The 144,179-nt window shown below is 32.5% G+C and overlaps 12 protein-coding genes and 1 pseudogene across 16 annotated transcripts in view; 5 read left to right on the top strand and 8 right to left on the bottom strand.

Moving 5' to 3' along the window:
* The window catches only part of LOC105803449 (protein disulfide-isomerase like 2-2), a 4,156-nt gene extending 1,047 nt beyond the window's left edge, over positions 1-3,109 (bottom strand). The window contains exons 1-6 of the mRNA XM_012635654.2: positions 2,882-3,109; positions 2,174-2,332; positions 1,802-1,915; positions 1,044-1,201; positions 284-383; positions 1-21 (exon numbers count right to left, since the gene is read on the bottom strand). The exon at positions 1-21 is cut by the window's left edge and continues 156 nt beyond it. Coding sequence (XP_012491108.1) covers positions 1-21; positions 284-383; positions 1,044-1,201; positions 1,802-1,915; positions 2,174-2,332; positions 2,882-3,010 — 681 coding nt within the window. The 5' untranslated portion in view covers positions 3,011-3,109. The remainder of the gene's footprint in view (positions 22-283; positions 384-1,043; positions 1,202-1,801; positions 1,916-2,173; positions 2,333-2,881) is intronic.
* Positions 3,110-12,278: 9,169 nt separating this feature from the next.
* Positions 12,279-15,143, bottom strand: LOC105803452 (5'-3' exoribonuclease 3). 2 transcript variants are annotated; one of them, XM_012635656.2, is made up of 5 exons: positions 14,721-15,143; positions 14,234-14,516; positions 14,022-14,099; positions 13,838-13,924; positions 12,279-12,760 (listed from the first exon to the last, which is right to left on the bottom strand). In XM_012635656.2, exons 2-5 carry the CDS (start codon positions 14,354-14,356, stop codon positions 12,707-12,709), a joined length of 342 nt encoding a protein of 113 aa, XP_012491110.1. In that variant the 5' UTR covers positions 14,357-14,516; positions 14,721-15,143; the 3' UTR covers positions 12,279-12,706. The 2 variants fall into 2 exon arrangements, with proteins under 2 accessions (XP_012491110.1, XP_012491111.1); XM_012635657.2 differs by having other exon boundaries at positions 14,234-14,398; positions 14,721-15,140.
* Positions 15,144-18,990: 3,847 nt separating this feature from the next.
* Positions 18,991-21,705, bottom strand: LOC105800991 (triacylglycerol lipase 2). The gene is made up of 10 exons (XM_052623683.1): positions 21,702-21,705; positions 20,920-21,080; positions 20,719-20,826; positions 20,498-20,638; positions 20,305-20,415; positions 20,056-20,202; positions 19,816-19,856; positions 19,618-19,697; positions 19,415-19,510; positions 18,991-19,333 (listed from the first exon to the last, which is right to left on the bottom strand). The coding sequence occupies exons 1-10, from the start codon at positions 21,703-21,705 to the stop codon at positions 19,008-19,010; spliced, it is 1,215 nt and encodes a 404-aa protein (XP_052479643.1). The 3' UTR covers positions 18,991-19,007.
* An 8,726-nt stretch (positions 21,706-30,431) lies between these two features.
* LOC105803450 (E3 ubiquitin-protein ligase COP1) lies at positions 30,432-39,696 on the top strand. Its single transcript, XM_012635655.2, has 13 exons — positions 30,432-30,894; positions 31,642-31,719; positions 32,488-32,643; positions 32,970-33,326; positions 33,956-34,113; positions 34,249-34,314; positions 35,592-35,670; positions 36,074-36,229; positions 36,367-36,465; positions 36,862-36,966; positions 37,342-37,521; positions 38,823-38,933; positions 39,070-39,696. The coding sequence occupies exons 1-13, from the start codon at positions 30,442-30,444 to the stop codon at positions 39,241-39,243; spliced, it is 2,172 nt and encodes a 723-aa protein (XP_012491109.2). The 5' UTR covers positions 30,432-30,441; the 3' UTR covers positions 39,244-39,696.
* A 2,146-nt stretch (positions 39,697-41,842) lies between these two features.
* LOC105803453 (1-aminocyclopropane-1-carboxylate oxidase) lies at positions 41,843-43,313 on the bottom strand. The gene is made up of 4 exons (XM_012635658.2): positions 43,107-43,313; positions 42,785-43,011; positions 42,376-42,709; positions 41,843-42,282 (listed from the first exon to the last, which is right to left on the bottom strand). The coding sequence occupies exons 1-4, from the start codon at positions 43,209-43,211 to the stop codon at positions 42,016-42,018; spliced, it is 933 nt and encodes a 310-aa protein (XP_012491112.1). The 5' UTR covers positions 43,212-43,313; the 3' UTR covers positions 41,843-42,015.
* Positions 43,314-53,182: 9,869 nt separating this feature from the next.
* Positions 53,183-54,467, bottom strand: LOC105801499 (hypothetical protein). The gene is made up of 2 exons (XM_012632780.2): positions 54,305-54,467; positions 53,183-54,145 (listed from the first exon to the last, which is right to left on the bottom strand). The coding sequence occupies exon 2, from the start codon at positions 54,125-54,127 to the stop codon at positions 53,474-53,476; it is 654 nt and encodes a 217-aa protein (XP_012488234.1). The 5' UTR covers positions 54,128-54,145; positions 54,305-54,467; the 3' UTR covers positions 53,183-53,473.
* Positions 54,468-61,645: 7,178 nt separating this feature from the next.
* LOC105803455 (importin subunit alpha-1b) lies at positions 61,646-64,590 on the top strand. The gene is made up of 2 exons (XM_012635661.2): positions 61,646-63,844; positions 64,207-64,590. Exon 1 carries the CDS (start codon positions 62,087-62,089, stop codon positions 63,809-63,811), a length of 1,725 nt encoding a protein of 574 aa, XP_012491115.1. The 5' UTR covers positions 61,646-62,086; the 3' UTR covers positions 63,812-63,844; positions 64,207-64,590.
* Positions 64,591-67,359: 2,769 nt separating this feature from the next.
* LOC105803454 (clathrin coat assembly protein AP180) lies at positions 67,360-69,855 on the bottom strand. Its single transcript, XM_052623681.1, has 2 exons — positions 68,390-69,855; positions 67,360-68,104 (listed from the first exon to the last, which is right to left on the bottom strand). The coding sequence occupies exons 1-2, from the start codon at positions 69,853-69,855 to the stop codon at positions 67,360-67,362; spliced, it is 2,211 nt and encodes a 736-aa protein (XP_052479641.1).
* Positions 69,856-76,611: 6,756 nt separating this feature from the next.
* LOC105800992 (uncharacterized) lies at positions 76,612-83,448 on the bottom strand (annotated as a pseudogene).
* A 2,074-nt stretch (positions 83,449-85,522) lies between these two features.
* On the bottom strand, positions 85,523-92,820 carry LOC105803456 (nucleobase-ascorbate transporter 1). Of its 3 annotated transcripts, none has more exons than XM_012635665.2 (14): positions 92,497-92,820; positions 90,287-90,384; positions 89,705-89,881; positions 88,767-88,867; positions 88,604-88,679; positions 88,086-88,145; positions 87,793-87,980; positions 87,610-87,706; positions 87,425-87,511; positions 86,823-86,881; positions 86,644-86,735; positions 86,418-86,495; positions 86,152-86,312; positions 85,523-86,060 (listed from the first exon to the last, which is right to left on the bottom strand). In XM_012635665.2, the coding sequence occupies exons 1-14, from the start codon at positions 92,570-92,572 to the stop codon at positions 85,848-85,850; spliced, it is 1,563 nt and encodes a 520-aa protein (XP_012491119.1). In that variant the 5' UTR covers positions 92,573-92,820; the 3' UTR covers positions 85,523-85,847. The 3 variants fall into 3 exon arrangements, with proteins under 3 accessions (XP_012491119.1, XP_012491117.1, XP_052478958.1); XM_012635663.2 differs by lacking the exon at positions 92,497-92,820 and adding an exon at positions 91,724-92,016; XM_052622998.1 differs by lacking the exons at positions 87,425-87,511; positions 92,497-92,820 and adding an exon at positions 91,724-92,023.
* A 15,822-nt stretch (positions 92,821-108,642) lies between these two features.
* Positions 108,643-111,859, top strand: LOC105803457 (endoglucanase 11). Its single transcript, XM_012635667.2, has 4 exons — positions 108,643-109,098; positions 109,203-109,616; positions 109,718-109,972; positions 110,976-111,859. Exons 1-4 carry the CDS (start codon positions 108,802-108,804, stop codon positions 111,627-111,629), a joined length of 1,620 nt encoding a protein of 539 aa, XP_012491121.1. The 5' UTR covers positions 108,643-108,801; the 3' UTR covers positions 111,630-111,859.
* An 8,235-nt stretch (positions 111,860-120,094) lies between these two features.
* On the top strand, positions 120,095-121,766 carry LOC105800993 (eukaryotic translation initiation factor 3 subunit E). The gene is made up of 4 exons (XM_052623680.1): positions 120,095-120,259; positions 120,538-120,765; positions 120,860-121,009; positions 121,529-121,766. Exons 1-4 carry the CDS (start codon positions 120,095-120,097, stop codon positions 121,541-121,543), a joined length of 558 nt encoding a protein of 185 aa, XP_052479640.1. The 3' UTR covers positions 121,544-121,766.
* A 12,073-nt stretch (positions 121,767-133,839) lies between these two features.
* LOC105803459 (protein NRT1/ PTR FAMILY 6.4) lies at positions 133,840-136,533 on the top strand. 2 transcript variants are annotated; one of them, XM_012635668.2, is made up of 5 exons: positions 133,840-133,997; positions 134,093-134,213; positions 134,299-134,516; positions 134,674-135,221; positions 135,320-136,533. In XM_012635668.2, exons 1-5 carry the CDS (start codon positions 133,995-133,997, stop codon positions 136,215-136,217), a joined length of 1,788 nt encoding a protein of 595 aa, XP_012491122.1. In that variant the 5' UTR covers positions 133,840-133,994; the 3' UTR covers positions 136,218-136,533. The 2 variants fall into 2 exon arrangements, with proteins under 2 accessions (XP_012491122.1, XP_052479257.1); XM_052623297.1 differs by having other exon boundaries at positions 133,842-133,977.
* Positions 136,534-144,179: the final 7,646 nt, after the last annotated feature.

Here is a 144,179-nt window from a genome sequence, read left to right as displayed (position 1 = left end):
ATTGAACCTGCTCATGAGAGACTGCAAACCACACATCCCATTATTAAACCAATAATATAAAACAAATACATCCAAAAGTTCCAATATAAATATATATAAAAAAGAAGGAAAACTTGCTTCTCTAATTTGAAAAATATTTATTTGGAATGGAAAAGTGATGTCCAAAATAGAAAAGCATCTTATTCCGTTCTAATAAGATTTCATAAAGTGATTTCTAGGTATGGAAACATTCTCAGAAGGCAGATGCCTCGCAATATCAAGTTTGACAACACAAGCAAATTACCTTCTCAGAATCGCAGTCAACATGACCAAGCTTCACCTTCCCCTTCAAGTTATTAGCAGCCCTCTTCCACTCAGGAGCAAGTCTTTTACAGTGTCCACACCTTTACAGAAGTACTTACAAGGTATTAATCATCAAAATGAGAAGATAAGAACTAGAAACTTACTATGTTAGCAAGCATTAGGTTATGTGCAAAATTTTATGTAACATAGATGACTGCATTGAGATCGATTTAGTCTCATATATGATATCCTCTGCAGAAGCATGTTTTCTATATCAAAATTTACTTCTTTAGAGATATATACAGATTTCATGTAGGACAAAAGCATATTGATTGCTTTCATCAGTTGGAGCACTGGTCTTTAGTAAGTTCAGTATCATATTTTCTAGAGAACATTTAAAAAGTTACACACACACACACACACACACAATATCTTCCAAAAAGGTCACTATATCATATTCTTGAATTAACTTAAAATCTAAGGCTATTTTGAACATATTCTTTAACTTCTTCAGTAACAATATAGCTGCACAATAATATCATGAAGCTTTGAAGATCTGATTTATTCTTATTCGTTAAAGGTCCTAAATGCCTACCTAAAAATCATCCATTATCAGTTCAATTCTCATACGAAACACAAAATTAAAACATGTCATCATAAGAAACATAAACAGCATTTAACAGTTTCATGTACATGAATCTACAGTGATACTAGTGAAGCACCATTTCTTGATGAGTGTTACTAAAATTAAGCAAGCTTACCAAGGAGCGAAAAACTCCACAATCCAAAGTTCTTTACTTTTGAGCACCAATTCATCAAAGTTGCGGGAATTCAATTCTACTGATGCACTAGGCTCAGATTTCTCACTTGATCCTCCAGATGCTTTCCCAGCGAGACGGTCTTTCAAAAGTGCCTTTACCTGTACAATTCACAAAAGTTTGCAATGATTCAGCTCAAGTCTTAGAAAGAATGTTTTAGTATAAAACTGATACACTTCAATTTCAAATTTTAAAAATGACTTATCAAATTCATAAATAATGAGGAATCCTAACTGATAGAGAAATAAGGCCATGAGAGACAATTTTTGACAGTTATCAGGTCCATGTCCATGTATGGCATCTACTTCAGTTACATAAAGACAACTTTACCAATGTAGTATGGTCTCATATTGCTTGGGATCAGATTCTGTAGGAATTGGAATGTGCCAGAGAAGTGAGAAAGGATTTGTTCAATTTTCCTAATGTTAGAATCTATAATATCACTATGTCCATTGCAAATACACGTCCTAAAAAAATGGCATTTGTAGCAGTTGCAAAGCACATGACATGCAAATAATCTTCCCTATTCACAACATATGCATATTAATTAAAACTACAAGATCACTCCAATCTTACTCGATATACAGTGGCCTAAAAAGTAAGAAATGAATTTTAACATGGAAACAGATTCAGTACTTGATAACAACATCATGATCTAATAAAATCTTGATACTTCAATCAATCAACATACTGTAACAAACCTGCTTGAGGGCAAATTCGGCAATAGGTTTGACATCTCTAGCTCCCTGATAATCTACAGGTGGCTTTCCAGGGGCGAACACTTTTATTGTAGGAAATCCTCTAATCCCGTATTCCTGTGTGGCAATCACAAGGCTTTATAAGCTCATAAAATTAACAGAGAACAAAAGAATTTCCAGTCAGCCGCAAGACATTGTGCGTAAATGACAATCCTGTACATAATGGGATAAAGCCTATAAATTTACACAGCACAATGAAACGTAAGGAAACTATTCCTGCTAGTTGAACAACAATCAGCACACCAACAAAATAGAACCTAGATTACATCTCAGATTTTTGAAAAGGTGTGGCTGATAGATTTGAATTCTCCAAACCTGGGCAAGAGACTTATGAGCATCAGCATCGAGGGCTGCCACTGTAGCGACACCTTTCAAGACATTGGCGGCTTTCTCCCATGTAGGTGTTAAAGCTTGGCAATGGCCACACCAAGGCGCGAAGAACTCAACCAAAACAACTCCGTTAGAATTTAAAACCTGCCACAATTAAAAAAGACTCAATAAGCTATTCTCCTCGATATGCTTGTCTCTTACCCTTCTTGACTTACTAAAATAATAAGCGAAAGTCAGATCAATGAAGAGATGTTTCATCATGCAATGAAAATGCTATGGTCCATTTGTATCCCCGATACGGAATTTAAGCAAGAGTATTGAATAACGTAAACTGAAATCATTGCTTAAACTCAAACAAAATTGTAAGGTGTAGAAACCTGAATGTTTAATGCAATTAAAATACATTAAACCGTTCATCTAAGCTTGATAAATGACCCATTTCTAAATTAACTAGTAAACTTAACACTTCAAAATCAAAACAAAATAAAGGCCTTTTATAAAAAAAAAAATAGTTAAGTGACAAAATTCCAAAGAACTAACTCATTTCTAATCGTATTTAATTTCTTCAATTGTGATCCAACAGAAAGATGCATTTCATATAACTTAACAGAAATTTAGATCCTCCTTATTCTTTTCGATTCTGTTCTTGGACATATTTTTTTTCTAATCAACGGCAAATGATGAAAGGTTTACCTTGGACTTGAAATTAGATGGAGTGAGCTGAACCACCGGCGACGACGGCCCGTAAAGAGCGTTAGAGATGGGGAAGGATGTGAAGAGAAATGATAAAGCTATTAGCAATGGAGATCGCGATCTATGCATTGTATTTATTTTCAGGAATTCGTGATTTTCCTCTATCGCTCAGATTGATTAAATCTCTCTGTCGGAGAAGAAACCTCTGGAGTGGAGAGAAAGTATAGAGAAGACTACAAAAACCCTCGTCTCAGAGGGAGCTACGTGTGCTAGCCAATGAGCTTTCAGCACGTCAGCTCGCCACGTTGTAAATAACCGGAAGAAAGTTCTTATTTGTTGGAGGATGTGGAAACCGGAATTACAGTGCTTTCAACGCCCACTGGTGACACGTGTACACTTATCAACTTTCATTTTTATTATTCTTCTTTCTTATAGATTCCATTTTACTCCGAGATTTCAGTATAGGTAGTTAAATTTTTTTGATTGGTTTGATTTATTAAGTTTAATTAAATAAATTATAAAAATTTATAAAAAAAATTAATTAGATTTTTAATTCGATTTGTATTAGTTCGCGAGTCAATTAGTCTAACCCTTATTTCGAACCATCATCTCATCAGTTTTTAATTTTTGATTCAACCACTGTTTTTATTTTTGCTAGTGATATAAAACTACTCTAACTTAATCAAAGTATATATTTGATGACTTTCTCACATCAATAATGCTATTTTCAGTAATTTTTTGGTAAAAACCGAAAGAAGAAAGACAAGCAGATTATGGCCAATCGAAGGTGATATTGAAACAAGAGGTGTAGGTTTATTTATTTATTTTTGCCTCCTTTTTGAGATGTCAATGATAGCGGCAATCTTGGACTAGCTTAATCATGTTGAGAAGGGATTGTGACTCTTGTAGTGTCGAAACGAGTTTCCATCCCACCTACAAATTGCCAAGCTTTGGATGTTGGTTAACTTACAAGATGTCATACTTGTTCATTTAACAGGATGAAAGAGAGTAAAAGTATGAGAATTTTGGCAGGTAAAAAATTCCTTCAATCCCTTTCAATTTTGATATTGATTAAATTGATTTCTCTAAAAAAACGGAGCAATTTAATTTCTGTCAATTTTAAAAATGAGCAATTATGGATTTTTAATCACATCGTCAATATTTTTCATCAATTTTACATAAATTTGATTGTTATAATAACAAATTTCTCATAATTTACACATCTATTCATTTGGTCATAATTTAATAAATTTAGCCTATAATATTTTTGTAAAGGTGGAAATGCTAAGGCTAAATTTGTTGTTTTTTTTTTTAGAATCAAGACCAAATTAACAAAATTTGTAAACATCGAGAGCTAAATTTATTATTATACCAATCACAATTATGCGCAATTGTTTAAAAACATTTAACGTCATGATTAATTGTCCTTAATTGTTCACTTTCAAAATTGGCAAGGGTTAAATTGCTCTAAAATTTTTAAAGGGACTAGTTTGCTCAAATTAAAATTTGAGAGAGATTAGAGAGATCTTTTGGTTGTTATTATTATTTTTGCATATATGAAAACTATGTCTCCAACAAGTATTGCCATGTCCCATATCAGTGTGCGAGGGGGGAGTCACAATATAGAGATCTTTTGGTTTGTATTATTGTCAAATGAATGCAATATTGAATTGCAGAGGTCATTAAGCCTTTTTACCTCTCGTATTGGGTTGAGGGATTGTTGAAGATAAAATCATTTCTTTGATTTCTAGATTGTTTAGAGTGCAAGTGAAAATTGTGTAAAAGTTTCTTGCTTCTTTGTTATTGATATCTTCAATAATGAGTAATGTGTCGTATGATTACATGCAAGTGTAGACAGTCGTATAAGTAGTAAGTAAAGAGTTATCGTCTCCATAGGGGCTGTTGTATAAATTAATTGTAAAGTTAATTATAAAACAATTTGGTAGAAAATAAGTAAAGAAAAATCTTGCTGATGAGAGACAAAAAAAATGTTAAGGATGTAGTCAGATTTCAAATACCTACAAAATAAAACAATATACATTGCAGAAAAATAATCACAACAAAAAGATTAAATACAAGATTTAATAAAACATAACATGAATAGACTAGAACAAGTATTTCACTTAACACGAGTTCATTGGAAATCATAAAAGGAATATCACGAAGGGTCGTGGCAATATGAAAATTCATTAATCCAAATTTTAATTAAGGAGTTATTCCACATATGTCTATGTCAAAACTAACTAAGAAATCATCATTTCGGGCATTTATACAGTTTATGCATATAACAATCATCTTTCGATATCGACATGAGATACGCCATTTAGATCTTTTGTCTATTAACTATTGTCTCTTCTCAAATTAAACAGTTAATTCATTAACCTACAAATGTTGGCCATACATTTACAAGTATTAACATGAATTAAACCTAAATGAATGAAATAATTATTTGCACAATATATTCACAATACAAAAATCAATTAACTCAAATCATGATTCATACTTATTCTAAATAAACAAAACTAAGTAATGTAATATTAAATTGAAAACATAAAAATGAGATGCAAACTTGTATTTCAACACAAAAAAATCAATTAACAATAAAGAGAAAGGGAAGAAGAGTAGCCGAGGGGGTTATCCAAGGCCAATTCACAATAATAAGAGAAAACAGTTAAATTGGAACGAGTTATCTGCGACTGTTTCTTGCGGATTCCCATGGTGGCTCTCCTCCTTGTCTTTACGTTAATTCATCAAAATGCTCTCAAGTTTCTCCCTCTGGCACTGCTCTCATTTTCGGCAAGTAAACTACCTTATTTTGTGGCAAACAAGTGTTTAACAAGTCATGAGAAAGACAAGAACACTTAAGAGATTTTTCTTTGAAAACTGGTACATTTTTTAATGAAGTGAAAGCCTCCTTTTATAACCTTTAAGCCCCAACATCCCTTGTTATTTTTAGCAAGGGAATTCTTGATTTTCTCCCCCATATGAGTCGTCCCTTTATATGGGGATGGATGGGTGGTGTTTTGCTAATTTTAACAAAAGGAGTTGCTTATTTTTCTCCTTGTATAGCCGGTCATTGAATGGTAAAAAAGGGTGTGATTTTGACTGCTTTTTTTAGCAAAGGAATGGAAGGTTTGAGGCTTGAATCAAGGGGAATGGTTGCTGATTTTTATTTGGTGGAGATTAGGGTCAAAACTGTTATTTTTAGGAGATGAGTGGTCTGTTATAGACTACTAATTTTTGTAATGGATGTTGCCATTTTTATTTTACGGAAAAGTAGATTAGCGAAACAGTTTTGGGCTTCCAATTAAACAATCCTAGGCTTCCATGTAATTGAATTTGAAACGAAGTTATTTTGAAACCCATGTGACCGCACCTTAGATCTTCCAACCTGCACCTTAGATCTTCTAACCTGCACCTGTTTAAGACCCCAAATACAACCAAAATTCTGTAATTCTTTCCCTTAGCCCAATTATTCCCAAAAAATAAAAAAAATAACATATGTTTAACATGAATTTTACAAACTTAACACATTCCCATAGTGATTATAAAATATCATGAAATTAAGTGAAAAGCCACAAAAAATATTATTTTTTTACTCGGGATTAGCATAAAATGTACATAAAAGTGTGTTAAAATATATATTAGAGTTTACAAGAAACTAATAGTCATATTAGATAAATACATTCATGCATGACTATTAGATTCCCTAGATACATTCATTCTAAACACATTAATTACAAGCACACATTCATGACATCACATTATCCAACTTAATGTGATGTTCTTTGACCCCCAATGCTTCTCTGAGTTGCTGGAATCTTGCTCTAAGAAGTGCTTTGGTCAAAATGTTTGGTAGTTGCTCTTGTGAAGGACAAAATTCTAGTTGGATCTCTCCTACTTCAATAACTTCTCGAATGAAATGATGTTTGATGTTGATGTGTCTAGTTTGGTTGTGATAAATTGGATTCTTTGACATAACAATGGCTAATTTGTTGTCACAATGAAGTTGAACACCTTCCTTTTGCTTCTGTCCAATGTCTTTAATAATTCTTCTCAACCAATTTGCTTTTTGTGCCGCTAATCCAGCTGTTAGATACTCTGTTTCTACAGATGATTGAGTCTCAATTTCTTGATTCTTTAAACACCAAGAAATCACACAGTTCCAAAATAAAATATATAACTTGAAGTGCTCTTCGTATCATCAATACTCATGACCCAACCACTATCATAATAGCCTTCTAATTTTATTGTTGAATGTTTTTCAAACATGAACCTATACTTAATGGTACCCATGACATACCTTAACACTCTTTTTGTTGCTTCAAGATGTAAGTGTCTAGGTTTACTCATGAATCTTGAAAGTAAACTAGCCACAAACATCAAATCAACCCTTGTAGCCATTAAATGAAACAAGCTTCCAATTAAGCTTCTATACATGCTTGCATCTTCCATTTTTCCACCATATTCTTTTCTTAATTTTTCATTCACCACCAAATGAGTATCAACAGGTTTGTATCCAAGCATACCGAACTTCTTTAGAACATTTTCAGCATATTTCTTTTGACAAATAAAAACTCTATGATCATCTTGATAAATTTCAATACCAAGAAAATGATGTAATAATCAAGATAATTCATCTCATATTTTCCCATTATGTCTATTTTAAAAACTCTAATCATCCTTTCATTGTTACCGGTATAAACTAGATTATCAACATAAAGTGCAACAAGAAGGATATTGGTCCTACATTGAAACTTGACATACAAATTAGGCTTTCTTTTGCTTATTTGGAATCATTGTTGAATGAAGTAGTTGTCAATCTCGCTGCACCATGCTCTAAGAGCTTGCTTCAGCCCGTATAGAACTTTCTTCAATTTATACACCTTATCTTCTCGGCCTTTAATCATAGAGCCTTGAGGTTGTTGCATGAACATTTCTTCTTTCAATTCTCCATTAATGCTATTTTCACTTCAAGTTTATAGAGATTCCAACCTTTCGATGTTGCTAATGCAATGACTGCTCTAATTGTGTCCAGACGAGCAACTGGAGCAAATGTTTCATGATAGTCAATACTAGGTTATTGTGTATAACCTTTCACCATTGATCTGGCTTTGTTTCTTTGGGGCGAACCATCTGGATTATGCTTCACCTTGTACACCTATTTCACACCAATAGATTCTTTGTCATTTAGCTTTTCAACCAACTCTCATGTCTTGTTCTTTTCAATTGCATCAATTTTATCTTGCATAACTTTCTTCAAAGCTTTCTGGTTCAACTACACTATAATTGCATCTAACATAAAGATCACTTAAACTCCTAATTTTTCTTGGAGTAGAGCTAGGGGATGAAGAGCTCGAACTTGGAGAATTTGATGAGAATGGAGAATTTGATATAGCATGGGCCGGTTGCTCATCAACATTTACTGGATGCATAATTGTAGCAAGAACAGTTTTCTCAAACTTTTCTTCTTGCTAGTTCCATGTAGTCTTTTCATTAAACATGGCATCACGGCTAATGATCACCTTCTTTGTCTTCAACTAGTAAAGTCTATAGCCCTTCGATATATAACTATAGCCAATAAAAAACACACTTGTCGTTTATTTCTTCAAACTTTTTCTTTTTTTTTCTTTGGGGGTTTGAGCATAGCAAACACACCCAAAAACTTTAAGGTGGTTCACAGATGGTTTTCTTCCACTCTATGCTTCAAATGGAGTTATATTACACATGAATTTGGTTGGACATATATTTAGCAAATACACAGTTGTATTAACCACTTCAGGCCAAAATTCTTTAAGCATCCTTTTTTCAAACAACTGGCCATTTCCATCACTGCTTGATTATTCTTTTCAGATGTCATTTTCTTATGGTGAATACTCAACAATCAATTGACGCACCATGCCTTCATATTCATAGAACTTATGAAACTCATTAGAAGTGTATCTCTTTCCTTTATCAATTCTCAAAACTTTTATACATTTACCAAATTGTTTCTCAACAAGCGCTTTAAACTTTTTAAATATTGAGAATACTTTAGATATTTGTCTAATAAAATACATCCATGTCATACAAGTTAAATCATCAACGAATAAAATAAAATACCTATTTTGAGCATGAGATGGAGTTTTCATAGGACCATACATATTGATATGAACCAACTCTAACACTTCTTTAGCTTTCCCTGCTCTTTCCTTTAAAAATGGTTGATAGTGTTGTTTGCCAAGCATGCTACCTTTACACACACATACACCATATTTTTCTTCAATTGTTGGCAACTCCTACACCTTATTTTGGTGAGCAAGCAACTTGTGAACTTTGAAGCTCAAGTTTCCAAGTCTCTTGTGCCACAAACAAGAGTCATTTTTTTCTTTGGCCATAAAGCTGATACTTTTCTAGTACTGAACAAATAGTTGAAAGCTTCTATTGTTGGTCATTTTGATTATTGCAACAATTTTCCCTTTCAAAATCAAGGATTTTGCACTCTTGATTCTCAAAGGATAGAGAATAATCATGCTCCAAAAGTTTTCTAATGCTCAAACAATTTTCATCTAATACTGGCACATAAAGTGTATCATGGATGACCTTGCTTCTTTGTCTTGTTTTGACTCCAATATTGCATTTTCCTTAAACTTCAACATATTCACCATTATTCAAATTCACCTTTAAGCGAAATGTGGAGTCCATGTTGAGAAAAGCTTTTTTATCTCCTATCATGTGGTTGCTACATCTGTTATCCAAATACCACACATTCTTTTACTCTTCAGACACCTTATGGCAAGCAAAGAACCAATTCCCATCATTCTTTTCTTCTTCAGTAAATGTTACTTGTTATTGATTATCGAGACGATAGTCTTTTTGTACATGTTTGAACTTCTTGAAATTGTAGCATTGTGGCTTGCCTCTATTCCAACAATCCATCTCCTCATGACTATTCTTTTTACAAATTCCATACCATTTATTGGATCTACCACCATTTCCTTGTGTACCACTGTTGTTGCTTCTACCCCGTCCACGTGAATTTCTTTCTCTGCCTCGACCTCTTCCAAATTTGTCACCTCCAGAAGGCTCGCCTTTGTTTTGTATTAAAGATCTCCCATCTGTAACACCCATTGTCCCAGTCCGATCATCGGACCCAAGTAATAGAATGCTACAAACAAATATCAAACAATTGCATGCAATTTATTTATCAAAATCTCAAATAAATATCAATTCATCACATACAAGCAAGTATATCGTGCTATTCAATCTATTTACATATATTAAACTGAGCTATCATAGTTGCAACATATGCATTTTTCCTTATCTCAATCGAATTGATTAAATTGTACAATATCAAATCCCTAATTTCGAGCTTATGAACTGATATCCACTATCCACTCTTGTTTCAATTTCAATATACTCAATTTCTCAGTTCTATAATATAATTCATCAATCAATCACATATGTGACAGCATAATTCATCACTAATTGAACTCAATTGCACAATTATAATAATATATTATATTTTCAAATCTATTCAATTTAGTCCTTATCACAAACAACGAATTCGAATCAGTTCAATTCAGCTCGTCCTATCATTTCCAACTTACATCATGTTATTACCATGTAGCGCAGTTTGTGAATGCAACAATTGAAAAGGTTCATGTTATAGAAATTCAAACTATAAATTCCGAGCTATTTATTGACGACCTTGTCTTTTCCTTTCTTTCTCGAGGATTTTGGGTCAATGTTTGCTATGGATTAAAAAATAATAATAAATTAACACTAAACAGCCCAATTCACATTCAATTACTAAATTATACAACTTTTGCATATTATTCAATTTAACCTCTAAAACCGAGACTAATATAACTTTCACAATTAACCCCCCAAACTTTATGTCAAATTTCTTAGAGTCCCTATAGGACTTCCTATTTCTTAATTACACCCCAAATTACAAATTTTTCACAATTTAATCCTTATTGTACAAAATCATCAATTGACTTTACAAATTAGTCATATTTCACTTATAACCTTAAAATCTATCAAAATAACACCTCAAACTTCAATTATTTAACAATGAAAACATCTTCAGTCTAGAATAATACCAAAAAATACTATATAGGTTAGCCAACTCGTATTACTAGGGTTCCAAAAACATAAAAATTACAAGAAAATGAACTAAATTGACTAACCAATTAAACCTTGAAACTTTTGAAACCCTTAGTGTTGTGTGTCTTTCTTCATTTTATTTTTACTTCGAATGGTTTGGATGAAAAGAGAATAATATTTGTCTTTCAATCCACTATACCATCTGTTATTTATTTTGTTTTTATTTTATAACTTTATGTTTTGTTTTATTTATTAATTTTATTACATTTTCTTTTATAACATCATTCATTATCGTCCACTTTCATTAAACCAATGGTTTAACCTTATGAGTCACTTAGTTATGTTTTACTTTATGATGTAATTATAATTCAACTTTTGACTCTTATAAGATTTAGTCTCTGTACTTAAATTAAGCACTAATTCAACGAAATTATCTAATCAAAATTTAAATTCTAATATAACTCTGTAAATATTTAATAAAAATATTTATAGGTCCGATTTACAGAAATGAGGTCCTGATACCTCAATTTCTAAAACCACTTACTTTAGAACAGATACACTTGTACCTTATCTAACTGTTCAAATAACCGAAATTATTAGACCGACACTACACCAAAACAGGCTTTTAGCGGCGCTTTGAGAAGAGCCGGAAAAAACGCCGCTAAAGACCGCGTCGCTGAAAAAAACGCCACTAAAGACCAAGACCTTTAGCAGCGCTTTTTCCACAAACGCCGCAAAAGACCAAGACCTTTAGCGGCGCTTTTCCTACAAACGCCGCTAAAGACCAAGACCTTTAGCGGCGCTTGTCCCACAAACACCGCTAAAGGTCATGATCTTTAGCAGCGCTCCTAACACAAACGCCGCTAAAGATCATGACCTTTAGCGACGCTTCTACAATAAACGCCACTATAAAGATAACTTTTAACGGCGCTTTTTTGACAAACGCCACTAAATACATGACTTTTAAAAAAATGTTTTAATTAAATAATATTTATTTGTATGATAAATATTATATATATTTTTTTTGAAATTTAAACTTTAAACTATATACTTTTAAGGATAAAAATATTAATTAAATTAAAATTTCTATTAAAATTTTAACTTTAAAGCTAAATATATATTTCCATGTAACAAGGATATAAATTGCACCCATTTCAAATATATCCTATAAAAACTTGTCACGCCAAGTGATATATATTGCATGCTTGATAATATATCAACCATCTCAACCGCATATATTTCAAGACAATTCACAACTGTTAAACACCCATTCTCACGAAAAATTTGCTAAGTATAACAGGCTTGATTGTTGAGAAAAATCAATACAAAGATTTATAACTTCAAACTATCAAACAATTTCATTCATCTAAAGACATCCTTAGAACATTTATGAGCACTATGTCATACTCATTTATCAGCTCTTAAAAAATTAACAGCATGTATGACCTTGCAATTCAATTAATCACCACATTTCGTCCAGCAAGCACTTTATTGGCTTTCTATAAAATTTAAGATTCTTAGACTATCCCCAGAAATTATTTTTTAGTCCAAAAAGAATCCAACAGAAAATTATTAATAGCAATTGACTTGCATATTTAAAATGACAAGCAAGTTAGTTACTGACATCAAGGGGAGGATTTAGATATTCTATTCCATTGCTTATCTGACCATATGGCTCCATTAAATCAACCACGTTTTGCAGATCATCTTTGGTCAAATTTAGTCCAAGGTGATTCACCCGCATTTGGCTAATTTGCTTGACAATTTTGGGATCATGTTGCTGAAAGTCTGGAAGCAGTACAAATTACAGTTAGATAATTTGGTTAAAATTGATTAGTGCCCAAAACATGAATTTACCACCAATTAATATGGATTAGTTAAATATGAAACTCAGAGAAACAGAGGTAAACATGTAAACTGAATGAAAACACTTAAATAACTGATTCTTCGAATTTCAAGAAGAATAAAACAAGACATTAATGAGATTGCTTAAACTATACCGGTTCTCATCCTGTATAAAAGAAAAATAATAAAAATAAAATTGCATATAAAAAAAATGAAATTATAGCTCCAAATTCCAAAATAGACATCAATAATTTCCACCACAAAGATAGCAAACTACCGAAGCATTTCACTAGTTAAAGCAATTTCAAAGAGGAAAACTGGTTCGGTACTATCTCAAGGATAATTTATTTAAATTATATACTCCATTGACTCGGTGAATATTTGATTCTCTAATATAGTATAAGTAGGTAGTTATTAATATTAGAAGAAATGACAAAACAAAATTATTATTAATTTTTGTTCAAAAAACAGTAAATATGAATTTGAATTAGAAAAAAAATTTAAGAAATGTAGGGGCAGCCAAATGTTGCCAAGAGCACAAGGTATTCTAGTAAAGTTAAATGCTCGGATATTGAGAAGTGGTGGGTTTGATATTTCTCATTTCTTACTAGTAAAGTTATAGTTAATGATTTTTAAAAAGAAAGAAACTAAAGAGATTTTATGCAAGTTCTTTGTTCACCAGATTCACAACTCAAGCCAGCATAACCAACAATCTAATCAAATAACAGGCAGCTAAAACCAGCAGATTAAAATTAATATTAGCTAACAAAGAAGAAAAACCTAACACTACTTCATCATTGAAATGAATATTGCCTAAATCTAAATCAATTGGCATATGAAAGAGGATTGAACACATAATGAATACCACATGCAGAATGAAATAGAAAGAGACTACTGACTCACAAGGTAAGACCATTCGCAAGTTTTCCAGAATAATTTGGATCACAGATAAAAGCTAAATACAAACTAATTTTTTGTTTCAGTTAAAGAGAATCATATTGATCCTAAACTCAAACAAACCTGATGCAACTGTGCTTTTTTGTTGAATATTTTATCTTCATAGGACCCTACAGCTTGGATAAAATTCTCTACCCTGCTCAAATTAGGCTGAAATAAAAATCATACAGTCAAAAGCTTTAGTTTACTAGATGAAATTTGATGACTGGAATAATAAGTGGCCATCACACATAAGATCAACAGGCACCTTGCTTCCATCAGTCAAATAACCACCAAATGATCTAAATTCCTTCTTGTATACTACCATTAACAAGTTGATTGCATCCTGAAATTAACAAATTGAAAAGGGGAAGGCTTTCAATTAAAACCTTGGCTTCATATAAAAGCCCTAAAGTTACATTCAAAATCACAATATAAAAATACAACCCAACAATAGAATAATTACTTCAACATACAAACCTCACGAATCTCGAGTGTAGGCATATGAGGTAAGAAATCATTGCCAACAAAGAAGCATATGAATATAAAATCATCCACAACGCGTTCCAAGTCAATTTCAAAAGGAGGATTGGGGATTCTCATCTCATATTCCAGATACTCCCTAAGGGTCCATATGTTCAAGAACTGCAAAGATGAAGCAAATAACAAGTTCTAATTTTGCAAAGTAAAATATATGAACCTCTGGAAGGATTGAAAAGTGAACTTCATGAGTGGCCAAGGCCAACATAATTAAATCAGCATCCTGTCGTGTTTCAACAATAAGCAGAGTGCATGATCTTAGTCCACTAAAGTAGGCCAAAGAAAATAAACAGAACACATGCTTAAATTGACTTTGCTATAGATATCCGAGTACCCAGATCCCATAATCAACAAATAATCAAACAATAAGTGCCTCAAAAATCAGGAAAACAGAAAAAAGGACAGAGATTTGGAAAAAGGAACTTACTTCATGGATTGAAGATGTCTACGAAACAAAGGCTTGGAGTGAAACGGAGCAGAAGATCTTAAACGGCTTCGATTTAAGCCCATAAAACAACCAAGAAAAACTGCCTAAAATCTTGGAAATATGTATTTCCAGCTTCAATGATGGATTTGGAACACCCACTTGCCTTGTTGAAACAATAAGACTCCAACCATCCAGGGACTCATCTAAGAAAAAAAAATCAGGCAAAAAAGCAAAGAGAGAGCAAGAGAGAGAGGGGGACCTGGTTTGAAGAAGAAGGTTGAAGGCGAGTTCGTTGTTTCTAGGGATTTAGCTACTTTGGGAGGCATTGCTTTAGGATTTCGCGCAGAGCTGAGGGAGTAATAGTGTGCTGAGGTGATTATTTTTAGGGGGAAAATTAGGGGCTTCAGGGGGGAATTTAGGGATAAAATGGCGCCATTTTTTTTGAAGTAAAATGTTTTTTTTTGCGGCGTTTTTTATAAAAACGCCGCAATTGCTTATCTTTTGCGGCAATTTTCATAAAAACGCCATAAAAAATTTATTTTATTTTGATCAATACGATGTCGTTTTGCTCAGTTAAAATTTTTTTATTTTATCTACTAAAAATTATTAGTTATGTGATTTTATAAAATATTTTTTATAACTATTTTTTATAAACTGGATTTTTATTAAAAAAATCAAGTACTCTCAAAATAAATATAGTATATTTTAATAATTTAAACCATTTAATAATTTAAACTATAATAAAATTGATCTATAATAAAACAAATCTAAAGTAAACCTTAAATCCTAAATCATTTAATATATATAAAATTGATCTATTATCTCTTAAATAATTTAAACTATAATAATAATTTTAATATATTAAAATTAATATTATCTCTTTTACAATTATATAAGAAATTATTTAATATATAAATTAAAAAATACCAATTAATCTAAACCTTAAACCCATGTCTCCTAAACCCTAAATCATAAAACATAAACTTATAACCCCTAACCCCTAACCCTTAACCCCTAACCCCTCTTTTACAATTATATAAGAACTTAATTAATATATAAATTAAAAAATACTAATTAATCTAAACCTTAAACTCTAACCCAACCCCAAATCTCTAAACCCTAAATCACTAACTCTTAACTTTTAACCCCTAACCCCTGACTATTAAGCCCTAAACCTTATTTAATATATAAATTAAAAAACACTAATCAATCTAAATCCTAAACTCTAACCCTAACCCGAATCCCTAACCCCTAACACTTAAACCTTATTTAATATAAATTAAAACACACTAATTAATCTAAACCTTAAACCCTAACCTGACACCGAATCCATAAACCTTAAATCCCTAACTCTTAATCTCTAACCCCTAACCCTTAACCCCTAAATCACAACCCTTAAACCAAAATCCCTAATCCATAGTCCCTAATTCCATAATCTATAAACCTTAAAATTGTAACTCTTAAACCGGCCTTAAATCCTAAATTAACCATATACCTTAAACCATATATGTTAAACCCTAAACTATAATGATAATTAATTAAATATTTTAAAATTAATACTATCGTATCTTTTACAATTATATATGAAATTATTTAATATATAAATTAAAACCAATCAGTCATGTACCCAAAAATTTTAAAATTATTTTAAATAATAGTATTTTAATTTTTCCATTTTTAACAAATATTTTTTATGTTTTTTATTTCAAATTATTTCTACGTGTTATTATTTTAAATTGATCCATTTTAAAAAAAATATTTAATTAAAAATAAATTGAATTTTAATTAATATAAATAAACAAATTAAATAGTAAATAGACATGTAAAATGTTTTTGCGGCGCTTTTTGAAAAGCGCCGCTAAAGGTCTGAGCATTAGCGGCGCATTCCTAAAAACGCCGCTAAAGCTTTGAGCATTAGCGACGCTTTATTAAAAACGCCGCTAAAAGCTAGAGCATTAGCAGCGCTTTTGAGAAAACGCCAAAGCCCCAAAAGGTCAGAAAACAGGGCCGTTGGGCTTAGGTTTTTTGCGGCGTTTTTTCAAAAAACGCCGCTAATGCTCATTTTTAGCGGCGCTTTTCTGAAAGCGCCGCTAATGCTCGATCTTTGGCGGCGTTTTATGTTGAGCGCCGCTAATGCTCGATTTTTAGCAGCGTTTTTTGTCCAAACGCCACTAAAAATGCCGCTAAAAGCCTGTTTTGGTGTATTGCGAGCTTCAGTTTAATACTGTAATACTCTTGTAAATATTAATAAATAATATTTATTGACTTTATTATCGAAAAACAGAATTCTGAAACCTCCATTTCCAACACCACTAACTTTCAGATCGTTATACCATCATTCTTAAGATCAATGGTAAGCTTGGATTGGATTTTTTTAAGCGACGTAACAATCTTTGCTCATAAGATCTTAGTAAACCCATTAATCGTTGAACAATCATAGTTGATAGATCTTTAGTTTCTTCAATAACGACTACCATAGGATCAAATTTTTCTGTCTAGCTTATTAGAATTTTATCAACAAGTCTACGATCATCAATTGTGTCTCCATGTGCCTTCATTTGATTCACCAACGTAGACAATCTATTATGATATTCATTTATGCTTTCATGTTCTTTCATTTTTTTCATTCTCAAAATCTCTTTTGAGAGATTGAAGTTTAACAACTTTCACTTTTGTGTCTTATTCGAATTCTTGTTGTAGAATATTCATGCTTCTTTGGATTTTTTTGCTCTTTATCATTCTAGGAAATATGGAATGAGACTCCTCTTTGAATCATCTCGAAAACTTCGGCCTTCGTAATCTTATTATTCTTTAATTCTTCATGTTATTCTTTTGTAGCATCTTTTGAATCTCCATAGCCCTCATTGACAAACCCCAAGACATTCTAGGAAGTGAATAATGTCTCCAATTTAACTGCTCAAAAATCATAATTTTTGCCATCGAATTCAGGAACTTGAATATTGTGCTTTTGGAAGTCATGATTAATTTTATTTTCACACATACTCTTTCACTTTGTAAGGATCTCTAGCTCTTGATACCACTTTGTTGGAGAGAATTCTACAGATGATGAAGGGAAGAGACATTTAACATAGAATGAATACTTTTCTCATATCATATTCTTTTTATCTCTTACTTTCTTACAATGGCTTCATCACTTACAACCTTTATATAGTTGTTATATGTGACTATTAGTTTCAATACATGCATCTAATAATAAATATGTATCTAGTACATACATGCATCTTAGATAAATACATTCATGCATAACTATTGGATTCCTTAGATTCATCTATTCTAAACAAATTGATTACAAGAACACATTCATGGCACCATATTATCCAACACTAGCAACGTTGCAGTGGACAAAGAGATGCTCCAGAGTCTCGACTTCTTCTTGACAAAAGGGGCAACTACTGTCATGTGTAACATTCCTCCTATATGTAATTTCTTTGACTTGCAAGAAATTATTGCAAATTTTCAAATAAACATAATCAGTTTGAAGTGGAGACGAAGCTTCAAGAAGGTTTTTCAGTAACACGTGTTTGTTTCACATGAAAAAGTTCAGGATTTTTAATTCTTAACATTTTAAACAAAAAATGGAAAGAGATTAACATGAAAAATTCTAAGGTGACTTTGAGATATAGTATTTGATAAACTGAACCATGTCAATGTCATTGTAATGTAAAGCTATTCATAAGCCTACCTGATTTCAAAGAAATTCTAGATTAATTTTTAGTGGGCTCGATTCATTTTACTGTTTAAAATATTAATAAAAATTTAAAAACATTTTTATAAATATATTTAAATTTAAAATTTTTTATTTAAATCAAATTTAAACAGGATAAAACCAAATAATGTAACAATGCGGCACCAAACATAGTAATAATGGAGGGTGAGACTGAAACTTAAGTGTTTAAAGATCCAAGGTCTCCACCTTAACCAATAATAACAATGCCTCATTGGCAATAGGTGACTAGTTTTATACAAGGACTAACTTTTATCCATTCTTGTATCCTTTAATCAAAGGAAAAAGGTGTTTAAGTAAGCTTAAACTCATGTTCTCTTAATTGTTGCAATAAATATAGTGATAATTTTATCCCAGTAAAATTAAAAAACCAAACCATAGATTTTAAGTACCAAATGCTTAAAAAATGTATAGAGTTAATCTACAAATTAACCCCCCCCCAAAAAAAAAAAGTTTGTCTTTGCACAAGAGAACTTAAGCTTTAAATTTTGTTTCGGCACAGAATCTTCATATACAAATTCTGTTAAATGTGAAGTTGAAGTTCAAGATGAATGGATGTCGAAGAAGGAAATCATAGGATCATAGACGACTTTACTAGCATTCACACCAAGAACAAAATCTGCATGAGCATATTCCTCGCTGTATACTTCAACCAGCTCTCCATTGTCGTGATCTTTGAGGTCATTTAGCAAGGCCTTAACATCGTTAGCATCAGCAAGCATGTCTTGACCGCCATAGCCAAGGAAAAGAGGGAGCTCTTTCGGGATGTTTTTCATGTTGTATGCTGGGGGATCCGATTGCCCGTAGTGTTCCTTGTTCTCATCTTCACTACCGTAATCGTACATGGCTATGGTCCCTGTTCTTATCACTGTTCGACAACAAACCCAAAGAGCCACAGTAATTAAAAAAGACAAATGGATCAAAGATTATGGACGTTAAAGGCACTTACTTTGAGACAAGTGGATTATGTTCTTAGTTGCAGTTGGTTGGGGTTCATGTTTAAGTAACTCGCCTGCCCTTGAAGAATTTATACAGCAGTTTGGGCCTGTGATCGGCCATCATTCTTTCACCATTAAGAATAAAAAAAAGAAGAAGAAGAAGAAGCAAACATTGATGTCAAGGATTTATAACGAGCAAAGCCGGGAAAGGGACCTGTTAAAGCAGTCATTAACTCGGAGCAATTAGTGCCTGGTTCATTGCATATCTTTTCCAGAATTGGGCCTAGGACGTCCCTGTTCCATCAAAGAACCATTGAGATTTTACGTTCTTTATGCAGGTTGGGAATTAGCATTCTAATCTCTTTTCTTGGACTGCTTAAAAATTAAGAACCAATGCTTCATTAATTCTCACCATCCTGGAGGAAATTGACGGTAACCCAAGCTGTATAATTCCTGTTTGTCAAACCATAGGAAACTGTTAAATTGATGGAGTTGCCTATATATGACCCTCTCTAAGACCCACCAAATACATAAAAGTACTTTTAAAAGAAATTTAAATAGACCCGTATCGGATACATACAAGTATCTGATACGAATCCGAATAAAATAAGTTAAAATTCACACTAGAAAACGATATACTAAGAGATCTTACTTCGGCTATATGCAGCTGTGCAGCTTCTTTTGTTAATTGCGACGGAATCTGATTGAGGTGAGCAATTGGACTAAGCAAAGCAGCTGATTTGAACATGTTTATCAGCTTACCTTGTTCGGAAAAGGCAGCTAAAGCGATCAAAGTTCCCTAAAATAGTATATTTTCGAAGGTTTTTTTCCTTAGCATCAGCCATTATATTCCATAACAGATGGTTTGGAACAAAAAAAAAAAAGTTTACAGTGACTTTACCAAGGAATGCCCAACATAATGCAACTTCTGCCCAGTTTTGTACTGAACATATTGGACAAGAGCTGAAAGATCATACTGGACTAATTCATCCCACGACCATTCCCAGTAAGCCTGCACGCAAAAAAAATATGAGTAATGAACTCCATAGCAAAATATTCTAATCATGGAGTACGATACATATAAAAGTTCGAACCGAATCATTCGAACTCAAAGACGTATGTCCACGACTATATTTAGTTCCGCGTGTGTTCGCAAGCCACACATCGAAGCCGTTATCCGCTAAAATGAAACCTAAAGATTCATCTGGAGTGTTCAGCAACCATGCTGCGGCATCCTGTCACCATATTACATGCTACGTTATTGACAATTATCATGTCATTCAAGCATGGAGATTAATGTTTTACAGTGACTAACCACTAATAGCCCATGTTGTAGCAGCACCGGCGGTTTGCTCGCTGTCTTACCAGACCGCCCTACTGGAATCCGCTGCACGCTAAGGATGTAACCATCTTTCGCAGTAACCTGGAAGAACAATTAGAAAGGTTTCTGACAGCAGTCATTGGATGTTACAAAGTTGAAGGACATAATTCTAAGCTGAAATCAATATGTCATTACTTTATGTTCTTCACAGGCGTAACCTTGAGTCTGCACAAGCGATTTGCAGATAGTATCTTCGTCATCACTGATTGAGGATTTTATTATGATATCAACATCCTTAGCATTGCCTGGAAACACCTTATCAATGGCCGAAACATTTGGTGACACAAAGAATAATACTAATAATGTCAAAACACTTGAAAAGTTAAGCATCCTAAAGTTTTCTTGTGCTCCACTGCACCACCAGCCAGTTTTTGTTTTTCTAGTTTTTATAGTGGCCAAATTACAAATGAACCAAAATAGTGGTCTTTGCTATAATCGCAGGCCTTGTTGAGTTATCCTATGTTGCTAAAAAATGGGTGGAATGCGCATACTTTTATGATAGGTATTTGCATGAAAATTGAAGAGCAATATTCTAGAAACAGATTTGTTTGTTGTACCTGCAGGATGGAAGCAAGGAATGGGAACAAATTAAAGGTAATAATTTATAACTTACTAAATGTTTTAATTATGTGGCAGTAGTAAAAATCAAAGAAGCAGGTGGCGCGGAAAGAGCTAGAGAAGTGACCATTTTTGGGGTCAAACAATGAAAGTGAATTGCGTTGATGATAAACTGTATTGATAGGGACTTGCGTTGACATGTTGATGGCCATGTTTAGATATGACCTTATTTACATGGATTCATTTGGGTTATGTATCAGTATCCGACATCGGTACTGTTCGGCCTCAGATTAAGATAATCATGAAATCATCTCTCGTCTAAAGGCTGGTTCGGGTACTTTGCTTAGAGGAGGACATACCCATCGCCAAATATAGCGGACATCCATTAGCCTAACGAACAGAGGTCTAATCATGGGATTATGCTAACTAACAAAGCATTGCATACCCAAATAGATGAATATTGCCCATCTACGTTTTGAACTAAAAAATAAAGAATAGTTTTACCGGATTGGGGTGCCAACCTCTAAAAATATATATGATCCCAATTCTATGACCATCTACTCGGATATTTTTCATAAAAATACTCTCTTGAAAAACCTTTAAAACTCTCAAATACTTATTCTAACACTCTTTGACCACTTAAAAAGGATTTTTACACTATTGTGTGATTGTTCGTCCTTCCCTTACACCTGAACTTTTTATTAACATGTATGCATTTACATGATTTTTTTTTGTCACAACATTTACGTGTTTTAATCTACTCATGACATTGATGGTCACGGGTGTCCACATTATAAAGTCACTTGTATCCATTTATGAATAAATGTTGGAACATATCTTATTTTCTATCTTCATCTTCTCTCTCGCTGCTCTAACCCTCTCCCTCCATCATCATAGCCACCAACCTCGAATGACAGCTTCCCATTCAGATTCTGATGACAAAACACTTCCTCTTTCTCTCCCATTTCTTTCTCTTTACTTTGGCTTTTAGCTTAAAATTTCCCAAAACGATGCTCACCACGCACCACTCAAATTCTCTCTTGCCCACTAAAACCCTTTCCCTCAACTCTCTATCATCTTTTTCTTTTACCCTTTGTTTTCTTTCATCGAATTCCAAGGGGTTTCACTTGCTTTAAAGCTATCTTAGATACAAATATACATATACGTACATATTGATAGAGTAGGATAGTAATTTCGATCTGAGAGAGAATGATGACCCACTTTCTTTCCTTGTTCAAAACTTGCTGCAAATGGCTCTTTGTGGATTTGTCATCACCGATACCATCGAACCCAACCACCCCATCGTTTATGTCAACACCTTGAATTTTTTTACGACACCACTGGAGATGTAGGCTAGGTTGAAGACAAAGATTTTTGGCATTGAAAGCTATAGAGATGAAAGCTGTGTTGCAAATGCTAGATTTCTTTTACCAATTGATATTTTATTTGTTTAGAAAAAAATGTTGATTTCTAAACATTATGCTGAAAATTTTTAAAAAAAAAATACCAAAAATTAAGATGTTAAAAAAAATCGAAATTGTTGTTGAGATGAATAACAATATGAAATTTGAGAATTTTTTATTTGAAGTTTTTTTTTTGGGTAAACAATAAAAATAGTCACTTTTGTTTACCTCGGGTTACATTTTAGTCATTTATATTTGAAATGTTACGTTTTAATAACTTACGTTATCGTGTTGTAACATTTTAGTCACTGAGCCATTAATTGCCGTTAACAGCGTAACGGTAAGTTGATGTGGCATGTTAAATTATCATTCCAAACGAAAATTTTAGATTATATTCTACAACTAGCCCCTATATTTTTTTATTTTGAGCAATTTAATTTTTTTCTTTTATATTCTTTTAACTTTCTTTTTTTTTTTCTTTATTTTCCATTCTCTTATGCTTCTCCCGTGTGGTCAGGCCGTATGACATAGCCTAAACCTTGTTGACATTCGAAGTTAGGACACACGGCCGTGTCCCAACTCATGTGTTTGCCCATGTGAGTATTCGAAATAGGGTCACACTACCATGTCGCCAGGCCATGTAACTCTCTGAATCCGTGTGGTTTATTCTGCACTAAAATTTAAATGACACACAACTGTGTGGGGTGATCGTGTGTGGCACGCGGCCGTGTGATAGCCTGCGTCCCAGGTCGTGTGCTCCCTTAACCACCCTTAAAACAAACCGTTTCTTACCCATTAAGCCATACCATCTATAACTACTTTCACATGCATAAATCACATTCAAAGTCACCTAAAACATGTAAAAAAATCATTCAATATAAATCTAACCAATGTGCCTACGTTAGACACCACAATTTATTCACCTAAAACACATTAATTTCAACACCATAAGTTCATGACCAAAACATACATCACATACACATCATTTAGTTAATTCATTCTCAAATCATACCTCTTAGCCATACTTTTTCATAAGACATACTTAAGTGACCAAATTCACCTATTAACTTAAGCATATACCAACTAATGTAAAGACATATACATATGCAAATAAGTTAAGCATAAGCTCAAAAGATATCACATGGTCAAGTTAGCAACACACTCTTATTACTTTCAAAACATACCAATTCAACCATCCAAAAACATATCAATCAACCATTTCTTTCCTAATTTCAAAAAACCATCCACAACTATTAACAAAAGGTATTAAGGCATACCAAAGCTTGACACAGTCCAAAACATACTAATTTAACATACAACCCTATACATGCCATTTATAACCATAAGTCAAAATATCCAAAAGCTACCAAAATGGATCGATGGATAGTGTGATCATGCTCTGACATTGATTCCAACCGTTCGAGCTTTCCGATGATCTACAAAACATAAAAATACAACTACGTAAGCAAATAACTCTTGGTAAGCTCGTATAAATGAACTTAAACTTACCAAACATATTAAGTTAAACAATCAAACATACTTTCAATATGACATATGCCAAATTTCCTTCCCTATACACACAACCTCATAAGGTTAGTAAGGGTACAATTCATATGTAATTCAAATCAAAGCATGGCATGTGACATATCAATATTTCAATTCCATGATTCATTGCTCATACATATATAATTTTAATCTTTTACTTACCATTTCACATACCTCTACAATCCATATAATTACCCCAAATCATGGTTCGTTTCATATATCTACATACTTATTAAAACTTTACTTACCCGTTCATATCATAAAAAGAATTTCACCGTATAAATCATTCATCCACATAATTCAAATGTTACATTTTCAATCCAAATACTTACATTCCATTTTCCATTCCGTATTTTCAATCCAAATACGTACCTTTTCATTTTAACCCTTAATTTCCTGTTGAACCAAATAGAATAACATCGGATACTCGGGAACCATGCTCACACAAAGTGTGCCTGTACATGTAATTGAAACCTTTTCTGTAATGTTCACACGAGCTATGAAATGGGCCTGCTCACACGAGCTGTGAGTCAAGATGTTAGCTACATGATGTTGCTCATAGGAGCTGTGGAGAATTCGCAAAAAATGCATGACCTCAGCCATCGGTAGGACATCCGGAACCAGCACCCGAAACCATATAATCCCTAATGACATGTCATTTGTATCTTAAGTATTCACAAGGACATTTCCTTGTTCATATCCTTTGATTTCAGTCTAACATACCATTACATTATACATATATGAAATGCATATTTTCAAATATATCATTTAATTTGATTAATTTCTCTAGTTGATCCATAATAACAATTTATCACACTTTTATCAATTTAATTTAAACATAGCATAAATATTTATTTGCATCCATCCAAAATAGAAAATAATGATTTTAATCCTTATACGAACTTACCTCAACAAATACAGTTGTAAAAACGAAGCAGATGACTAATCTGGCACTTAGCTTTCCACGGTTTTGATCCGTTTGGCTCGTTTCTTGATCTAAATAATAATTTTTATTCAATTAAACCATTCAAATAACTTAATATAATTAATTCAAATTATAACCCTTATCAATAAGAAATTTAAAAAATTAACCCCAATGTTTTACCTTTTATGCGATTTAGTCCCTAAACCTGAAACTTGCAAATTAACCATTTTTTGTAACACCCCCACACCCGACCCGATCGTCGAGTCAAGGCATCAGGATATCACATTCGTTGCCGAAGCAACTAATGAAAATTTCAGATCAATTTATCATATTATTTAATTAATGTAGATCATTAACGCATTTTAGTAATAATTGAATTTACGATAGAACTAATAATGAGTTAAAGGAGTTCATTAAAACATCCACAATTAATCAAAGGTCAAACTGTAAAGTTCATAAAAATTTCTGAACTGTCATCGCGACGTTGGGGTTTCCATGTAGTGACATGACAAACTTGTCATCTTGACGTCGTCTCCATTTTTTTACAAGTTCCACTTTTTATTTTTATTTATTTATTTTTATATATCATTACCTGAATATATATTCAGATGTCATAACTGCCACTTCATTTTACATATAATCCACTTACATCTATTTCTAATATCAAGTCCTCATAAAAACATGATATTCAATCAAAGATAACAAAGTATATAAAATTAACACAAATATTAAAGTTTTACAAATAAGACCATTGGAGGACTTGCACTTTCAAAAGTAGTTTACCCACTTTACGTATATTTCATATTTATTTCTAAATTTTGCCAATCAATTTAATTCTTCATAAAATTTTAACAAAGAATTCAATATCACATCAATTAACAATTATTCACTTATTATTTTATCAATTCGTTTAAACATACTCACATGTACTAATCATTCCATCACTTACAACCATTTTGAAACATTTCAAATTGTCTACTATATATATATTCATATATTTTTTCCTCCTCCTCCTCTCCATTCCACATCCTTTATGTATATATTTATTAGAATCTTTAACTTTTAGTATATAACATGCTTATATGTAACATTATCTATAATTCCACTATTTACTTATGTGTTAATATCAAAGTTGTCCACTTGAGTCATAGTCACTAAATTATTTATATCTTGAGCTACAAAATTCGAAATTAAGATCCGCTTGATGTTTTTGAAACTAGACTCAAATATATTTTTACCATAAAAATTTCAGAATTTATGACTTAGCCAATAAGTACAGTAAATTCTTCAAATTTGTCTTTGTTCTGCTGTTTAATAGCTTTGACCTTTCTTTACTAAAAATTAATTATCTCTTAGTACGGGGTTTGGATGATGTTTCCATTTGTTTCTCTTGAAAATAGACTCATTAAGAATTTAAACATATAAATTTAAAACCCTAATTATTTTTTTACAATTTTTTATGATTTTCCAAAGTCAGAACAGGGGAACCTAAATCCACTCCAACCTTGTTTCACGAAAATTAATATATCTAAAACTATAAAATTCTGTTTCTTCCATATGAAACTAAACTCAATAATATTTAATTACATATTTAATTCAATCTCTAAATAAATTTCTATAATTTTGGTGAATGTTCAAAGCTAAGTCACCTTTGTTGTCCAAACTATTTTAATGAATTTTTTTTCTTTTCCATGGTTATTTGCACTATCTTTCATTCATTCACACATAATTGCCATACTTTTGATTATACTATACAATTTAGACACTTATGTTTATGTGTAGATTACATATTCATTTCTCAATCTTAGTACTTTTCACCATACAAATCACATTCTCTCTTACCAATTTAGTGTTTTAAGTCTCTATTCTTCGTCAAATACTTTCTATTTCTAGTATTTAGATTAAATACATGTTTCATATGTCTTACTCAAAACATCTTTAACTCAATCTATTGAAATACAAGTAGGTTTAATATGAAACTTACCTCCTTTGTCAAGAATTTCTTCATTTCTTCTTCATTTCCATGCATTTCTCATCTTTATCACTTTCCTTCCTTTTTCTTCTCATTTTCTCCACTTTCATTTACTATTTTCTTGCTTTTAAATTGATGAACATATTATTTAGAATCTCTACTTCATCTTCTCTCTTTAATATCTAAGGAAATTTTCAAAAATTTTGGACGTAGGTTTTCAGGGCAAAAGACTAAATTGTAAAGAAAAAAACTTCTTTTCTCACTTTTTCACTCACGTTGGAAGGATGATCCATTTCCTTCATCCTTCCTTTCTTTTTATATTACCATTTTTCTAAATAAAATATTAATAAATATCTAAGCAAAATATTAATAAAATAATACTTAACTAATTAATTAATTAAAAAAATTACCAAAATATCATCAACATCATCATTACATTCTAGAACTCTCCCTCTTGCTAATTGACTATTTTGCCCTTTATGATCTTTCAAAATTTCATCCTTGAATCATCACTTAATTTGATAAAATTATTATTTAGTCCCTCACAATTCTTCTCCTATTCAATTTGGTCCTTACATGCCAATTTCATATCTTATTAAATTGGATTATTTTCACTTTTGGTCGTTCAACTTTCTCGTTTTCACACTTCGATCCCCTAAATTTTAAATATTTACACTTAAGCCAAAAACTTTCCACATATTTACGATTTAGCCTTTACTTTAAATCAATATACTAAAACCTACTTCTTAATCATTATTATTATCATTTTAATACTCAATATTCTCTTTTATCCACTTTATATCATTTTCTCATTTTATCGAAAAATCAATTATACATTATTCAATTTATTACTACTTTTATTATATATCAATTGTAGGGATGTTACATTTATGCTTGTGCCATAAAATTTTTGCATATGTGCAATTTAGTCCCTTCCTTAATACATCATGCCATGCTTCTTGATTTAACCCTCTTTTGATATATTGTAACTTTCATTTTCTATGATCTTATACCTTATTTCGCTAAAATTTTATCTCATATTATTTTAGACCATGAGAGTTTGAGGATGTTATATTTTCACTAAAATTCAGGTTAGCTAATTTTTATAGGATATCTAAACAACCTATACTCATCAAAATTTCACATTAAATCCCATGAATTTTACTCTTTTAACAAATTAATCCTTTAACATTAAAATTACTAAAAATCACTTAACAAAATACTTCGATTTAACATCCAAGCTTAATAACCTATCAATTAAATCCACAAACACACTTAAACCATTCATGGAAATCCCTAAACTTTTAACAGTTTAACAAATTGACCCCCGAGCTAGCTAGATTAAGCTAATACGAGCTCAAAAACATAAAAATCACTAAAAACTAACCTCAAAAACACCAACATGCATGGAATATGTTTGGCCAAACCTTCCAAGTTCTCCCATGGAGTTTACGATTATTCGTATCTCAAGCAAGAAGATGATCACTTTGTTTTACTATTAGTTTATGTTATTAATTTACCAAATTATCAATTTGTCCTTTAAAAATTATCCAAATTTCATTCATTTAATCACTCAAAACTGTCCATCATAAAATCAAATGGTATATTTACCATTTAAGTCCATTAGTTAAGAATTCCATAGCCATTTTATCCTTTTATCACATATAATTCAACTTTTTTATCTTTTACAATTTAGTCCTTTTCAATTAATTAACTATCTAAACATTAAAATTTATTAACCAATTTTTAATATGACCCTAATAACACTCTCGTAAATATCAATTTATAGAAATGAGGTCCCAATATCTCATTTTCTAAAACCACTTGACTTCCAGAACCAACCATTTATACTTTACGATTCAATTAGCAAATTTTATCCTTTTCAATTAGCAAATTTGGATTGTTTGAGGTATTCTTGCATCGCCAGTGGTGCGATATCGCTCTGAGACATACACATTTCATATATCCTGCCGAGATGGGACCATTACCTCCAAAACCTATCTTGGGCAAGTTGGGCTCTTAGGTGATTTTGCTTTGTATGGTCACGGGTAAAAGTTTACGTAGAAGTCTCAATCGATAACCGTTATGCGGTCATGGATCGAGGTATAATGGGGGAGGCAGTTGACGGTCGTTATGCGACCATGAGTTCAAACTTTTCGGATACCCGAAAATGTTGCTTTATAAATAACATACAGAAGTTGGAGGGCATAATCATACAGAGAAACTATAGGGCTTCTTACTATAATCAGCGTAAATTTTTTTCTCCATTTCTAGACAGTCGGTATTTTTAACCTTCCTTCTTATTCGAAGGTCAACACTGCCATGGACATAGGAGGACTTTCAGGCAAGGAACGGCTGTTGCGGTGCAGTAAAGGTGATGATCCTTTCGGGGTGATAATAATTGTCATTATTAAACAACCCATTAATAACTACAACCGTTGCCGCGTCGACCCGAGTTTGACTTCTACTGTGCTGGAACATCCGCTCTCCACCTGAGAGCTCTCTTGTGTCCACCTTGGGGTGAACCTTCGGATAAGAATGAAAGGTTAAAGATACTGACTGCTTGAAAATAGAGAAAAATCACGTTGATTACACCAAAATTCCCTTCGTTTTTCCTATGATTATGACATAAATCTTATGTATGTATGGTATATATAAAGCATCATTTGTGGGTATCCAAAAAGCTTGAACTCGTGACTGCATAACGACCGTCAACAGGCCCCCGATGATACTTGAGCCCATGACTGCATCACAGTCACCGACTAGGACCTCCACCTAGACTTCGATTCGTGACTGTATCAAGTATTGTCACCCCAAAACCTAACTTCCCCAAGATAGTTTTTTGAGGTAATAGTCCTATCCTGCCATGAAATATGAAATGTATGTACTCTGAGGCGCGATATCACATCATCGACCCCTCAAATCTACCTATAAACTTTTACGGTTTCAACCCTAAACCCTTAAAAAAACTTAACCCTAACAAAAACCCTAAAGCTAACATAATTAAAAAATCTTGGACATACTTTCCCTTTTTCTATCCTAAAACGACATATTTCCCTAAATAAATAAAAAAAAGCCTAAAAAAGGCCAAATAACAAAAAATCAACATATAGTTTAACCTCTAATTTTATAACCAAAAAAAAACGCAATATCGAGGGATTCAAAAATTAGTTCTCTCTCTGTATAGGTAGCCTAGGTAGCCCTATCCAATTACAAGATAAAAAACCAAAAGTTCTAAAAGCCCACTTCCACTGATGGCGTGGTCTGTTTTTACCCTCAGAAAGGAAAACCGCTCATTTGGTTCTCTCTCTCTCTTTCTCTCTAAATTTTATTTTATTCTAAGCAGAAATTTTGTTTATTTATCGCTGCACACGTCAAATCCAAAAACGGTAACTAAAAACATGGAAGAATTCTCAACTGGCACCGACCCTCGTGTGCCGGCGGTCAAGCCGGACTCTAAGCCATCTTCCTTGGAGGAAGTTCCACTCGAAGCTGCCTCCGCTGCTGTTTCAGAAGATGCCGAGGTGGATAAGGACTTGCTGTGTCCGATTTGTATGCAGATAATTAAGGACGCCTTCCTCACGTCTTGCGGTCACAGCTTTTGCTACATGTGTATAATTACCCATCTTCGAAACAAGAGCGATTGCCCTTGTTGCTCTCAATTTCTCACTAATAATCAGCTTTTCCCCAATATTTTGCTCGATAAGGTTGGTTCTCTTTGCTCTTTATTAGCTCCAATTTGGATTTAATTATGTTTCGAACATATATGATTGAATCAATTTTAAATATCATGGTTATTTGAGGTTCTGTTTTTTTTTTTTAATTTTCTTTGAAAATAATGCTTGACTTGGATATGATTGGAATCTTCTTGTTACTAGAACACACCAACCCTTTTAGATGTCTTGTATCCAGCTACGATTTACTTGTATGATTCAAGTTTAGCTCCTATGTGGATTGAAAGTGAATATCAATCGCCTCACTGATAACTGGCACAGCTATTATCTTGCTTGTCTCTCTTTTATCTTACAATTATTTTCCCTATGCTTTCACGGTGTACTTGGTGGAGTCTTAGTGGGTTTAGAATTTTTATACCCAGTAGTCAGCGCTGAAAACAGTTCAACAGAGGGTCCCAGGAGTTTATTTCTTGGTGATTCCCACTCTCTATTTCCTGGAATATCATATTTCAAGATATTCAATGTCCTAGATCAAAATGCTTCAGATAATGATCCAATATCAAACTTGAACATTTAAAATTTAGAATACCGAATTTAATGGGGTAACCTTGTCTTGGTTTTATTTAGATCATCTTAGTTGTCTTGTTATGACTGACTACATGATTTCCTAAATAGTGTAGTTAGACTGTTTTATGGTCATGTAATTATATCTTGAAATGGTGTACTTCTACTCCAGAGTTGAGCTTATCATTATATAATTTCTCTGTACCACATTTGTAGCTTTTGAAGAAGACTTCAGCTCGTCAAATATCAAAAACTGCATCCCCTGTGGAACAGTTTCGTCAGGCGTTACAACAGGTTAGTTGTTTTTTTTGGAAGAAATCTAAAATTTTCATTTGTTATATCAAGGAATTTATGCGTTGGTGTTTCTAATTCAAGTTCCCCCCTGGGGTGATTTGCTAATTATGTCCCTCCCTCTATCTTTCACACACACAGGCTCAGACTAACAACAAAATACATCTTGAGTGCTGCTTTTCTTACCATCTTTTTGGAATGCCATGCACAAAGAAGGCATACTAAATTAAGTGCATCGGTTTATTCATTGACCTGATCTTTCATTACAGTCAATATAGTGTTTTACTTGCGGCATATTTAAGGTACTTGGATTGTGATTGCTAGGTATAGTGGTGCAGATGCATGAATGTCTTAGAGGTGCTAGAATGATCAAAAGTGGGAATTGGGATTACTTTTTATCCCAAAGCTGGGAGTAGGTCCAGCTTTGTTATCTATAGATGTATGTGTAGTTACTCTATAGATGGCAAATTATCCTTGATTACCAAGAATTGTTGCTATTACTTTTCTCACTTTAGGGCACGAAATGCCCCCTTCCATAGTATTTAAGTTGCCTGATAATGATAGTATACAATTGGTTTTAAGCTTCCAGCTGTGAGCTTACAAGGGTTTATAGTGAATTTTCATGACTAGTAGTTTTAATATATTATTTATTTCCTCCTGCTGCTGTCAACCAAGAGTCGCATTTGATGTCTCTTTAAATTGAACAGTAGTGGATGAGCCCGTAATTTCTTTTACTTAGCAGTTTTTCCAACTAAATTTGATTCTTTACAGGGTTATGAGGTTACAATCAAGGAGCTGGACAACCTTTTGTCCCTCCTTGCAGAGAAGAAGAGAAAAATGGAACAGGAAGAAGCTGAGAGAAATATGCAAATACTGCTGGATTTCTTACAGTGCTTAAGGAAGCAAAAAGTTGATGAACTAAATGAGGTCCATTGCATTTTCTTTATGGCACTTTTTTTTTCCCGTTCACTATTTTTGAACCATCATTATGTTCTATCCAATTCATTCTTCAGTTTGACTGATCAGTTCTGGTTGTGTTGTTTTTTCCCTGCTCATAGATATTTCATTAATTGTGATATTTGTTCTTCAGTAGCTCTAGTATATTGTCTCTTACTTTAATTTAACCGTTATGTGAACATATTTGTACAAATAGCTACCTTAATTGATAATTGCTTTGATCTGATTTTTTTTGCTGGAAATATTCACTTTTCTTTTTCGGTAGGTCGTTGACAAGATTCGTTTCCTTTCTGTAGATACAAACTGATCTTCAGTTTATTAAAGAGGACATAAATTCTGTGGAGAGACATAGAGTGGATTTGTATCGTGCAAGAGATAGATACTCTGTGAAATTGCGGATGCTTGGAGATGATTCTAGCACAAGAAAGCCATGGTCTTCATCCATGGACAAGAACAATAGTGGAATTGTCTCTAGTTCTCTAAATATCAGAGGAGGGATGCCTGCAGGGAATCTTCAAAACAAGAAAATAGATGGAAAGACACAGTTGAGTGGCCATGTTAGTCAGAGAAAAGATGCCTTAAGTGGAGCGGACTCACAAGGGTTCAATCAATCTGGTCTCTCTGTTGCAAGAAAAAAGCGGATTCATGCCCAGGTTTGTGATTTTAGAAGGTTTCAGTCGCAAATTTTTGTTTGGTATATGCTTTAATCTTACATAGTTGCAATTGGCAATAATGCAAAATAACTTTAAGACCTGAATTTCATTTGGTTGCTGAAAAAAAAAAAAGGTGGCCAAAAACCTATTAAGGATTAACATTAACACTTTTTCTTGGTTTGATTAAACTTAGTATGAACTAGTTGGAGTTTGCTATAAGTACTTTTCTCTTGCTTCATAGAGCTCTGTGAATCACATAAAAGACTGATTTGGTTTTTACGTTAGTGGTTTCTGATAGAATGTTATAATATCATAGATGGATGCCTTGCCATTTACAGTTAGATGCTCCAGCTAATGATCTTACAGGTTATATTTGAAGAACAATTTGCCATTGAGTGATTTTGTTGTTAATAGTTGAGCCCGGCAATTGGCAGACTTAACTTCAAATTTTCATCATTTTATATGAGAGGTCAATCATCATGAAAACGTGTTCTAATTGGTTTATTGTGCAATTGTTTTTTGTCTGGAGATGTCATTTATAGTTGACTCAGCTTAAAACATTAAACCTTTATTGATTCATTATTCTTTTCAGGCCTAAATTCACTTTACTTTTTCACCCTTGGCCACAGTTTAATGACCTACAAGAGTGTTACCTGCAAAAGCGACGTCAGTTGGCAAACCAGCTGCATATTAAGCAAGAAAGTGATAAAAATGTCATTCATAGAGAGGGTTATAATGCGGGTCTTGCAGATTTTCAGTCTGTGCTGAGTACTTTTACTCAATACAGGTATGGATGCCACTTTTCAATTATGTAGTGGACATAAGTTGACATTAACACCTTCCATCCCCTTCCTCTCCCTTTTCCTTTTCCTGTTGTACTTCAGTTTATCACCAGATTTTCCTTTTGATTCCTCTCTACCAGTCGACTAAGAGTCATTGCTGAAGTGAGGCTTGGAGATCTCTTTCATTCAGCCAATATAGTATCAAGGTGAGATTCTTGCATCTAAATGTTGTTTTAATATTGTAGAAAAATGTATTATTATGTTGATTTAAAATTGTTTAGAAATGTATTATTCTGTGATGTTACACAGTACTGGTAAAAATGGAATTGAATATCATAGTTGGATGTGTTAATGTTTTTGTTCAATACTAGTAAAAGTTAAAAATCAATCTGATTTCAATCAGCTTTACAGAAATCGGAACTTCATTTTTATGAAACTGCACACTAACATGTGGACCCCACTGATTGATGGTTTGATTCACCATTTTCCAAACAAGTTTTATATGCTTGTACCTTTTACAAGTTATTCTATAATCTAGATGATTTTGGCATTTAAGTAAAACCATATGGTCTGGACTCCATAAGTCATCATCAAGATGAAACTGTGTGGTTTTAAATCCTTCCTTATCTTTTATGGGCCCAGAGCACTCTTTTACCTTTTTCAAACAGATAGGTACTTTTAAGAGTGGACGATATGTACTCTCAACTACAATTTCTGTCCGCAAGGATCCCACCAAAGTACCCTCTACTTCTAAGTTCTATTAGGCTGTGAACTCGATTCATATAATATTCAATGGATAAGAAGTTATTCTTTTCCAAGAGTGTTGTGATTTATTGGGCTGAAAAACTAAAAGGTGAAGATGCATCATTAATATATTCATTCTCATTCCAAGTTCAAGCTATGATTTGTATGTATAAGAATCCTTTTGTTACATGTTATCTTCTTCAAACAAATGGAAATAGGATCACAATTACATAGTATTATGTTTTGTACAACAGTCCTTCCTGATTGAAAATGATCCTAAGATCCTGAAGTTGATCTTGGGTATGGATCAGAGATCCATAGTTTGTCTACAAAGAGCAGATTTTAATTGTATTAGCATCTACAAAAACCAGAGTCCAAACTACATTTATAAAGTAACAAGAGCTGGCAGAAATGAATATTATTAACGAAGGAAAGTAGCTTCAAAATACAGGCATTACACCCAAAGAAAACAGAGGCTGGTGACCATTGTTAGGGAGTAGCCAGGATGTTCTGAATTCCTTTCTTTCTTCTCTCAGGAGTGCCTGATTTCACTTTCACTGAAATATAGTGTGTCTAAGACAAAGCAGTGGATTTTTTTTCTTTCTGGATTAGGAAGCTTAGTCTGTGAATCTTGGTATTTTTCTTGCAAATAAATCAACTCCAGAATCTGTTTAGTGCTCATTCTTTGTATATATGCAAGAGTGCTGAATTTGTTTTGAATGGATCATGGTAATTGCAGCATAGAATTTGACCGTGATGATGAGTTGTTCGCTACAGCTGGAGTGTCTCGGCGCATTAAAGTTTTTGATCTCTCAATGGTAAGATCCTGAATTTCTGAAACCTTTCACAATTGGTTCTGTTTACCATTATTGTTGGTCGCAATTGACAAGGGAAATGTACTACAGTATAGTACTGTTCTCCGCCCCCATTTTATACAGAAGCAGGAAAACAGTAAATGTTGTTTTAGAGCATTTTCTATGGATGCCTTTTCTGTACATTTAACAACCATTTATATTCTGGGTTAGTCTTGCACCCACTGTTGTTTTCTCTTGTATTGATTTGTAACAACCTTGAGAAGGAGGCTGGTATTTTGTTGAAGTTATTGATGTCATATTAATGGATCTGCATACTGAAAAGGAAAGTTCACAGTTAATAATTTGCTACTTTTCCTTCCAATCTTTAGCTATACCGACTCTTATTGACTACGCAGTTGTTTTCTAGGTCCTAAATGAACCAGCAGATGTACACTGTCCTGTTGTGGAGATGTCCACGCGTTCTAAACTAAGTTGCTTGAGTTGGAACAAGCATTGGAAGAATCATATAGCTAGTAGTGATTATGAGGGGATAGTAACCGTGTGGGATGTAACAACACGTCAGGTAATGAGGAATTGTTATGGTTTACTAATTGACCTGACAATATAGTCCATTTCTTAGACTTGTTATAATTTTCATTTCAAACTAGATTTTCCAACCTTATTATTTTATGTTTCATATTGTTTTAATCACTTTCACAGAGTCTAATGGAATATGAAGAACATGAAAAACGAGCATGGAGTGTTGATTTCTCACGGACGGACCCCTCAATGCTTGTATCTGGTAGTGATGATTGCAAGGTACGCTGACATATTCCATATCCTATACCGAGTAATACTGCTTTACTTAATCAATTTACAATATCTTATCATTGCATTTTGGAAGGAGAGATTCAGGAGATAATTATTCATTATCTCCACATGGGGCTGTAACATTGTCAATTATATTTTAGCTAGTCTATATCTTATCATGTGAAGACAAGGGTGTAACAGATAAATGGGTTGACACTTGCAAGATATGGTTAAGTAATCTAGTCAAGGTTCTTGACATGAATACTAGATTTTTATTTACGAGTTACGTGAAGCATTTATCTTTAACCATATCATGGTTTCGTTTGCTTTAAGCTTTCATCATCAGCAAGGGAAAGTTCATTGTTGACTAATCATAACATGGATGTGTTTTTGTTAATTGACCAGGTGAAAGTTTGGTGCACAAAGCAGGAGGCCAGTGTTATTAATATTGACATGAAAGCAAATATATGTTGTGTCAAGTATAATCCTGGATCTAGCAATTTCATTGCGGTATGGATTTATTTGTTTCAGTTTCATAATGGTTGAAAGATTGTGTGTTGCAAAAAAAAAAAATGCATTTTCTTTTCTATTTTCTTTGAAGCTGGAATATTTTTCCCAAATTAAAATTCTCTTAATGTTTGTAACTACGCCAAGAAATTCTGTCATAGATAATTTATTTAAGTTCGTCAGTATTTTAAGGAAGCTACTTCACAGTCACAAGGCCAATTTTGAAGGAGTTAAACTTTGAAATTGCTTTATATGCATGTTTTCTGTTTTTACAGACTGCATTTACTAGTCTTGCTAGCTTAGGAATGCTAAATAAGAACTACTTTTCTTTTATGGAAAGAACAACTGAAAAACTATGAAACTTTGTGGCTTATGCAGGTTGGTTCAGCAGATCATCACATCCACTATTATGATTTAAGAAACATCAGTAGTCCACTTCATGTGTTCAGTGGGCACAAGAAAGCGGTCTCATATGTGAAATTCTTGTCTGAAAATGAACTTGCTTCTGCATCTACAGATAGCACACTAAGGTTATGGGATGTGAAGGAGAATCTGCCGGTGAGTAATGTGTTAATATTGGTTCATTATTTCATAATTATGCCTTATCCCAGATAATTTTTTTCATTTAGCTCTTATTGATTTAAGTTAAAATTTTCCAGTCTCTAAATTGATGCTTTCAATGCTATGGCTTCTCGAAAAGCAGTGAAACTTGACCTGCTCTACATTTTGAGAAGCCGGTTCAGAAATGTATAATGTAACATGTTAAGGATAATTTGTTTTATATGCTCTAAATGTTGACTAGAGTCTTCCAAATAAAATGATCTGTTTAGCATTGGAAGATTTAAGAAAAGTTCTCCATTAATTTACACCTAGAGTTAGGGCCCGTTTAGCATTGCATTTGGCTGTCTAAAAGCACTTTTTGACAGCAAAAGCAACGCTGAACAACTAGGTTTCACCTTTGGCTTTGAAATCCAAACAAAAAACTGGATTTAAGTGCCTTTAGCTTTTGAGAACAGCTAGCTTTGATGAGAAATTATAAAATTACCCATATTTATATTGGTTATAGCATATACAATTATATTAGATATAAAATCCACTTTAAATTTTAATATTTAATATATGTTTTTTTGTAATGATTATATTGGGTATGCAATTATTTTCCTTTTTAAAATTTATATCAAATACACAACATTTTATATTTAAATTCATAAGGGTTATGGTTGTATGTGATTTTAATATCTAAAATATGTTTATTTATTTATAATTTTACAAAAAAATTTGTATTAATTGCTTAAAAGTATTTAGAATATATATATTTCATATATTGTAATATTAACTAATTTGATTGTTATTTAAATTGATTTGTTTTATAAGTTCAAATGTCATATCTAAAATGGAAATTTTAATTTTCACAATATATTTTTTGTACTGTAATGTTAAACACTTAAAACTAAGAAACTATATTTTTCATAGCATTGTTTTCCCAACACTTCTCAAAAGCATATATTTTAAACTAAGCTTTTATATTTGCAAAAATAATGCTAAATTAGCTCTTAGTACTGTGCATTTTGAGCTATTAGTCTGTTTCCATGTTTTCCTTTCAGTTTTTTGTTTGTTCATTTCATATTGTAATTTTCTTATTTTGCTCATTTATTTCCTTGGTGGGTAAAAATGCGGTGAGTAGTGGTAGGAAAGCCTCTGTGGTGTTGTTCTGGAGATGTAAACCAAAGCCATTTTTATTTACGTAATGAGTTCTGGAATAGGAGCTAGAAAGTATACTGGCAAACATTTATTTAAGAAGCTATTTGTCTTGTACTTGTGGAATCTTTTTCATTGATATCAATGTGGTTTACTTGCAGCTTCGAACTTTTAAAGGCCATACAAATGAGAAGAATTTCGTAGGCCTCACTGTAAACAGTGAATATATTGCATGCGGCAGCGAAACAAATGAAGTGTACGTGTACCACAAGGTAAGGAAAACCATCAAATTGCAATCTTCATGGGTTATACTGATTTATTGAGATTTGTGGTTGTGTAGGTTTAATCGTTGGTTAGTTCTATTGTTGGGGGTTTTGGAGTTTCATAATCTTTGGGTAATAATTGCAGGAAATATCGAAACCGGTAACATGGCATAGATTTGGTTCACAAGAGATGGAGGATGCAGATGAAGATGGGGGTGGATCGCACTTCATAAGTGCGGTGTGTTGGAAGAGCGATAGCCCTACCATGCTAACTGCTAACAGTCAGGGAACCATAAAAGTGCTAGTCCTTGCGGCTTGACAAAATTGAAGTTCAAAGAGAGTATTGGTTTTGGGTTCAACTGTATATAGGTTTTAAGGATAAAATAGGATTAGTGAATTTACCTCCCCTCTGTTGTTTTCCCTCAAAATTATGATTGTTATACTACTATTCAACCAGCTTTGACGAAAACCAATGTTGCCCTCTTTTTTTTTTATTAGTTATTTTTAATTTAATTATTTGTCAAAAGTCGGCTTTAGTTGGATTGATGTAACATCATTGATTCAGCAGTGGTCCAGTAGTCAAAAAGTGTGGACTCTGCTTGTTCTTAGTTTCACCGTGGGTTCAGAATAATTTCTCGCCAAGACTGAGCTAGCAAATCGCACTCAATCTTGTTTTTGTTTTAAAAGAAAAGGCTAAAACATCAACTCTTATTCAATACAAGTCTTGATTTGTTGTTGTTGAAATAAAATAATATCTCATTTTTTAGACCAAGTATATTTGCAGATGGCAGGTATATTCTTCTCCTTCCCCCTCTCCCTGGTTTAATTGGAAGCAATCAAATCGTGAAACTCGTTTTGTAATTTTATTTGCCTTACATTATTGTGGTTCAAAGGGGAGATGCATTGAACCTGTTCTCATTTCTCAACTTGTAGCAGACTTTTTGCCGTAAGATCTGAGCATGCAACTTCCACCGCATTTGCTTTTTTCCTACTTTTTCTATTCCTTTTAAACGTTTTACTTCATATTAATGTAAAAAACAAAAGCAAAGAAAAGAATTTTAATACCAAACAAGAGACAATATTTAGAATTTGAAATATCCTCGAAATAGAATACATCATATTAACTCGTTTGTTGATATGATATGATGAGACTGCCAGGGATTCCATTGTCATTATAGCAGAGCTCCACTAGTTGAATCCATGTCACGCATCTTAAAGAATATGTCATCTTTGATGATAATGATGTCGATTTCCAACCTTTCTTGTTCCTCCACAAACATTTCATCATATCAACCCCCGCAAAGGACAAGAAGTTCATTTTCATTCGGAAAAAGAATTAAAAGCAAAACAATTCATTGTGGGAGAGAAGATAATAACATTAATCATTCTTTAAATGGTGTTTGTTGACGAATATTGGAGGTGCATGAGCCTCTTCACCTTCATCTGCCTTCCTTTTCAAATTTTCCTTTTTTCTTTGTTTCATAAAACAAGATTTAATGGGATTTCAATCTTATTAGTTTCACTTAGAGGTGCTCATGGGCCGGGCGGCCCGGCCCGGCCCAACGGTCCGCCCGAAATATGAGCTTGGGCAAAAAATGAGGCCCGATTAAAAAACGGGCCGGGCCTCGGGCGCCACTTTTTTGGCATGGGCCCGGCCCGAATATAATAAATATTTTTATTTTTTTAATTTTAAAATACTTTTAAAATACTTTTTTAAAATTTTTTAAATTTTTAAATTTTTTAAAAATACTTTTTAAATTTTTTTTAATTTTAAAATATTTTTAAAATATTTTTTTAAATTTTTGTTTTAATTTTTAAAATAAATTTTTGGTATTTATTTAAAAAACTGGCCGGGCCGGGCCCGGGCTTATGAATTTTTTCCCGGGCCGGGCCTGGGCAAAATTCTAAGCCCATATTTCAGGCCAGGCCGAAATTTTTTTCTGGGCCCGGCCCGGCCCATGAGCACCTCTAGTTTCACTATATCTCGATTCATTATAAATAATTTGAAATTTTTATTAATCTCCGTTGGAATAAGTTTTTTAAATGTCATTCACCAGGTTGTTGATCGATCTCATAACAATTAAAGGTATTGTCCCCATGTCAGGACTTTGTCTCTGAACTCCGCAAAGAGCTGTGTACAATTCACGAAGAAACACCTTGATTGGTAGAGATATGACTTGCAAGACTCGAGAGATGTGTTAGTACACAAAAAAAAAATCAATTAAAAAATTAAAAAATTACACCAATTCAATACTTTATATAATGTTTTTTACGGAGTTTGATGTCGCTCAACTTAATGACACCAATTCAATTAGAAAATTATATAAAAAAATAATTTATGTATTAAATGCAATATATTTATAAGGTTGTTTTAATAATTTAACTTTTCTTTTAAAAAATAAAACTATTTTTATTACCCACTTCTTCCGTTTTCACATTTGAAAAAACTACGTTTAGTCCTCCAAACTATAACTAAAATTACTTTATTTTTTCTAAAATTTTTAATCTAATTATTTAAAAAACAGAAATAAATAATCATTAATTAATTTCACTCACAAAATGAGTAGAGGTGGTAAAATACGCTCCACCTAAATTAAAAATCTAAACTTAAAAACTCTAAACTCAAATTTAATAATCAAATTATAATTAAATATTAGTTTTATTTTAACAAAATTATAAGTAAACCCTAAAATTCAAATTAAACCCTAAAAAGTTAACATTATTACCTTGGAATATCAAAATATAAATGTTTTGTCAAATACAAATTAATACCGAATTAGACAAAAGAATAACACATGAACCATATTAAAAAATGTCAAACTCATGTACCAAATGGTATATTGGTTGGTTGGATTCAAGAGGAAAAGGATTATGTTTTCTGTGAATCTAATAAGTCAATTAAAAAGAAGAAGATAGTATGAATATATAAGATAAAGACTATTGTAATTGATGCTGCTGTTTACAACAATAATGGACAAAATCTACTTCATATCAAACTTCTTTATTTGTGAGCTTTATTTTTTAACGAACTACTAAAACTTGAAAAATAGATACGTCCTTCATTGTTATTTCTGTATCCAACTCCAGTATATTAAGCAGTTGCAGTGGCTTTCATGGCTTCAAACCTTGGTTCTTTGGCCTGGAATTTCATTCCAGCATATAGCTTCATATAATCTTCGAACACAAATTTGGGGTACCATTCCTTCTTCTCTTCTGCTTCATTCTCCACCAGAGCTGGTGCTGGGTAGATAATGGCGTCACTCCCTGGGTTGTAAAACGAAGCTATCGACATGCGAGACCCTTGGGTTTGGGTCATCACACGGTGCTCCACACTCCTGTATCTGCCATTGCTGATCACCTGCAAATTCAACATTTCAGTTTTTCAAGTTTCTAATAAAATAAAGTGCATTGGGCTAGCTAGAGGTTGTCGGTGAGAAATTGAGATGCAGACCTCGAGCTGATCCCCGAGGTTGATGACAAAGGAGTGACGCATAGGGGGAACATCCACCCATTCCCCGTTTTTAAGAATCTGGAGGCCGCCCACAATGGGGTCTTGGAAGAGTAAGATTATGCCACCAGCATCTGTATGAGCGCGGAGTCCCTTGATTTTGTCTGGTGTGGGGCATGGTGGATAGTTGCTAACTTTGGTGCCAAAGGTTGGACCCTTTGAACCATTGAAGGCCATTTTCAGGTATCCCTTCTCTAGTCCAAGATTCTCGCAGAACAAGTCTAGTAGTTCCTCGGCTAGGTTCTCCAATTTCACTGCAAATTCTTTCATCACGTTCCTGCAATTTATTTATTGGACTAAAGTGTCAGCTAAAGCCAATGATAATATAATAATCATGCATATATATATTGACCTGTATTCATCGGTGAGATCTGGGATTTCAGCCACGTTGGATTGAGGGAGATGGCGTATGTAAAATGTGCTCTCCCAGTCCATATCAGTGACCTCAGCTTGGAGACCCTCAAGGGCCTTGCTTGCTACCAGTTCCTTGAACCTCTGCTCCATGCACTTCTTGTAATGCTCTTTTGTCAACCTTTCCACAGTATCCAGAAAATCATGGGGTATTCCATGGTTCAGCACCTGAAATCCAATCGACATATTAATACCCCCCCTCCCCACATTACCAGTATCTCCAGGCAAAAGAAAAAAAAGTAGAATGCTTTTGATACATATACCTGAAAGAAGCCCCAGTTTTCACAGGCATCATTGATTTTGTCCATGGTTGTTGATCGCTCAGCACCATTGAGCTTCTCCAAGTTGATCACAGGGAAAGTTGCCATCTCTCTTTCCTTAAAATTCGCTCGGAACTCTCACTGATCTTTTAGTTTCGAATGGATGTTAAAACTTAGCTCAAGACTTTCTTTAATGCAGAATGGAAGGAAGGTGTAGGGGGGTATTTATAGAAGTTTCACAAAAGTGAGGTTTTGAGGACTGGAAAAATAATAGTAGAAGTAAGGAAATAAAATTCAAAGGTGAAATTTTGTTACTGGACGTTGTGTTCAATTTTATTTTGAATTTTCAAAATATTTTTATTTATTTGGTACTAGTTTTGAAACAAAATGATTTTTAATATTTAAGTATTTTAACTTTAATTGCTTTCACATTAAACAAGTCTTACCTAAGCGGCTTCACAGCCTCGGAGCAGCGGACCGTCAAATAACCTAAAATCTTAGCATTTGATAATTAAAAAATCATGTATTTGTTATGGGGTCTGAAAAATTGAATGAATTCTACTAGCATTCCATGGACACAGTTGAAGAACCAATTTTGGAATAAGGAAACCATCTTCATATTATCACTTAACCCAACATCATTTTTAAAAATATTATAAATATGGTTATAAAAGTATTATATGTTAAGGGAATTAGAAATTTACTAAAAGCTTTTTTAATAAAACAATAAATATCGTTTCAAGAGTCTTTTTTATATATATATTTTTAAAATTTAGATCAAATATATATATATATATATATACTTAGAAATTGATATTGTTAGGAAGAATAACTACGAAGTCCGAAGACATGAAGAATATTAAAAAAAATCTAAATATATATATACATTTAACTAAAATTATGGGCTAAATTAGGCATATATGCCAAAAAAAATTATTTTTAAACTTAGAGAAATAGGTCGATTTTGGAGAGAGAAAGGGAAAACGCGTCCAGTTGTGTGAACTTTTCGCCAACGGTCAATTCCAACGGTTTTTTGAACGTTGGTTGGCAATGGTAAAAAAATTAAAGGGCCCAACAGTCATTTTTATCTATAAATACCATGCCATTTTTATTTTTCACTCAAATTCAACTCTCTCAATTCTTTCTAAAATCTCTTGATTCTCTCAATTTTCTCAAGTTTTATTCTAAATTTTCTGATACGCTTGTTTAAAAATATTATTTTTTAACTATTTTGTATTTTATTCGTTTCAATTAAATTTTCACGAATGGCAACCTCTCTAATTTGTTTCGATGACAAGCACATTTCCACCACTCAAGCGATAAAGGTAAGACAATTTTAATTTCACTATTTTCAATTAAGTTAAATTTAAAAAAATTTATTTTTAAAATGTTTTAAATTAATTTATTTTGTCAGTATAAATAGACAAATAATTGTGTTTTAGAGAGGTTCAAACATAACTCGTCGAAGAGACCAGATATCGAAATTCATGGTTACTTGCAAGACGCGAGATTCTTGCAGGCGTCTCACATGCTCAGGGGCTGCAAACTTGATCCTATACTCATCAGCACGTTGGTGGAAAGTTGGAGGTTCGAGACACACACTTTTCATCTTTCATGCAACGAGTGTACAATCACACTCGAGGACATAGCTTTACAACTGGGTTTACTGGTGGATGGGCCAGTCGTTATGGGGTCAACGATCATTCTCGGTAAAGAGGATCTTTGTGAGGCATTTTTGGGAAAGGTGTCAAATAGTTTTTACGATGGTCGATACATATTAATTGGTTGGAAAGGAATTTCAAAGATCATCCTAAGGACGCGCCCAACGTCGTCAAAGAACAATACGCCTGAGCATTCATCCTTAGGCTAATTGGGGGCGTTCTAATGCCCGATAAATCTCAAAATTTGGTACATATAAGGTGGCTACTACACCTAGTCGACTTCAAAGAAAGCGAACGAATGAGTTGGGGATCAGCCGTGTTGGCCATGTTGTATCGGGAGTTGTGTTGAGCTGCAAAACCGGATAAGATGTCAATCGGTTGTTGCTTGTTTCTGCTGCAGTCATGGGCCTGGTGGTGGTTACCAATTTTTTGTCCCCAAGTGAACGAACCATATACGTTCCCATTGGTGACAAGGTAAAAATCATTTTATAATAAATATGGAGTTTGTATAGTAATGGTTTTTTTTATTATATGTTTAAATTAACGTATCGCCTGAATATGTGGAACCATGGATATAGTTACGTGGGACAACTAGAGTAGCTCGAAGATGAATATTGCTATTAGATCAACACTCAAAACCCAAGGTTTGTTATTGATTTTTTCAAACATATAATAAATACGCAATTAATTTTAATTTAAAATTCTGTACATAACATGATTTACAATTGTTCATTACAGTTTGAATGGTTGTTATATATACGTCGATCCGGACATCATAGAGTGCGTCCCACTAGAGATTTTGGCCATTTGGAGTATGTGGGACGCGAAGGTGGAGTTTCATGAATTGGATCGTGTGATATGACAGTGACTCACAGTGAGCTTCTTAAGCTCACTCAAGCTCACTCCTTAGTTTACTGTCTTTTCAAATAACCAGCGAGGTTAGGATTCGGATTCGACAATCGAAGGGGTATCTCGAATAATTTTTAATAAACGTATTATTTTTAAACTTAATATTTAAACTTAATATTTAAACTTTTTGTTATTTTGGACTATAATGTTTTGTTTGGATTGTGGCATAGGACTTTAATTTGGGATTATTTTGGTGTGCATGACATTTAAGATTTAAACTGGCTAAACTTGAAATTTTATTTAATTATGCAAGCAACTTGGTTTTAATTAAAATTTGTCAAATAATGAGTTTTAAAAAGTAAATAAGTTGGAAATCGACTAAGTTTTCACAAATCATCAACCTTTGCAAAGTATATATTATATTTAAATCAATTTTTTTTTATGTTTGAAACTCATATGTTTTTGCAAAACTAAGAGATTCACACGACTTTATATAGAAAGATAAGCAAATGGTTTTCAAAACATGTCATTTTACAAGGCTATTTTGGTGGTCAATGTAATCTTTAGAATCTGGTCATAACGTCTAGGCCGGGGTTAGGAGGTTACACCACAAGTGGGATCAGAGGATTGACAAGTATCCTATAGGAGTATAGTAAAATATTAAAAAAAGAAACACATGGCCATATTTTAAGTCTGCTTGTGAAATAAATAAAAAAAAGTACACTACCAATATACCAAATACTAACCCTATTTACTAAATTAAAATTAATATAACATCAAAATTAAAATCCAAATTTAAAACTTGAAATTAAAAAATTTAACACAGTTAAAATCCAAAATTAAAACCAAAATTATCTTAAATTTTAAAATAAAATAAACAGAATTAAAATAAAAATAAAACATATAAAATGACTTTTTTTATTAGACATATAAAAAACATACAAAATGACTTAAATGTAAATATGTAAATAAAAGAAGATAACTATGTGAAAACAAAAAAAAAATACTAAAATGGAATTATTTAAATGAAATAAGAACTTGAACATAACCGTGTAGGATTTTTTTGTCCTTTTCTTTTCATTTTTTTCTTCGTATTTGTTTAAAAAACACATTCTTTTTCTTTGCAAGTCTTCCTCTTTCTTGATGAAATCGTCTACTGCCAAATATGTATCATTTATTGCCATTTCTACCCTTCATCTTTTGAAAAATCCTACCCTCACGATGAGATTATCTCATGATATAAATCAGGATATGATCACTCTAGACACCTACTAGCAAAACCTCTTCAAACCATGGGATCAGCCGTACATGAAACTTTGAATATGTATGAATTGGAACTTATTAAATAAATAATAGGAGGTTTTATCCGCTCCATCTTCCTTAAACATTTAGTCAGAAATTAATTTATTAAATACTGGAACATATTTGTATTAAGAAAAGCGTGAGATAAATGGCAGAATGCCGCCATGCATGTTGTGGTCGTCGGCCCAAAACCTGGAATTCCTAAGCAAACTCTATCTACTTAAATATCTACACGTTCGCTTGTATTGGATCTACAACGTCATGCTTATTTCATCATCCATTAATTTAACTTCCCATTAGATAATGGTAATTAAAACGAAAACACCCTGCTTCTACCTTCTTGTCTATCAAAACCCTCTCAGTTAACACCTTACTTACCTTTTTACGAATATTGCATACTTTTTTTAGCATTAATTTTATTATCATATAATACCATGTCTAAAACTATTTATAATCTCTTTCTAATCTTTAAATAGGAGGACAATACGTTTCAGCGCACTTAAACCAACGTTCTTCTGCATCAGCAATATTACTGATGCCAATCGAACTAACACTCAATCAAATATTGCATAATCAAAATTATGCATGAACTTTAGTTTGGTATAATTATACACGTAAAAATCTAATTATAATTTAAATGTATATTTGAAACTTTAGTTTTGATTTAATCCTATACATATTCAAATAAATAAATACATCGATGAAGAAAGTCGATAAGTATGAAGAGAGCCAAGAAGCAAACACAATGATAATGTCTGTATTTGATGAAATTCAAAGAAAGTGGGAATGGGAAGTTTCAGATTTCTCACGTTTTCTTAAACTTCAAAGAACAAATTCTTAGTCAAGGAAGTACAAAACGACACGTATTGCCTTGATAAGTTATATACCAAATTGCAACATCAGATTAATACCGATAGGCTATAAGGTGTTTATCTCTTTGTTCTTTCAGATGGCCCCGAAGCCGTTACGATTTTTTTTTTGAATTGCAATAACAAAATAAAGTTTGAATAACAAATACAACTAACGTAATTTGAATCCAAATTATATTTAGGATGATGAACATTCTTAATCTTCCAGCCATCACATAAAGTTGGTGGCCTTTCTTCCTTTTTTAGGATTATATTTATTATGGGATTTCTTTTAAAATAATGATAGAGGTCATGGTTATCTATCAATTTAACTTGACACTGTTATTAATTAAAATTTTCAACATAAAATTGTATCAATTTCCACCTACTTGTTTGTTTTCTTCTTTGATTATATAATATATACATACAAATATATTTCAATTATATCCATATAAATATATTTATATGTAAATATAAGTTTTAAAATTATTAATTAGGTTCAATAATTTAATCTAATAACTACTAATTTTAAATGAAATTATAAGAAAAAAATTTAAAATTGTTTTAAAATATCAAATTTTGGTCCCAACCAATATGGGCTAGTACACACCGGTACAAGCCAATGTTGATTGAAATAGGTCAAAACACATCGAAGTAGTCAAAATGCACCGTAATTTTAACCAAAATGGAACATAGATAAGTTGATACCAGTTTAAGACTAGAACAATACGTACTGACCGATATGACCAATACTGATACAATATTATAACAGTCTGGTTTTAGTTAAATCGGAACGGTGGTTTCGGAATCACAAATCTGAGGTCGAAAAATTATTTTAATATTATTTTTGGTATTTACAGCATGTGATTATATATGTGTGAAATTTTCGTAAAGAAATTTTACTGTTTGAATGCTTAATTCGGTAAAAAGGACTAAATCGCGTAAAGCGTAAAAGTTGTGTTCTATTAGCTAAATTTATTAAATAGCTATAGAACTTTAGTGTGGAAATCCTTATTTGGTAATTAGCCCATTAAAGAGATAGTGGAATATGATGGTTTGGCATTTTGTGTAATAAATAATGTTTATAAAGGTTAATTATGTAAATTGGTTAAAAATGACAAAACAAATAAAACAAAAAGGCAAAGTTATCATCTTTAACCATTATTCAACCGAAAATTGAAAGAGAAAGAAGCCACGGAAGCTTGAACTTTCGGCCAACCCCATTTTGCTTGTATTTGAGTATTGTTTGTCTCGTTTTTGATAATTACGTTTTTGAGATCGTTGCTTCGTGTTCTAGCTAGCCCATGCCCTAGTTTTTGAATTGGTGGATGAATTTGTGAGTTGTCATTGATGATAGCTTGATTTTTTTGAATGTTGATGATGGAAAATGAATAATTGTTGATAGATTAATATGTTTTGTAAAGTGATTTTTGACAAAAATGTCAAATAGGGATTAAATTGTGAAATATGACAAATTGAGTGGTTGAAATGTGAAATAAATGAAAGTTTTGGGCTTCTAGGGGCACTATAGTAATTCGGCTAAGCTTGGGTTATATTGAATTGTGTGAATTTTGTGTATTTGTGAAATAGGGACTAAATTGAATAAATGTGAAAATTTAAGGGATAAAGTGAAAAAATATCCAAATAGATATTTTTGGATGAAATTGAATGAATAGGTGATTAAATGAGTTAAATTTGAATTCATATAGATCAAGAAAGAAAGAAATCGGATTTAGATCGGGTGAAATCGAAAGTTGACGAGTAGTTGATCCGATCCGTTCGTTTACGTACGAGGTAAGTTCATAAGTAAATATATGTTTTTGAATTCAAAAGTATATGTTTTAAATATTGTCGAATTGATTTATATGTAGATATATACATTGCCGAATTGATTTGTATATGTATATATATTATCGAATTGATTTGAGATCCCGTATAAGACCATATCTGGGATATGGCATCGGCATCGATTTGAGATCTCGTATAAGACCATATCTGGGATATGGCATCGGCATTGATTTGAGATCCCATATAAAACCATATCTAGGATATGGTATCGGCATTGATTTGAGATTTCGTATAAGACCATATCTGGGATATGGCATCAATATGAGACTTCGTGTAAGACAATAGTTGAGCTATTGGCATCGATATGAGATTTCCATGTAAGACTATGTCTGGGACATGACATTTGTACGATACATTATGTACGAGTTTTCCCGAGTATCCTTAGTATTTCAAGTGGTTCAACGGGTAATCCAAAGATTATGTAAAAGAAAAGACAAGGTATGATCATGTTGAAAGGATACAGGTATGTACGAAAAATTCATGAGTAATGAACTCGATGTATATTGGACATTTGGCAATAATGTAAATGAGTAAGTCATATTTATGAGAATGATCTTGTGATGACCTTGTGATTATAGGTCTATACTTATGAGGTATAAATGTGTGGTAAATTTGATTGATGATTGTGTGAGGTTTTTAGGCCAAATTAAATTGAGACATGATATGTTTAAGTTTTTATTGTTGATGTATAGGTGAAATTGGCCAATGAATGGCATGTAAATATATGATAATGATTAACTATTGGAATGGCTAGTTATTGATATGCTTTGGTGTTATGTGTGTCTAAATAAATGTTAATACAAAGAAATCATGAAAGAGTAAAATTTGTAAGAAAACAGTTTTGGACAGCAGCAGTTGTATAAATTTAAAAAATCACCAAAAATTGTGGGAATTGCATTAGAGGTTTAATAAGACATGAAATTAAATCTTATTGAGTCTAGTTTCACATAGAAGAAACGGTGTAAGCAAAAGAATCTCGTATTATGAGATATTTGAATTTTTGTGAGATAATGTCAGAATGATTTTGGAATCCCCTGTTCTGACTTTGGAAAATCATTAAAAATTGTATAAAAAGAATTATGGGTTAGAATTTATATGATTAAAATTATTAATGAGTTTATTTTCAAGAGAAACAAACGGGAATATCATCTGAATCCCGTACTATGAGATAATTAATTTTTAGAGAATAAGGATCGGAACTGTCAGATAGCAGAACAAGGATCACTTCGAAGAATTAAATCTACTTATTGGATAGACCAAAAATTCTAAAAATTTTATGGTAAGAAGATATGTGAGCCTAGTTTCAGGAAAATCAAGCGGATCCTAATTTGGAGTTCCGTAGCGCAAGATATAAATAATTTAGTGACTATGACCGAGTAGACAGCTTGATGTGAGCATGAGTAAATAGTGGAACTATGTGCAATTTTGATTGTATTATCTTGAGAACATGTTGTGAGGATTGGTAAAAGCATGTTAACAGATTGCTTATTATTTACATACCAACTTACTAAGCTATATAGCTTACCCCCTTTCTTTTTTTTTCCTATAGTGTCATAGATACTAGCTCGAGTTGGAGATCGTCGGAGATTCTATCACAGTATCAAGCTATTGATCGGTATCAACGTATTCAAGCATTTTTAATTTTATGGCATGTATAGGGACTCAGTCATTTTGTGTATGAGTTATTATGTTTTGGTTTGTAATGGTTAAAAGTTTGATTTATGTGTAGCCATGTAACTTGGCTTATATTGGCTAATTGGCTGTAAGCCTACATATATATATTAATTATATGCCAATGTCTTGTGATGTGAGTTGTGTTTGCATGATACATGATGAGTTGTGGGTATGGCCTAAATTCCTAATGGTTGTATGTGCTAGAAGTCTTGATGTCCAATGGCTAAGTTTTGCTCAATGGTATGGTTTGTTAATTAGATATAATTATGCTCGTATAAGAGTTGTTGATGATGCATATGTATAAATAGTTTTAAATTGAATGAAAATTTTATGGCTCGGTTTTGTATGGTTACTTGTGTTTAAGACCGGTAATGCCTCGTATCCTGTCCCGGCGTCGGACATAGGTAAGGGGTGTTACAAGTATTGACTACCACCACTTCAAAACTTCATGGGCATGAAATGACTTGAATTACATTAATATTTAGGGTAAACTATAGAATTAGCCAACCAACTATTAGCGTGTTTCTATTTTGGTCACTCAACTATGAAAATTTTCAATTTAGTCACTGACTTTTTAGATCATTTCTATTTTGGTTACTGACATTTTTTATTGTTTCTATTTTGGCTGCTCACCATTAAATGATTAGCGAAAATGATGATGTGGTCTTTTTCTAACTGGTATAATAACACATTTAGTCCTCAATACTTACACATTCTATCAATTTGAACCTCAAACACATATGCTTAAATATAAATTATATATTATGAAAAAGTACAAAAATATAATATTATTTTATATATTACAAGTGTTTATATTTAATTATAATTATAAGGCTCAAATATGCATTTACTCTCTCTCAACTTAACACCTTCTTCCAAGTTGGTACTTATAATTTTTTTGTCCCAAGTTGGTACCCAAGTTTTCATTCTGTCATGAGTTTTAGTACTTTTTATAACAATGTTATATTACATGACACTCTCAAGTTGTGACACATTGCATTGATGATGTCATAATCTATTTTATAGAAACATGCATCTATTTTTTTAAATAAAAATCTAAAATTCAAGTTAGAAAAATCAAAAACCTAGAAAATTTACATCTTTTAAAAATAAATTGCAAACAAATTAGATGAAGATAAATTTTACCAAAAAAAAATTATGCTTAGAGATGGGTTTCGATTATTACATGATTCTTCAAGTTGATAAGAATGCAAAAGATGATGATTTGAAAAAGGCTTATAAGAGGCTTTTTCGTTTTTATTTTTATTTGTTAGGTTTTATAGGAAAATTTGAGTTTCTCTGTTGAGAATGCTATTAGCACGATCATGAATGAAGTTCATAAAAAAAAACACAAATTTATTGAGTTTTGGAGGGTTCTAAGTTTTTGGGTTTATCAAAATCACAAATTTACATATAAGTTTATCAAGATCTAATTATATGTGTTTGAGGATCAAATTGATAGGATTTCATAAAATGTATAAGTATTGATGACTAAATGTGTTATTGTACCAATTAGAAAAAAGCTACATTATTACTTCATTAACTATTTAACAGAGAGTGACCAAAATAGAAACAAACTAAAACGTGAGTGGCCAAAATAAAATAATCTAAAACGTTAGTAACTAAATTGAAAATTTTCTTAATTGGGTGATCAAAATAGAAACACACTAATAATTGGGTGACTAATTTTATAATTTACCCTAATATTTATATGAAAATTACATATTTAGAACATAAATGTGTGTTTAAAAATAAGATGCAATAAATAATGAAATTATGGTTTAAAATTAATTAAGAATAATAACACATGAAATATGTACGATATTAAAATTAAAAAAAATATTAAATTGTAAGTAAAACAAAATTTAAACATGTAAGTACATATAAATGAGAGTACTAAATGTAATTGTTTATGATGATGTGACCATTAATTTTAAATTAATATTGAATTAATTTATAATACCAATTCAATAAGAAGGAAAAATGTGATCAACTCATCGGTCCCTCGAGGAATTTGGGCTCATAGAGATACCCAAAGTTAGCTGTTGGCTTTGTCCAAATTAAGTGCAGAAAAATTTTACATGCCATTGGGAATGGAATGAAGAATTGATGACGCAAATGAAGATGTTGTTGTGGTAGAGTGCATGTAAAATTCAAAAGAATATTTTCAGACCCCATCTCAATTAATCTAGAAAATATCAAGAATATCCAGGATGGAACGGTTGCAAACAGGGCAGGATCCACGGTTGAGGCACACTTCCCTGGAACATACCCTGCAAAAGGCGTGCCCACATGGAATAAAAGCCGCTCCTTTCTTCCTCTCCATGCACACGCAGCACATCCAATCGCAGCTCCCTCCTCCTCCACCTTCATTTTCAACCACCTCTTTCCTCTGCTTCTTCTTCAGTTGCTCTTCTTGTTGTGTCCAACAATCTTCACCCTCCGTTTCTTCAATCAATCTCATCAATGTCTTTACCTGCACCGGTCTGGGACCCACGTTGTTGGTGTTGTCGTTGGTTCCCCGCAAATTACGCTCCGCGGCCAGCGCCATTGCTAAGTTCATCCCCGAGGCGGATGTCGGCGGGGTGGGTACCGCTTGCTGTTGTTGGTGGTGGTGGCGGGCCAGCAACAGGGGGACGGTGGCGCTGTTTACGACATTGAATCGGGTGGTGGTCCTGGTAATGACTTGTTGTGATTGAGGTGTTTCTTCATCTTCGTCGAGGATTGAAATGGTGGAAATTCTGGGTCTGGGATTCCATGTGGCTCCACAGCAACCCATCCCCATTGCCTTCAAACCTAACTTCTGTTTCAGATTCTTCCACTTGGTTATTCTGCTCTCCATTTCTTCCGCTCGGTGTTTCTACATGCACAAATGTTTAATATGATGATCATTCACTCTGCAAATTTAAAAAAAATATATATATATATATATTCAAATACAAGGAAAATCAAATGTATAGATGAGCACATGCTAATTCACTTCAATTAAAAAGAAAAAATTGGAAAGTAGAAGCAAAACCTGAGAGTGGCGATGGAGTGAAGAGTGAAGAGATGGGGATGTAATTTAAGGAGTGATACTGAGACATAAGAGAAGAGTGGGTCCATTCTCCCCAAGCTTTCCAGAAAGAAATTGAAAAAGGAAACATTGCACCCTTTTTAGTTACTGTACTCTCAAATTATTGCTTAACTTAAGCTCTCCTGCTTCTTCAGATTCATATACAGTATTGCAAATATTAATAAAAACATGTAACCATCAATGGAGGATATATGGGTGTTTGGTGAGTGAAACTACATAGATAGCAGCCAATCATATGATGGATTGTAGGGGCAATCAAATGTTCAGTTATATACTTTGGGTCATACAACGAATGTTTTACATTTGTTAATTAGATACAATCAATTAGTCACTACTTGGAGCCAACAAAGTAGCAATACTTTATTATTATCAAACACAACAACTTTCAAACATTAAAAATATAATTACAATTATATTAATAAATTTAATTATTAAAATATTATCATATGTAAAACTAATAATTTTACACTTACACAAGTAAATCTTTCATATATATATTCTTTGAAAGGAGATGAATGGGACATCCTTTTAATTTTTGCTTCTCAAAGTCAAAAAAGCCATGAAATCCGGGCATTATGAGTTAGGTACTCCAACACCTAAATTAATCATGGAAAACGAGGGCTCAAATCTTTATTAAGTAGACAATCTCTTATGCACGATTATGGCAAAAAAAAAAAAAAGAGAGTATATGATATCAACATATATAGTTAATACATTTATAGTCAAAATTAAGGTATGATGTTAAATTTAGTTTTCAATGATTATATTTTTTTTGTTAATTTTAGTTTTATTCTTTTTTAGTTAAGTTTAATCATTAGTCTTTAGAAAAAGAGTTAAATTATTATTATTTTAAATAAAAATATTAACTAAAACATTAATTCTTTAATAAGATTGGCATAGTAATCTGGTGACAATCCACGTATACTCAAGGTCGGCATGTCACTATTTATCTTATATATCACGGTAACAAATAATTTAAAGATTATAAAATGTTCAAAAATTTAAAAAAGTTAAAAGTTATATTTTTTATAAAATTCAAATTAAAGCATTAAATACATACAATTGCCATGCGAGCTAACTATGTTTTAAAATTTAACATTTTAGTTAGTATTTCTTTTGAAGAACAACAAAAATCTAAATCTTTTAAAAAGCTGATGGTCAAATTAAATTGTTTTTAAAAATCTAAATTTAACTTAAAAAAGAATAAGAATTAAATTGATAAAAAACGTAAATATTGAGTAGAGATTACGCCAAAAATTAATGTAAGTTAGCTTAGTATTAGACCCATTTTCTTGGTTTCTAAAATTATGGCGATGAACTTCGAATTCTAAATGATTAGGAGCAACATGCAATGATGATTAGTGAGTTCAGACTTTGGATCTTCCAGGGCCCTTTTCACAATTTCCCCCTAATATTTATAGCTGGTTGGTTTTGTTACTATTATAATAATTTGAAAGACGTGGATTTGATTTTATAATAACAACAACACTTACCACTGCACTTCTTTATTGAACAAAAAGAAATCAATAAACTACACACAATCTATCTATATGACCCATGATATGTATCCTGCTTATGACATTAACAAAAGGTCATACACCATTCAATTGCCCACTTAAAACAATGGTGTGGGAGAAAATAATTTTAAAATTAGCCAAATCGGCATTGATGGGCAAAAACTCATTTTTTTCAAACATGTTAAAAATTTATGATTTTTAAATTAGTTTTGGTAGGGTTGATGAAAAAGATGAGTGTAATGTTAAATACAAATTAAGTTTGATTAAATGTAAATATGACTCCATTAGGATGTTTGGTTATTTAAAATTGTGATATATATTATTCACTTGACTTAAAACATAAGTGTTATTTCTTAGTGTACCATCTTATCTTTATATAATTTAAAATGAAATATAATAGAATATTAAAATAATAAAATAAAAGTATTATTGTTTAGAAATAATATATTATTATTACTTTTAAATAATAATAAAATATATAATTTTAAATTAATATTAATATTACTATTAACATTAAAATGTATAAGAAACCCAAATATGGACAATAAAAGCGAACATAGAGAATACCAATCAAATAAGATAATTATATAATTTTATAGTTTTATATATTTTACAATTTTATATTAAATATATAAAATAAAAAAACATTACGATTTAAAAATAATAAAATATATAACTTTATATTAATATTTATATGTTTATACAATTAAAGTTAATATTTTTAAAAACTATTTAATTTTAAAATTGGACCGAGTCAATACAGACTAGGTTGACTTGATCAGATGGGCCACTGGACCCATGAACGGTTGTACTTATAATATGTGGTTGTTGGGTAAGGATTAGATGTGTCCATGGGTCGGATCGAACCCAACCAATATTTTAGGCCTGACCTGACCTGAAAAATGGGCTTAAAATTTTGTCCAAACCCGACCCAAATTAAAATGATAAAACCCGGCCCGCTTGTATTAATTTTTATATTATTTTTAATATATTTTTAAAAAATATATAATACATTAAAAATACTAAAAATATTAAAATAAATATTTTCTAACAAATTTAAAAACAATATGTATATTTAAATAACACTAACATAGGTACAACTTAACAAGTAAATGCCTCTAAAATAGTAACAAAATTAATAATAAAACAAAATTTATACAATATCCAAATAGTAACAACAAAATAATAGCTACATAATAGTGAAATGGTAGCAAAAATAGTGAAAAAAGAGAGTAAAAAACAAGAAAACAGTAAAAAAATCAAATTTTTTTTGCATATTTGGGCCGGGCTCAGGCCAAAAAGCCTTACCCGAGGCCTGAAACGTTTTCTAAACTGGTCTCTCTTTTTTTTGTCCAAGCTCATTTTCGGCCTATATTTTTACCAAAATCCTCTCACTTTTTGGGAAGGCCTTCGGGTCAAGTTGAGTGACCCGACCATTGAATAGGTTTAATGAAGATAAAATTAAAACAAAATTAATTGAAATTGAGTAAAAATAATGATATGTAAAGCAAACTTTAACATAGATTGTTAATATTTATCGAGACTACTAAATATCTTATTATTTAAAACTCATACAATAGTTACGTGATAAAGGAGCTTTCGCACGTTTACTAATTCTAGCGGACACCAAACACAAAGATCCACTTTATTAACATTTACGTAGCGGTAATTGAATTGAAATTTAACTATCCAACCAATATCCTAAAATTAGAGAATGAGTGAATCAATGCAAAATTAATTCAACTGGTAAAAAAAAGATCGAATTTTTAAAAAAAACGGTTAAAAAATATAAACTACTTTAATTATTTAATTTTTCCATAATTTTAAAATTAATTTTCATGTTTCTATTATTATTTAATTTATAATAATTAAATAAAAATAAAGATTTAATAGATTGGACCATTAATTTGATTAGGAAAATAAAAAGAAAAAGAGAAATTAGTGAATAGAGAAAGCCCAATACTTCTCAACCCAATTTGAGCCCAAAATGAGGACTAGACCCCTCCTGTGTTTTATTTAATTATTTTTTAAATTTAAATTTTAAATTTTTTTGTTAATTTTGAAAAGTCATTCTATTCAATCTTGTTTTTTTTTTTTCACTTTATTATCTTGAATTTTTTAATATTTTTATTTCTGACCAAAAGTATCATTTTTGACCCGCCCCTTTCGTGGCCAACTCATTTGCTTTATTTAAATCATCCAGGTTCTGCAAAATTCAAACAAGAGTAGCATCGACATATTTTTATTGTACTTCTGCTTATATCATGTTCGATAAGAACTGGAACGAAAATATAGGTTTGTCTATGAGTCTCAGATATGATTAAGTGTCCCACACGATTATGTTCATTCACTCTAAGCTTACGGGATTTAGAAGTACCTTCTCATATGATTTGTTTCTTCAAACCCTGCAACTGCGCATAAGTTTTTTGTCGGATGTCATCCGCAGCTTTGAACCGGAACCGCAATTTGTTTAACTCTTCGGTAGCAGCCTCAACCTTTTTTCAATTGGTTCGTTTCTTTCTTTAAAGACAGTTCAAACAGAAGAACCGAATAAGCGACCGAAAGCAGTATTAACCGAGTAAGGACATGCTACCTTCAGACCCTCTTTCCTGTCCAAACCTTGTTGAATTTCGTCCAGTTCACTCATGGTTGACTACAGCTTTTCATGAGTTTTCTTTAATTGCTTGATATCACGAATGAATTGCTTTTCATCCTTAAGTGGCAGAGTTCCATGTATCGTATCTGCTTCCGTAACAGAGGTGCTGCCAATGCTCATAAATCCAGCGAGCCAGTTGCCATTATGATCTCGCATGATATCTTCAAAAGTAACTTTTACCTCACTATCAGCGCTATAAAAAATTATTTAGCAAATAGATGCATTTCTATCGTATAGGGGTTGAAGTCGGCACCTCCTCTGGGAATCGACTTCACTTCACCAATCTTTCTTTCTTTTCAATTTCATATATTTGGCAATAGGTGATTGGTTTCTTCCAAGTACTTGTCAAGTCTTGCTTGTTATACAATTCTTAATCTGTTGTTTACTTTCAATGTATATGTGGGTGGTCAATGGAAGCTGAGTTGGAGCCCAAAAGCACCACAAAGTTTTATCCCTCTTAACATAATGTTGAATAACCAAGAATACACCATTGAATGAATGGAAAGAACCAAGAACTAAGGAAAATATGATCTACTTGTTTTATTAACAAAAGGTCTAATATCTCAATAGAGACGAGCTTGATTTATATACAGAGAGAATTAGATCAGTTATAGAGTATGGTTAGTTCTAACAGTAAACCTAGACTAAACCTCTTCTGCAACTGTATCTAACAGAAAACAACTAACTGTAAAACTAAGACAAGCTTGCCAGGTTCCAGCCAAACCATACATGTCAAAGCGCATATGTATGTATGAGAGTGAGTGAGTGAGTGTGTGTGTGTGTGTGTGTGTGTGTTTTAACATGATGGAGTGTTACCATATAAAACTCTTACGAGGAAGCGGAGGCAAATGACACAGAACAAAAGCCAAGTTCCTGTTGTGATTATTACCATCATAGGTAAATATGGTGTTAACTAAGCAATCATTTTACTCTGAAAATGCGGGCCGAAAGATGATTGAGAATGAAAGTAATTGGGAGTTTCAGAAGCAGTTTACTCTGAAAATTTTCATTGGCCAAGCTTCATGACATCAACGAACGCAGTGCCTATTTCTACAGCTCCGGTACATATTTACAGATTATTAGTTTGTTTTTTTCATTCAAGGGTAGCACGTTCCACTTAACATTTAAAACAATTTTCTTGCATAGCTTCTTTTTCTAAGGGAGAGGAATGAAAGAAATAGAATGAGGCCCCTGCATACATCGAGTGTAGCTAAAAAACACAGCAGGTGAACTATTTTCAACGTCGTCTTCATAATCTTTGAACTGAAAATTTGTGTTGAATTCTAATTAATGGAATCTTGTGCAACTGCTTTACATGCAGAAGGTGAAGGCAGTCTTTGATGCGGCCATTAAGGTACTCCCAATAGAAATAAGAAGCAAAATGTCAGGTGGTTGCTCCACATTATATGATGATATGAAGATTAAAGTCTGAAAAATATGGATCCATCTCCCAGCTTCTAGCTGCTCCTATCTCTATCACATTAATTGACAATCACGTCTAATTTGATAAATAATTTCTGTATTCTGGATAAAGAAAACCTCAAAAATATTATTATTATTATTTATTCCTTGCTTCTCTTATTTTAAATTATCTGTTTCAGTTGACATAGAAGATATTTTCTCCCTACATATAACAATAAAAAAAAAACTTTAAAAAGTCTTATTTTCCTCCTATAAAAGATGTCTTCTTCTTTTGTTAAGATCTAATATAAAAGAATTGGATTGAAAATAAAACTCCTAATGATATGCACGTCCCGCCTGCAAAATTAGAGGCCCACGGCATTCATCTAAAATGATTTTTGCAAATATCCAATTCTAGTGCGGCCGAAACGAATTCATCTTCATCCCTCATCTACTCATCTTACATAAAGCATCTTACATATAACCAATTGTTCCATACTTTTTGTCACATTAAGGAAAACCAATAAAATTTCTTAATTAATGTATCACCTTGGAAATAGTGTATATACAATATCCAATTTAGAAGTCAACCCCTCTCCCTCTCTTTTCAAAAAAGTCGCCGTTTGTGTAAAAAAAAGTATTATCTAATTTGACGTGGCAGAAAAGTGTTGAGGAAAGATATTTAGTCAACGTTCCGTAGTTGACCGACTGTTTTAGCCCAAAGTAGGGCCCAGTAAGCAAGGAAGCGAAGCCAGGTCTCCCTTCGCCTCTAACGCTTCCCTCACACTGAGAAAACGCCTTTTCTCTCCTTGGGTTTATGTCCTAGCAAACGCTTTTCTTTCCCTTCCCACCTTAACCCTAACCCTAACACTTGTATGGAGGGTAATGATTGTTGTTAATATTTAGCGATGCTTCCGATGATGGATGTAATGGTGGGGGTGGACCCCTTTCATTGTCACACTTTGTTTGCAATCTTTAATGTCGGGCTTACAAAAAAAAAATAGACTAGCTTTCATGTACGTATTATTTAATGTAAATCACATAATTACGGGCCCCTCTCCTCAAAATTTACACATCAAATAAGTTTAAAAACAAGACAAAGATTCATAATTTAAATGAAGTATTATCTATACTTATGAGTTAAAAAATACACGAACTAATTAATTACTCTTATGGTATACAATATAAGCGGGGGAATGATACTCAGAATCTGAAAAAGCAAAAACGAAATGGGAAGAGGAGCCCTGCATTCAGCAAGCACAGCCAAATGCGGAGTGAGTGAGGCTCGGCGCAGTTATAGGAAACAAAGTCTAAATTTGATACAGTAAAAAGAGGCTACAAAAGCGGGTCCCAAGAAGCAAGAGTACAGCGACATCACATTCATCTAGGAAAAAGAAACATTATAAAAATATACTACTTGACTACTCCAACACTAGATTTACCCACCCCCAAAGATTGAGTGGTCCATTTTTTCTTTCATCCCCCCTCCCCAACACCTTCACATGCTAATGCTTTTGCTTCATGCTCCTTTCCTCCCTTTTCTTTAATCTTTGATGTACAGTTCAATTAGTGGTCGTTATTTCCAATATATACAGTGAAAAACTGAAAATTACCCTACCAATGCCTGCAGTCACTATGTATCCATATGCCTGCTAAGTGTTAAATGCTAAATGCTAAGCAAACTGTTCCACTTTTCTTTTTTTATTTATCGTTTTATAGTGTTGGTAAAAGGTGATAAATAATGTGCCCCTTATACCCTTTAATTTAAAGCTGCTGTATGAACAAGCTGTAAAGCTTCATGCTGCCTCCTCTATTGCTTCTATCATTACCTTTCACAATTGTGTTCGGCCTTTTCCCTCTCTCTTCTCTCGCGCCAAACACAACCAACATTACTAATTTACTGTTAATGTTATAGGTATTTCTATTTTGTTCAAATCCAATGTTTTTTGCCCCGTGAACTCAGTCCAGTACTGGAATTGTTTTTTCATTATTGGAATTTGGAACTCTCTTTCTCTCCATTTCCTTGGCTTCCCTTTTCCGTCCAACCAAAGTGCCTTTTTTTTTTCCCAAGTCTCTTCATGTTTTTCCCTTGTCACTTATTAACACCTTAATACCTGTAGTTCCGGTTCCTAATCCGGGCTTCAACCGCAAATGCATCCACCCCAACAGCCGCGGCCGCTGTCTGAGCAACCAGAAACTCAACCACCCCAGACGCTTCTCGACTTAATCACCGGCGTTCTCTCTCTCCTCCTCCTTTCTTCTCTCACCGTCCGGTCTTTCGTCGGACGGTGGCAAGTCCTCCGATCGAAGCTCTGTTCCCTCCAATCATCTCTCTCCTCTATCTCCGAATCTCCTCACTGGAACGACAACTCTTTGCTTCATAATCTTTTCCCTTCCCTTCTCTCCACCCTTCAGCGTTTGAAAGCTCTCTCCGATCAATGTATCCTCTCTTCATTCACCGGCGGCAAACTCCTCATGCAAAGCGACCTCGACATGGCTTCGTCTTCTCTCTCCAACCATCTCCATGATCTCGATCTGCTTCTTAGGTCTGGCGTTCTTCACCAGTCCAACGCCATCGTTTTGTCTCACCCGGGACCTGGATCTGATAAAGACGATTTGGGATTTTTCATCCGGGATCTCTTTACCCGACTTCAGATCGGAGGCATCGAGTTCAAAAAGAAAGCTTTAGAATCACTTCTTCAGCTTCTCAACGACAACGAGAAATCTACTCCGCTGGTTGCTAAAGAGGGAAATGTTGGCTATTTGATAAGCCTTCTTGAAGTTAACAGCCAACCTTTAATTCGAGAACAAGCCGTTTTGGCAGTATCGGTACTGGCTTCTTCAAGCGAAGATTTGAGAAAAATTGTTTTCGAGGAAGGAGGATTAGGGCCTTTACTGAGAATCCTTGAAACAGGTTCCATTGCTTTAAAAGAAAAGGCCGCGATTGCTGTTGAAGCAATCACCGCCGATCCCGAAAACACCTGGGCAATTTCAGCATACGGCGGAGTTTCGGTATTAATAGAAGCCTGCCGATCTGGCTCCCAACCGACACAAACCCACGCGGTTGGCGCTCTTCGAAACGTGGCTTCCGTGGAAGATATTAGAATGGCTTTGGGTGAAGAAGGTGCGTTTCCTGTTCTGTTCCAGCTGTTAATCTCGGGTACCAGCGCTGCCCAAGAAAAAGCAGCCAATTGCATTTCGATACTCGCTTCTTCGGGCGAATATTTCCGTGCATTGATTATACAAGAAAAGGGATTGCCAAGATTAATGCATCTACTTCAAGATTTATCAAGTTCAGATACAGTCGAGCATCTTCTCCGCACGATCAGTTCGCTTTCGGTTTTAGATTCCGTTTCACGGATTTTATCATCTTCGACGGCCTTCATTATCCAATTGGGCGAGTTTATTAAGCACGGGAACTTGATTTTGCAACAGATTTCAGCTTGTTTGTTATCAAAGTTATCGATTAGTGATGGAAACAAGCGTGCCATTTCTAGTTGCATTAGTTCTTTGGTAAAATTAATGGAATCACCAAAGCCAGTAGGGTTACAGGAGGCGGCAGCCCAGGCGCTTGTTTCGCTACTGACGGTCCGGTCAAATAGGAAGGAGTTGGTTGGGGATGAGAAGAGCGTGATGAGATTGGTGCAGATGTTGGACCCCAAAAATGAGGCTGTGTCAAAGAAGTTTCCACTGATGGTGGTGACTGCAGTGTTGGGTGGAGGAAGCGGTGGTTGTAGGAAGAGACTGACGGCTGCCGGTGCCAATAAGCACCTGCAGCGTCTGGCGGAAATTGAAGTCGCCGGAGCAAAGAAAGCGCTTCAGAGACTAGCTGGAAATAGGCTAAAAAGCATTTTCAGCAGGACTTGGAGGGAATAACCAGTAAAGCTACTCACCTCCCCGCCAACTAAGGTATGTTCCTTTTACGAGGATATAATTGGTAATTCAGGGTTCTGTTAGGTTGTTGGCGCGTGGAATAACTGTCCTCTATTTTAGCACCATTCTTGACCGGTTAAAGTAGGATATTACCCCTGCTTCCCCCCCCCCCCCCTCACTACTGGTACTCAGTTTTGTCACCTAAATCCGGGGGAAATGATAAATTCGTTGGACCCTTCTTTATTATTATTATTATTCGTAATAATATGCTGACGTGGTAATGAAGGAAGATAAAGTAGATAACACCATGCGGTGCATAGGCGTCTAAATTGACGTGGTAGATTTGTAGATACGTCGTATGGCACGTGAATTCATTTTTGCTTTAATTTGTAATGCAGGAGGAGGTTTGGAATTTTCTAACTGTCAGAACTGCTGTGGTTGAAAACGCGGCAAACACACTTCGTATACTCCAAAACTTTACCTCAAAAGCAAAATATTAATTATTATTATATGTTTTAAACACTATGTTAATTTAAATGATGATAACTGAAGGCATGGATGCGGTTTTTAGGGAGTATCCTCGTTTTTTTTTTTTTAGTAATATTTGATTCACTGATGAAAGCTGAGCTGTAAGAGGGAGGGTATGATGATTGTTATGTTTCCTTCCCTCTTTTTTTCTTTTCCTAATTATAATGTTTGTACTTTGTTCTATAATGTAAATTATTAAAGGTTTGTTTGTTTGTTTAATCTTTATGTGTAATGTAATTCGGTATTGAATTTTAGTTTGGTAGGTATTGTTGTGATGTTAGTTTGGATATTGATATTATGGGGTGGGACGTTAGTGATCAAATTCGGGGGGTGGTAATCATGTAGGATGATGTTAAACCCATGGCATGAGAATATATGGCTGACAGTTACTTGTGGAAAGCTTTAGGGTTTTCCAAATAGGTGGGTAAATGGGAGGGAAGCAAATCCAAATCGACGGTAATGATTATGTAGGTGGTACAGGTGGTGGATCCCCTCATTTCCTCACTTTGTTTGCAATCTTCAATGTTGGGACTAGGGGGGAAAAGAGGAGACATCATGTATTCTTGGAACCGATTTTACAAAGTAAATAACATCAAATAAGTTCAAAGGTAAATACATTTATTTATCCGTCATAGTTTAAATAAAATGTTATATAATTAATGCATTAATTACTCTTATTGTTGTATTAAATAATAAATATAACAAGAGGAAAAGTGGTTCTTGAGTGGAACACAAAAGGGCGGGGGGACAGTGGAGCATGAGCATGAATGATGGTGAGAATGTGAAAAGGAGGATTGGGAAGATGAGGCCAGCATAGATTCAGCAAGCACAGCAGCCAGGAAATGAAAAATAAGGGGGAATGGTGCGGAGTGAGAGAGAGGGTCGGCGCAGATATAGGAAACAGAGGCTAAAAGTTGCATATATTATGAAGAGACAGGGACATAGAAAAGAAGGCAGAAAATGCGGGTCCCCAGAAGAGTGCAAGATTACAGCGACATCGCATTCACTTGGGGAAAACCAACATTATAATATATATATATACTACTACCTGACTACACCAACACTAGATATACCCAAAGATTGCTTGGTCCATTATTTTAGCTTTCTTCCTTCCCCACACCTTCACATGCCAATGCTCTGCTTGATTCTCGTTTCCTCACTCTTTTTTTTTTTTAGATCTTTGATTGTTTTATTAATGGACATTACTACCAATAATATATATATATAATGAAATTACCCTATCATGCACACTCTTGGCAGCACTATATGCATTAAATGTAATATTATATTAACTAATATAATACAATTTTACTATTTAAACATGCCATTGTTACGTTTTTAAGTCATTGTTACGTTTTTAATACAACAAATATTTTACTATTATATTAACTAATATTTTCCTATTACGTTTTTAAGTCGGTTTTAAGAGTCAAAATACAATTTTACTATTATATAAACTAATATTTTCCTAAAATGAAAGGAGTTAATAAAGAATTTATCATTTCGGGGCCAAGACTATTTACCTACCTCTCCCTCCACCCTGACTAGAATAAAATGATCTTGCAGACGTAACAATTCATTTTATCATTTTGAAAAAAAACATTATTATCTAGACCTTCATCAATTAAGTTAATCCATGTCACTTTTTTTTTCTACGTCATACTCAAAGTTTAGTATATTTTTTAATTAGGCTTTTGGAGGTAAGAGTACCACAAAACTTCTTGTATTATATTTTAGATTGCATTTTAACTAATTAACCAGAAAAAACGAGAAAATTTGTCCATGTATGTTAGACGTTGTTAAATGTTTGTTTTGGTGTTCATATATAAGATACAATAACAAACTTAGCCCTCAACATTTACAAATTTATTCGATTTGACCTTTACTCTTTTATTGAAAGTAAATTAGAAATTTTTGAAATTAATTAGCCTAAAGGATTAAATTTAACCCTCATCCGCCAAGCCGCATGCTTTTTAATGTGAACACTTTCGAAGTGTGAACGTTCTTTTAGGAAACATTGGGCTCCACTTGAGCATAATAACCTTGTAATGCCTAAATAATAAAATAGGTCTCACCATATATGTCTTCCATGCATTCCATGATGATAACCTATTGGTAATAACCTACTACATCACCACTATGAGACAAGAGGGTCTCCCCTTTAAATACCCTCTCTAACGATGACAAAGGGGTCTTCTCCCCATTAGCAACCCTCAATACTTACTCTCTACACTCAGTCTCCTTTACCTTCATAGAGGTCCCCCTCCTCCTCCTCTTAACCTTCTTTGACCCTCTACCTATTTTGATGAATCGGTCTCCTTTATTCCACCACTTCCTCCTCTTTTATTGGTACCCCTCATCAACAATTTTAGTTATTATTTGTATTTTGTACAATTATATTATAGTTATAAACTTAAAAAAAAGATTATCTATTTTATTCCAACCTTATAGTTAATTTATTCTAAAAGTAATATTCTGACTTAAATGAAATATATATATATATATATATATACACTAAAACATGATATACAATCTTTTCTCATAAGATTATTTATCACTAATGCATTTCATCCTATCCTTTCTCCTCAACATTCCACAACTCAATTTAATTTATTTTTTTGTTCCCTGATCGTTTGCTTGAAATTTGGAATGATTATGACACCAAAAATTCCTTTTAGCTTATAACTTTCATGAACACCTCTAAAAGTAGGTGGAATTTTAAATGGAAACTTGTTCTTACTGTTTTTTTATTTCAAAATAGATGCAAGTAGTTTATTCGTTGTTGCTTATATGTTGCAACTTCACGAAGAATTAGTTAGGAAAGTCATTTTTGCAGTGAAATTTTTGTCGGTCAATATTTTTGAAGTGAAATTTGGTCATATGAACACTTGAATTAATATTTGCAATCCATTTCTCTTATCTTTTCAAGTGAATTTGTTTTACAAAGGTATTTACAAATTGAATTGTATACATTTTCATTCAACAAATATACCAAACTATAACGCCTTGCAACGATCGTGTTTTCACTGCAACCACAACTGTCGTTGAAATAATACATTTTGTTGATCCACTGACACATTGTTGTTAGCTTTCATAGTTGGCCATGGAGCGAAAGGCTCGCCAGTTTCACCACCCTGAAACCCTGTTGTTGTTGTCCCATTAGGATGCTGGGAAACCGAACCTGGCATCGCATGAAACGTTGGAGTCGGTATTTCAATATTACAACTTTGAGCGTAAAAAGTTGGTGTTGCATGAAATGTTGGTTCCATTGGGAAGAACCTTTCTTGGAAACCAGCAACAGTGGTTGCAATGGCTGCTGATATATTCGTTTCATCTTCGAGAAATGGATTATATTGGCGTTGAGGCACTATGGGTCTGTGATCAAATAAATTATTCGCCATTGAAGGTTGGATTCCGTCGGCTAAATGTTGAGAAGCTTGTGAAGGTGGCGTTGTGCCTTCTACCAACACAAGCTCCCAGCTTTCGTTACCGCCATTGTTGCTCCAATTCGAATCTGATTTTCGTTCTTCTTGGTCTCTTTGGTTTGCTTGAAACCAATCATCGAAATAAGAGCGGCCATTGGATACGACAATTTGATTAGGGGCATGCTCTGGACTTTTATCTTCCTTTAACCAGTCATCGAAACACGTATGGCCATTGGCTACATCATTGGAAGCTTGCCATTGTTGTTGGTGGTGTTGTTGCAGTAGCCAGTCATCGATATATGAATGAACCTTGACTCCAGTTTGAGACGCCTGTTGATTTCTAAGATCTTCTTGGAGCCAGCTGTTGGTAAAAGAGACACCATTGGTTCCATTTTGAGAAGCTTGCTGATGATTTCTAACATCTTCTTGAAACCAATTGTTTGTAAAAGAGGCACCATTGGCTCCTTTTTGAGAAGCTTGGTGATCATTTTGATGATCTTCTTGAAACCAACTGTTGGTAAAAGAGGAACCATTGGCTCCATTTCGAGAAGCTTGCTGATCATTTCTATGATCTTCTTGAAACCAATTGTAGGGAAAAGAGGCACCATTAGCTCCATTTTGAGAAGCTTGGTCTTGCTGAAACCAGTTGCCGAAGAAAGAGTTATTATTAGCCAAGTTTTGGGAAGCCTGTGGCACAGGTTGTGGCGACGGCGTGGGCTCTATTAAAGCAAGTTCCCAACAGCCCTTGTCACCATTAGCTGAAGACGATGATGGCTCTGAACTTTGTTGTCCTTGGGTTTTATTAGCATCTACTGCTGGCCACTCATCGAAGGATATAAAATCTAAACTCGTATTTTGATCTTGATCAATGGGTAAGGAATGGTTGGAGCCAGTTTCAGCGGCATTATACGAATCTTCTTGCTCGCGATACTGTTTTTCAGACAACTCCCAGAAAGTCCCCGTCGAGAAAGATGACCTCATTGTTACAACAGGTTCTTCATCTTGATTCATCAATTCTTCCAACGATGTACAAACAATCGAGCTCGAACCGGCCTGAGATTCTATCTCCAAAAGCGAGAGATCCTTGGCGGCTGACGTTAGGAGACGAAGCAAACGATGTGGTTTCGTAGGTGGTGATATCCCAGCTGATGGGAACGAAGCTTGGTCTTTTAAGAACACTTTCAATGTCTCAATAAGCTCCTCTGATATCCTCTGCACACTCGGATAATCCGAGGTTCTCCCAATTGGCAAGCTCTTACAATACTCGTATAAACTCGAAAGCTCTTCGAATTGTTTGCTGGCTTTGACGCAATAATTGATGGCATTAACGCATGATTGATGCTGCAAATGAAAGAAACCATCTAAGACAAGACCGAGCCCGTTAGATATGTCCCTGTAAAGATCGAAGCTTTCTCGTACGATAGCATGGAAGGAAACCAGGATCAAGCGGTTCGTCTTGGCTGAACCTATGGGCTTTGTGGCAATAGCTTTAGCAAGCAACCGTTGCCAATAGGAAATCCGATCGAGCAACATGGGGGGCTTCATGTGTCGAACAGGTTGTTGGTTAGCTCGACGTGCCCTGGGATGGCTAAGTTGTTTCTCTTTGAACGTGAATCGCCTTTGAAGCTTCCCCGTGAGGAAGCATTCCAAGCGTTCTTCGAGATAGAAGGCGAAGGACTTGACGAAAGCGGTGTAATCGCAAGGACTGGAACTGCATTCATCTCTGAAAGTGGGGAGATTCAGGATATTGGTTCGATGGTTCATTGCATGGAGGACTTCTTTAGGGAAATAAGGGTCGCCATCTTGGAAAATGCGAAGGACAAGCATCAAGCATTTGAGGGCGACGACCCAATTCTTTGTTTTGCCTAATCTTTTGGCGATGACACGGGCGGCGATCCCCGCGAAGAGCTTGTTGGAGGAGACGGTTCGTAGGATTTCATCGACATAACGCTCGTCGAAGGGGGCTTTGTCGTGGGTGGTGGCCTTGAGGACCGCCACTTCGAGGCTGGCGGAATTGGTGTTGACGACCTTGGCAAGGCTAATGCTGGTTTGGTCTTTCACCGCACCAATTGCCTTCTTTAACTTGCTAGGCATTATTGATTTTTGTAAAGCTTTAATTTTTTTTTTTATCTTCAATAATACCTAGAATGATTTTTTATTTTTTCTTTAGGGAATTGTTTTCCTGGAAAATATTATGATCCTGAAAGAAAAAGAAATTATTAGGAGGAGGATTTAATTTTGGGTGGTGGAGAGGAGACTTCAACTAAAACCCTTGAGACTCTCCCTGCCGTCCCATTTTGAATTTAGCAAAAACGGGATTTCGTTTTATTTCCATCTTTCAAAATAATAAATTAAGTCGTTAAGTGTCACGGGCGGCCACGAATTAAAGCTCATGACGAATGTGCAAAGTGTGTTTCATAGAAGTCAATTGATTAAATGACGCTCATTTAAATCATTTGCACTGGTCTGATTCGTGAAACACATTGAAAAACTCATTTACTTAAAGCCTTAGTAACCCGATGGAGCACTCTAGTAAAACTAGAGTTACCAGTATAATTATTGTAATGTATATAGTTTAAATCCTTAGAAGTCTCATATTGTAGATAGACATTAATCTTAGTCGTCGATGTAATTCGATCTATACCATTGGATTTGTGAGAGCTCAACTATAAATAGAGACATTCCCCTTGTTCGTAATCACTCAATTGTAAACCTTAAAGTAATAGAATACTTTTGAGAGTATTACTCAAACACTTGACATGCGCTATTTTTTTATGGCTTTTCTGTTTATTCATGGATTTTTACTTCGATATCTTAGAGAATTTATACGAAAATTCTCATTTTTCGAGAGTAAAGCTAACTTAGGTAAATTTGAACCTAGAAAATCGCCTAAGGTCGCATAGTTTACTAGACTAAAGTTCTAGTCCCATGACATTAAAGTTCTATCTCATGACATAAGCAGGTGTCAATAAACAAAATATCTTGTGATTATATATATAAACATCTCTGTTGGTTGTAAATAATATCTTGAGTTGAAATTTTTCATGATTTTGATTTAAGTTTCACTTTGGCAAATTATCTTCTTTTTTTTTTAAGGATGTAACTTTTTTTAAATAAATATTTATTTTTAAAGAAATATAAATAAAATACTAAAAGGTATACAAATTCTTATAATAATATTTATTAATTTTTTTTACAAAAAATTATCTTTTTTTATTTCAATCAATTAACATCAAATCCTTTCAAAGCTTTTTATTTATTTTGAAAGCTTTTGTTTTTTATTTTTTGAAAGAAATGTTCAAAGCTTTCATAAATTATGGGTTTAGGGTACTGTTTAGTATTTACCTGTCTTTTGAATGTTGGCATGAACTGGTATTAAAAAACGATGTAGTTTTGCGACCGGCCAGCTGAGTACGGAAGTATGAATAATGTGAACCAGGGTTATCACTTATAATTACTTGAAAAAACTGATTTGGTTGAGCCTTGAAAATCTTTAGCTATTCCATTAAATCAATCTCCAAACACAAATGAGTTAACTGTGATTTCTTACACATTGGATGATAAACGAAAACCTTATACCTACCAACAAGATTTAAGAGAGTTGAGAAAATATTTAGAACAAGAATGGATAGGTAAGGGGATAAGGGGTTCCCTGCCCTATTCAAAGCCACTGAAGAGAGCACAAACTCAATTTCTACAAACATCGTGAAATCCCAAAACTTTCAACATCTAAAAAATGAATTTATTCCCAAGGTTCACCTTTAAAGCACATTTTGGGGACATACTATACCCATGTACCAATTCTTGTGCTAACAGAAGAGAATCAGCCTAGTTTCTACCAGCCAAAAAAGCCTTCTGATTACTAGAAACTAAAGCAAGTAAGCTTTGTTTCATTCTATTTAACATCAAGAGATAGATAAAAAAATCATAAACCTATGTACACGAAAGTGAAGATGGCAGAGAAGAAATACTTCACAGCCTCTATAACATCTTGCCCCATAGGCCATAATACTACAACATGCTTGAAAATTTTTAGCAAAATAGCGCTTTATTACCATTCATTCCAAACCTTACAAACTTAATTTCTTCAGAAGGAACAGGAGCAATAAACACATTCTTCATGTCACCAATCAAAATAGGAGGAAGTATTTCTCTAACCAATTCATCAGAAATGCATTGTTTGGGATTTGTTTTAAAATATAATAAATTATCTCATACCATAGGTAAAAAATTATGTAAAAATATATTAATAAAAAATCATGTAATATATATAAATAAGTGGTAAAATTTATTCTCGAAAAAAGTGAGTGGTAAAATTTTAAAAATAAATGGTTGTTTTTTAAAAGAGGGTAATCTTTTTATAGAATATTTTATTTTAAGTAGTGGTTCAGATTGATTGGTCTCGCTAGAACTTCCTTTGTTAGTTGCGACCTCCTTGGAGAAGTCAATTTCAAATCTTTGAACCGCAATGGTTGCCACAATAGTCAGGAGTGACTACAGGATTTTCAGTTGCTTGATTTAGGCTTTGTCGGTTCGAAATATACTTGGGTCTGTTCTCGTAACAGTTGGTACTCTACTCAAGAAAGACTTGACAAGGTTTATTGTAGTGTTGACTAGAAGCTGCTCTTCCCAAATGTGATTGCCTTTCATCTGCCTCGGGTTAAATCGAATCATTGCCACTTCTAGTTAGCTGCAAGGTTTCTCCCCTCTGCCCAAATCAAAACGTCACTTTCGTTTTGAGGTGTTTGGCTTTTGCATAATGAGTTCAATGACTTTTTTAAGGCTAGTGAGAATTTGGGTTCCAAATTACAAGTGGCTATGGACTTGAAAGAATGGAATTAAAAATCGGAAGGACTCCATAAGATGGTTACCGACGAGGAAATTAAAAATGTCATGTTCAATATGGGTGCTTATAAAGAGCTTGGACCAAATGGGTTTCAAGTTGTTGTTTTTCAGCGTAACTGGAATACTGTAAGGGAGGATGCGAGGAGGGTTGTTAAGGGGGCGTTTACGAAAGGTAAAGTACCAACCGGTATTAACAATAATTTTATTATATTAATCTCTAAGGTTTCAGTACCTGAATGCATGGGTCAATTGAGACGTATAAGTCTTTGCAATGTGGTGTGTAAGTGTATCTCCAAGATTATTGTCAACAAATTTAAGGTGATTTTATTGAAGTTGATTGCCCCTAATCAAAGTAGTTTCTTCTCGAGTTTGTCGAGATCTAAGTATAGTTCATTCGTCACTTGTAATTTCAATTTTTTAAATAAATTGGTCTAATAATTCCATTATACTCATTAATATTGTTTGCATTTGTTCTCAACAGTTTTTGCATACAAAGCAAAATGTAAGCAAATATTGGCTCACTGATTACCTAATATTTAACTAGTACTAAGTTGCATTACGTGGTCAAATTGTAAAGTGAGAAGACAACTCGTATTAGTAAGTAATCTAAAAGGTTCATTGTTTGATGAAGCGAAATTGAGCAATTTGAGTAAAGGATTATTATGTCATCTATTAATTCCAATTGGGAAGATACATTATCTAGGGTATTGGAGTGAGGGACTCATTGTAATCGTCTATATTGACAATACATCGAACAAGACCCAAGTTGAATTAATATTAGATCCGTTTATGAATTAATTCACTTGTAACATTCATAACGTGATTTACCTCAATCCTGAGTATGTGACTGACCATATGTGCGTAACTCGTATATTTTGATGTATTAAAAGCTTGAGTTCAAATAACTAAAGAGTCGAAAGTTGAGACGTTGGGTATACAACTTCTGCATGACATAATTTCATTTACAATAGTAGAATTTATAGCCCAATAAAGGGTAAATGATATCCTCTTATTGACGTTAAATGATAGATAGAAATTAACGTGGTCATGGGTCATTTGTTTAGGGCAAATGATTTAATTGCTATTTGTTAGTAATTAACTTTTACTAAAGGAAGACATAATGATTCTCATGAGATAAAATAAGATTATATTGAATGAGCAGAATTAACCCAAAGATATTAATGATATCCTATGAATGTAACAAAACGCTTATGACAATGTTATTATTGGACGAGCATCAATTAATTTACTTTTGTAATGGTATATAACAGGATAGTTCAATCATGATACTTTTATTGGATTAACTCCATGATTAAATAATATTGTAATTAACAGATGAAGAGTTGAAACATAATTACAAATTATTTGAGCTCTAATTTTATATGTCCAATTGTCCCCCTCCACTAGCTTAGTACAGCCCTTGATAGTTTGCATTTTGAATCAATATGATGACTAAATAAAAACGACATATTAGAAAAATAGATCGCATGTACCACTATCTACAGTGAATGCATTTTCTACCTATGAGTAAGAAATGACTTAGAGATTAAATTAATTTCTTCGAACTATTATTTAATTGATTATAATTAAATGATTGAATTTTGAAGTGAAAGTTAAATTAATTAGTTATCATAATTTTGTTGAACGAAACAATTAAACTCATTTACTCGGATTCTAGTATGATAAAGTCGATTTAAAAATAGAAAATAAATTATTGGTTGGTTAGATTATATGGGTTGGTTTAAAAGACAATAGAGAAATATATAATTATACATAATACATGGAAAAAGCCCAATAGACTCACAACACATGAGATAGACGGCACATAAAGTTCTAAGATGAAATGGGCAACCCACCCCAATTAACCCTAGTAAGACTATATGTTTTCTATTAAAATATTATTTTTTTATTTTTTTTTCTTGTTCAATTAAGGTTTTGTGATTTTCTCTATCAATAGAGATTATGGGTTAGGTCAAATAAACAACTTGCTACCTGTTGTTACTCTATCAATTTTTAGGAAGATTTATTTCACAAATAAATTCTATTCATGAGAGAGTTTTCTTTCGATTTCTAGTCCATAGAGAAAAATTGATCTTCCCTACTAGAATATCAATAAAGTTTTCATTATATTTATCGGTTCAAGAATTTAGAACTCACACTCTAAGCAAGTTGAGATTCGAGAATAATAGAGAAGATCAAGTTCGTAGAAAGCTAGGAAACAACCTAGACCACTTATTTCAAAACAGGTACGAATTTAGTAAAGAATTTATTATTATAAATACCACAACAGCTCAATTTTAAAAAATTTTAATTTTTTGTCAAAATTTCCAATAGATTAGAATTTTTATCTAGCTTGCTTGGTGTGATCGGTTAATGACGAATACAAATCGAAAGACAAGAAAGTTAACAAAGTCTGAGTGATGTAAGCTTTGTGGATGTGTAAGAGAAGACACTCCCCATTATATTCTCTGTGATTGTTGGGTACTCAGGGTAGGGGTGTTCATTCGGTTAACCGACCCGAAATAACATTAACCGAATTAACCGACCTTTCAAAATCTTTAACCGTTAACCGAACCGAAATTTTTTCGGTTAATTCGGTCGGTTAACCGAATTAACCGAAAATTATATGTTTTTTTTTATTTTTGGTTAAAAATTAACCAAATTAACCGAATTAATCGAATTACCCGAATTAACCGAATTACTCGAATTACCCGAATTAACCGAATTACACGAATTAACCAAATTAACCGAATTACCCGAATTAACCAAATTAACCAAATTGAATCACTACATAAGTAAATTATTTTTAGACTTTTAGACTTCAGTTTTAGTCTTAGTTTTAAAATTTTATTTTTATTTATTAAATTATTTGTAATTTAATTTTATGATTGGGTTGGGTTGGGTAATTGGGTTGGGTTGAATACTTGGGTTTAGATTGGGTTTAGGTGAATAGTGGGCCTATTTATATATTATAATTTTATTTATTAATTTTTTCGGTTAACCGACCGGTTTCGAACCGAATTAACCGTTAACCGAATAATCAAAAAATAATTAACCGACCCCCGACCGAAAAAATTCGGTTAACCGACCGATTAACCGAATTCGGTCAATTAACCGAATTTTTTCGGTTTTACCTGAATTTTGCACACCCCTACTCAGGGAAGTTTGGAGGAGTTTTCCATCTTTCTTCTTCGACTGATGCGAATTGGTGGATTAATAATTTGGTTAATTCCAAGGACAGGATGGTGGGCGATTGGAGTTGGTCCATAGTTTTCAATTCCGTGATGGAGGTTATGGAAATGGCAGAATGTTTTTACCTAAGCCAGTAAAATCTGGCCTCTTAATATGAAGGTGCATAAGGTTCGGTCAAGCTGAATTGAGGCTAATTCCTTTTCTTTTAATAGTCGTTTGAACTGCAGAATGAAACACACCATTTTTTTTTTATAAGGTTGAAAAATGAAATAAAAAACACCTTTTATTTTATTTTCTCGTAACAGTATTATACTTTTTTTTGCACACACCTTTATTACATTCTTCAACATGTACGTACGTGACAGTCATCAAAGCATCATCATCCTTATTCCACGAAATTACGTATATATTATATAAATTTTAAAAAGGCAGTGTATTTCAATTATTTGTAGTGCGTGTGTAAACTTGTCAATCCAACAAATGCCAGAACAAAATCGAAAATTTTATCAGTACTCGTAAAACTATGGTTAACTTGTTGACAAATGTACACGTAAAGTTTTACATAATATTTACAAACCAGAAGCTAACTATCAAAAAAGAAAGCTGACCATTTGGATACTATGGGTAAAGAAGAAAGAAGAAGAAGCTCGATTAATGAACATAAAGAGAAGGAAAATAGGCAACTCCGAGACACAAAACAATAAAAGAATGAAATTAGTTCCTCTAACCTATAATTTCTATGTTTTCTCCTCTTAGGATCCTAAAGATATTAACTCTGTATCGAACTGCTCGAGTTCGCTTTGATTATGCAAGTTAAAGATCATTGCCTCTTTTAAACCCAATACTCACAGTGTGGTAACACTCGAATGACTTCAGCCTCGTGCTCAGTTCTGACTGCAAATTTCTGGAATTAAAAGAAATCAGCTTAAGGAGTTGCACACCATGACCTAGTGAATTTCTAGTCTCCACTAAAACAATCATGTCTGCCATATGAATGCAAAACATCACGTACACATGAGAGCCCTGGAGGCCTGGACTAAAAAATGGATCAAGCATATGCTTGCTTACTGGATATCGATTTCCATCAGTTGATTTGTTATGTCCAGGATTTGAGGGTTGTGATCTTCGGACTCCACGAATTCGTCCTCGAATAAAACCCTGTACATGATTATAAATGCTGTACGCCATTGCACCAAAAACATCATGCAAGATATAAGCTTACTAAAAAAAAACCAAACTGTAAACTTGAAGAATCTGACATTCAAGGGTCAAAAGTAGGTCCTTCTGCAGGGTATTTTTAAGGATTGTAAACGTCCACTGGTAAAACAGTTTAATCCTTGTACTATAGAACTAAATAATTTGATTCTTGTAAGTTCAATATTGGTGCAAATAAGTAAAAAATAATAGATGTTATGACTAAATGCTGATGTGGACTTCATTATTAAGAAAGCCATTATTAAGTAAAATAAATTGTGACTTGTTTCTACTCATGTCTTGGGGTAATTCAACTCCATACTTCTTACTTGATAAAACCATTCCCCCATAGGCAAGTATCAACAATCATATACATCCTGAGCTAAACAGGATGGATACAAAGATAAAAACCCAACTTCACGAAACTTTGCGTAATGACTACTAAATTTTAGTCGCAAACATCATTTGAGAAGTAGAGAAATCATTGGAGGAAATAAGGCCAATGCTTGCATTTTAATGTGGCATCATTGTATGTAACCGCATGTGTCTGTCTCTGTAGTTAACTCTATAAGATGGAATGCACCAAGACCAAAATTAATTATATGACAAAAAATTATTGGGTAAGTTAAAATGTGACACCTTAGGCGATGTCTGTTGCAGGCAGTGAAAAAGGCAACAAAACCATGTAATATACTTCTGAGAGCACGGAATATCTGAAAAGATCACGGAAAAAAAAGAGAAATAAGTAAAAGAAACATAAACAAATACATATTTATCAAGTTACAATAATGTCTTCCAACCTGGGAAAAAAGGTCATTCTAGAGTGTGCGCCACATTGAAACTTCATTAGCACTGCTCACTGTGGCTTCAGAAGCTGAAGCAAGCTGAATTATGCCACTTAAAGACAGCCATATGTTTCCAACAACATCATAGATGAAGCCACACACATAAGCCAGAAAACTGGCTAATGCATGGACCAGGCGTATCGGGACACACAAAATTTCCCAGAGAATCAAAAACATGGGATACAGGACAGAAGTTGCTGCGGTAGCATGAAAAAGGAAGAGTGAATATAATTTACATATTGAATCAATGGAACTTCAATCATCTAATGACCTACTAATGTTGCGGAGAACTAAGCCAATAAAACATATAGGCATCAATACAACCTCCAAGAGATCCCCAACAAGAGATATAATAAAACCAATCCCAATGCATATGACCGAAAAGAAGCTTTCAATTGCTTCACTGAACATATTCCAAACTGGAAACAGGAAGTCCAAAAATTCCATAAATGGTCCTGCCAATGGTAGATTAAGGAAAGAGAGAAATGATCGAATAGCACGCAAATCCGTCCACAAACACTGCACAGCCTTCTCAAAGTTGTGCAGAAATAGTATAGTTCCCAAGTACTTGATCCTCGATAGCATCTCCCAAGTTACTATCCAATCAAAAAGTGGCCCACATAAACGAGAAGCAGTTGCCTTAAGAACAGGGACATTTTTGAAAGATATAGAGCTCTGGCCATAGGGCACATCCATGGGCGATAGATATTGCAAAAGCCAGGATATGATTGAAGAAAAAGGGCCCAAGATGGAAGACCAGCCTCTAATAAACGAAGTAACCTCAGATCAGGTGTTATTATTTCCTTTAGTTTAAATGAGAGATCCCTGTCGTCAAACCTAAACAGAATAAGAACGTCCCTATGCTTTGTTGCTTCGACTGCATTTTCGTTAGAGTTTTCTAATGAATTTTCAGCTTTCCTTTGGGTTTCCTCACAATAGACATCAACTTCAGCTCTAGGAGTTATTGCTGAAGTGACTCTCTTTCTCTTATAATGCCCAATAGGAGTAGTGTGCGGCTCAAAAGTTTCAGAGTCCACACTTGTAGAGTACACTGAGGCATTACAGGTTTGACTAAATTAGCTGTTAAATGAAACAGCACAAGATTTTAACACATGTACTCAAGGATGACTTGTTTGGGGTGTCGACAACACTTTCTAGCACATTGTTATAGGAAAACTAGTTACAAAGGCAATCTAGAGCCACATGCTTAAGTGCCTTCTAAGTTTCGAAGACTACAGGCTCTTCATAGCTTTCAGCAAAAGTAGAGCTTCGGCAAACCTTAGACCAACAAGTATCAAGAACCAACTTTTAGAAAGAAAAAAAAAACTGGAGTGAAAATTAAAATTCCATGCAGTCACAATTCCAACTCATCATAGAACTTTCATATAGCATGGTAATAAAAGACAGTTGTTGATACTTTTGTTGAAATTGGCCAACCATGCTGCTGTTACATGTTTTGGTTGAAGTGCATGCAGCTTGATAACATGCTGCAGCACGTATACTTGCTGTAACAGCAAGGTTTTCTCTTTAGTTTCTTTGTTAATTAAACTAGTTTAAAATGAACGAGTTGATGACAACTTGATGCATTAGTGTTGAATGACTAGTTTAGGTGGCTTGTTTATGTGTACAAGCAATGTTTATGAAGTTAGTAGGCTAATTAGTGGTAGTAGGTAGTATTTGGTGATGAATTTGACTATAAATATGTTGTTTTTCTAGTTGAATGAATGAGCTGAATGAGCTATCAGCCATAAGCTTCCTTGCTGCACATTTGTGAGCAAGTAAAAATTTTTCTTGCACCTTGCTTCATGTTCTGTTCTCTCTGTTCTCTAATTTTGCTGCTGCCAATGTTCCAACAAATAGCATCATGAGCTTAAGTCTTAAGGGGCCATTGATTTTGCTTCTGCTGCTTGTTAAAAAGAAAGAAGCTGTTAAAGCACAAGCAAGTTATTAAGGACTGTTTGTAGAGAAGACAGCATCGGCTCAAACTTATGAGACCCCCAAACAAGCTTGAATAAGCTGGAGGAGGAGTTTCAAGGAAAGGTGTGAGCTTTCCAAATGTGCAAGCTTAGCAAGATGTCAAAGCTACAAGCTTAGCAAAGTGCGAGCCTGTTGAAGACACCTGTTGAAGACAATATGCAAAGATGTGAGTCTGTCAAAGGTGTGAGCTCAGCAACATATGGAAGCTCAATGCGTGTTCTATAGTTGCAAGCCTATTGAAGACAGTAAGCAGAGTGTGAGCCTGTCGAATTGCAAGCCAAAATGGCAGAATGAAGGCAAGCAAACTATACTCACGAACTGTTTGTGCAAGAAGAAGCAGGATTGTAGTGAACAAAAAAACAAGGTAAGATGTGTTGTCAACCAAGGCTGTGAATGAGGAGAAGACTCCATTTGGTGAACAAATCTTTGGCACAAAAAACTGGGATAGTCAAGTGTGTAAGTCAGATTTGTTTGTGAATGAAGCCAATGTTGAAAATGAATTGATCAGCTTGAAACAAAGCATCTAAGGGCTGTCAAGTTCAAAAAACTTGATGAATGACTGGTATTTGCAGCATGGAGTCCAAGGAGGAGTGTTGAAATTGGACAACCATGCTGCTGTTACATGTTTTGGTTGAAGTGCATGCAGCTTGATGACATGCTACAGCACGTATACTTGCTGTAAGAGCAAGGTTTTCTCTTTAGTTTCTTTGTTAATTAAACTAGTTTAAAATGAACAAGTTGATGACAACTTGATGCATTCGGTGTTGAATGACTAGTTTAGGTGGCTTGTTTATGTGTACAAGCAATGTTTATGAAGTTAGTAGGCTAATTAGTGGTAGTAGGTAGTATTTGGTGATGTATTTGACTATAAATATGTTGTTTTTCTAGTTGAATGAATGAGCTGAATGAGCTATCAGCCATAAGCTCCATTGCTGCACATTTGTGAGCAAGTAAAATTTTTTCTTGCACCTTGCTTCATGTTCTGTTCTCTCTGTTCTCTTATTTTGTTGCTGCCAATGTTCCAACAACTTTCAAAGACTACAAGCTCTTCAAACCTTTCAGCAAAAGTAGAGCTTCCGCAAACCTTAGACCAACAAATATCAGAGACCAACTTTTAAAAGAAAAAAACAGGTGGAGTGAAATTAAATTCCAGCAGTCACAATTCCAACTCATCATAGAACTTTTGTATAGCATAATAATAAAAGACAGTTGTTGATACTGATCCCCTAATAAAGGATTCAAACATAGACAATGTAACAGTTGCAAATAGTGTTATTCGGAGAATATACATGTTAGATTTTTTGAAGGAAATAAAATGTGAATTATCAATGTCTAAGGAGTTTTTGAAGTAATTAAGTTGTGAAAAGCATTAGAGTCAAAGTGTGAAATTACAAGTATAAAATGATTAAATTGAATTAGAAAGAAAAAGAGGAAGGACTAGAAGTGTTTTCCCTTGAAATGTAGCATTCCTTGCTCGGGTCTAAATTCGGGCTTGAGTAAGTGGTGTTACAGACAAACCCAGAACACATATTTAAGGAGAAAACAGAAGCTAAAACCACAGCCACTGATGCTAAAAGGCTAAAGAGTAACACAATGCTTGACTTAGGACATGGTTTGGTTTCTCACCAAACTCCTGAACAACGTAACTAAGTTATCCTTCTCAAATTTACTTTCAAGTGAAATATTACACTCATTTGTACAGTGGTTCCAAGGGCGTTACTGTAGGTTGGTGACAACAGAGGAAGTGCTAGGTCCAGTCCTCCAGTAACTCAAAACCGCCAGAAGTCTCCATTGTTAACAAGTAACAACACATTGAGTTCAAAGGGAACAAAGTACAGAGTAAATGAGAGGAAGCTGATGAGGATGTCTAAGAGTAAACAACTCTCGTTTACTTGTTAGGGAATAAAGAGTAAAGTGGAGAAGTTATGAGGTTATATTACTAAATTTCAATTAATACACCTTCAACTGGTTTTCTCTACCAATTCTGAAATGGGATCATTACTGTAGACTTCTAAAGATTGATTTGACCCTACATCAATTGTAATAAACCTAGAGAGACATAAAATAGCTAAACATACTCTACTCTTAACAAAACTAAGAGGTTCTAGAAAACATGCATCTCCAGTTAGCATTTCTATAGTTATAATTTAAGTCCTAAAAGATATAAACGCTACAGAAAGGTAATCCGGATCAAGTCTGGATCATAAAGATAACTTTTATCCTAGTGTCTTTAAATATGAAGGCAAAAATATACCAATTGTAGACTTCAAGTGCTCTCTGAAACAATGCTGCTCTGAGAATGTTCCGGAGAACCAAGAAGACATACAGCTCACTGCTTGACCAATGCTGTCAAATTCCCATCTTTGCATGAATTTTGTTTCTATGGCCACAGAGGTATCAGTCTGCAAATAAGAAGAAACATGCTAAAAGGCAAATAAAAAGTATCTAGATGGTGAACCACAAAAAAAAAGAAAGCAAATACCTGAAGCTCAGTGTAGTAGTTAAGACCTCGAACATTGGACCATGTGACTTCAAATACAATGAAGCCATACAATGTCCTATTCAGCTCACTGCTAAGAAGCAAAGCGGTATTTAGTCTATTAATAGGTGGCAACACCTCCTTTCCAGACGATGTTTTAGCATCAATAAAAGGCAACCATCTCTTAAAATTATTGGAGCCTTTAGCATTTGATTTAGAAGAAGCTTACTTTCCCTCCTTTTTCTCCCTACGGCCTTTGGTGATAGCGAAAGGAGACAATCTGGACTGTAAATAAATATAAATGACTCAAATTCAATTATAATCTTCTTGCCTTTAAAAAGAATATATGCTTTATTTTCTTTCCAAAAATAGAAAGGTATTTTCAACAACCTTGGTAACCATCAATTGCTACAAGAGAGCTGACAACCTAAGGGTGGGTTTGGATGGGCGATTGGGTGCGGTGCGGTGCGTTTAGCTTACTTTTTGTCTCACGCTACAGTATCACTACAGTATCTAATCTCACCGCCACCGCTGTTTTTACACTAACCGCAGGTAAACGCACCGCCCATCCAAACTCACCCTAAGTCACTGTGCCATGGTTGGTTGTCCACCAAAATGTAGAATTTCTTGCTTTCAAGGGCCAAGAAAAGGCTAAGATCAGAAAGATAAGACTGCTAATCTCTACAATCAGACATTAAACGAAAAAAGTTCAATAGACAAAAGAAAAGCAGGTTACCCTGAAGATTTATTAATGAAATAACCATATCATATTACCATATAGAAGTCATGTAAACTCAGTAAGATCCAAAATTATCTGTGGATTCTGTTAGGAAAGTTTCCATTGAAATAGATTCACAAAACCAGATAAAAGTCCATTCTTATTCTTCTATTGTTCCTATAAAGCAATTTCTCGGAAACATATAGCATTGCCAAATTTTAAAAAAAAATCATATAATCTCATCAGAAAAATGTAATCAGCAATTGGAGAAAATGACAATGTACGAAGAATGCTATTCATAAGATTAAATTATAAACTAATAACTGAAGCCAAAGATTTTTAATCTAATGAAATTCAACATAGATAATGCTTAAAAGATACCCGATTTGGAGACTGGTTAAAGGAAAAACAGAGCGTCCATCCTCCTATTTTCCCATTAAAATTATGCTCTAAGCTCTGTTCAGCAAATCACTCACGTGGAGGGAAACAACACAATTCTCATTAATATCCAAAATAAGGTACAGTAATATTTTTTAAAAAAATATGAAGAGAGAGGGAGGTGATACGGGAGCTGCGCACGGACCAAGATCGAGTTGCCAAGTCACGGGAAACTCCTACGAAAAACCATGAACTGTATGAAATAAAATCCCAAAACAGCAAAGAATCAAATTGAGAATAGAAATAAGTGTTAATAAGGGTTCTTGAAACCCTAAAGGAGATTACGATTCTGCCCAATTAAACACCAAGATAGTTTTTCCCAAATTTCGGCAATCTAATTTCACCCAAAAAGAGTATGGATGAATCAGCAAGAACCCTAGAAATTGGTGATTTTTAGCCGATTCTTTAAGATAGAAAAAGGCTGGAAACACAATAAGAACAGCAAATAAATTAGATAAAGATTCGGCACAAGCAGATATAAAAAAGAGAAATTGACAGCAAGCAAATAAAAGAAAAGTCTTAAGAAGCCTTGAAATCCCGAAAGATCTCACAACTCCCTTCAAACGGCTCTAATCTCCCCTCCAAAGAATATCAATGGCTTGAAGAAGGCTGAAGATGGCTCCCACAATCAAAAGATTGTTAAAACAACTTCTAAAGAAAACCCAAGAGAGAATTCTTGGAGAAAAAACTGAAAGAGAATTCTGCACTTAAACAAATCTGAAATTTTAATATAATTGAGAAGTATCTAACAAGGTGGCTGGCCAAGCCTTTATATAGGCTTTTCAAATGTTTTCCTAATCTAATTAGAAAACTAAAACTAAAAAAACTCCTAATTATTTTAATTTTAAATGGAAATTCTGCCAAGGGCTTTTAATTGGGCCTCTTGGACTGAATATTTACATAAAAATTTAAACTAAGTATTTAAAAAAAATAAAACTTTACAAATTGGGTCACTTTGACAATTTGGCCTGATTTTCAAGTAAGTATGGTTTGTCTTCTTGTTTGGGCTTGAGTTGGGCCTTTGTGACTCGTATCAGGAGGGTAAACTGACCTTGATGAAAGGAAGTCCATGACAATTAAAGAGTAAACGATGAAAAACAAAATATCCAACTTCGTAATGTTTTCATGTATTATGATTATGTTCTTTCCCCATGGGGGCCAAGAAACCTGGGAAATAAGCGAGACATGTGCTGGGATGAATGTTACGGCTGTTCCTATCCTTTTGTCTTCTCTTCTTCGCCAATCGCCATGCATGCATATGTTAAATAAGACAGTTATACTACTGCTAATGTCATTGAGTTAATAGTCGTTCTATAACCTAAGATTATTTAGGAATTTGATCATACACATTTAAGAATAAATACATCAAATTATTTTTTATATCAATAATTGTGTGAGCATATCAAATCAAAATTTTATATATAAAATTATAGACTAAACTAAAAATTCATATATAATTTTAAGATTTATTCTTAAATTTTAAATAGAATCCATTATAACTTGCTATGCTTGTCAATCATTTCTTGCAACCCAAACACCGTGCTCAGCATCACATAACACTCTCTTGGGAAACATCTCGCACAGCAATCTCTTAACCCAACAAGGAATCTCTGTTCACATCCATCCAGGAATAACCTTGTCCAATCCAAGGGAACTTGTAAAGACCGTAGCACCACCTTAGTTGTGAATACGATATGCTTGCTCAACTAAACTTCAACCATAGTCCGACATGAAGGAGCCCACATATATACGCTGTGTCTTACGAGAAAAGTCTTGCCAAAAGCTAAGTTACCTCCAACTCTGTTCAAACCAATCACCTATATTACCTTCAACCACCGTATAGCTCTCCCCACATCCTTACGAGTCAACCATCTTGAGACATCACAACCTCCTTTATGCATCAATAGAATCTATAACCAATTTAACCAAAATGAAAATCTCAGAATTTTCAAATTCTCAACCTTTATAATCCCAATGTTTGAAGAATTTGCAGTTAAAATACGCAAACATTGAGTTCATTAATTGTAGTTAACCATGAATAAGAAAAATTTTCTATAACTGTAGAAAGATGAGTTGGATTTGAATTAACTGATTTTCTTTATTATTATTGCCAACCATCTACAAACTTAACCAACAAGACAACTAAATGCTCTACAACCTTACCCAGGACCCCTCTTACATCGGCCCACAAAAAAATATATATTGGAACCACAGTCAAAATAAAAGGAAAATTAGGTTACTACCAATATGCTTTTCTCATATGATGAACATGATCCTTCTTTTCAACCAATAAGAAAAACAAAAACTAAAGAATCCTTCAAGTTAATCAAATCGGATTGGATCAAATTGTTAAATGGAAATTAGCTTCTGATCTTTTTTGGCTTGATGTTCAACTCCACTAGGTTGGTGGAAAGAACCTGTTGAGATTGAATGGTAATGTGTAAAACTCTTCATTTCTATTGTCTCCTCTGAATGTTCTGAACTTAACCCACCACGGCATTCCACGATCTTTCTTTGATTTTTCCACTTCCAACGTATTATCCAAAAACACCGCCACAATCAGACCAACCGTTGCCGGAGACAAGAATATGGTATTCAAAAATGCGTTGAACTGCAGTACCAACACTTGCCTGTCATTAGGATTTTACATACCTTACCTACAATGTCAAACTGATTCTATTTGGTTTCGGAACAAGGCTTACCCATCCGGCATTTGTGTGAACGAGACCTCGGTGCTTGAGATTCCAATATTCGTTAAAGAATTGAGGGATGGAAATTCCAAGGAAAAGTGATAGCCCTGTGATAATGAGGTTTCTCATACAGTTCATGTTTGTGAATTGGAGAAATGATAATCCAACTGAAGCTGCAACCAAGCAGGAAATTGTGATTTAAAGTTCTAAATACCATGAAAACAATAGTATAGGAACTTGGATAATACTACTAATATAAAACATAAATACATACATACCTACAAGACCAAAGAGTACACAGTATAGTGCCGCAAAGATTGGGAAAGGTATGGATGCAAACACAGCTCCAAATTTTCCTGTAAAAATTGATGTCAAAATACCATAAAGGGGGAAGAACATGTCAAGATTTGTAGATTCAGAAATGCAACACCGATAAGTACGTATGCTTCTCATAGCAGATGTGAAATTAACTTTGGTTATCAGCACATCGAAGTTTGTAAGTACCTAAGATGGAGAAAATTATCATGAAGGCAGCAGATAACTGAACAACTCTGCGACTCCCAACTCGGCTTAGTCCAAGGAGTCCAACATTTTCCCTGAAACATAACCAAGACGCTTATCAATACAAGGGAAGTACAACACTAGCAGCATGCAGCAAAAGCTGACCTAAAACTATATCTTACACAGAAACAGTAGAACCAGTGCCTGTTCCAAAAAGACCATCAAGCAAGATGCCAATACCCTGTAAAATGATCATGAAAACCATCCAACTTAACAATTTAATAGAGAAGACAAGAAAAAGTGCTTGAATGAAATGTCAAAGTATTATAGTAACTGAAAAAGGTGAAATAGTTTAAACAAATTGTGGATGGTTGATAGTGTGTGCAAAGCTAGAGAGATGATGCTCATGGCTGAGGGTGAAAACCATAGCATAATTTGAAGTAATCATGGAAAGACTAATGTTCTACACCACATGCAAGCATCTTTAATTGAAAGGTGAAGCCTCTTGAACAATAAGGCCCTAGGTTCAAGTTTGAGAAATTTGGATGTTGGATTTTCTTCAGCTACACATTGGTTTGTTGGTTATCAGTTAGTCAGTTTTATCTTCAGCTACACATTGGTTTGTTGGTTATCAGTTAGTCAGTTTTATCTCGACATGGCTTGTTTGGTTTATCACTAGTGTGTTTCTTATTATACATGTACCTGTTTGGTTGATTAAAGAAAAAAGGACTGAAAGAAATAGAAATAGAATGATAGTAATGTTAAAAGTTAAAAAACCACCCACCTGCCAGCCAATGCCGCGGCTTAATACATAAGCTGGAGGTGGGGTTGCAATAGCCAATCGAGATGCTGCCTTGTAAGCTCCAGTCGACTATACCATGATAGTTAACATTGCGAAGCAATTTCGTTAATTAAAAAATTATTCATAGTAGACTTTTCCGTTTGAAATGTATCATCAATGAGATGTACCTCAACCATAGACACCAGAACAGCAGACATCATAGCAAATGAATGGCCAGCTGAAAATGTAGGGGGTCCCCACTGAAGAGGGTATGGGAACATGAACCTGAATCATAGAACATTTATGTAGGAGCCAGCAAAAATAGAACGTGAGTCAAGAAAGTGAAGATTTATATATAAAAATGTATGTACCATGGAGCAGTAGATATGAGATTTGCTCGGTCAGTACGGCAACTAAGTTGAGTAGCATTAGGTTTGTCACGGTAAGCCCCACTGGCAGTCAGTATAAGGGAATAGATCCAAATGATTGCAACACATATCAATACAGGAAACCTTTCAAAAATAGGGACATCTCTTATGGGCCGCACATGCTTTAGATACTGCAGTTCCCATAAAGCCAAAACATGTGAAACTTAAGCAAGATAAAATAAAATAAGGAGAGAAAAATAACTAAGATAACAGCAGCATCTATACGAAACACTTACTTGTGACAATCCAATAACTAACAAAAGCATTGGCAGTCCGATTTCTACACAATTTCCCAGCTGAAACAAATATTGCCAAAAATGATTTAGAGTTAGAAGTGTGTGGTACTCACATAGAAACGGGGAATACGTTATTCAGCTTAACTCAGTAAGTTTTGTTATAGTGGTTAAGTACTCTATTAAATTAGATTACATCATTAATATCAAACAGCCAATTAGAGCAAAAAATGACGGCACTGGGACAGAACTATAATATGTTACTTAACATCAACTAGACTTATGCATCCATTACTTGCATATGTATTTCTCAATAGAATCTTAATTTCATATATGTTGACATTTTAAGAGACTTGGCTAATCATCCGAGACAATGAGGATGGTTTAGCAACTTTTCATGACACTCATAAAATGAATTTTGATAGCACACTTAGATAACTATCATGGTCAATGAGCTAGAATCAAAATTGTAAAATTCAGATGTGATTGCAAGAGGTGCTAAACATATTGAACAGGCCTACCAAAGGAAATCCTCTCTGAAACAATCCCAGGCCTACTAATGCAACCACCGGTGCCATACCAAGAGGGCTGAAAAACCTGCACGGAAAACTCAATCAGTGAAGGACAATATAATCCAACATTGCTGGACTAACAACTTCACTTTTTAGTATGCTACCAATGTACCGTGAAAAGAGACCCCAAACTTGACTGTATCCCAGGATAATTTGTATGCTTGAGGCTACAATAAGAGCTCCTTGAATAGCTCGCATCGTTTGTATAAATCTCTGCAAACCAATCACATGGGAAGATCTCTTTCAAATTACCCCTAGCAAATGAGAAAGTTCAATTTTTGAGAAGGAAATCAAATCGACAGACTAGCGGGATATAATCTTGGTATTGATGGCATACCGTACTAACAGTAGCACAGCGTTTGGTGAGTTAAAAGAATGTTAGATTTATCTACTTAAAGGCATACTTCTGCAGAGTTAAAAAACCTGAAAAGGAACTATTGATAATAAGCATCTTATTCTTTTCCCCTGGTCCATTTTTTGAACCAGAGGTGATGGGTAGGTGTAACAAGCAATTCAATACTATGCATTTTAGCATCAGTAATTGATGACAATGATGTCCATGATGAATGCTTTTACAAGCTAATCTTGTCAGGACAATGATGTGTGCTCCCCGGAATCGACATATTGCTTTGAAAGGTTAGATTTCTGTGTCGATAGTCCTGAATATTAGGGTGGTGATAAAACAAATCTCACTTCAGTTAAATCGAGATGGCCAAATAAATATAACAAAGATGTCTCCACATATTGCTAATTGGTTTTAGGCTGGATGTTCATTCTAAACTTTAGCGTCGCATTAAACCAACCATAATGGTTTTGAGTTGGATTTCCATCTAAATTCACACTCACAATTATCTTTCTCCAATAAAATATCGAGGACAATAAAAGTTGCTCTTTCTCTAAGACTTACCGAAGCTCCTGCTTCTAGGTTAGGTGGCAGAATTTGACTACAATGTTTGCTAGCATGAATATGTTCACAGTTCTAGTGTACAACTGCTAAAATTGGATTTTTTTTTTAAAAAAAAGGTGATCAACAAGGCGCAAGAAACTTACCTCATGTCGATTACTAATCCGTTGCAGTGAGGAATCATTTATTATATAAGCTATTGGGATGATGTAAGCAAAAGAACCTCCAACGATTGCTGGCAACCTTGTTCCGAAAAGTGCTTGGAGAAGTGTGTTAATGCCTGCTACAAAGAGCAAAGTCTGTATTACCCGTGCTTTGTCCCCCTGGTTATGAACCAAAACATAGATAAAGAAACAGAATAGGTGTTATATAAAAGAAGGAAATTTTGGCTAAAGGATAATTGTATGACCTATCATAGTATATACTGCCTCCAAGATCCTCTAGACCAAAATCGAACCACATATGATTACCAGTTCCCAATATACTGTGAAGTTGAGAAGGCAAAGAGAAGACAGGACAAGATCTAATTTCACCTCCTTAATCAATGGCATATTAACCTCAAAATGTTATACTAGTTGGGAACCAATGTACTGGTTCAAATTTACCGGCATAGTTGCATTGACCTGGCAGCAACTTATGATATAAAATGGACAGAAAAGCAACAGAGGGTAGCCGGACCCTGAATTAAGATGATAACAAATTAATATAGTGAAGTATAGCCAGCTTACATCACTTCCACCCATTGCTGGGACGAGCACTGACGGGATCATTACACTGGTACCCAACATCAGGATGTAGTTCTGAAATGCTAGTAGGATAGTTTCAGCTGCAAGAAAAAAGACATTTTATAAGCATTGGCAAGATATTCAGGAACAAAATCGACGCCTAGACATGTTAACTCGACAGAGTCAAAAAGAAGACTAGTTTCTAGTTTGATGAATAATTTACAATAACAAGGCATAGAGTGACAAAGCAATAGGTGTACATTACAAAAAATAGAAGTGCATACATACAGTTGAAATGAGATTGCAATGCAGCTAGAGGTATGAATAAAATACTACAATCCCTTATCTCCTAAAATTTACTCAGCATTTAGAATCCCTTAATACTTGCTGTTGATCCACATTAATTAATGATGCAAAAAATTTGTTACTACGCCCTTATTTTGGGGGCACAGATCAGTGAAACCGTTTATAAGACATTCTTTGTATACCAAGAGCATAATATTTAATTCATTGGCTAAAGATGGGAAAACTCATCAGATTCCAACAACTTTTTCCTCATCTGCTAGACCTAAATCGCAACCGCCGTCATAAAAACATTAACATCCATCAAAAGCGTCTTATCTTAGACGCATCTATTATGGGATGCAATCTTTAAGAAAACTTATTCCCTAAATGGACCACAAATGTGTTTTTCCTTTTGGAAATATTGAATGTTAACCACTAATTTCAATGGCCTAGTTATTCATCTAATTCTCACCTTAACTTTGTCTCTATGTCAATGTCATGCTCCTAATTTTCAAATAAGAGACTAGAAGAAATACCCTTAACGAAACTGGACTAATTACTTGAATCTTCACTTCTTTAAGCTGCATATCACTTATAGCTTGTGTATAAAAGCCATATGAGATTTGCATAGAGATTATAAGAGCCAACAAAAGCACCTAACCTTAACCTATCTTTTACTACTAGGACATTTAGCTCACATTATATACTGCCACATACACCGAGTTTCATATTGTATTGAAGTAGTAAATAGGCAGAACAGTTGCCGGCAGAGACCGGTGAGACCATCAGCAGTCTGGCTCGCTAGCAGAGACAGTTGTGTGATATGTGGGAAGCTCGTTCTCAAGGAATGTGGCAACGATGCCCAAATAAAAAGAACAAAATAAGGATCAAATAGGTCATAAACCATCACGCAATCACCAAATAGTTCACAAATTTGGAGCCTGGATACAAATCAACAAGCCCAAAGAAACAGCATATGCTAGTACAGAAGATAAAAGCAAATGCTGCTTGATATCTTCCAAACATGGAATTGGATCATATGCGGGAATATTTAGCGATGTGTCAGCGTTAAAGATAGTTATTTTGTTAGTGCAGTCATATTGAAGAGCTAAAACTTGCATGAGTTTACTACATTTCCAAGTTGACGACTATTACCACAATAAACAAATGATACCCAGTATTTGCATTCATCAAGCATGACCACTTCTATAGGCTGGTTAGTATTATGGGAATGTACGGAAATGCCCTTAAGTCCCAATTCCCACACCGTGAATACAGAATATCGAGGAATTCTGTTTGGAACCCGAGAAAATACAGAAAGAAAACCCCGATATATAACCATTGCAAAAAAAGTATTGTTTTCTTGATCATTTCCAACTATCTAAAGAAATCATGAAAAAAGAATCAACGTTTGCAGCAGAAGGTTACACTGATTTAACATTACAAACAACACCATAAACGAAACTCAAGAATCCCAATTTTTAAAAAAAAAAATAAAGTTCAAAAAGTAGCGTTAAGGAGACAAAAACATTTATTTTCCATCTGTTGGGGTCAAGTCAAGTTCATAATAATGCCACAAACACAAAGTATAGCTTTACAGTCTATAAAAACAACCTTTGTTTTTAGCCATAACTATGACCCACAGTTTCATTCTTTTTCCTTTCATATTTTTTCTTGTTTTTGGTTGCACCATCCCAGTGTCACAACTCACATAGCCCATAAAGCATAAAGCCATTATACCCATCCCAAAGAGAACAACAAAGAGAGAAAAAGAAAATGGAAGAGACCAGAAAAAAAAAACACTTGAAAAGAAACTTTAAGACCAGAAGTCAAGACCCACCATCCCATTTTTCTCATTTACTGTCATTGTTTCTTTAAGTAATTATAAGATGATAAAGAAAAACAACACCATACAAAAGAAGACGTACCCCAAGGAGGGTTAGAGTCTATGCAGTACTCAAGGTCTTGAAGCTGGTCCATAGGAGGATGGATTATTTCTGCCATTTCGAAGCTTTGGAAAAAGAAAAAAAATATGAAGAAGAAGCAGGAAGAATCAGAAAAACAAGAAGAGGAAAGAAGAAGGGAAACTGAGAAGAAAGTAGCGAAGTACAGATATAAAGTGAAGAAGAAAAGAGGCTTCCCAAGGAAAATTAATAAAAAGTTATAAAAAGAGAATAATATGCCGCCAATGAACTAAAGCAATGCCAGCAATAGGCTCTCACACTGAAAGCCCCCCTTCACCTCTCACTCACTCACTCACTCTCTCTCTCTTTCTCTCTCTCTCTCTTTTCATTTCCTTTTTCTTCCCTGGTTCGATAAGCTTCAACTTTTGATTAAGTAGTTAATTTTTTTAAATAAAATTTAACTGTTTAACCTTGATATCTTTATTCATTTACCAAACAGCCATCGATTTGGCCCCCCATATCTTTTTTCCTTTAGCAGCAATCAATGAAACAGAAAAACACACACAAAGACAACAATGACAACATACAACAGTGTACCATCTAAAACTCGTCTTTAAAGCTATCCCATTTGACAAAACAGAGCAGCAAGTCGTCCCCTAGGCCAGGCAACTTGAGACCCATCTTTAAAGCTAAAATTTTCAGTAATAAAAAAAATCCCAAAATGGTTTTTTTTTTTTTAGGCTTTAGAGTTGTAATTTGGTTTTTTTGCCAGATTCCATGAGGAAGATGTGATCTGTGGATTATGAAATTGTTTATGTTAATACCATGATTATAACTTCTTTAAACATTTTCTTTCTTCTCATGATATTGTCTAGGATGAACCTTATATGACATGTTTGCATGCAGGTAGAATATCTAAAAGAAAGGGAAAAGGGTGGTGGGGGGTCCACTCCAATTGTATTGGGAATCAGAATTTGGAGAATGATATCATCATGTGGACCCTTACATTTCTGTTTTCTTTTATATGCAAAATAATTTTTTTAAAAGAACCCAGAAAGGAAAAAAGTTTGCACAGAACAGGCATAGGCAGGGCAATTAGCAGAAGAAGCAAAGGGTTGGTGGAGGGTAGGTATACAAAATCAAGGATGAAATTAAATGGTCTGACTGACTCATCATGCTATTGTGAAGTGTGTTTCTTTTTGTGGTAAACAAGTTAGATATAAGCATTAAATGTTAAATCAATACATGTTTAAATTTCTTGCCCTCTTATTTATTTATTTGTATGGATTTGCTTAATTATTTTATGTTACTACTTTAATTGGTTTCTTGATTAACAAATTTCAGGAAAATAAAGGAAAGAATATGTGCTGATCGGGCAACAATAGAATGTGACATATCAGCTTTTAAAATGTTAATAAAGAAGAAAAAGGAAGGAGGGAGGTGACAGCAATTTAATCTTAAAATATTTATTTATTCATCATATTGGTAAATTTTATCATATCACAATTATATTTAAAACGTCAAACTTTAAAAATAACTTTCATAAGTGTCATTTGAGCATTCAAAATAAAAAAATTACAAAAGAGCATTGTTTTTACAAATTATTTTTATTTTGGTCACCCGCTATTATTTGAGGTTAGGAAATATTATTGTGTACTCATTTTAGTCGCTCATTCTAGTTTTTAATAAATTGTTATTCTAATCATTTATCTTTTTTTTACTTTTACAATTAATTTTAGTTTTTAATAAAGGAAAACCCTGATTTTAGAGGAAAATCATGGTATTACAATGAAAATTTTGGATTTTTACAAGAAAAAATCTGGATTTTTATGTAGAAATATCTTTTTTCTTTTTAGATTTAATTTTTTTTCTAGTAAAAGGGTTTAACAAGGAAATTAACTGAGGTTTATAAAAAAACTTGGGTTTTACAAGTAAAAATCTATTTATTTTATAATTTCTTTTATTTTACATTTTAGAAATAATTTAAATTTTTCAGTAAAAAAAGGAAATCTAGATTTTATAGGAAAAAACATGGTTTTACTTGGAAAAAATTTAAGTTTCGTCTCTATAGATGAATAATTCAATTTCTTATAAAGATTCAATTTTTTATTTTTGGAAAATAAAATTAGTTATAGAAAATGAGTGACCAAAATAAAAATGTATTGAGAGATTAAAAAAATAAGTATAGGATGATATTGCTTAATCCTAAATTAATGGCCGGTGACCAAATTAAAAAAAGAATTTAACGTGAGTATAAAATTGAAAGCAAAAAGGAAAATATTTGGGTTGGTAAGGGCGAAAAGAGGAGATAGCGAGTCCCTTTGTCCACCCCAAAATTCGATTCCCATTGGATTTTAATTTTAAAACGTCCCAACCCGTTTCAAACATAAGATATCTTTTTTGTAATTTTAAATCTTAATTTTAATAGACTAAAATCTCTGTTTTCTTATTTTTTTTGGTACTATGAAAAGAAACTTTTTAAACCCTTAACATTTATAGTTTTATCCAATTTAGTCCTTACCCTTTAAAATACAAAATAATAATAGTAAAAGAGCTTCTTTAGGAAAGCAAAAATACAATATTTAATTGATTTAGAATAACTTGAATTGCCTTCCAAAATTCAAACAATGGTTTTTCGATTCACCGTCTGACAACCTACAATCTCTTCGTCTTTCTATATGCATGGGGTCAGCGAAAAGTAGAAATGAGAGAATACAAAAAGGAATGGTATCTATCTTTCTATTCATTATATTTATCGGTTTATTTGTTTAATATTTTATTTTATTTTTTTATTTATTTATTTATTATTTTCAAATTTTTCTTTTAGTGTTTTCTTTTTTATTTTTAAATTTGTTTATTTCTTCTTTATAGGTTAGATCTGAATATTTCTTTCTCAAGTTGTACAACTTAAATCCCTCATTTATCATTTAGTATCAGATTTAGGTATTTTTTTAGTTGTTTCCTTGTGCTATATAAAGTGTTTTACCGGTTTTACTTACACAACCTCTAAAAAAAAGTAAAATCTTTTTTGAGCTGCATTTCGTGCCCAAATTTTTTTAGATCTGATATTTATCGTATAAACAGGCTTTAATTTAATTTTTGTGATTTTAGCACATCTAAAACACCTTGAACAAAAAATTCAAGTTGTTTTCCATTATTTCGAGTTTACGGTTGGTAGCTTATTTTCTTTTATTCTAGCATTAGTTTTTCTTTTGTTTTAACTTTTCCTATTTTATTACACATTCTAACACATTCTCGCTTTAATAGGTACAAAAAGAGTTGTCTCTCCTTTCTCTACACAACTTACTTCATTTGAAGTCAAATATTTCTTTGGCTTCTTAGAGCCTTAAGACAACTTTATTAAAGATTGATCTCACATCTTTTTTAATATTGTTGAGTTTGAATACTCTTTAAAAGTTACTAGCGAGAAAATCTTAACTTCTTTTCTTTGCCTCTTAGAGTTGTTTATTTTTTATTGCGAGTGCATAATGGTGAGGTTTAAATTTCTTTAACCAATTTTTTTTATTTTAGTGTTTTTCATTTCAACATCTCATAATGGTACGCACATATAGTATGAAAAAAGAGAATAATAAACCTTGAGCAAGCCATAGATGTCATATTTGTAAAAAAAACCCGCACGGACATGTTGTTTCTAACGTCGTTCAACCTTCTATTGTTTATAGACTTGTCAAGAAAGACATTGATACAAAACACATAGCATCTTCTACGAGCTTAAATGTAACACACATAATCCATATTCGTCGCCAAATTAAGGTTACAAAGTATTACCGAATAATTCAAGGCAATTAATAACAAATGCCATCAAATTTACCAAATTAATAAACAATTTCATAAATAATACAAATTTGAGTAGAACATACATTTATGGGCCTTAAATCAGGCCTACGAGTCCTTAAAATAGATTAAGAACAATCAGTGATCAATACGAAATAAATCAGAAGATTTGGGGGAAAAGTGAAAATTTTAAAAACAGGGGTCACAAGGCCGTGTGTCCAGGCTGTGGGACAGAGCCCAGACCGTGTGGCTCCAGACATGGTCGTGTGGCTACTTCATACACCCATGCACGCAAACTGTGTAACTCACTATGCCCGTGTAATATAAAGTCACACAGTCATGTGGCTAGGCAGTGTAACTCTCTATGATCGTGTAGCTCAAGGTCACAATGCCTCAAAACACATTCAAAAACAACCAAAACATGCCAATTCAATCAACCAAAGATATAACCAATAAGTCATCAAAGACACCACAACTCAATCACTTAACATTTCACTACCTAGTTAGATTTCCAAGCTATGAACATTATCTCAACTAGCATACATAAAGATAATCAAGCTTACCAATTGACTTACACCTCTACATCCATTTATGTCTAAATTGGAATCATGCATACATATATAACGTATATCAAGGAGTTGTAAAACATATCAAGAACATAAGTATAACAAGTTATACAATATAAGTAATTATGCATCTTTACATCAAACTTAAAACCTCCTATTACATGCCATATAAGCTAAGATGTATTCAAAATCTACCAAAAAGGATCCTTGGATAGTTTGATTTTTCAAGTTGATCCGATCGCTCGACTATCCACAAAACGTAATCTACAACGAAACAAGATAATAACACGAGTAAGCTTTTGTAAAGCTTAGTAAGTTAGATGGTTAAAACAATAAAGCTTACCGAATAACATAATAAATCAAATAATAAGATTACTAAATAGATGTTATGTCAACCACAGTTCACAACAGGTGAGTAATACTCAAACAATGATGTAAATCACACTTTTGACATTTCAATAACATTTGATTATCACTAATACATTGCCGATGAGTGATATACAGATATGAGTAGATGGTTAACCATCCGGAAACACACCAACCACTCATACGAGCTAATCCAACCGATAACACACCTTAGCACTAAGTGCCTAGCCCGTAAGGTAATGTACGCCCCCAGTAACACACCAGAAAACACTGTAATATAAAATGATAGTCTGTAACAAATGCATATCTCAGCCTATTCAGTGAACATGGGATATACAAGAATCATCATCACCTATCAAACCAATTTCGTACCGCGCGCAAAATAACCTATTGACATGCCAATCGTTCTCTATCCTACGTTCATTCGGCTCAAGAGATATCAATGATAATCAGTGCTTTAACAACCCATTAGTTCAACTCTCGTTACATGATATCAATACATTAACCAACGATCAACAGAATAAATTTCATCATATATATAACGTATTAGAATTAACAGAACAAACTTACCAGACTAAACTGCAACAATAACGAAAGTACATGAGCTATTCTGCAACTTTTTCTTTTCCTTGATTTTTAACTCGTTCTTTATCTAAAATAATATTTTTCATTCAATTAACTAGTTCCATCAGTAAAATTAACTCATTTTATGCAATCATTTTAGACATTTTTAAAAAATTACCCCCAATATTTCACTTTTCTGCAATTTAGTCCCTAAGTCCAAAACATACAAATAAACCATTTTTAGCTTAAACCCAACTTACTCAAACCATGTAGGAGCTCATTACAGCCTATATTTTCTACTAATTCAATCAAGTGCAAGCAATTTAACTATTTTTATATTTTAGTCCTTAAACGTTAAAATCATCAAAAGTTACTTCACAAAATAGTCTTATCTAACAACCAAGCTCAACAATCTACCATAAAACTTCAAGAATATACAAAACTCATCGATGAAATAATCCATAACATTTGATAGTTTTTCAAATTAGTCATTGGGTTAGCTAAATCAAGCTAATACGAGCTTAAAAACCTAAAAATCATTAAAAACGAGTGAGGTTTACTCACCCAATAGAAGAACTCAAGCTTGGAAGTATGGCCTTCTAGTTTTTTTCTAGGGCCTTCAGTTTAACAAGATGAAACAAGAAGATGAAAATGTTTTCTTTACTTTATTTTGATATGAAATTGCTTATTTCCTAATTTACTAATTCACCCTTCCTTAATTTCACTCAATTTCAACCTTAGAACCGTCCACTACAACCTATAATGGTTTAATTACCATATTAATCCACCATCCTTTTATTCAATAACTATTTACAACTTTTACGATTTAGCCTTTTTAATTAATTAAATATCTAAATGACAAAATTTTGTAACCAAAATTTAATACGATGCTAATGACCTCGTGAATATTAAATAATTGATATTTACAGACTGACATGTCAGAGTTGTGGTCGTGAAACCACTGTTTCCGATACCATTGAAAAATAGGTTGTTACATTAAACGAGTTATGGCATAACAAAAAGAATGAGCTAGCAAGTGTATATGGTGTGATGCAAAGATCACAAAGACTATAAATGTCCAACAAATTTAATAGCCACTGTATTTAATTCGGTCATACGAGCCTTGCAAGTCGAGTTACATAAGTACGACATAGAGTGTAACAACCCGTTTTCAGTGAAATCAGAACAATAGTTTCGGGACCACAAATTCGAGTTAGAAAGAAAAATTATTTTAATATTATTGCATGGTCTGCATTATGATATAAATAACGTATGAAAATTTTGTTGCGAAAAATTTACCGATTACATGTTTAATAATAGAAATGACCAAATTGCATGAAATGCAAAAGTTAAATTCTAGTAGCTAGAAGGATCAAATAGCTATAGAATTCAAATTTTGAGGTCCTTATATGGAAATTAGACCATTGAATGGAGTTAGTAGATATTTATGATGATTCATCCATGAAAAATTAGAGAAAGAAAAGGACTAAATTGAAATTGAATTAATTAAAGATGGAAATAAGCTAATATCATCTTATTTCATCTTTTTCCCCAAATTAAAATACATGAAAACCCTAGCTAAGAGAAAGTGAGTTCAAGCAAGTTGTTTTGGCTCAATTAGGTATGAATTCTTGTCTCGTTTTTAGTAATTTTTTATATTTTCGAGATCGTAATAACCTAACCTCTCAATTTTAGGGATCAGTTTGCAAAGTTATCAAAGTATAATTTTTTTTCATAGATGAGTATGCTGAAATTTTAAAATTTATGGTAGAAAATGAAAGATTGTTGATAGATATACAACTTTTGTAAAGTAAATTTTGATGAAATTGTGATTTAGGGACTAAATTATAAAGATGTAAGATTCATGGAAAATTTTTGAATTTTATGAATTACATGGGCTGTAAATGTTATATGAAAATCTAGTTAGACTTGGAATAAAGATCAAATTGCATGAATATCATTTTTCGAGCCTAGGGACGAAATTAAAATTAATTAAAAGTATAAGGGCAAAATGGTACGTTTGCTTAAGATGTAAGTTGGATTGAATTGAATATGAAATGTGTTAAATTCATTTGTACAGATCCAGAAAAATCAAATAAAGAGTTATATGGAGGAAAAGAAAAAAATATCAGATTAGTAGATCTCCGTATACGAGCAAGTGACGAGGTAAGTTCTTATAACTAAAATGTATGTTTATATGTTTAAATTGAATGTTATGATTGTGAAATGTATGATTGCCATGTATAAACATTAATCACATATCTGATAATGTCTGACAAGTGCTAAGTCCTGTTTGAATAAATGAAATTCAATGGATACAAGATTTCCTATATTAGTTGTGGTCCTGCATATATTGCGGACACATCATAGCTCTTACGAGCATCCTGTTATAAGCCCTCTCGTGCTTCCTGATACATGGTTCCTGCTAGTATCCCAATCGGTATTGACCCTGCATGTGTTGCGGTCATACCGTAACTCTTTGTGAGCGTCCTATTATATGATCGGTATGGATCCTGCATATAATGCGGACATACCGCAGCTCTTTATGAGCATCCCGATATATGCTCTTTATGAGCTTCCTGATATGGCTCGCTTGAACTTCCTATTATATGGTTATCCAGAGCTTCCTAATAATAACTCTTCAGAGTTACCTGTTAAGCTCAATGAGCTTCCTGTTTTAAAGTCTTATGAGTTTCCTGTTATAGCCCGAATAAGCTTCCTGTTACATGGCTCACATGAGCATCCTGTTACATGGCTCGAGAGAGTGCTTCCTGATTATATGCCCTGATGGGTACCCTTGAATATGAGTTGACGAATTACAGTTTTGTACACTTCGAGTGCACTACATGTGTATCCATCGATATTTCAAATAAATTCAACAGGCAAAGTTCTAATATGGTTAAACTGAGCTTAAGATGACTTGTCATGGAAATGCACATGTTAAATGGAAATATGATATGAAAAGCATATGTATATGAAAGTTATTACATGATGAGCTCATCTTTGATTCTTAATGTTTACATGTAATACATGACTAATAAGTTTCTTGAAAAATTTCCCTTGTACCTTGGAAAAAGTTTGAAATTTTTCAAAAAATTTCTGAGTTCCTGATTTAGTCCCGACTTGTTTCAATTTAAGGAACAGTATGATTGAATATGATTGGTTTCAGATATGAATAGTAAATAGCATAAATTAATTGTATTTATTTTGTAAACTCCGGTAATGCTCCATAACCCTATTTCAGCGACGGATATGGGTTAGGGGTGTTACGTAGAGCCTATTAAAGAGTTTTCTTCTACTACTATCATTGACGATGATTATATGAATGACCAAGAAACTTCGAGTGACACAATTTGTGAAGGCAGTAAGTGTGGTTTTGTGCCTATTGTTGAGTCTAGATCTAACATTTCACCTTGTTTCGAAGTTGATGTCAAAAAAGTTGATAAAATAGTGCAAACTATAATAATAGTGATAGTGAACTTTGTGAGCCAGAAAAAGTTGATAGTGAGAATTGTTTTTAAAGTCTATGAATTTGGACGAGTTAAACATTTATTTCTTTCTAAAGAGTTATATTCTGGTGAATTCAATGTTCAAAATTTTTGTGAGGGGTTAACGGAAAGTGAGGATGATTCATGTAAAAAAACTAAGAGACAAGAGACCTTGAGCGATAAACTTTTTATTCTATTGTTTCTCTATTCATTTATCATTTTGAATATTTATTATTTATTCTTAAATTTGTTGTTTTAGTTTTTTTTTCCTTTTTTTCCTAAACTTGTTTTTTTTTTCAAATTAGATCCAAATCTTTATTTTATTTTTTGAATATGATCATTCTTCCTCCATTTCTTATCAGTAGGTGAATAGAGCATGATGGAAGGTTATTGAAGGCAAGTTGACAAAGTATATGCAGAAGAGTTAATCCCTTCCTCATTGTTTGAAGGATTGTTTATAAGCGAGATATTGTGTTTGGTGGTGTTAACGTGGTAGATCCGCCATCAAACCATCATTATGGGATACGTAGGGGTGCCCGTGATGAGACATGAGCCGACATTCCTTTTGAATCATGATATGGAGTGGTTAAACCCACGTGAGGTTTGATGGCTAGAAGGATCATAGGATCATGTTCTCCATAGAAAGTTGAGCGCTTAGTAAACTGTAGTGGTGGCATCCTTCCAAGGAAATTGATGGTCAATCTTACGTAATCGAGTAGCTTAATCAAGGGGTCAAACTTCTAGAAACTATCCGACTCACAGCAAGTGAGAGGCATTTCTCCGATGACTTGTCGTGGTGCCACATGTCCTACGCTGGTGGGGTATAAACTTAAATTAAGTTTATAAGCTTATATAATTTTCTATCCAATAAATTTTTTATTAATGCAGCCATGACTTTTTATATTCATTAGTATATGTTATAAATATCAAATTTAGAGGTTGCTTGATAAACTGAATGTTTAAGTGCCAAAAAATTAAATGTTGACTTTTTACTGCTAAATTTTGTAAGAGTTGAATTTATATTAGAAAATGTTTGGTAAATTAATAAATATACGTGATCAATATATTTATGTTGTTTAATAGATTATTTATTTTAATTTTAATATTATTGATACAATATTTTATATTATTTTAGATAGTTTTGAATGAAAGATAAATATGATAATTTGAATATCTTATTCTTAAAAAATATTTTATTTATTTATTTATAAAATAAAATAATATTTTCTTATCTTATTCAACAATTTTTTTTGAAATTTTTATATAAAGTATACATTTAAAATTTTCAAACACACTTTTAGATAAATTTATAAAATTTTAACTATTTGTTTAATATAAAAAACTTTTAATTATTAAATATATTAGAAAAAATATTGGATCAATTTGAAACTTGATATGATGCTACAATTATATTATTAAATCAACTTAATTGTGGATACTCTTCCATGTATTAGCATGGGATAATAACATATTTGCCCCCTGTATTTTAAATGTGTCCCTTATACCTTGCTTCCGTCTTCCAAAAAGGCACACACCGTTAAAATGCAACATGAACCACTATAGTACTGCCATGTGGCGCTTTGCTGCCAAAAAAATCAGCCAAGGACTTCAGAGCAGATATACCCTTTCATACTTTAAAAGGTAACCTTCCTAAACCATTAATTAACCCTTTTTCCTTTCCTTAGTATGCTGCAGGCGAGTTGAAATCTCAAAATTTTTCCTTTTAATTTTTGGGGGGAATTGGATCTATCCCTCCTCTCAGTAGGTCCACTTAGCTGAATTTTTTTATCTATAAAAGTGGTAAGTGAGCAATACTATAGTGGTCCTCCAGTATTGTAGTATTTTTTTTGAAATATAAAGGTAAAGTGAAAGAATTACATTGAATATTTAAAAACTTTAGATACCACGTTAAATATTTTATTAAACTACAAGTAACAAATATGGAATTATCCCTAATAGTATTTGTTTCGCATAATTTTACCAAAAATTGTGGTGGGAAGTTTACACGTTGAATTGTGATTCTAAGGACTTAACATAAATAATGCCTTCTGTTTTAATGCTTTTGAACAATTATTCGAACAAGCTTATGGAATTTTCTCTTGAGTACTCGCTATCAAGGTTGAAATTTGTACTAACCAATCCATTTTTGTGGATATTTATACGTGTAATGTTTCATGTTTTAGCTTTCTTAAGTTTTGGTTATTTAATTACAAAAGTATGTTCACTATTATGGTTAGATACTCCAATTATTTCTTAAATTTTAAATTGCTTCACTCATCAATTTATTCATTAAATGTCAATTTAAACATAATATGAAACATATTTAACTATAAACACGTATATATATAGTTTTAATAAAATTTAAGATGATTACACATCAAATTTAAGTTGTCTATACAATGTATACACATATGTTTGAAATTTAATGAACATGTTTTATGCCCATGTTAATGACTATGGTGTCTGAATAATCTAATTGATACACCATTAATACTTTGAGGACTCAATTAGAATATCTTTAAATTTAAATATTAATTTATAAATTAATCATAATTTGAAAAAAAGCCTAACCCATTTTCTTTCTTTATTGCTAAGATTTAAAATTAACCGTTGACAAAGGCTGCAGCTCCAAACCTTAAAAACTTAAGTTTGAGTTGTGTCATCTACAATTGTAATGTGTAGGTGTCCAATTCTCATGTAATGATTTGTACAGATTCTATCCAATTCTTTTCTAATTAGGTCGACTTTTATTTCATTAATTTTAAAGTTTTAACATGTTCATTTCACCTTCAACATATTTTTCACCGAATAAAGCTTAAATTACCATGTACCTCACGTTTTAAGCTTATAACACCTAATGAACTCAACAATGACAAGTTAAGTGAACTCGTTTAATAGATGGGTTAAGTAAATCAAGTTTCCTACATTAGAAATGCATGAAATTATTAAAAGAAAAGCTTACTTAGCACCTAAATTTGGTGGCCGGCCATGAAAGCTCCAAAGTGTTTTTTTTTCGGGCTGGGAGAAGAAAAAAATGAAGGCCAACTTGGTTCTTCCCCCCACGCTTACCAATATATAAGTTTAATTATCTTTAATTAAAATTAATAAAATAAAATTTAATGATAGTTTAGTGGAGAAATGATGGAATATATCATGCTTATGCCTACATATATTAACAAGGGTTTTATTAATCATTAAGTCCTTGGTAAATTTTCTGAATAAACCCACTCATTTTCTTTAAAAAATTCCACGTGTGTAGTAGTCTGTTTACCATTTCCACAAGTCCTTCAAATAAATCATTTTATAATTCTAACTAGGTTTAATAATCGATTCAAGAATCGAATTCTCCGACAACGACAAAAATTGAGTCGTTATACCCATGCACTATGATAAACCATAATTCACCACTTCGTAAGTAGCACTACTACAAAAGCATTGGGGATTCTTTTTGGTTAAATGAAATTGGCAAATCAAAAACAGAACAAAAATTCATCTTCATCCAAACAGCCTCTCTTTATTAAGTATTTATTTAGTTAATAATATATAAATCATGAGTTTCTTCCCTTTCATACAGAGATGGAATCTGCTCATAGCCCCAATTTTTTTAATTAGGTTTAAATAAGTGTTTTAATTTTTTTAGGGTAAATTACATTATTCATCACCTATCTCATTTTTATTTTGGTCACTCAAATTTTAAAATTTCTATTTTAGTTATTAACGTTTCTTCAATGTAAAATTTAAGTCACTCACCCGTTAAAGCTTAATGGCAAAGTGACGTGACTTTTTCTAACTGGTATAATAACACATTTTTATCAATTTGATCCTCAAACACATAATTAAATGATTATTATATATTACGAAAAAGTACAAAGAACAATATTATTTATATAAACGTGTTTATATTTAATTATAATTATAAAGCTCAAATATTCATTTAGTCCCTCGAACTTAACACTTTCTCTCAAGTTGGTACCCAAATTTTCATTTGGTCAAGGGTTTTGGTACTTTTGTTTGTAATGGTGTTAAATATAGGACACATGACACTCTTAGGTTGTGACACACGACATTGACGGTGCCATAGTCTATTTATTATTATTATTTTTTTAAAATTTAAAAGAAAAATATATAAAAATTATAATATAAAAGAAATTATAAATTATAAAAATAAATGTATGTAAAAAATTTAAAATATTTAAAAAAATCTAAAATTCAAGTTAGAAAAGTTGAAAACTCAAAAGATGTACATATTTTTTAAATAAATTGCAAACAAATTAAGTAAAAATAAATTTATGTATAGAGATGAATGCAATTAAATTTAAATTTAGGGTTTCTAATCGCTTGAAGTTGCTGAAATAAATTATGCAGCTAACCACCCTCAAAACATAGGTTCAACATTATATTGTTTTTTCCTGTGAAAAATTAAGACACAGACGTACAAAAATGGGTGCTACCGTTTCTCATTGGATCCATTTTCCGGGTCCAAAACACAGTGCACAAGAGATTATGATTAAGCTGGCGTCCAGCATCTGGACCCAATAAATGTGCCCATTCCCCATGGCCCATTTAATATCTAATAGGCTGTTATTTGATCGATTTAGAATTTTAAGTATAGATGTTTTTAGTACAAGTGTTGAATTTATATTATAGAATTATTTTTATTTAATAAAAAAATAGTAGTCTTTTGATAGTAAATCTTTAATTTTGAATATTATTTATTTCATGATTTTAATATTATTAATATAATGTTGTCTACTATTTAGATATAAATTAAATATTTAATTTTTAAAATGGAAGTAAAGAGATAATAATAAAAATATTAAAAAGCTTATACTCTTTTGGGTGATTGGAAGTATATGGAGGATAAAAGTAAAGGATGGTTGAAAGAGGTCGAAGATGGAACTACAAACACCAGGAGAAGGAAATTTTGAATTTTTGAATTACAGATTGAGGGTAATAGTAAAAAGTTAGCAGAATGTCGGCCAGGGAGCAACGATGGTCCACTTCAAGTAAAGCAAGTCGGTGCTCCTTTCTTATTAACATGCATTTTTTCATATTATACATAATTCCTACCATTTCTAAAATTAAATAATAAATCTAATTATTTCCCAAATTCAATGTGTTATTTTTATAAGCTGACCTGATTGATTCCCAAATCAAATCTGAGTTTTGACCAGCTGTTTTCCGCAACAAAAAAGGGGGTTTCTTTCTCTGTACACGTGGACTTGCACCGACAGAATTTGGTTCTTGGTTCTCAAGTCCTATCTTTTTTCCCTCCCTTCAATCACCATTCACCATGTTTTAGGTATGCATGGCAGCTGCCAAGTGCCAACCATGTTAATTTTTTTTATTAAATTATCAAAAAGAAGAAGCAAAAACTAAGATGGTTAATTATCATTAAATGATGTTCCAAAGATACTATGTTGGCAGGCTTTTATGAGTTGGAGGGTCATGATGATGCTGATAATCAACTCCTTGGAAGAATGTGTTTTAATTAATTGCATGTTGATGATGGGCATAATAAGATCCAAAGTTCAATCATAAACAAGTGATGGCGTATGATTTCTTTTCTATGATTAAACCTTTGGCAGCCAAAGGAAATGTTCAATTTGTGTATATAACAAATAATTATGATAATAATAAAGTATACTAGATACAGTAGTTGACCACTATATTAATGATATTATAGTTTATGTCCGTTGGGTGTTTACTACAAAATCCACACTATTTTACTTACTATTATCATGAATGAATATAATATCAATTAATCTTGAAAAAAGACAAAAAAAAAAGTAAAAATAATAAAAGGTAACAAAAGGGGAAGTGCATGGAAAACATGTTGTCACTGCAGATACTGTTCGCTATTATGCACTGGGATTGTCTCTTTCATGGCCACAAATTTTAAAAATTAAACAAAGAAGATTTCATATTGGGGAGCGGAATTTTCACCTCCACGCATTAAAAACTAGTTTTTTTAGGAGCTAGAGTTAAATTATAATTTTTATGATAATAAAAATATATTTTTAAAGGATTTAATTAAAATTTTATTAATTTTAAATTAGTTAAAATAGAAAATTTTTTTATTTTATGAGGGATTGGGGCTCTTGCCAGCTCCCCTAGATTTGTCCCTTGTCATACATACATATATATTAGACATTGCAGGTCAAATTTTGCAATTAGACCTTGTACTTTGCATAATTTGTGAATTTAATACTTATACTTTAATTTGATCATTTTAATCTCTGCATTTTATTTTTAGAATTTGAAAATTTTGGTCCTAACCAAATGATAACTATAACATGTGTAATGTTATGTTTGTTTGTTATTTTCATATATTCTTGAAAAACAATTAATAGATTTAACAATTTTCGTTTACATTAAGACTAAACTTTTGAAATTCAAAAATAGTCATTAGGAATGATCCAATTGATGAATGTAGATTAAATCTATAACTTTGAGCATAATACAAGACTAAAAACATAATTCAACTAACTAGATTTAGCTGTTACCATTGGATCGGGATTAAATTTTAAAAATTGAAAAGTAAAGAGACTAAAATCGGTTAAATTAAAGTACAAGTACTAAATTCATAATATACCCAAAGTGGAATTTGACCTGTATATTATATATAAAATTGTGGCAGCAGGCCACTTATTATGAGCTCATGGGAATTAGGAGCTAGTGCTTCAGATGTAAAATAGACAAATAAATAAACATTATTTTAATTAGTTTATGAATTTTCCAATTTACTTTTATTAAAAAATGAATTATTTAATGGACCTGGAAATTTTATTTTTAAATAATTGTATTTTGATACTTTAATTTTAAAGTCTTACAAAATTCTGGATTTAAATTAAAAACATGGTTTAATATTTTCAATTTAAAACTAACATAATTTTTAAAGTGAAGGAACGTATCAAAATTTTGATAAATAATAATTTTTAAATACAAAATTGAAGTTGGTGGACTAAATTGAAAAAGTAATGATTTTATAGTAATCATTTATGACATTATTCTATTCTTTAAGCAACCTTTATTGTAAAACTTTTATATATTCTTATGCGTTTATGGGTATACTAAATCTTCATAAAATTGGTTTGATAGATATATAATTATTAATTTGTTAGTGATTTTGGCTAAAATTAAATATTACAAAACATAAATTAAGCGTAATCTACATAGATTAAAATGATTTTAGATGATAAAATTTAAGTAAAATTAAATTTAAATAGATACCAAAGGGGGTCTCTCATTAATTAATGCTCAGAAAGAGGGATATGACACATTTGCTTAAATCACGCTTTCTACGTTAAAGGAGAAAAAAGAGACAAAAAGCCGTCTATTCACATTCTAATGCAAAAACCGAAATCAGTAGAACTAGTTTTTAGTTTTTACTAAACCCCCAAAATTTCTTAAATTATAAAATTTGAACTAATTTTTGTAGTTACACATTACCTCCTACGTAACGTAATGCTAAGTTAAGCCCTCCAACTACAGAGAGAAAGATAATGCTTTTTCTGCTCACTTCACTCCTAAATAAGTAGCCAAATAAAATGGTTGGTTTAGGAGGGAAGGAGGGGACAATGGAGAAGAAGATGATGGTGAAGCAGCAGCTAAACAACAATCATCAAAATACCCCCAGATTTGCCCCCCATTCCACCCTTCTTCTCTTCTCCGCTGCTGTTTTCGCCATTCTCGCAACAACAGCAGCAGCTCAACCATTTGATTATGCCGATGCATTAACCAAGAGCCTCCTTTACTTTGAATCCCAACGATCCGGTCGTTTACCCTACAACCAACGCGTCACTTGGCGCGATCATTCTGGCCTCACCGATGGATTGGAGCAAGGAGTATGTCCCCATTCATTGAATGCCCAGAAACTGGGTTTTTAGTGTTTTTTGGATTTTTTTTCTCGAAATATTGTTCTAAGTTGAAATGTTATCTGTTATTGTAGGTGGACTTAGTGGGGGGATATTACGATGCTGGGGATCACGTCAAGTTTGGACTCCCAATGGCTTTTACCGTCACAATGTTGTCTTGGGGTATCATCGAATTCCACGACGAAATCGCCATTGCCGGGGAATTGGAGCATGCTTTAGAGGCTATTAAATGGGGGACGGATTACTTCATCAAGGCACACACCAGCCCCAATGTACTATGGGCAGAGGTGGGTGATGGGGACACTGACCATTACTGTTGGCAACGCCCCGAGGATATGACCACCTCGCGCCAAGCTTACAAGATCGACCAGAGCAATCCCGGATCGGATCTGGCCGGAGAGACGGCGGCGGCAATGGCGGCCGCCTCGATTGTGTTCAAGAAAACAAACACACATTATTCCCACTTACTCTTGCACCATGCCCAAGAGGTACCTATGCCCTTGTTTTAACTTAAATATTACATCTTCCATGATTATGAAAAATTAGATTTGGGTTTTGAAATTTGGTTCCTTTTTTGGGCGGGTGTTAGTTGTTTGAGTTCGGGGATAAGTACAGGGGGAAATATGACGGAAGCGTTGCGGTGGTGAAAAACTACTATGCGTCGGTGAGCGGATACATGGATGAGTTGCTGTGGGCAGCTTTGTGGCTTTACGAGGCCACCGACAAGGAGGAGTATTTGAAATACGTTGTAAACAATGCTGATGCTTTTGGTGGGATTGGTTGGGCCATTACGGAGTTCAGTTGGGATGTTAAGTACGCTGGAGTTCAAATTATGGCCTCAAAGGTAAATCCCTCTCATCAGTCATACAACAATTTAATGATGCCAAATCGATGTCCATGTTTAACCAATGTTTCGGTGCTTTTAAAAATATTAACAGGAGCAAAACAAATTACGCTAATGTTTCTCCATATACAAAGATATTTGAATATTAAAATTTATTAATCCGAATTAAGAGGGGATGACTCCCCAAAATCTTCATGAGATTTGCTTTTTTCTAGATTCAAAGATGTAATAATGAACATGCACTTCCACCTTTTCTTTTTATTATATAAAAAAAAAACATAGCAAAGTACACTGATAGACTCATCCCTAATCAAGGAACCATCTTTTGATTTTAATTTTACTTATAACCATAAGTGCACCGATCCATGTGCAATTGATGCCTAGATCAGTAATTTCTCATGCTCCGCTACTACATTGTTGCCGCTCCAAAACCATAGGCGGTGTAAACTAACCCGGTAAACAAATGTATAATAATATCGTAAGCATTTTGAGGTAGGGTCTTTTGGTAGATGTCTTTGCCCCACTGCCAATCAAAGTGAATGGTTACAGGCTGCTCTTTCATTTATGAATGTTGGGCATACCTTCACCGTCACAAGCTTGTTTATTTTTGTAGACCCACGTATTTTCGACCTTTTATTTTTGCTGTAAATCTCTGCAAAAATCCTTGAATATTTGTTATTACGACTCATCAAACACAACTCAAAACGGTTGCATTCAATTTAAATTAAATTGGTCTGCTCCATTCTTGAATAAACCTAGCGTGGACCTATCATGGTGTGGTCAATTTAAATGTTGTTGAATTTTGGATCTTTTCTATGGAACATTCATGTTTTCTATCAAGACAATGATAATTTTTTAACTCAATTGTTTCTTCTTTCATTTTCGATTTTAATTCATTTTAATATTCTACTTTAACTGTTAATTTTCGATTCAATCGATTTAGTTTTTATTCTATATTAAACGAAAATGGTATTAATATGAATTCTGTTTTTTTCCTTGGTAGTTGCTGGAGAAGGAAAAACACAAGCAGCACGCTCACATTCTGAAGCAATACCGATCAAAAGCCGAGTACTACCTATGCTCATGTCTCAACAAAAACAACGACACCACCACCAACATTGACCGAACCCCAGGAGGCCTTTTATACATCCGGCAATGGAACAACATGCAATACGTGACGACGGCAGCATTCCTTCTCACCATCTACTCAGAATTCCTCCAAGATTTGAACCAAAACCTCCGTTGTCCTGCCGGAACAGTGGATCATGAAGAGATCCTCAGTTTTGCCAAATCTCAAGTTGATTACGTACTAGGTTCAAATCCCATGAACATGAGTTATTTAGTGGGTTATGGATCAAAATACCCCACCAAGGTGCACCATAGAGGGGCCTCAATCGTGTCATACAGGGAGAATAAAGGGTTCATTGGGTGCACTCAAGGTTATGACCATTGGTATAATCGAGCCGAAGTGAATCCTAATGTGTTGGTTGGGGCGGTGGTCGGGGGACCCGATTCCGAAGATAATTTTTGGGACCAAAGAGATAACTACATGCAAACCGAGGCTTGCACGTATAATACAGCTCCATTAGTTGGAGTTTTGGCCAAATTGTTACAGTTAGAGGAAAACCATGAACTAGAATTGTTGGCCTCTTATTAGAAGCAAATATAAATATCAAGTGAGAGCAAAAAAAGAAAAGAAAAAGAAGAAATTAGTGTTGATGAGAACTTTAAAGCACCTTTTTTTTAGTGTGGCTGAACAAAGGCGTTCAAGCCCCATTTTTATTGTATCTTCATTTTTGTTGCAATGTTAATAATAGTAAAAAAAAATATATATATATAAACTATCAAATTCAATATATAATATTGGGCTAATGCCATTCCTATGGAGCTCTCTGGTCTAGTCCTGTTGTTTTGACACTTTGATTGAAATAAATATCAATATATATGTTTTAATTTTAATCTGCTATATATTATATTCTTCTCGGATGACAAAATGCTTGGAGAGAACAGCTGATGTTAAGATAGAATTGTAGTTCCTTGAGAAGATTACTGTGATACAAATTAGTCCCCATCATCTCTCTCTTTAAGAATTTTGAATGTGCAATAAAAATGTCATGTTTTTATCGGCTTGTATCATGTTTTACATAGATTGAAAGAAAATTAACAATTTATGTGCCGCTTTTAACAAAATAAAAATAAAAATAAAAATAAAATCTTTACGTGACTAAGTGACAAAACAGTATAATTTGACTAATTTTACATTTAAGGCAGTAAAATTTAGAAAAATAGGAACTTACTTTGGACTCGTACCTAGACTTCAGTTTTGAAAGTGAGATGATTTGGTAAAAATATAACTTTGAAAAATAGATTTAGATAAAAAAAAGTTGGTCTGGGCAGAATTTACTTGCTAAGTTGCAATTATGTTAGTGTTATTTAATTATAATTTTTTAAATGTATTTTAATTTGTTGAGAAACATATGTTTTAATGTTTTTTAGTGTATTTTGATGTATTATATTTTTAAAATTATTTTTATATTAAAAATTTAATACGAGCGGACCGGGTCAAGTTCGAGTTTAGCATTTTTAATCTGAGTCGAAATTTGGTAGAATTTTAGACCCATTTTTCGAATTTGATCCGAATTTAGAAAATAATCTAAAATTTTAGATTAACCCAACTCGAACCATAATTAGGTGTATATGATGTTATAATGAAACTTTTGTTTAGTTTGGGGACAATTTCACGGTGGAGCGGAGAAGGAGAAGGTATTACAGAGTGTGTGTTAGAGTTTGATGAATTAAAGGAAAAAGAACGAAAGGTTGAAGAGAGTTTTGATATTTTTAATTATTAAAAAATAATTCATGTTGGGTACCAGAAATGTTATTCAAGCTTAGAAGCCTGGCCCGTTGGATGGTCAACCTTGAGCCAGAATAAAAACCATTTAATGTAACTGGATCCAATAATAACCATATCCAAATGGAGCCTATTCAAGGATAATAGGAATCAATGTTATCTGAAAGTGTTTTGCCATCGTTTTCTGACAAGTATACGAAATGTTTCAATTTTTTTCAAATAAATTAGTTAGAGATTGCAAAAGCCGGTCATATTGAAGGACTAAAAAGTGGATTTAACCAAGGCCTTGAATCGCAAATTGACCAAAACTAGAAAGCCTATCCTATCCTAGCCGTTGCTTAGGCCAAATTGATGCTCAGGCGTTTCTAAAGCATAGTGAGTGGGAAGAAAGATGAAAGAAGATGATGCTGAGTGGAAACCCTCTTAGTGTATAGATGCTGTTTTGATTTAAAGTGTAGGAGAGCCAAATTGAAGTTAGAATATTGTCAAACCCTATGGTTCCTCATCGCTTTCTATACAAATTGAGAACCCAAGTCTAGATTGTGATCTTTTGAAGATGAGAAACTGAAATTTATATTTAATCTTGTCTCCTCCAATCAGTGGAGAGGTATGGAGTTCTATTTTTTGCTATTTAATTTGGGGTTTAATGCTAAACTCTCCTTTATTTTTATTACCCATATATATGGGTGGATCAAAATAGGAGAGAAGAAGTAGAGTTTTGGGTGGATTTATAAGGCATTCGAATAAGTAGGTTTAGGGTTTAGGTCTAAATATAATATTAATATATTTTATGTTTGTTTAAATTCACTTCGGCTCAAAATTTGAGCCTAAAATTTCTATATTTGCAAAAAATTAACCTAAACTCATTTTAGGCCCGATCATATTATTTTTTAATTTTTATAAAAATATTTATATTATATGATTTTAATATTTAATAATTTTATATATTTTTATTTATTGAAAATTTTATATAATCATCTTAACATTATTTTAATGTTTATATTAGAGCAATATTATATATTCAATATAGGTTAATTTTTTAATGTGTTCTAAATTACATAATATATAAAGTATTATAAACTTAAAACGGGTCGGGTCCGAAGTGTTCAAGCCTGAGCTCGACCCATATTGTAAACAAGCCTAATTTTTTTACCCAAGCCTATTTTTCAGGCCTAATATTTTTTCCTAAATCCTTCCAAATTTCGAGCGAGCCTTTGGGCTTGAGCGGGTAGCTCAGTATAACAACCCAATTTTCGGTGGTTTCGGGACCACAAAATCGACGAGAAAATTCGTATAATTAGTATTTAAATTATTTGAGTCAATAATAATTTTTATATTAAATTTTGATTTAGGAATTTTAATTAATTGAATTAATAGTTAATATAAGTTGTTTAGTCCAAAAGTTAAGTGGTTGTTGAAAATGAGATACTGGGGTCTCGTTTTCGTAATTTAAGGTCGTAAATGTTTTTATTTAATATTTACAGAGTTATATTATTTGTGAATTGAAGTTTGGTACGGAAATTTTGATAGTTTATTGCTTAATTAAGGTAAAAGAATTAAATTGTAAAAGAGATAAAAGTTAATTGCTATAGATTTAAAATAGTAAAGGGACCAAAATGGTGATTAAACCGTAGTAAAAAGTCCAAGCGGTGGTGGATGTCAATCATTCCACTAACTTTTGGGTTATTTATTCATTTAGTCTTAATTAGTTTAAGGCTAAATTGTAAATAAGCTTGTTTAATTGAATTTAATATAATTAAAAGACCAATTATTGTAATTGGACCCTCCTTACATGGCCTAATAATAGAAATGATGTGGAATTCTTTAGATTGTGGTAAATTACAATTAAATCCTAATCAAATAAGGATTTACCAATTAGTCCATTTTCTAGTATGATAAAAAAGGTAAAATTTCATGAATTAATTAAGGGTAAAATAGTAATTAAGTAAATAAATAAAATTTAAATGAAATAAAAGCCAAATTGGATATAAAGTTTCATTGTTTTCTTCTTCCAAAGGCCGAAACACCATTGTTAAGGGGATTCAAGCTTTGGCTAGCTAGGGTTCTCTATCGGGTACGTATTTGATGTCTGTTTTTAGTAATTTTTATATTTTTGAGCTCATATTAGCCTAATCTAGCTTACTCGGGGACTAATTTATAAAACTGTTAAATGTTATGGATTGTGCCATTGATGAATTTGAGTTTTTCTTGGAGTTTTATGGTAAAATATTAAGCTTGGTTGCTAAATAGGACTATTTTGTAAAGTGATTTTTGTTAATTTTAATGTTTAAGGACAAAAATGTGAAAATAATAAAAGTATAAGGACTTGGTGTGAAATAATAGAAAGTAGGGGCTGTAGAAAGGTATTGAATAATTTGGCTCAAATTAATTGTGGTTAAAAATGCTTAAATTGCAAGTTTTGAGCTTAAGGACTAAATTGCATAAAAGTAAAATATTGGGGAAATTTCATAAAATGTCAAAAGGACTTAATTGCATAAAATTAGTTAATTTTGTTGTTGAAATTAGTGAATTGAATGAAATTATTATTTTAGATCAAGAATGAGTGGAAAACCAAGGAAAGAGAAATTACCAAATAATCCATGTACCTTTGTCATTGCTGCAATTTAGTTAGGGAAGTTTGTTTGGTTTAATTTTAATACAATTTAAGTGTATGTTATATGAATTTAATTTTTGAATGTTGAATAATATATTGATGCATGTAATTGAAAATATATGGAAATAATAAATTGATGTGGTATCGATCACTGATTGAGATATTCTAAGCCGATGAATGTTTGGTTGTTGAACTAATGCTTGCATATGAAATATGAGATAGTGAGATATTTACGTATTGTTCTGTGATGGGATACTCTAAACCGATGAACGTAGGATAGAGTACGATTGGCATGCCAATATTATGCGTGGTACAGGGTTGAGTTGAGCAGTGGAGATGATTTTGTATATTCTCTGTTCACTGGATATGCCGAGATCCTGCATCTGTTGCGAAATTTTGTGATATATTATAGTGTTATTTGGTGTGATGGATGGATTTATTGATACGAACATTTGATGTGTTGGATGGATTGACTCATACGAGCATTTGGTGTGCTAGATAAATTGGCTCATACGAGCATTTAGTGTGCTAGCTGGTTAACCGTGTACTCGTATCCACTTATCATTCATCGGGCTATGTTTATTGATCTCTAAAAGTTACTGAAATATGGAAACTGATTTGTTCTATTGTACTGTGCAATACTCACATGTTGTGAGCTGTGATTGAGAGGAACTCTGATAATAACCTTGTGACATGAACTCTGTTCTTTAGTCTTGTTATTTGATTTGTTGAGTTTTAATTCGGTAAGATTTACTGTTCAATCAACGAACTTACTAAGCTTTACGAAAGCTTACTCGTGTTATTTGTCTTATTTCTTGTAGATATGCTTTGTGGAACGGGAGATCGAATCAGCTTGAAGAAATCACCCTATCCGAGGATCATTTGGTAGCTTTTGAATACATATTGGCTTATATGGCATGTAATAGGAACATCTGGTTATGTTTTGTAATGGTTCATAGTATTTGAAATGTGTGTGCGTTGTGCATTTGATGTTGTGACAAGAGTAATTAAGTGAAGTATGCATGTTTCATCCTGAGTCTAAGCAAGAAATGATAAGTTTGAATGAATATAGCATGATAAATTTGGTTTGAGTTGATTATGATATTATGGGACCCATAGTAAGTCAATTGAAACATGTTGCGGCTTAAAAATGTAATAGGCTAATAGTGAATGTTTGGTGATAGTTTTAAACACATATGTTGTGGTTTGATGTTTTTGAATCGTTGTTGTGCTAAGTAGCTATTTGAGACTTGTATGCTTAATCAAGCATGAATTGATAAGTTGAGGCATGAGTAGATGATGCTAATCAAGCATGAATTGATAAGTTTTTTTATTAGTGATGGTATGTATTTATGGTTTGAAAGTTTAGCTTAATAATGAATTTGTATATAATTGAAATGTGGTGTCAATGATGGCACATTGGTTAGGCACATAGGTTGGTTGTTTAACTTGATTTGGAGTAGTTTAAAATGTACTCTTGTGTAAGTGTATAATTAAGTACTTAAGCATTTGTATATGAAATGAGCATGTTTTGGGATATTTGTGCATACACACGGCCTAGGACACGGGCTGTCACACGACCGTGTGTCACACAAGGGCAACCCACACGGGCGTGTGCCCTGAACGTGTTAGGTGCATGTTTCACATGGTCTAGCACACAGCCTGCGACACAGACGTGTGAGAGCATTTCAAAAGGTAAACAGTCTGACACATGGTTGGCCACACGACCATGTTTGGAACTACATGGTTTCGGCTCTATCACACGGCCGTGTGACCCCTATTTTGAAAATTTTTATAATTTCCCTAAATCTTTTGATTTGTTTCGAATTGGTCCGTGATTGTTCATAAACTAATTTTAAAGCCTTATAAGGTTCGATTTAAGGCCCATAAATGTATGTTTTACTTTTATATAAATTATTATGAAATTCTGTTAATTAAATTGACAACTTGATGCTATCTGCTATTGATTGTTCTAGATATTACGGTAATATGCTGTAACCCTAATCTGGCGATGAGTACAGGTTATGAGTGTTACGCTTGGCCCATGAACAGGTTTAATTTAAAGTTGGTGTATTTACAATTTGGTTGTTGAATCTCAAATTTCCATTCCCACGTATCAATACATACCCCTGTGACATTCATAAAAATATTTATTTAACTTCACCTACTTTCAGTAATGGTTAATATGCATTTTAGTCCTTCAACTTTTAAACATTTGCAATTTAATCATTACTAAATTTTATTATTCATACTTTATCCAAATACTTAATTGTCTTTAAAATACTTTTCCTCTCCAAGACTAAAATTTTGTTTTATATTTTGTCATATTCAATTATTCATACATCATATTCTTATTGATTTTATTTTAGTCATGGTTAAATTGTTATATGTTTATTTAAATAGTAATTTTAAATTTTATATGCAAAAGTATTTGTATAGTGTAAATGTATTTTATATAATATCATGATACTCATATTAAAATTAATTGTCCTTGTCTTATGTGCAAAATCGAGGAAGTTAAAAATTGTTTTAGAAAAATTAGAGATGATTCATAAATTTTGAGAAGGTCAAATGTAATTTTATAATATTAATTTGTAAATTTATAAATTTAAAAATAATATTTATTATTTTTGAGACCAAACTCTATCTACTCTTATTTACCACAAAAATATCATACTATACTCTAGTAAATATAAATCAAAAGCTTTATTACATGATTATATATATTATATTGTTATATGCGTGGGCACATAATCAATTTCATTTTTTGGTGTGACATGAAAGTAAAATAACTAGACTGTTGGATTGGACCATGACACGATTTTACACATAGGAAATTGGAAGTTGTTTTTGACAAATGGCAGACCACCATTTCTTCACATACTACACATTTAAAGCTTGCATTAAAGGATAGACCTGCATTTTCCCCCCTAGGAGGGCATCCCTGATGGCTCAATTTAATGTACGGAACATAATGCCTAGAATCAAATTTATTTTATTTTATTTATAATTTATAGTTTTACCAACAATTATACCCACACATAATTTATGTATGTTAAACTTGGATTTAATATTTTAAATTTTTTTAATGATTTTATTCAATCTGGTGCTTATCTACTTGGTGGTAGCCATCAAAATTTCAAAAATTGTCTAACTTTGCCCTCAGGGAAAGGGAATGCAGCACAAAGAAAAGACAACCACCCAAAACTGGGGACAGAAAAAAAAAAAAAACAAATGAAATGGGAATGGTTGAGTTTACAAGCTTTTTATTTTTGTATTTTTTAATAATCTATAATCTCTTTGTCTATATATATAAAAGTATGAGTTTGAAAAAAAATTTTAAACATGTGAAAATATATATTTTTTATTTTTCATCCTTTTAAATTTATAGTTACAAATAATTATAATATTTAATTTTGAATTATTAGTTAAAAGGTTGAAATAAAATAAAAGGTGTAATATTTATACATTTAAAAATAATTATAATTTAATAGAAATTGTGATTATTACACAATTAAAAATAATTAGAATTCAAACTACAATTATTAGTTAAAAAGATTGTGTTAACTTTAAAATAGAGTTATTATTTAAATAGAACTCTACAAAATAAATATATGAAAAAGTTGTGATACTTATAATTACAATTATTAGTTAAAATAATTTACTTAAAGGAAAGTTGTGGTAATTTTATTATTGTAAAATAGATTTATTACTTTAATAGAACTCTAACACTATGTTTGGTTCGTTGTAATGGAATAGTGCTGTAATCAGTAATTCAACTGTTTGGTTGAATGAAATGATGTTGTAATAGTATAAGGAAAAAGAACTGAAATGACCACAGTAGCAAATTTTTTAGGTAAATGATTATTGTTATTGTTATTAAATTTTAATATAATAATTATTAAAAATAATTTAATAATAAATAATAAATAATTTAATCATATTTTAATATAATAATTATTAAATATAATTTGATAAAATAAAATATATAATTTAATAAATTTTAAATATAATTATTTTTATATTAAATTATATTAAAATATTTTAAATTAAATTATATCTAAAATATTTCAAATATTTTATTTTATACTTTCTAAGTTTAAGTTTTAAAGGACTATTCTGAAAATTATATATATATATTTTTATTTTTCAATGTTGCATGGAATAGCCATTATTCGGTGATACCAAAGAATAACTATTACGGGAAGACAAGTAATAGGAAAGTAAGAGCATGTTTGGTTGGGTGTATTGGCTATAATCAGTGGGCCCCACTTAAGCCTCATTTATTCCCTTATTTGGTTCATGGTAATGCTATTACGGGTGTAATACATTCCTGACCTAATCGGTGAAATCCACCGATTTGTAATACATCCCCAAAGCTCAGTTTAGGTGCTGCTTCGTTTACCCTCCCTGTTTGACCCTCCTGATTGGCTTTCCCATTGCGTCTCCTCTTCCTTCCTTCTGCCTTCTATCGATTTGCTCAAGTTTCAACCGATTTGCTCCCTCTGTCTCTCAACCTTTTCTTTTCTTTTACTTTACAACCATTGCTGGAGTTCTTGCAAGAGCGACAACTATACCCAGATGAACAGATCTTGAAAGCAAAGATTGAGCTTTTGAACAAGACAAATATTCCATAAGAGCTCAGACAAGACCGATGATGTCCCTCGGGACATGGTCGATAGGAGAGTCGAGGTTGTCGCCGTCTCAAAGCTTTGAAGATGCCGCCGCTCCTCTCGTCACTTTCTTGCAAAACGCTAACGCTGTTCAGGAACTGCGTGCTGATAAACAGTATAATCTCCAGATGCTTAATGACCGCTACCAGGTCTGTTCCCCCCTTTTTCATGAATTTAAGGTTATTTTTATGTTATTTTAACCCCTTCTTGATTTTTAGTGAATAACCCATTCAAGTGTGAAATTGTAATAGTCATAACATTATGTGATTTTTAAGGAAAATATAAAGAATAACCAAATAGATGCATATGCTTTCTTGTGCTAAAATTCTAGCATGCTCTTTGTTGTTACAGTTTTGATTTTGCCTGGGTTTGAATTAATTGAAGTTTTTTTTTAATTTAATGGTGGATAAAATTATTTTTTTAACAGATTGGTCCAGATCAAATAGAGGCATTATATCAGTATGCAAAATTCCAATTTGAGTGTGGCAACTACTCTGGTGCTGCTGACTATCAGTATCAGTATCGGGCTTTATGTACTAACAGCGAAAGGAGCTTGAGTGCATTGTGGGGGAAGCTTGCTGCCGAGATACTGATGCAAAACTGGGATATTGCTCTTGAAGAACTTAATCGTTTGAAAGAAATAATCGATTCCAAGGTTTTGGTTATATCCCCATTGATTATTCGGTTTTTATTTTGACAATTTGCTTTCCGATTATTCGTTGACTCAGTTATTGGTCTTTTTGCTGCAGAGCTTCTTATCACCTTTGAACCAAGTTCAGAGTAGAATATGGCTTATGCATTGGAGCCTCTTCATCTTTTTCAACCATGACAATGGAAGAACACAGATCATTGACCTATTTAATCAAGACAAATATGTCACTTTAACAACTAAACTTAAGGTTTCCATGTTTTGTTACTGATGTTGTTAGTTGCATCATTTGTGTGGTAGTCACATCTGTGCTTATTTGTTCTTTGTGCATTTTCCTATCTTTTTATGCCATGACTTACTTCTGTTTCAAGATCTTGCTGTGTTCACATGCTTCGGTTTTGATTGTGTTGGAATGGAACATGTTTAGAAACTTTGTGGATTTCTTTTATCATTTGCATGGTTTTTTTAATATGAAAAGTTAATGCATTGCCTGCCATGTAATTTGCAAAATGTTTGTTCAAAGATTTGAGGCTAAAATAGGTGATATCTTTGCATTGACAAAGAAAGTATGTGTCCCATAAATAACTGCAATCAAACCAAAAACAAAGAAAGTAGTGTTAAACCACTAATGAACATGTCTAGAAGTGTGTATATGGTATATGCCCCATGTTTTGAAGTCTTTACTCTTTAGCATGTCTAAGAGAATGTGTATAGTATTTGCATGTTGAATTTTATATAAGCAAATTAAGTGATCAGTTTACTAATGCAGGGAAGAAGTAGATGAGTTGTGCCGAACATTGGAAGAGAAAGAGGACAGTTCATGTACTGCCTCAGATCAGTTTTCTTGTATCACAATATAATGAACCTTGCTAAACAAGTTATGCGTGCAATTTAGTTGGAGAGGTTTTTTGTTAGGTCATGTAAGACTTTTGTTGGTTAAACTATTAGAAATTCAAGAGCAAATTGGGTCCTCTAATATAAAAATGAGCAATTTAGTCCTTATATAATTGTTTTGAAGCAAACAAGTAACTTTTGAATAGTTTTAATATTTTTCTTATCTAAATGCTCGTGGAAAAATTGAAAATAAACATGTCTAAAAGTTTAATCATAAAAATCCATCTTTCTACGAAAATATAACAAAAAAAGTTAAAATGAACGAAGAAAACAACATTGAAGACCAAAATTGCTGCAAGTCAAATCTAGAAACAAAATGAAATTGAATACATAATTCATTATTGGGAAACGGAATACATAATTGGGAATATGAAGAAAACCCTAATTCATTATGTTGTTCCCTAATTCATTATGTTGTTAAGTAAATTTAACTTGGGTTGCTAATGGTAAAGTAACAATCATAAAATCATTATTCAAAGTCAAGTTCAAATATTTTAATATTTGATAGAAGAAATTGATGAAGTTTGTTGATACAATCATAAGAATATTTAATTTTATTAAATTATATATTTTTGTTAAATTATATTTAATAATAATTATTTTATAGTATTATATATTATGATTTTAGTAAATTCATATAAGAATATTTAATACTAAGAATTTTATTAAATTATATATTTTGTTAAATTATATTTAATAATAATTATTTTAAATTATATTTTATAATATTATATATTATAATTTTAGTAAATTCATATATTTTATCAAATTATATATTATAAAAAATATATTTAATAATAATTATGTTAAAATATGATTAAATTATTTATTATTTATATTAATAATCTTATTAAAATTTAATAACAATAACAATAATCAGTTACCTAAACAAATTTATGCTAAGGGTATTCTAGTCATTTTAGTTTTTTCCATTATGCTATTACACCTCTATTACATTCAACGAAACAGTTGATTTGCTATTACACCTCTATTCCATTACACCTCTAATCCAATACAGCGAACCAAACGTGCCCTAAATGTCATTCCATTGAATGAGTATTACATTCAACTAAACAAATGAATAGTTTACTATTGAATAAGGGGGAATGCTATTCCGTTCTCCCAACCAAACATGGTGTAAGTAATTTAATTAGGGGTGAAACGTTATAAGGGTCTAGGGTAGATCGTTAGCCCCCCAAAATTTATAATATAATGTATTAATACGTTATCTTTAAATTATTATACTGGATTTATTTTATTATTCAAAAAGAAGAAATAAAAATTGAAGATGGGAGTATTAATTTATAATATGTTAAAATTTTTGTAAGATACAAATCCTTTAGTGATAATTAGTAATTATCATATTATTATAATATTTGATTTATCAAAATAATTTATACATTTTGATTAATGTTAGCTCTAATTACATAAAGGTAAAACTATGTTGTTTAATAAATTATAAAACTCAAAAATATAAAATCAAGTATGATGTATGCGGCAATAAAACTAATCTATAATATAAAAGTACGAGTTTGAAAAAACTTTTGAATTGATAAAATATTTTCATTTTCCATCATATTATTCTTCACATCTAAAAAAGTTGAAGCAAAATAGAAGTTGTTATAATTATAATTTAATTTACAAATATTAGTTAAACATGTTGTGTCAATTTTAATATAAAGTTATTGCTTGAATAGAAATCTAAGTATAAAATATAGGAGAATTTGAGGTAAAAAGTTATGCTAATTTTATTGATATAAAATAAAGTTATTATTGAATAAAATTCTAAGCATCTTAATTATCACTTAATTAATATTAGAAATAAACCCGCAATGCGGTCAAACTTATGCTATATTGTTGTAAAAGCTTTACGATACCAAGGAAAATATGTATTGTATAATAAGTAATGAAAACAACATTAAAACAAAATTAATTAAATTAAAGTGTTTAGTATATATAAAAGAATTCTTTGCACATCACAAATTTTAGGGGAGGGGATTGTTGTTGCTAGGGATTGGATCTTGACCTTTGTGGTACCTACAAAAAAAGCTTCACATACTTCATTGACTTATTGGTAATTTATAAAAATGTATAAAAACATAAATATTAACTTCCTAAAAATAAAATACAATTAAAGCATAGAAGCAATATTTAAAATGTAAGTAAGAAAAATATATTATAAGTTTGATTGATGGTAGACAATATGAAAAAATATTATAAGTAAGATAAATATATGGTAATAATAGAAATTTAAATCAAAGGCAATCTTCGATATATGCTATCTAAATAATAATGTAGTATTTAAATTAATAAAAGAACATTATCTATAATAATTTTAAAATCATTTTAAATAAAATGTGACTCACATTTATAAAAGAAAGTTGTTAAATTTTGAAGGGTTAAATATAAAATTGGTATCCATATTTGTCTACTTTTCCCATATTGGTACTTATGGTTTTTTGTCCTAAATTGGTACCTGAACTTTTTTTCCTGTCCACTATATTGGTACCCGAGCTTAACTTTGTTATTTTTTTACTGACGTGGCAGTGCTGACCATTCGCGCATCGTCATGTGTCGTCCTATTTGTCAATAGAAACTCTCCAGTTTCTATCTCTTAGATTTCTTTCCCCTCTTTGGTCTCTTCCTTCTCTCTCTCTCTCTCTCTCTCTCTCTCTCTCTCTCTTTTTCTTTTTTGTTTCTCCTTTATTCTCCTTTCTCTTTCATGAATATTTTTCCTTTCACCAGATTTCCAAAATTTTCATTATTTTCTACCTATTTCATTTTCTACCTTTTTCATCGGTTCATCCTTTTCATTAACATGGTCTTAGGAATTCTCTTAGCTCTTTTGATGAAAGACAACACTGCAAATCTTCATAGCCCAACAAATACTTTTAAACAAATCCGACCAGATGTAAAAACGTACAAATATAAAAACAATTTTTTATGATGATTTAAAATAATACATAAAACCCAAAAAAGAAATTGTGCCTAAAAAAGAAATCTATCAACTTTCTTACTTCTATTTATTTATAATAGAAAAGCAATATTTTCTGGAAAAAATAATGGAAAGGAACCCATAATCGGGATGAGGAAACAAAAGATCAGAAAGAAAGTTGAAAAAAAGTGATTAATTTTACATACAATAATGGAGAAACAAACAAATCCTAGAAACACCACCACAATAGCTTTGAGACTTTGCCATAGCTTGCTCCCAAGTTCTACCACTCCTCGTGATCTCTACCACACCATTATTACTTAACCATTACCCTAAAAACACCACCACCATCTACTTAGTTTCATCATTCTCACCACATCAACCCAATTATTCAGATGCCCCCATTACCATAAATCAAACCCAAATACCAAATCCACCAAACAAAATAAGAATCAAACAACAACCAATATTAAAAAAAAAAGAGAATAGAGAAGCAAAGAAGATGAAAAAAGGTGAAAGAGACCATCTTTTTCACCTTCATTTTAAAAATGCAAAACCTCGAAATCTTTATCTTCTTTGTCTGAACAATCTTACTCCACTTCCATAACCAACAATTCAATCATTTATTTGAAGATTCAAATATAATAAATATCGATTTTTGGGTTGTTAGGTGTTGGGGTTTCAAACACAGTTGCATCAGACTTCTATCTACGTCAGAATAAGGTGGAACAGGTGGCGATGGAAGGTGAATGAAAATCTGACGGCGGTTCAGCAATGACGAAGATGAGAGGAGAACTAGACTTCTACCTGCGTTGGAGTGCAGTGGAGCAAGCGACAATGAAAGATGAATCAATACCATTAAAAATTTCTTACAGATTACCAAACATTTCTTAACAAACTTGTAACAACTCGATTTTCTAGTGGTGTCAGAAATTACGATTTTGAAATACCATTTTCATACACCGTGTTTGTAAATATTAATATTTACGAGTCTAGTATATAAATATATTAAAATTTGGTTTAGTAATTTGTTTAATTGATAGTTAATTAAGGTATAAGTGTAATAATCCTAAAGTTAGTAGTTTTGGAAAATGAGATATCAAGACCTCGTTTTCAAAAACCGAGCCCGTGAATATTTTTATTAAATATTTACAGAGTTATTGTATAAGTGAATTATATTTTGGATAAACTATATTTCGATTTAGTGATTAATTAAGGTACAAGGACTAAATCGTAAAAGTTTAATTCTATTGATTTTATTTGATATAGAGTTAAAAAACATTTAACCCAGGCCTAAAATGACAAATTACCATATCCTTATGTTAGTGTATGGTAGAAACATGGAATTAGGTGGAAATAAAGTTAAAATTTTATATAATTATATAAAGAAATGAATAAAAAATGATGTCATCTTTCACTTTCTTTATTTTGTCTCCGTCGTTTGGAAAGAAAGGGGGGAACAAAGTTTTATTTTTTCTTCCTTATTTGTTCAACTGGAAATCCGATTGGAAGTAGGCTTGGTGTGTAACCTTCCTAACGTGGCCTAGACTTTACTTTTGAAGATCTTAAATAAAATCATTTTAGAGAAAAACTACAGTTATACTTTGAGTTAGTTTAAAAACATTCATTTATTAGGTCATCTGTACTTAAGGTTCATTTTATTATTGACAATGTTGTTTTAGAAAATAATTTGTTTGTCGCTTACTTTGTAAAAACTTGATGCTAATTAATGTAGAGAAAAATCATTATTCATGTCATTTTAGAAATTAGTGCCTTATCGATTTGTTTTTAAAATAATTTCTTTACAATGCAAAGGAATTTATGGAACAATGTCAAATTTTACTTAAACCAAATATCATGTATTTTTCGGTTATTATGCTTAAGTAATCTATACATGCAAAAATCCCCATATAAAAAGTTACCAAGCCACAGACTAGAAATAATTAAAAAATATAAACCAAAACAAATAGAGACTTTTTAATAATACTTATTAAAAATAGTTTGAGATCTAAGGTGATTCTCGTATGCCGGGTCCAGTCCTAGTTTCGAGGTTTACCTGAAAAGTTAAACACTATGGGGGTGAGCTTATGAAAGCTTAGTGTGAGTCAAACAGTTGTTTAAATGGACTTAAATATCAAATACAGTGAAACATATTAGCATTAACAGAAGAACACAAAACCATCGTTGGAATTTCATATCATTACATAGCCATTATCAAATCCATGTCAAATAGCGTATAAGCATGGGTTATCACAAATCCATGTCAAATAGCGTATAAGCATGGGTTATCATTCATTCGAGTAATAATCATTAATTTTGATACTATTCATTACAACACAATACAATACGTAGCATAAATCAATAACATTCGAGTATGTCGTGAGCATGATGCAATGCAAAAAGGTTCTTACCCAAACCTTCCGCTACACACCACAAGTTCCTTAGAACCCGTCTGCCAAACTTTAACGAATTGCGAGCAAAGCTCGATGTGGTAAAAACCACCATATATCATAAATGTACAAAGTCTGCCGAATAACATAAAATGTGATAAAATCACCAATCCCTTTGATACTCCAGGTGCATTGCACTGGCTACGTATAAATGCGGACTTAATATGCTGCCAGTACTCTACGAAATTCCTCCGTCAACCACAATAATTACCCACCCCAATGCACATGCAATATGTCACACAATCTCATATATAGCCATAATTCAATACTTTCAAATTTAATTGGCATGTTCAATACACCCTTAGTTATCAAATACTTTCAGAGTATGGAATCAGTAATCCAAATTTCATATTACCATTAAGATGATCTCATTCACAAATCACAATTTCATGTACATTCACAACTTTTTTGTGTGTATGTGTTGCGGTCTTATGAACATTTCATGGTATTTCACTTTGTATGAATATATCATGCATAAGCCTTATTTTCATTCAAAAACATGCTATACATACAATCAATCATACATCAAATTAACCAAACATTCATGACAATGTCAATCATTCAATCATTTAGTCAAACTAGCAACATTGCTACCATGCCAAATAGTTAGGTCTCGAAACATACCTGATTCGACCACATACAAATTTAATTACTTAGCTATTAAGACAAGCCCAATAAGCAAGCTAAATAACCAATTAAATCATAATAATTATCATTACCAATCAAGTTATTGAGTTTAGGACCCACACCTAATTTTATGCTATTTTGCAACACACTTGTAAATTTTGCGGTTTCTCTAATAAACTTTAAAATTAACCTAAATTAAAATTCAGTGTTAAAATCAATCAATATGCCTCTTAAACAGCCCTCAAACACCTATCTATGGGGTCAATCCAACCTTTACAATTATAACAAAATTTCAAATCCAAACTAGTTAAGTTTCTTACACTGATTGAATCGAACTCGTGAATGTCTTTTGGCTTTATTGTTGATTTGGGGCATTTAAGACGACACCTAACATATTTAATTACTGAAAAATCAATAGCTAATCTACAAACTACTCCCCTTTTGGTCTACAAACTGAGTACCTCGTAAGATAGCGGAAATCTTTCAGAGAATAGTGAGACCTGCTCTACAAACTACTTCAACAACTACAACTAGATGAACCCCAATAAAAGAACTACAAAAGTAAGATGCCACAAAGTTTATAGGAGTAAAATGGATTGATCCTTTAACAGTCGAGATAAGGCTAGAGCCAACGAACTGAGTACTTTAACAATTAGAATGCACACCCCATGAATGTGTTATGTGCGTCATTTCTCTCTTGCAAGGAGAAGCATATACTTGGTGGCAGGCTACTATTCGACATGTGCCCACTAATCAGATTGATTGAGATTTCTTCTGCAAGGAGAAGCATATACTTGGTGGCAGACTAAATTCCATAATTTTTATTACTTGCAGTTCATCTGCAATTATTGGTGGTTCATCCATAAAATGGAGTGTTACCGAATGAATGAGTTATAAGAAACTTTTACTGTGGAGTGTAGCAAAGCATGGGTAGGAATTTTTCTGTTATACATGAATTGTATTGACATTCATAAACATACACAAAAGAACTATTAAATTCTGCTATGCTATACGATTGTGATTGTTCTGAGAATTGTTATTTTGCATGCTTTATCTACTATTTTGCAATGATTTTTTTTTGTGTAGAGGCTCACACTAAGCTTGTAAAGCTCACCTCCCTTTATTTTCCATCTTTACAGGTAACTTATTAGGTTAGGACGCGAACTAGACATTCGGAAGGTTTCAGCTTGGATTAATATTTTCATTAAAAGTATTTTAGACTTAATATTAGAATTTCTATTATTTGGAACTGTATTTTTTTATTTGAACTGTGGCATGGGACTTATGTTTTGGGTTTATTTGGCATACACGACATTTAATTTGATTTTAGGATTGTTGAAACATAGAACTTGATTTAATGTTGCATGAAATCTGGTTTTCATTAAAACTATGTTCAATACCACTTTTCTGCTACATTACTATGTGAATAATTTTTGAAATATATATATAAAATTGGAATTCAAATTTTGTAAAGGCAATAATAAAAAAATCAACCGATTTTTGAAAGAAACTGTACATTTTGGAAACATACTATGTTTTCTACTAAAGTTAGCAAATGTTTTAAAAAGACTATTTAATAAACTTCAATTGTTTACAAGGCTATTTCGGTGGCCAATGTAATCTCCCGAATTTAGTCTTCACGTTTAAGCCAGGTTGGAGAGGTTACAAGTAGCCTCAGATAAACAAAAGTCTTATGCCAATCTCAAAAGGAAAGATGTTGAATACAATGTTGGTGATAAAGTATTTTTAAAGGTGATACAATGTTGGTGATAAAGTATTTTTAAAGGAATCACCATGTGAGAAGGTTCTTCGATTCGTGAAGAAAGGAAAACTAAGTCCTAGGTTTATCGAGCCATTTGAAATTTTAGAGCGGGTTGATCCAGTTGCCTACCAGTTAGCTTTACCCCAAGAGTTGGATAGAATCCACGATGTTTTCCATGTGTTAATGCTACGAATGTATCGATTTGATTCGTCTCACGTGATTACTCCAGAAGTGATAGAGGTTCAACCATATTTGACATGTAAAGAATAACTAGTGAAGATACTCGCTTGAGAGGTAAAAGAATTGAGGAATAAACGTGTTCTATTGGTAAAATTTTTGTGGAGGCATCATAATATAGAGGAGGCAACATGGGAAAGAGAGGAATCAATAAGATAGTAGTATCCGCAGTTGTTTACATCAGGTAAATTTCGAGAACAAAAATTTTATTTAAGTGGGGGAGAAATGTAACATCCGCGTTATGCCTCAGAGCCGGGTACAAATAGAAATCGGGTCAGGGTTTAGTGGAGAATTTTTGAAATAGACTAAATAGGAATTTTGAGTATTAAATTAGAAAGTAATAAGAGCCGATAGGAAATTAGAAAATGTTCTTTAGATAGGAAATATTTAAATAGAAGCATTGACTAAATTGTAGGAGTATAGAAATCATTGTAGCAAAAGTAGGAAATTAGGAAGTTATGAGAGTATATGGAAAAGATGGCAAAACAAGGAAGGACTCATTAGAAATTTACTTAGTAAAAATACGAGTCACCTATGGGATTATTAAAGATGACGAGGGATAAAATCTTAATTAGTTAAGAAGATATTATTAGACTTAATAATTAGGGGTTGAAGTGTAAAGATGTAAGGCAAAGGACTAGTTAGCAATTTGACCATTTTTAGGTAAAAATCATGAGATTTTTTTATGGAATTGTGTAGAAAAGTGAAGGAAAGGATGAAAAGTTATCATCTTTTCACCTTGTCAAACCGTCACCCACCCCCAAACCTCCATCAAACTTTTATGCTATTCCCAAATAAGTCTTTCCGCCATTGTTGATCAAACCAAGCTCAAAACTTTGTATTTCTTTGATGTTTCCATAGTAAAAACTCTAGAGAAGTCTAGTACGCACCTTAGTTTCATGTGAAGAGCTCCCATAGAAGTGTAGAAGGAGAGAGAAAATAAGGGTTAGATTGTTAAATCAAAAGTTAAGGTAAGAGATGGTGAAATCTTCATGTCATACATGTTTATTTTCATTATCTAGCAAAGTAAAGCTATATGATTGTTGTTTTGATTTGTAAATATTATATGATTGTTATGGAATTGAAGAAAAATAAAAGAGGGGAGAGGACCCAAATGAAGGAAAAGGAAAAGAGAAGGTCCAAGAGTGAATGAAGAAGAAAACTCACCATCTCAATTTTTTGTTGTAAGTACTATAAGGAGTTTCAATTTATTTTCTTTAGATTTTCCTATTGTAGTATATTAGTTACCTAGAATAGTTATGTAAATATTATTATACTAAATAAAAGGACTAAATTGTGAAATTACGAAATATGTTAAGAAAATATAGGTGAAGTATATAAAATGATATACTTGGTCGAATGTCAAATATTTATGTTGAGAAAAATAAAAGTGTATGGAAAGAGTATTGCACTTGTGTTTTATGAAATATGGACTAAATTGTGGAACATGGAAAAATGTGTAATCTTTTCCAAAACATTTATAAAATGTATATTAATGTATGAAATTCTGTTTAGAGCCCAAGTAGACAAAATTAGAACTATTAGGATATTAATGGCATGTCATTAAGGATCCTTATGACGTTCTCTGTTTTCTAGCACGTCTGTGCTCTCTGTTCAGCACGCTTTTGTTTACTTGTGCATATAGTTGCATCTCTATACTTGATCCGTATATCCTAAATTGTTCTAAATAGTCTACTGTGAGCAAATGTATGAAATGCAAGTAATACAAGTATTTAAAGTATCAAGGTAAGTATCAAGGTAAGTAAAGTTGTTGAAATAAATGTCTAGTTATAATGATATTCATGTATGGAAGTATGATATAGATTAGTAACATATTAAATAGATGCTATGTTCATTTATTCTTGTAGTGCTTACGAAGCCTTCACCAGCTTAACGCGTTTATTTCAATGCGTAGGTACAATTAGATTTGACGGGCTAGAGTCAAGACCACTAGCTGCTCATCTCATCATATCGCCAATTTTGAGAAGAGTATGTACTAAATTTTGGTATAAAATGACATGTACATAGGTGATGTGGTATGGAACTTGGTAAAATGGGATTAAAATGCAAACTTATTTAAATGAAGGGCTTTAGCAATATTGGAAATGAATTATTAAGAGTTTAAAAGTATGTATTGCATATGTGGTATGATTATTGGTTAAGCATGGTTGTCTTAGAATTGCTTGAAATAGGTTTTAAGTGTTAATTGGTTCAATCTTAAAACAATCAATTGTAAGAGTTTAACTATCTCTAACAAATATATTTGTAGGGGGTTTTTAACAAAATTTCCAAATTTTTTTGAGCAAAATTGACCTAAAGTATCGATACCAGGGCGTTAGGTATCGATACCTGGGCCCTGAAATAAAAAAAATTTCAAAACATAAAGCAATTTTGGTATTGATATTTAAGGCAAGATACCGATACGTTCATTAAAAATTTGAAAATTTTGAGTTCCAGAATGCTATTTTGGTATTAATACTGATCAAGGGTATAAATACCTTGTTATAGGTATCGATACCCTATGTTTTAGTATCGATACTTGCCCCCTGTTTTGCTTAAAAATCATTTTTAAATCACTTTCAAATGTAAACGATCAATAATAATGTCTCCAAACATTTAAGATAATAATTAATGAGTTAAATAAGTTATAATGCTATAGTTAATGTTCAAAATTACTTAGTGTTTAATTAAGATCACTTTGGCACCGGATGTAATATTCTTATATTGGTTTTCGAGGGTCGGATCGGTATAGGAATGTTACAATTATCTTACCAAATTTAAATCAAAATAATATTTTATTTTAATATTAAAATTTAAATATCAAGAAAATATTTTATTAAATTTAAAATTACACCTTATATTCATATTAAGTTACACTTCCAACCTCCAATATTTAAGTAATTTTATTCAATTAGTAGCTAAAAATTACAATTTTGTTTCAAAATTTATTGTTATTTTCATTAATATTTTAATTATGGTCTGAATTTTTTATCGTTGTAATATTTAATTATAAAATAATTAATATATTTAATGATGTTAAATAATTTGAATAATACTAATTTAAATTAATTACTCGAAATAAAAATATTATTTAGTAAATTAAAAATGAACACATAAAATTATTGGTAACACATGTGATATTAAAACTTAAATTTTAAATTTAATCCTCTATTATTATAGTTTTGTTGTTTTAGCCTCTCTATTCTAATTTTGTTAATGTAATCTTTTATTTTGATTAAAAGTAGGTTTAAGTATAGTGATCACAGATTAAGATTTTATCTTTTAACGTAAATGAGATAGAATTTTAGTTATAAAAAAATTAACCCTTAGTATCAAGGGCGAGGTTGAAATTAAATTATATATTTTGACAATAGTAAAAATAGAATTTCATCATTTTAATATCTATATTTTATAATTTTTAAAGGATTAAATTAAAATTTTTATCATTTTTAGGGAGGGTCAAAGTATAAATTTACTTTTCTAATTTAAATTTATATAAATTTTAAAGGAGTTTAAATAAAAAGTTTTCATTTTAGAGGGCGGGTGGCCTGCTATGCTTAGTAAATTAGTACATTCTAAATTTGTGAAAGATAAAGATAGACAAAATGATGAAGAATTATCATGTAAACAAAAATGGAGAAATCCATGATGAGATTGTTATGAGATTCCAAGCAAAAAAATATCAAGACAAATTCTGTAAACAAGTGTTAATCCCACATTAAATAAGGAAGTCAAGGCCCTTGGACTTATATACAATGATTGTACATTTAACAAGCATGCTTATTTTTGAAAGAGAGTAATGATCTTATAACACTTCCATACATTAATAAAAATTATATTTGTTTTAATTAAATATTAACTAATAAACTCAAATAAAAAAATTGTTTTCTTTTTATAATAGTTTATATCATATAGTCGTAATTATTTCTTCATTTTAAAATAAAAAATGTTTGTACACTCAATTTTATAACTGTGAAAGTTCAACTTGATATGATCAGTATTGGCTGGTAAAGACCAATAACAAAATACAAATACCATCAATTTGGCTGTTCAGGATAGTCGACATCGACCGACCTCTTATCATATTATTATATCATATCGTATCACCGTGTAACATGTCTGAACTTGGATTGTCATTTCTTACTTGATAGCACCATGACCACAGGGTCATAATAACACCAAATTGACCATCATCTTCCAATTTTAAAACCTCATGCTATCTTAACTCCAACACACTACATGCAGTGGTATCCAGGTCTTTATTTATTCTACTTTGTATTTGGAGCTAAACAACACCTTTTTCCTATACCCTCGTAAGGACATTTCAATCATGGTATAGTTTCCTCCTGAAGGAAATTTTCACTAGCATGCTTAGATAAATTTCTCATTTTATGAATACCTTGTTTCTTTTGCTTTGGATACCAACAGGTTTTGGTTGGAAGCCATGGTGAGAAAGATGGGTTAAATGATGATGCGGTGCTTGATTACCGGGGGAACCCGGTGGACAAGTCTAAAACCGGTGGATGGCTTGCTGCAGGGCTCATCTTAGGTGCTTAAGATGAATTTCAATAGTTAGTGTGGTTTAACTATATATTATGTCCTCTTTGCAAATATGAATGGAAACTTTGGTGCAGGATGTGAACTCTCAGAGAGGATATGTGTGATGGGCATATCCATGAACTTAGTGCCATACTTGGTGGGAGATTTGCATATTTCAGCAGCAAAATCTGCAACCATGGTGACCAACTTCATGGGAACTCTCAACCTGCTTGGTCTCCTTGGAGGTTTCTTAGCTGATGCCAAGCTTAGTCGATACGTAACAGTTGCAATCTCTGCAGCAATAACTTCACTGGTGAGTTTTTCTCATACATAAACACAGTTGTATCTTTATATTACATGCATTGCAAATCAAGAATCATCACTAGACATATGTATATATATATATTTTCGAGACTTTTCCTTCAATGAGCTATAAATGTAAGCTGAGATCATATATCATCTTGCACCAGGGAGTGATTTTACTAACAGTCGCTACAACAATTCCAAGCATGAGACCTCCTCCCTGCGATGAATATAGAAGACAGCATCATGAGTGCATCGAGGCAAACGGCCGGCAACTGGCTTTGCTGTATGTGGCACTATACACAATAGCACTTGGTTGTGGAGGAATAAAGTCTAATGTCTCTAGTTTCGGATCTGATCAGTTCGACGTGACGGATCCGAAGGAGGAGAATGCTATGATTTTCTTCATAAGTAGGTTCTACTTTGGCATCAGCATTGGATCTTTATTTGGCGTGATTGTGCTGGTATATATACAAGACAATATAGGAAGAGGGTTGGGATATGGAATTTCAGCAGCAACAATGGTGATTGCACTAGCAGTTTTGCTTTGTGGAACACCCTGGTACAGGTTTAAAAGGCCTCAGGGAAGCCCTTTAACTATCTTATGGAGGGTTCTGTTTTTGGCACTGAAGAAGAGGAATCAGTCTTATCCTTCTCACCCCAGCCGTTTGAATGATTATGAAAACAGAAGGGTTCCCTACACAAAAAGATTCAAGTAAGTATGATTTCAAATAGTTTCACCCGTTTTCCCAGATTCTGAGCTTTTCCTTGAAAATTAACACAACTTCATTTCACTGTGCATGTGTTGATTAGGTGCCTTGACAAAGCTGCAGTCTTGGATGACGATTGTGCTGCCAACACCAACAAAAATAAACCATGCGTAGTATCAACCGTGACCCAAGTTGAGGAGGTGAAAATGGTTCTAAAGCTACTCCCCATTTGGTCCACATGCATCCTCTTCTGGACAATCTACTCCCAAATGACTACTTTTACAATCCATCAAGCCACCGCCATGCACCGAACAGTAGGTTCCTTCGTGATCCCTGCAGGTTCTTTCTCTGCCTTTCTGGTTATCACCATCCTCCTCTTCACTTCCCTAAATGAGAAAGTGTTTGTTCCCTTGGCTCGAAAACTTACCCATAATGTCCAAGGAATCACATGCCTCCAAAGGATAGGGATAGGACTCATTTTGTCTATAGCTGCCATGGTGGGTGCTGCTATTGTTGAGAAAGAAAGGAGGGAAAGGGCTATTCAGAAAGAAATCAAACTAAGTGCCTTTTGGCTATTCATTCAATTCTTCCTCGTAGGTTGCGGGGAAGCTTTTGCTTATGTTGGACAACTTGAGTTCTTTATTAGAGAGGCACCAGATCGAATGAAATCCATGAGCACAGGGCTTTTCCTGAGCACCATTTCAATGGGGTTCTTTGTGAGCAGTTTATTAGTGTATATTGTGGACCATGCGACCAAAAAGAGCTGGCTAAGGACCAATCTGAATAAAGGGAAGTTAAATAACTTTTACTGGTTACTTGCAGCACTGGGATTTATAAATTTATTGGTTTTTCTTATCCTTGCGTCAAGACATGAGTACAGGACGCATCTGCCAATTAAACCCGAGTCAAGAGAGGAGGAGCTTAAGAGCTTGAACAATGAAATGATAGAAGACGTGGAGAAGAAGGCAAGCATCCAATCGTTGGAAAATATAGAGCCATAGAATTGTTTAGAAGATTGCATTAAATGTTCCATCATGCTTGTGTCATGGACAATTGTATGGTGGCATTCAATTATTCTTTCTTCTGAGGTTGTCCAATTACGGGGATTTTATTTCTATTTCTTGTTAATTACTCCAACTCCAGATGTTGGACGTGATTTCCATTTCTTTTCATATAATTATTGGAGATGCATTCTGACCCCCATAGAAGTAAGCTATCGATGTATATTAAAGATAGAGAAATTTACAATGTATACCACGATGATGTGAGTAAAAAATAAAATTATATAATAAATTAATAAAGAAAATTTTGATTGAATTGTAAAATTTAAATATTACAAATAATAGTGGTTATGTTATTTTTATTCTTATTTTCTATATAAAATATACGAAATGGTAAAAATATCCTTAAAATAATATACTTTACTTTGTAAATGATATTTTTGTTATTACTCAATTAAATTTATGTCCAGTTGTCTCGTGACACTAAACTCAATAAAAAATTTAATATTAGTAGAGAGATGTGATAGTAATGTTTCTTTCTCATCTTTTATTTTTGATACTCAAGCTTATCAATATTGATACATCGAGGAAATAGCTTAATGATTTACTTGTTAACTAAAATAAATAATGATTATTTGATACACTATTTGTAGAGTTTTTACATTCTACAAGTGGTTGAAAGTGTGATAAGTGTCACATTTATTTATATATATTATTTTATTACATCATATAATTCACTTGTCAAGCACTTAACCTTATAACTAATGATGTATCAAATAATTTTCTGGAAAGAAAATTTTATTTTTTGAAAATGACTATCTTTTAAAAAGAGTAAGTTAATTTTGAAAAAAAACCCTTATAACTAACATGATTTTTATGTTAAAATTATATTGAATTGACACAAATATTATTATATTCATAATAAATTTTTATTTTTAAGTTTGAAATCTTTAAAATATTATCCCACACATTATAACTTTTAATATCATTAAACATTCATATTTATGGAAAATTATTTGATACATTGCTTATGGAGTTTTTAGACTCCACAAGCGAATTGATGATTTGACAAGTGTATTATAAGGCATAGTAACAAAATAAAAATAATTAATCATATAAATAAATATGACACTTGTCACACTATCAACCTACTTGTAGAGTCTAAAAACTTCATTGGCGGTGTATCAAATGAAAACCATTTATTATATTTAAAATATATAATCAATTATAAATTATTATTTTAATAAAACTGTTTAATATTACAATTTTATTTTAACCTTAAGAATAATTTTAAAATTCAAATGATAATAATATTTTATAGAAAATAATTTGTTTTAATATTATAATTATAATTATATAATCTATGTCATATATTGGAAATCGGGTTAGAAGAAAATTGGGTTAGTGGACCTAGAGTTATCACACTATTATTTATTTATTTATTTAAAAGTTCATAAAATTATTTCAAGATTTAGTTGTTAGTTTAATGGATAAGGGAAAATAATGAGAGAATGCAATTGGTTTAGAGACTTGAGTTCAATTTCCTTCCCTTGCATAACTTTTATTTTTGGTATTTTTGCCCAAAAAAACCTCTAGGTGCCGTCCAAGCTTGTAGACCTAGGTATAAAACATTTTTTTTTAATTTTTGTTCATCATATTTTTTTATTTTTCCTCCCTTTTGCCACCCCTTCATCTTTGTGACACCTTATACCCGACCCAATTATTGGATTCGAATATAAAATGCCACATTGTGTTGCCAAAACAACTTACTTTTCTATCTATTTTTTTGAAAAGGAAAGCTAGTGATAAAATTATTTTATAAAAATTTCGGCAGCATTTCTGCCTATTTTAGATAAAACCCCTGCAAAATTTATATTTCACAAAATATCCACATTCAAATCGACCTCATGTTTTCTTACTTCTTTAATAAAAAACCCTCTCTGTCTAGCAGGAGGTGTAGGCTGAGGTGTAATACTAGCAACTCTCTGTAACAAATCAACAACAATATGCAGTAATAGATCATCACCTTGAGCCGATTGTCTGTGTTTGGAAGTTCTTAGGGACTGATGAACACTAGTTCTCTCTTCACCAGGTGCATTATGTCTATTTTCGTCTTCAATTTCTCGTTTCATACTATATCTCGATTCCTTAGGCATTTTACTATACAAAATTTCAAACAAAGCAATTTCAACATTCGATTTCAGCTCAAACTCAACATTTAATAATGACATGTACATTAGACTTCACTATACATAATACATCACATTTTTACTCATCCGGTATCAAATTCGGATAGCTCTGATACCACTAAAATGTGACACCTTATGCCCAACCCAATTGTTGGACCCGAATATAAAATGTCACATTCTATTGCTGAAGCAACTTACTTTTCTATCTATTTTTTTAAAAATGAAACGTAGTGGTAAAATTATTTTATAAAAATATTGGTAGCATTTCTGCCTATTTTACATAAAACCCCCTGCAAAATTTAGATTTCACAAAATATCTACATTCAAATCATCTCCCAAATCAATTCCCAGTACTTCTATTTCTAAAAACATATCAATAAACTAGATTTCTACGCTATACTATTTCATCAAAACATTAGTTATAAAGTACTAGCAAAGAAAACATAACGAAAATATTTAAATTTAGTTTACGACATAATATTATATATATACAAGCCTAGGTACATGCCATTTACATCAACTATAAAGTAAACTTTTCACCAACATTGTTTGAGCTGAATTTCAGTTCTTCGGATGCTGTTGGAATGATCTAACTAATCTAACTACCTGCACACGGAAAAATAGACAAACCATACGCTGAGCAATTTTTATGCTCAGTGGTGCTAATATCATATAAATCATTACATAAGTATTGGATATAAATTAATTGATAGAAATAAATTAAAACATGATTATAAATAATAACATCCCAATAAAAGAAAATTCTAATATTAGTAAACTTTAATATTTTGATATTGACAAATCGAATAAAGACAATAAACTTTTTAATCAAATTCAAAATTGTGTAATTAATTTAATCCACACAATATGGAAATTCAAATAATTTCAAATATTGTTTTTGCTTTTTTTTCAATTTAGACCCCGTAATAAAGTTTAGACTCATAACCAGATATACAATCCGCCACCCTGAGTTGTTCGACAATGATGGCTATCAGAGTAGTCCACGACCCTCTGGGAATTGGGACTGCCCTCGACTCTTTAGGAATTGGGGCTAATAATAATAAAAACTGACTAATTTTGGCCTTTCCTCCCTCGACCCTCTAGGAATTGGGGAGTTCTAAATCCTTTGATATAAAGACTCTATGGCATGCCAACTATACCTGATTTAGTCTAACATATTGTAACAGGGTAAAAAAAAAGTAAATTTCATGATCCTTTTCAATTCCATTTTCATATAATTCATATTTCAATTTCGTTTATATTCAAATCACATATCACCTAATGTAAAATTAAACTTTCAATTCGAAACATATTAAACGTTTTCTTGCTCAATCATCTAAAATCATAATGTTCAAATCCAAATCATAACCATGAAATTACTAATTTAATTATATGAAAAACATAGTCTTCATCTTGAAACATAATTTTATAATTATTAGCTAAATCATTCAAACTCATCCAAAACTCATAAAAAAATCAATATAACTAGTCATAGTAAACTAAATATTCTAAAGCTTTATGTAATGAAAATAAGATATTAGCACAAACCGAAGTTTCAATCGCTTTACTCATTCTCTTCGCCTTTCTCCTTCAAGATGTTTGCTTTGTTTTTAGCTACAATAGAAGCAATTCAATACGAAACAATGTCATTTATCCATTCTAATACTCAAACTAATAAAAACAAACTTAAATATGCATGTTTAATGACAACTTAAGTTTCCTAGTCCGAAATTCACATATCTTTCGACTTGATTATCCGTTTTCAATTCCGTCTTCACCAGGGTACTCTGCTTCACAAGCTATCATTTAGCACCAATATTACACAAAGTGGCCAATGTTCTCTACTTCCCCTTCACCATAGCCAAATGTACCAAGTAATTTTTTCATCCACTTTTATTTCTTTTTCACACTTTTAACAAGCTAGAACTCATCTTCTAATAATTTCCTATCCAAAAATATACTTATTTCACTTAAGTTTGAAGAAATCTATGTAAAACAAGCTTCAAAGATACAAAATCTATGAAAATTTTGAAGAAAAACCATACTTTTAATTTGAAGGAAAGTAATAGAAGCAATTTTTTTCTTTCCGCTTTTGTTTACGTGAAAAGAAGAAAAATGAGAAAGATTTCATCTTTTCTCTATTTTTCTATTTTTATATATTATAATATCAATTAATAAAATCTTATTACTTATTAAAATATTATTAGTAATAAAATATCATTTAAAATCCATTATGAAAGCATTGATTTTTTAAGTCATGGTAAAATTGCCATTAAGTCATTTCCATCAAAATAAAATGGATTACTTGTAGTTTAGTTCCTATACTTTCCCAAATTATTTAATTTAATCCTTAAACCCAATAGCAAGTTTTAACTTAACCACATGCTCCTACAAATAACTCTCTATGTTTTCATGTCTGACAGTTTCCTCTAGAAACAATCATAATTTCTTATACTACTATTTATTTATATATCACTTATTCAAGGACTTCTACCATAAATATTCTTCTTCTTTCTCTCTTTTTTAAAGTGGAGATGTTACAATCTTCCTCCCCCTCTTCTCTTCATTTTTTCCCTTTTCACCATTGTAGTGTCATTCTTTGCTTCATAGTCCCTATCGTTTTGCACCTTTCTTTTGCTGCTCATCTTTCTCCATATCTCCTGTTTATTTGTTGCCATTTTTGAGCTTTTTTAAATTGCCTCATTGCTACCAATACTTTTAACACCTTTTGATCTGTTGGGAAATGTGTCCATATTGTAGTAAACATGTAACTTTTTTCTATTTATTTGAACAATGAATAAATAAATAAAGTTAATTTCACATTTCACTATTATGTCTTTTGTATTTTTTGTCTTTCATATTTGCATGCATAACGAAATTGTGACAAACAAATATTAGCTTGTTGATTGTCAAAAGTTCAAACTAAAGATAAATGACATTGTAAGAATGTTTACATTGCAAGAAAGACAACTTACTTTAGTAGATAATCTAAATGAGTCCGTAGTCCCATAAAAGAATCAAAGTGAGTATTTGATTCAAATACTGAGAAGGATTGTTATGTTGTCTACAATTCCAATTAGAGAGATGACTAGTCTTGGCTATCGGAGCAGTTGACTCCATGGGTAGAGAATAGATGTATTCATTGGTAGAATGATACATTGGACTGGATTCAAGATGAATTAATTCTGAATCCGTTTGTGAATTAATTCACTAGTGACGTTCATGGTGTTGTTTACCTAAATCTTGAGTTAGTCACTGACCATGCGTATGCAACTCATGTGCTTTGATATAAGTGGAGGCTTATGCTCTAAAGATGATCGAGTCTATAGCCGATATGCTAGGTACATGACTTGTGTATGGCATGACTTTAATAGCAATAGTGGAATTCATAGCTCAATTAAAGAGTTAATGATATCGTTTCATTGGCATTTTGTGGGTTGATAAATATGGAAAGTGGTCACGAGTTGCTTGTTCTCGAACGAGCAATTTATCACAGTCATTTGTTGGCAGTGATCATATTAATAATTAAGAAGACACAATAGTGACAATGAGATAAAATATGATTGTATTGAGTGAATGGATTTAACTCAAATAAATCAATGATATCATATAAGGGTAACACACACATGACGATGTCATTGGACAAAACAGTTGGATGAACTATTTTCGTAAATATTATACAATAAGGAGTTTTCAATCATGGTACTTCTTGTGGACTGACTCCATGGTTAAGTAATTACAAATTATTGGAACGATGCTTTTGGATATAATTGCTATTACTAGAGCCTAATTGTATATGTCTGATTGGTTCCTCCACTAGCTCAACAAAAGCTTGATCGGACTGCATTTGAATCAAAAGAAAATTCTACGACTTTGGAAGTAATTTAATTGAGTCAATTTATTCAATGTGAAATTAAATTAGGTGGTCGTGAGAATTGTTCAACTAGAGAATTTGATTAAATAATTTTCTTAAAAAATTAATTTGGAAAATATAAGTGATTTTTGGAAAAAATAATTTTGATAAAGTAAAATTAAATTAATCATATTAATATGATATTTTTAGAAATTAATTTTCAAGCTAGACAATTGGCCCAAAGGGTAATTGAACTTGAAAATTGGACCTGAGATTGTTAATTAGACTCAGGAGCCCAAAATTGAGACAAAGACCCAAAAACTAATTGGATCGAGCATGATATGTGAAATCGGGCCAATGGTTAGATTGAACCGGTCGGGTCGTCACTGACTTGGACCGAACCGGAGCAGTCGAACCAGCTCGGTGTGTTGTAAAGGTGTCGCACCTGCATCACCAGAAACGACGGTGTCGACGGTTGCGACGGCAGTGTTGACGACATCCCTGTGGCCATCGGCGGTTGGTTTTCGGTGGTTGAGCAGTGGAAGAGGTACACTCTTACTGAGACTCTACCAAAAAATTTGATTTCAAATTAACTATTCCAAAAAATATATTATTTTAATAGTTTAATATTAAATTTAATTTAATACTTATCTTAATAGTATTTTTATTAATTTAACATTAAACTTGCTATCTTAATTAAATTGAATTTAATGTTTATCTTGTAGATAAACATTCTATTATTTTAATAAGATTTAATATTAAATTTAATCTAATATTTATCTTTATAAATATTATGTTAATTTAATATTAAAGTGATTAAGTTTAATCATAGTTGAACTCTCTAAACTCTCCCTATATAAAGAGAGCATTGGGTCATTATTTTACACACACTTGAATTCATGAGAAAGTTGTAAAGAGAAAATTCTCTGCAGAGATTATTTTAGAAAATTTCTAGAGAAATTTTTCTTATTTACAACTTGACCCAAAAGTTTAGAGAAATTGCGAAATTACCTCACTGGTAATTTTTGTGAAAAATTTTCTGATTTGAAGTGAGTCCACATTCAGTAGACATGAGCTTGAGGATAACGGAGAAGACTACTCGGTTGAAGCGCTCATCCTAAATGAATCGAAAATGTACAATTTTAATTAAGTGTTTATTATTTTGGATATCACAACCAAGATCTTGTTTTGAAAATAATTTTAAAACTCTGGTTTTTCCCAAATTTATTTTCCGTTGCATTTTCCAAACCCATTTTTTCCGACATGATCCCCATTGTTGTCCCCTCTACTCCTCCTTGAGCGTTGCCGATTTATTTCTTATTTTTTCTTTTTATTTTTGATTTGTGCTGCTGGTTCCAACCTTTATCCTTATTATTTTTAAGCATTAAAAATTTCCCTAAATACCCTAAAAACCTTCTTTGGTGCTGCCCTAATCAACCACTTTTGTGGCCGTGAGTGGTGGTGATTCCGCCCCTTGGAACACCTTTGTTTGCATGTTGTATTTTCTGTTTTGCCACCCCTTTATAGCAGAGTTTTAGTAGATATTTTTATGTTTTAATCAACTCTTAGCCTCGTCAATTAAGGGAGTAACTGATCCCATACATATCTAGATAACGGGAAGTGTAAGTGCGAAATTAAGTGAGGTTTTGAATCAGTTTAGTTCCATTTAAATTTGTTGTTATGGCCGATTGTTCTAGGGCTTTAGGTTGATTTTTGGCTACTGATTTTTAATAATAATTTGGTCTTAAGTACTGATTTTAACGCCCCAAATCCACAGTGAAGTCTGATTTAATCTGCACTCTCATTTCGCATCAAAGCAATGTAAGTTTGCTAGATGTTTTGGATTTGAAAAAATCGTGGTTGTATCATTGTTTTGGCTGAACCCTTAGGGGTGTTTCAAGGATGGTCATAATCGAATTA

Source organism: Gossypium raimondii, chromosome 11, assembly GCF_025698545.1.
Source record: "Gossypium raimondii isolate GPD5lz chromosome 11, ASM2569854v1, whole genome shotgun sequence".
Taxonomy (NCBI): Eukaryota; Viridiplantae; Streptophyta; class Magnoliopsida; order Malvales; family Malvaceae; genus Gossypium; species Gossypium raimondii.
Note: the sequence above shows the minus strand (reverse complement) of the source record. Positions and strands in the feature narration are given on the sequence as shown.

Coding starts and splice junctions, on each gene's coding strand:
- LOC105803452 (XM_012635656.2), bottom strand. CDS start 14,356: ATGAGAATCCCCAATCCTCCTTTTGAAATTGACTTGGAACGCGTTGTG. Junction 14,100..14,233: donor CTACACTCGAGATTCGTGAG/GTTTGTATGTTG, acceptor TGTTAATTTCAG/GATGCAATCAACTTGTTAAT. Junction 12,761..13,837: donor AAAAAGCACAGTTGCATCAG/GTTTGTTTGAGT, acceptor TACTGCTTCCAG/ACTTTCAGCAACATGATCCC.
- LOC105800991 (XM_052623683.1), bottom strand. Junction 20,639..20,718: donor TACAACATGGGCTATTAGTG/GTTAGTCACTGT, acceptor ATATGGTGACAG/GATGCCGCAGCATGGTTGCT. Junction 19,511..19,617: donor GTTAATGACTGCTTTAACAG/GTCCCTTTCCCG, acceptor GGCCGATCACAG/GCCCAAACTGCTGTATAAAT.
- LOC105803450 (XM_012635655.2), top strand. CDS start 30,442: ATGGCGTGGTCTGTTTTTACCCTCAGAAAGGAAAACCGCTCATTTGGT. Junction 35,671..36,073: donor AAGTTTTTGATCTCTCAATG/GTAAGATCCTGA, acceptor GTTGTTTTCTAG/GTCCTAAATGAACCAGCAGA. Junction 37,522..38,822: donor ATGTGAAGGAGAATCTGCCG/GTGAGTAATGTG, acceptor GTTTACTTGCAG/CTTCGAACTTTTAAAGGCCA.
- LOC105803453 (XM_012635658.2), bottom strand. CDS start 43,211: ATGGCAACTTTCCCTGTGATCAACTTGGAGAAGCTCAATGGTGCTGAG. Junction 42,710..42,784: donor GATCTCACCGATGAATACAG/GTCAATATATAT, acceptor AATAAATTGCAG/GAACGTGATGAAAGAATTTG. Junction 42,283..42,375: donor ACCTCGGGGATCAGCTCGAG/GTCTGCATCTCA, acceptor TTGAATTTGCAG/GTGATCAGCAATGGCAGATA.
- LOC105801499 (XM_012632780.2), bottom strand. CDS start 54,127: ATGGAGAGCAGAATAACCAAGTGGAAGAATCTGAAACAGAAGTTAGGT.
- LOC105803455 (XM_012635661.2), top strand. CDS start 62,087: ATGCATCCACCCCAACAGCCGCGGCCGCTGTCTGAGCAACCAGAAACT.
- LOC105803454 (XM_052623681.1), bottom strand. CDS start 69,855: ATGCCTAGCAAGTTAAAGAAGGCAATTGGTGCGGTGAAAGACCAAACC. Junction 68,105..68,389: donor AACTGGTTTCAGCAAGACCA/AGCTTCTCAAAA, acceptor CCAAGAAGATCT/TAGAAATCAACAGGCGTCTC.
- LOC105803456 (XM_012635663.2), bottom strand. CDS start 91,910: ATGGTTATATATCGGGGTTTTCTTTCTGTATTTTCTCGGGTTCCAAAC. Junction 88,868..89,704: donor GGATTAGTAATCGACATGAG/GTAAGTTTCTTG, acceptor ATTGGTTTGCAG/AGATTTATACAAACGATGCG. Junction 87,707..87,792: donor CTCATATCTACTGCTCCATG/GTACATACATTT, acceptor TCTATGATTCAG/GTTCATGTTCCCATACCCTC.
- LOC105803457 (XM_012635667.2), top strand. CDS start 108,802: ATGGTTGGTTTAGGAGGGAAGGAGGGGACAATGGAGAAGAAGATGATG. Junction 109,099..109,202: donor CCGATGGATTGGAGCAAGGA/GTATGTCCCCAT, acceptor CTGTTATTGTAG/GTGGACTTAGTGGGGGGATA. Junction 109,973..110,975: donor TTCAAATTATGGCCTCAAAG/GTAAATCCCTCT, acceptor TTTCCTTGGTAG/TTGCTGGAGAAGGAAAAACA.
- LOC105800993 (XM_052623680.1), top strand. CDS start 120,095: ATGTCCCTCGGGACATGGTCGATAGGAGAGTCGAGGTTGTCGCCGTCT. Junction 120,260..120,537: donor TGCTTAATGACCGCTACCAG/GTCTGTTCCCCC, acceptor TTTTTTTAACAG/ATTGGTCCAGATCAAATAGA. Junction 120,766..120,859: donor AAGAAATAATCGATTCCAAG/GTTTTGGTTATA, acceptor TTTTTGCTGCAG/AGCTTCTTATCACCTTTGAA.
- LOC105803459 (XM_012635668.2), top strand. Junction 134,214..134,298: donor TGCTGCAGGGCTCATCTTAG/GTGCTTAAGATG, acceptor ACTTTGGTGCAG/GATGTGAACTCTCAGAGAGG. Junction 134,517..134,673: donor CTGCAGCAATAACTTCACTG/GTGAGTTTTTCT, acceptor ATCTTGCACCAG/GGAGTGATTTTACTAACAGT.